Here is a 144179-nt window from a genome sequence, read left to right on the forward strand (position 1 = left end):
TGTAATAGATTTATCATGCTTTAGGTTCAGCCTTATGTTTGGTTTCTTTCAGTTCCATATCCAAGGGATGGCAAATGAATTTGAATGTTGATCCCAGTTCATGTAGCTTTGGGGGCTATATCTTGTATAAACTGAACATCTAAAACTTTTTGTACAGACCCTTGGCAAATTGGAAAGCAATTTCCTTGGTTTGCTTGCATATAGGTGCAATTGTTAGGTGTGGCTTGAAGACTCGTTGAAAAGACATCCAAAGACCAGGAAACATTCAAAAGAAATGTGATGTAAGTTACATGGCAACTTCCCCTAGAAAAACAAAATAGGTAATGAATTTATTTAGTTTTGATTATAAAGTCTTTCGATGTTGACGTTTAATAATGATGATTTGGACAGTCTTTGTATGTTTGTTTTAAGATTTTGGGTTTAATACAACTTTAGTACCTTCCACTTTTAACATAGTGTTGAAATTCAGGAGTTTTGCTGCAAAATAATATCATTTAGTAAGCAAATTCATACAGGGGCTAATGTACAGTTATCTTTACAATTTTAAATAAAATTATTGCTGCATCAGAGTACCAAAAAAGATAAAATAAAATAAAATAAAATAAAGGAAAAAAAAACAGAGTACTGGACACGCTATTATGAATTCGTTCAAGTCAACCAAGTCGTTTAAGTGAACAAATTATATTGAGTTTAATTTGTTGAAAACTCAACGGAATTTGAAACATCTTTATTGGAAAAGTAGACTAATGAGTTATAATTTAATGCAAAATCTATAAAATTTTGCTGATTTTTGGTACATTATCGAAAGCAGTTTGGGAGAAATGACATTTTAACACGGATAAACAGTGTATGCAAATCAATGGGCTTTACATTTTGGAGTTTTTTTCTTTTCTTTTTTTTTGTTTTTGGGCTCACAAAATGCAACCCCATCCTTCCAAAAAAGTCTCCTTGTTAGTTAATTTTGATTGTTAGTGTAATCTTATCAATCCATGACCCCATCATCTTCTTTGGCTGACAATTACACCGACTGCGGCAAAACCTTTGGCAGTGGAAGTAATATTCGGAGTATAAGCTATCCATTCTTGGGTTGACCATCCAGATATCAAGTTGAACTGCACAGACGACAACGTAGCTTATATCCAAATCTCTTCGCAGGAATACAGAGTGCTGGAAATCAATGAGGGAACACGTACTGTGAAAGCTGTAAGACCGGGTTAATTGGGAGATGTTTGTCAAAAAGAGCTCCGTAACGCCACCTCATTAGATATCACCTTGTTGAGTTACACTTCTGGTACCCAACAACTGACTCTGCCAGTATTCCACGCCATTTCAATTGCAACGTATCCGGAGGATCAAATACTGATAATTTCTACTCAGCAAGAGAAATGAGTACAGCAGGCAACTTACCTGGCTTCACCAGTAAAGCCCCACACTTGGAACGTATGTGCAATGTCAGTGTGGAACTCCATATTTCTCAAAGCGATGCCACCGATTTACAAGCCAGTATGACAAAGTCAAATGAGAATCTGATAAAGACGGTGGATGTTGGGTTTGGGTTGATATGGAATGACAATCTGACAATCGTTGTGATGATTAATGTCAAAGCGGTAGCCGCTGTGGCTACGACGTGAGTTCTGATGAATTCGTCTGCTTTACAAACACAGGTTGGTCACTTTGGTTCATACCATAAATTTTATGTTTCATTGTTTTTAGAGACGAAATGAAATAACAGACCATACTACATACCGTTTACTTTATTACTATACTTTGACCGGGTTTAGGTTTCGTTTTATTGTATCTTGGAACCTTTCGTGGGTTCATATTAATAACATTCAATTAGACAATATGATAATATGCCGTTATTTTTTTTCCATTAGATTAAAAATTTTAAAAAAAATAAAAAAATAGATAGAGGCTTTAATGGAAAAGTGAGGAAAAAGAAGGAGAGGATTTATGTTCCTTGGAAATGTGCAACCAACAATAGACTTTTTTTGGTAAGGAATTACAATATATTTTAAGACGTGATTTCACCTAGCTTTGGTTGACCTAAGGAAATTTTCAATGCTCCTGGAAATATCGCTACTTCCTCTCACAAATATATGGGGTCCATATGGGACCCGATCTAAGGCCTGTATGTTACTTGTGAGATGGGAGATAAGTGCTTTCAAGAGCTTTTGAAATTTTTTCCATTGAATCTAAGGATTGAATGCGTATTCTAAGTGATTTCTTCACTTGGCAAGCCTATGAATACTTTAAAAGTACATACTATATAACACCATACTTCAATTATATAACATGATATCTTCTCTGTTTGTTTAAAAACAGAGATATATAAAATGATGGAACCTAACGACTAATGGACTTCCTAAGGTACCTTCAATTGGTTTTCTATTATCTAACTTGCTAAATTTTAGTTTTACCCTCTCTTGTAAAGTCTTCTTCAAAGCACAATTTGGTAATAGGTAAAATAATGTCATGCTCTTTTATCATTATTTTTATAACTTTAAACAACAGAAATGAAATATAATATACAACTTAAATTTTTTTTTTTTAATGTAGGCATTTCAGAGGCTGTGGTTGGACTTTTGATACTTTTTGCTATAATTCTATGAGTCTATGAGAGAGAAGTAATGGTCTTTCGGAAGAAAGATAGTAGAGAGGATTTTGATGTGGTGGCATTTACGAGGAATTACACCTTACTTGCACCAAAGCAATATAGTTATTCACAGGTCGAGAAAATGGCAAACTTCTTGGCAGGGTAATAGGGAAAGGAGGATATGGTTGTGTATACAAAGGAACACTACCTGATGGTTGCCTTGTTTCTGTGAAACTTGTAAAAGATTCCGAAAGCAATGGAGAAGATTTTACAAATGAAATTGCTGGTATGGGTAAAATTTCTCATATTTAACATAGTTATTCTTCTTGGATTTTGTTACGAGAGGAAAAAAAAAAGAGCCTCACTTTATGATTTCATACCCAATGGTTCACTTGACATATTCATATTTATTCAAGAATATGAGAATGCAAATTGGTGCCTCGAATGGAAAACCTTGTACGTTATTGCTATTGGTTGCACCGTGGTTGAACATAAGGATTTTCCATTTTGACATAAAGCATAAAACATTCTTTTGAATAAAGATTTTTGTTCCAAAATCTCTGATTTTGGCGTAGCCAAACTATGGTTAAACAAGGGGAGTATTATATCAATAATGTGTGCTAGAGTATCTGCAGGGTATATAGCACCAGAACTATTCAATAGAAACTTTGATGGCGTGTCCCACAAAGATGATGTTTCATTATGGGATGTTGGTTCTTGAAACGGTAGGAGAAAGAAAGGATATCAATCCTAGAATTTCTCATACAAGTGAAATATACTTGTTTTCTTGTTTTCTCCACCGAAGCCATTCTTGTTTTCTCCTGCAATGTCTCCTCAACAATATACAAAATCATCATAAATAATAATAAATAAATAAAAAAAGGGCATGCCTACTATCTGATTTCCTCTTTTTAACAGTTTGTTCTTTTCCAATGTTTTGCCCATTGTCCTTCGCATATAAAATCATGCTTAGGTTTTGGCTTACATTTGGTTCCATTTCCAGGTTCTGGTGAATAAAGTGTGAAGTCCAGCTGCACCACCACTGCACCGACAGTGTGAAGATTGCACAGCCACCATTTTTGACACCACTGCACCGACAGCCACCATTTTTGATAATGGCCATTGCTGCACCGAAAATGGATTGTTCTACAATTGTGGGCTCTGCAGAGGCTGTTGAAGATTGTAACCGACCTTGTAAGCCTATAAATAGGCTCCATCCCGTTGTATGCAAACCAAGCCAAGTGAGCAAGCTCAATATTATCCCAAGTGAGGAATATTGAGAGAAAACCTCCGAGAGAGAGAGTGTTTAAGTTCCAGAGAGAGCTTGAGAGAAGAGTGAGCAATTCTAGAAAGAATTGGAGAGTGTAGAGAGAGGTTCCACGTGAGAATCCTCCATGAGAGAAGTTTTTATTTTTTGTATTCTATTTCTAAGAGATTAATAGAATTCTTTTTATTTTTCTTCTCATATTTCTTCTCTAAAGTGGTCAGAGAACCACAACAAGTGGTATCAGAGCTCTAGGTCGAGAGCTTGGGTTCAAAATTTGAAGAAACAAAGCTACTGTTCTTCAAGTTGGCGTTTCAAAAAATTGCTCAAATAATTAATTTGACAATACCAGGTGAAAGTACACGACGAGACGAGAACAACGAAGTTCGCCGGAGAGCAAGCGAGCGTCTCACGCGCCCGCACGCGCCGCCTGAAGTTTTCTGCAACAATTCATGCGCCACACGCGTCACACGCGCCGTCTGGAGGTTGAAGACGACCACGTCAGCAGACACGTCAGCGCACCCTGCCACGTCATCTGCCACGCCAGCCGACACGTCGTCAGCCGACACGTCATCTGCCATGTGTTGACACGTCAGCCTAAGCTGCCACGTCATCTGCCACGCCAGCCGACACGTCATCTGCCACGTGTTGCCACGTCAGCACAATCTGCCACGTCATCAATATTTTCTGTAATTACGGAACAGCCCCTGAATTATTGGAAATTACAGATTGACCCCTGTAGTTTCTGAAATTACGGCACAGCCCCTGAATGATTTGAAATTACAGATTGACCCCTGAAGTTTCTGTATTTGCAGATTGACCCAGAAAGTTTCTGGTAATTATATTTTGACCCCGGAAGAGTCAAGTCCACCATTTTCGGCCGTTCCGGACGCAACGGTTAACTCCGTTTTGCCAAATTCAGCTCCATTTTTGGTCAAGCCATAATGTCAATGGAAGAATCATCTTCGGGAGCTATGGTTAAGCTCACTGCCACAAATTATACACTTTGGAGACCTCGGAGGAAGATCTCCTCAATTGTAAGGATCTGTTTGATCTGATAGAAGCTAAAGGAGAAAACCCCGATCCCAGCAAAGTAGCAGAATGGAAGAAATGAAACAAGAAAATGATCGGTCAAATCAGGCAATGGATCGATCACAGTGTCTTCCATCATGTAGCGAAGGAAACGGATGCATATGCCCTCTGGACAAAATTGGAGGACATGTACCAGGCCAAGACTGCTCGGAACAAAGCCCTGTTGTTTAAGCGATTGGTAAATCTAAAATTACAGAGTGGAACTTCTGTAGCCGAGCATACCAGTGAGTTCCAGAGCTTGGTAAATCAACTATCTGCTGTGGATTATCAACTAGGGGATGAGGATCAGGCCCTCCTACTTCTAAGCTCTCTTCCAGACAGTTGGGAGACATTGGTAGTCTCTCTCAGTAATTCGGCCCCGAATGGCAAACTTACCATGTCTATGGTTAAGGATGCCATATTTAATGAAGAGGCCAGGAGAAAAGATATTGGCATGGATCAGTCACATGCCCTTGTCACAGAGAGAGGAAGACAGCAAAGAGGTAGTCGAGATAGGGGGAGAGGCAGGAACAAGAGCAGAGGCAGATCTACAGACGGTAGAAAATCATCATATAAGTCCTATCATTGTGGCCTGAAGGGTCACATGAAGAAGAACTGCAGAAAGTTGTTGAGAGAGCAGAGACTCCAAGGTAATCAGCCGAAGAAGGATGGAGAGACACTAGTCACTGTTACAGGCGAAGTGGCGCTCTGCTCCACCGAAGAAGAGACATGCCTTCATATAACAACCCAAGATGTTGAGTGGGTAGTCGATACTGCAGCATCCTACCATGTCACTCCACACAGAGATTTCTTCAAAACGTACAAAGCAGGAGACTTTGGTACGGTAAAGATGGGAAATTCCAGTTTTGCAAAGATTATGGGAACTGGTGATATTCAGGTAAAAACGAATGTTGGTTGTACAATCACTTTGAAGGATGTCCGTCATGTTCCAGACCTTCGGCTTAATCTACTTTCGGGAGCAGCCTTAGACAAGCAAGGCTATGACAACTACTTCAGCAAAGGCACATGGAAAATGACGAAAGGTGCCATAGTTGTCGCCCGAGGACATATTTGTGGAACGCTGTACAAGACTCATGTGAAGATATGTGCAGATAGCCTCAATATTGCAGAAGGAGAGGCGTCTCAAAATCTGTGGCACCAGAGACTCGGTCACATGAGTGAAAAAGGATTGTCCACTTTGGCAAGGAAGAAGCTTATCACTGTTTGCAAGGATGCTGCGCTAGATCCTTGTAATCACTGCTTGTTTGGTAAGCAACATAGAGTCTCCTTCAATTCCTCTGCATCGAGAAGATCAGAGTTGCTTAGTCTGGTGCACTCTGATGTTTGTGGTCCCATGGAGGTGGAATCATTAGGTGGCAACAAGTATTTCCTAACCTTCATTGATGATGCTTCTCGGAAGGTGTGGGTATATTTCTTGAAAACAAAGGACCAGGTATTGGATTACTTCAAACTGTTTCATACCATGGTAGAGCGTGAAATAGGAAAGAATTTTGAATTTTGAAATTCCGGAGAAAATGTGGTCGGGTAAGATTCCCTCCTACTCTCATTTAAGAGTGTTTGGTTGTTTAGCTTATGTACATGTATCCAAGGAGCTCAGACAGAAGCTCGATGCAAGATCTACTCCATGCATCTTTATAGGATATGGAGATGAAGAATTCGGATACAGGTTATGGGACCCGACAACAAAGAAGGTTATTAGAAGCAGGGATGTAGTATTCCATGAAAACCAGAAAATGGAAGACATTGAAAAGCCCAGAATGTCTCCTAATTGTAGTTCTAGTGCCGAGAATTTTTGTCCTAATCCAGCACCAGCACAAATAGCTACAAAAGATAATGAGGTGCATGAAGATATACCAAAAGCAGACCAGGAGGAAGAAGGGGATATTGAGCAGGGGGAGACTCAATCCTCTCAAGCAGCTGCAGGGCCATCACAGCGGTCAGATGATGGTACACCTCCTGAAACCAGTGGTTTACAAGTTCGGAGATCTGAGCGAGGCCGAATTCCATCAAAGAGATTTCTAGAATCTGAGTATATTCTGCTTACTGAAGAGGGGGAGCCAGAGAGTTTCCAGGAAGCTGTTTCTCATCAAGAGAAGGAAAAGTGGCTGCAAGCAATGCAAGATGAGATGGAATCCTTGCAGAAAAATCATACTTATAAGTTGGTTGAGCTTCCAACAGGAAAGAAGGTACTAAAGAATAAATGGGTGTTCAAGCTCAAGAAAGATGGCAGCGGAAAGGTGGTGAAACACAAAGCCCGATTGGTGGTCAAAGGATTTCTTCAGAAGAAAGGAATTGACTTTGATGAGATTTTTTCACCAGTGGTAAAAATGACTTCAATTCGAGTCATTTTTGGTTTAGTAGCAAGTCTAAACCTAGAGCTTGAACAGATGGATGTGAAGACAGCATTTCTTCACGGTGATTTACATGAAGAAATCTACATGGAGCAGCCAGAAGGATTTGAGGTTTCAGGGAAAGAAAACCTCGTATGCAAGCTAAAGAAGAGCTTGTATGGCCTCAAGCAAGCACCAAGACAATGGTATAAGAAGTTTGACTCGTTTATGGTGAGTCAAGGCTATAAAAGGACTGCAGCAGACCAGTGTGTTTATATTCAAAAATTTTCAGGTGGAAACTTCATTGCACTTTTGCTATATGTGGACGACATGTTGATCGTTGGACAAGATGCAATGAAAATTAGTCAGCTGAAGAAAGAATTATCTAAGTCCTTTGATATGAAAGACTTAGGACCAGCTCAACAAATTTTGTGAATGCAAATAATCCGAGACAGGAAGAATAGAAGGTTATGGCTATCTCAAGAAAAGTATGTTGAACGGGTGATAAAGAGATTCAACATGGATAAAGCCAAACCGGTCAGCATTCCACTTGCAAATCATTTCAAGTTGAGTAAGAGATTGTGCCCCTCATCCCAAGAAGAGATAGAGGAGATGGCTTCAGTACCATATTCTTCAGCGGTAGGAAGTCTGATGTATGCAATGGTGTGTACCAGACCAGACATTGCTCACGTAGTAGGTGTTGTGAGCAGATTTCTTTCAAATCCTGGAAAGAAACACTGGGAAGTAGTCAAATGGATTCTCAGGTATCTTAACGGTACATCGAAGCTGTGCTTGTGCTACGGGGGAGGTGATCCAATCTTAGAAGGCTATACAGATGCAGATATGGCCAGAGACCCTGATAATAGAAAGTCTACATCAGGTTATCTCTACACTTTTGCAGGGGGAGCTGTGTCATGGCAGTCAAGATTGCAGAAGTGTGTTGCTTTATCCACTACTGAAGCAGAGTACATTGCCGCAGCGGAAGCGGGTAAGGAAATGTTATGGTTAAAGTGTTTTCTCACAGAATTGGGCATCAAGCAAGAAGACTACAAGATACATTGTGATAACCAAAGTGCCATGGATTTGAGCAAAAACTCAATGTATCATTCCCGTACAAAGCACATTGACATCCGCTATCATTGGATACGCGAAGTAATAGATTAACAGTTGCTGAAACTGATGAAGATCCACACAAAAGAGAATCCAGCAGATATGCTAACAAAAGTTGTTGCTCAAGAGAAGCTGAAGCTATGCAGAGACATAGCTGGAATAGATGGCAGATGACCATCAGTTTAAATGTGGCTGGAGGGGGAGAATTGTGAAGTCCAGCCGCACCACCACTGCACCGACAGTGTGAAGATTGCACAGCCACCATTTTTGACACCACTGCACCGACAGCCACCATTTTTGACAATGGCCATTGCTGCACCGAAAATGGATTGTTCTACAATTGTGGGCTCTGGAGAGGCTGTTGAAGATTGTAACCGACCTTGTAAGCCTATAAATAGGTTCCATCCCGTTGTATGCAAACCAAGCCAAGTGAGCAAGCTCAATATTATCCCAAGTGAGGAATATTGAGAGAAAACCTCCGAGAGAGAGAGTGTTTAAGTTCCAGAGAGAGCTTGAGAGAAGAGTGAGCAATTCCAGAGAGAATTGGAGAGTGTAGAGAGAGGTTCCACGTGAGAATCCTCCATGAGAGAAGTTTTTATTTTTTGTATTCTATTTCTAAGAGATTAATAGAATTCTTTTTTTTTTTCTTCTCATATTTCTTCTCTAAAGTGGTCAGAGAACCACAACATAAAGTTGAAGGTCGATTTCCTATGGGATGTAGCTTTAGGCTTTAGCAATGAAAAGTTAGAGCTTAGTGGGGATGGACACTGCAGACTGAGCTCTCATACATCGAATATCTAGAGAAATTTGCACCGACTCTTTGCAAATTTAAATTAGGTAGAATCACAATCAGAGCATGGAGGAAATCTTTGATACAAGCATATGGAGGTGAGACCCACACAAACGAGTCCACACATATGTGTCCCACCGCTTGTTTATTGGAAGTACGTGTGAGTCCCAAGTTCATGGTGGGCTCAATGTTACATGAAGCTTTAGGCAGGGAAGAAAGATATGGCCTTATAGGGATTTGTTTTATATAAAGTTAATTTTTATACTTAATCATTTTTATATTTTATATTAAAGATTAATAATGATTAAAAACTAATATACTTATCGGAAAGCGATCATACACTAATTACTACGTAATATACAAATAACAATTTAAATTCTAGTCCACGAATTGAGAGAAGAAATAAAAGAATTTGGTGCAATATCCACTAAATTTCTCAATTTGTTTAATTTAAATGTAATTAAGATATTTTGATTCATAGAAGGATTTCTACATGTTATTTCAAAGGAGGAAGAGATGCTGGTTTGTTTTCTTAAATGAAAATCTATATTCTCATTAAAGGAAAAATTGAAAAAGGCATTCAAGTAATTAATTTGCTGAAGAGTTTTTTTTTTTTTTTTTTTTGGTGTTATTATTTATTATTTTTTTAATAAACAACTTGTTGAAGAGTTTAAGGCTTTTTTTTTTTTTTTTAATTTGGTGGTAATAAGTTTAAGGCTTTGTTTGGTTGGGTGGAAGAGTGGAAGGAAAGAAAGGGATGGTTGGAAAGATGAAAAGAGGGGGAGCAAATTTATTGTTTGCTTAAAATGAAAAAGAGGAAGGATATAAAGGAGGAGGAATACCTTTCCATCCAGAACAATTCCTCTACGAGTGGAGGGATTAGTGGAAGAATGAACTGTACCCATGAATAAAATAATTATAATAATTTTTTTACCCTCCACTTATTGAAACTATTATTATTTACCAGATAATGTTTTGAAATTATTATTATTATTATTATTATTATTATTATTATTATTATTATTATTTTGGTTTTTTCGTTGAGTTTGATGGGCCAAACTCCAAACACTATATTATGTGTTAACTTCCATTTAGTTTTCTTTTCTTTTTCCTTTTCTTTTTTTTTTTTTTTTTTGGAATAGGACATGGAGGTTCTCTTTTTTTTCTTAATAATATTGCCAAAAAAGTTTTGCTAGTGTCTTTTAGTAAGTTAACACATGAAAATTTATGACAATTACTAAAACCCAAAAAAAAAAAAAAAAAAAGTCCGAGTAAAAAAAATCTGGAATAAAAAAAATTATGAAAATAATGTAAATAGAAAAACATTAGTTTTCTTTTTTCCTTTTAAATTCATATTCTTGCAATTTTTTCTATAACATGCTCGGGTCTGTTTGATATTTTTTTAACTAATTAAGTAGTAAGTTATGAAAATCAAAATGCTCAACCAAATATATATATATATATATAAAAAGGGAAAAAGGCAAATATTTATCTTATTTGGTTATTTTCATATTAATAATATTATTTAAAATAATATAACTTTCATATATTGCATAAAAAAATAAAAAACAAAAAATGAACTATTTGTCAAACGGGTCCTTAATTTTCCATGCATTCTCGATCGAAATAAGATCAATGATATATATATATATGGACACACACACACACATATTCAATTTCCATTTTTGTCTTCTTTGTTGATTAAATGAATACAAAGTAAATAGCAAATATACATTGCTAATACTCTCTTCTTCTTTTTTTCGTTTTTTGGGCTTGAATCAAGTATTTTTTCTTGATTTTGCAGGAACTTTAAATAAATATTTATTACCAATCATATAGTATAGTATACGCTTGTGTCCTCTATCAATAAAAAGAAAAAAGAATTTCTAAAAAAGAAAACAAAAGAAATGTGAGTCTAAAAAAAAAAAAAATTTGAGTACCGATATATATATATATATATATATATCTATATATTTCGCAAATCAACACATATATATAGAACAGGAAAAAAAAAAAAAAAGAAAAATAATTTTTTTATTTGGTTATTTTTATAGCAATAATATTCTTTTTAATAGCATATTTTTCATGCAAAATTATATCGTAATTATGTAATTAAGATTAATATGGTCATTCGATATCTAAAATGTTTTTTTTTTTCTTCCATTTTTTCCTACTCTATCAAACGAAGGATGGAGATATACTTTCCATTAGTCTTCTTGTTATATCAAACAAGGAGAGATAGGTTGAAATCTTCCCAACCCTACATTTCTCCATCCCTCCTTCCTCTTCTATGCTTCTCATTTTCGATCTTTCCTACCAACCAGAGGCTAAGTTTGAAAATTTTTCAATTTGTAAGAAAAGGTATTGAAGGAGTTGAAAAGTAAAGAAAAATAAAAACACATATGTAAAATTAAAGAAAATAGGTAAATAAGGACATGTGCCGAGAAATTAGACTGGTCAAGCCATTATATATTGCATTTATTGCAATTTTACTTTTTTCAAAACTTGTCGAAACGGATGCACAATTAGTCACCTATATATAAATATATTTCAATATTATACAATTATTCTATCTTTTATCTGTTTTTTTTTTTTTTTAAATAACCTTATTAATGGTTTATTAACGGTTAATTTGGGGGCCTAAGGAAGCTGCCTTGGTCGCCTCTACCCCAGAGCTAGCCCTGCCCATATGATTGTCTTTTGGAGTACCAAAATCAAATTTTACATATATATATATATATATATATATGTATATGTATATATATTCATCCTTGATTGTACTTGTTTTTTAATCTCAATCATTAATTGCCATCAAACTCCTAGGTACTGGATATTTTTTCACCTATCGGATTCAGTAACTTCAAATACATTTTGAGTTGTGGTGCTGATTATCCAGAAAGTGGAGAAATGTTTTTTTCTTGCATGTGGATAGAAATGGTACGATGGACAGGTGATGCTTGTAGACTTTTCTAGCAAATTATCCGAAGACTTGAAAACTTCAAAAGATTTTATTTAACTTCACGGCTTGCCTTGTAAAAATGAAACAAGAATATATATATATATATATATATATAAGATTTGATTATTAACTTTAGGATATTGATATTTAATTTATCAAAACATATACATACATATATATATAAATTGACAATAAACAATACAGTTGACTTTTTTGATATTGGGGAAACAACGGTTTTTTTTTTTCTTTGAAAGAAGGGGAAACAGTGTTAACTGTGTTCAAAAAAATAATAAGTAAATAAAAACAGAGTAGCCGACGCGCCATTATGAATTGGTTTGAGTCTAACCAAAAGTCAATATTTCTACAATCTGCCACTCATTTTATTGACGAATACTTCATTTCTCCACCCTAATAATCACAACCAGAAATGAAATCCAGGCTTTCCTTATCATCATCTCCTTTTATTTTTCTTTCATTTTCTTGGCTGCTGCTAGTTATCATCAAGTTTCCTCCATGTTGGAGCTTGGATTTGGTCAGAAGCTGCGTTACCGGTTCAATTGTGGGAATATCACAGGCATTGACTACCCTTTTTGGGGAGATGGTAGGCCAGATGGTTGTGGGTATCCTCATCTATATCTCCACTGCAACAAAAGCCAACCTACCATTGATATAATGGGTGTGAAATACAGGGTGTTAGACATAGACCAAAACACGCAGATTCTCCATATCACAAGAGATGATTTCTCTAATGATTTGTTATGTTCACCAACATACCCTAATACCACCTTCGATTCGGACCAATTTGAATATGCTCCAGATTTTGGGGGAGTTACACTTTACTATGATTGTCCTCCTGCTGTTCAAGGCATGGCCGGGTATTTCAATTGCACCCATCAGTCAACTCATAAGAATGGAATTATAGGAAATGAACCCCAAACTATGGGATGCAATTCAAGCCTCAGAGTTGGGATGCGGCGGAGTTATTTTGGTGTTATTTGGGATTTGCCGAAATTGGCAGAGGCACAGAAAGAAGGATTTGGATTGAAATATAAGGTTGATACTTGGTTATGTAGCAACTGCACCAAATCTGGAGGAGCTTGCGGTTATGACATGGATTCCAAGCAACCAACTTGCTACTGTGCAGATGGATCTTCTGGGCAAAGGCCATGTCCTCTAAGAAAAGGTACCAACCCAGCTGGATTAGTTTCCTTAATTTTGAATATACGTTTTTGGTATTTTGGTATACTCACCACGTACTACTAATTTTCAAATTTTCACGTTTCCAACTCCAATTCATACTTTTCCTTTTGTTTTGTGGTTAGTTGTTCTACTCTATTTTATTATGGTTACACTACGCGATATATAGTATATACTTTCATATAAGGCGTGCTAGTGCGTTTTGTTTTGTTTTTGTTTTTGTGTTTTTGTGTTTTTTCATTTTTTTATTTTTATTTTTTATTTTCTGTTAGCCATACGGGTCCTTCTTCCAACAATAAAACCAAATTATAGAGGAATACCACAAAGCAAAACCATGATTAGCTAAACTATGGGATACCCAGTTGGTGTGGACGTTACTTCTTTTAAAAATATTTGACAGCTGCTGTCCTTCTATTTTATTTATTTATTTATAATGTTATACCTGTTGCTCCACGCACCACGTAAAACACATAGAAATTTGAACCAACAACTCGGTTTAAAGCTTTAATCAAACGTAACCCTGTTTTTAAAAATAAAAAATACACTTAACTCTTTTTTTTTTAAGTGTTAAAATTACCAATACACCCTTCCTTATAAAAAAATATATTTAAAACATACCGGTTTCTTATTCCTCCAAAATTTCCACTCTATCATTGTTCTTTTTCTATTCTCGCTCTGTCATCAACGACGTTTATTTTTAGTTTATTCACAAAAAGAAAAAAAGAAAAAAAAATGTTTCTTTCTTTTTAACAAGTATCTTTTTAGTAAATTAGAACATAAATAAAGGTTGTGAAGGATTATATAAGGTAGTTATGATCTTCCAAACAATTACATATAATTAAAAGTTGCAAGATGGTCTCCTCTGTTTAAAAAGACAGATTATACAAAATGGTGGAAAACAAATGGACTAAGGTAGTATCAAAAGTTACCTAAAATTCATATCTATTTATGAACTTACTTATTTTTTATAAAATTCATATTCTATTTATGAAGTTACTTATTTTCTTTATTTTTTATTTTTTTCATCTTCTCTTGCTGTAGCAGAATCCTCTTCAAACCGTAATTTGGCCATAGGTAAAATTTCCCATGCTCTTTTTCTTTGTGACAATGAAATAAAATATATATAAGGCTTAAAAACCTTTTTCTTGAATATAGGAATTTCAGCGGCTCTGGTTGGACTTTTGTTTAGTTTTGCTATAATGCTATATATCTTCAAGAGAAAATGTTCATCAATTAAAGCAATGTTCTTTGGGAAGGAAGACAATAGAGAGGATTTTGATGTGGAGGCATTTATAAGGAATTATACTTCATTTGCTCCAAAGCGGTATTCTTATTCACATGTCAAGAAAATGACAAACTCATTTACAAACGAGATTGGGAAAGGAGGATTTGGTTGTGTATACAAAGGAACACTACCTGATGATCGCCTTGTTGCAGTGAAAGTCCTTAAAGAGTCCAAAAGCAATGGAGAAGATTTTATTAATGAAGTTGCTAGTATGGGTAGAACTTCTCATGTTAATATTGTCACTCTTGTTGGATTCTGTTATGAGAGGAATAAGAGAGCCTTAATTTATGATTTCATGCCCAATGGTCACTTGACAAATTCATATCTAATCCAGAACATGAGAATGCAACCGATTGCCTAGATTGGAATAGATTGTACGAAATTGCTCTTGGCATTGCGCGAGGACTGGAATACTTGCATTGTGGTTGTAATACAAGGATTTTGCATTTTGACATAAAGCCTCAAAACATTCTTTTGGATAAAGACTTTTGTCCAAAAATATCAGACTTTGGCCTGGCCAAACTATGGTTGAATAAGGAGAGTATTGTGTCTATGATGGGTGCCAGAGGAACTGCAGGATATATAGCACCCGAAGTATTCAGTAGGAATTTTGGTGGAGTGTCTCATAAATCCGATGTTTATAGTTATGGAATGTTGGTTCTCGAAATGGTAGGAGGAGGGAAGAATATTGATCCTAGAGTGTCTCATACTAGTGAAACAAACTTTTCTTATTGGATTTATGAAGATGTGGAATTGGGTACAGATTTAGGACTCTTGGGAGTCACAACAGAGGAAGAAAAAGAAATAGCAATGAAGATGCTATTAGTAAGCTTTTGGTGCATTCAAACAAATTCATCAGATAGACCACCAATGAGTAAGGTTGTAGATATGCTGGAAGGAGACCTTCAACATGTCCAGATTCCACCAAAGCCGTTCTTGTTTTCTCCAGCAAGGTCCCCTCAACAATCCACAGAATCATCATTATAATTTATTATTTATTTTCTTTTCCTATGTGTTGCCCATTTTCTTTCTTTTGTAATAGATTTATCATGCTTTGGATTCAGCGTTTATGTTTGGTCTCTTTCAGTTCCATATCACGGGGATGGCAAATGAATTTGATTGTTGATCCCGGTTGATGTAGTTTTGGGTGCTATATTTTGTATAAACTGAACATCTAAAATTTTTTGTACAGACCCTTGGCAAATTTAAAATTTCCATGAGTATTTGTTTTGGGTTGTGGTGGGGGGGGTGGGTGGGGGTTGTTTGAGTGTAACTAAAAGTCATATACCTCAACGATCTACCACTCATTTTATGGATGAGACTTCATTTCTCCACGCTGAGCACAACTAGAAATGAATTCCAGGCTTCACTTATCATCATCTTCTTTTCTTCTTTCATTTTCTGGCTGCTGTTAGTTACCATCAAGTTTCGTCCATGTTTGAGCTTGGATTGGTTCAGAAGCTGCATTAACCGGTTCAATTGTGGGAACATCACTGGCGTTGATTACCCTTTATCGGGATATGGTAGGCTGGAAGGTTGTGGGTATCCTCATCTACATCTCGACTGCAACAAAAGCCAGCCTACCATTAATATAATGGGTGTGAAATACAAGGTATTAGACATAGACCAACACAAGCAGATTCTCTAAATCACAAGAGATGATTTCTCTAATAATTTGCTATGTTCACCAACATACCCAAATACCACCTTCGATTCCCACCAATTTGAATATGCTCCAGACTTTGCGGAGATTACAATGTAATATGCTTGTGCCCCTGCTTTTCAAGGCATGACCGAGTATTTCAATTGCACTGACCGGTCAACTTATAGAAATGGCTAGATAGGAATTGAACCTCAAACGAATGTGGGATTTCGAGCCTCATAGTTTGGATTCGTCGGAGTTCTTACCGAATCCAGCAGAGCTTGTGGTTATGACTTGGATTCCAAGCAACCAACTTGCTACTGTGCAGATGGAAGCTCATGCCGTTCCTCACCACCACAAACTGCAGGCCAAAATGCAAAAGCTACCTACCCAGCTGCTTTAGAGTGCTATTTCATATTTGGTATACACAATGCGACTAGTTTTCACTCTTTCATCTCCAATCCAATTCATACTTTTCTTTCGTATGGTAATTGGTTTTCTACAATCTGATTTATTTTATTCTTTATTTATGGACACACTATATACGGTACTTAAATTTAAGGAGTGCTGGCAATTCTTTTTTTTTTTGGTCTATACTTGGCTACTAGCACCATATCGAATCAATAAGTTACCATATTTCTGCACCTGTTTTTGGGGGGGAAAAAAAAAGAAAAAAAGTATTGGCATAAACTTTGGTGAGAAAAAAATTTGATCTTTAGTTTTCCACTACTACGCCAAGAGACTTTATACCGACTATACCATTTGACTTTTTGAATTTATATTAATAAGTTTCCATTAGATATGATAATGTGCCATTATTTCTGTCCCTTGCATAAAATGGAAGAAAAAAATAAAGAGAAAAAAAATAAAGAATACGGAATAACAAACAAAGTATTTAAATTCGTTAGAAATGGAACCAAAAAATATAAATTAAACTAACGTACAGGCACAAATTTCAACACGTATCTTTTACATAAGTGAGGAGATAAATAAAACTTGTAAAAGGATTTATATAATTAGGATCCACCGAACCATTACTTCTAATTAAAAGTTATAAGATGTTACTATGAGTTAATTATATTACATGATCCCCTCTGTTTACAAAGACAGAGAGATACAAAAAATGGAAACTAATGACTAAGGTAGTTCAAACTTCCAAGTTATCTACTATACATTCATTAATTTTTCCCAAGATACCTACAATTCAATTGCCATTTTTTAACTTAAGCAGTTCAGTCTCATTTTTCTTGCAGTTGCAGAGTCTTCTTCGAACCGTAATATTGTCATAGGTATAATGTCGCCACTCTCTTTTTCTCATATTGATACAGTGAAATAATATATTTATATACACAACTTAAATACTTATTTTGGATATAGGCATTTCAGTGGCTGTGGTTTTACCTTTGAGCATAATTTTTGCTATACTTCACAAAAGAAGAGATTCATCCATTATAGAAATGGTCATTTCGGAGAGAGAGGATGTTGACGTGGAGGAGATCATAAGGAATCCTGCTTTACTTGCGCCAAAGCCATACACTTATTCACATGTCAAGAGAATGACAAATTTGTTTACAAAAGTAATAGGGAATGGTGGATATGGTTGTGTATACAAAGGAGCACTACTTGATGCTCGTCTTGTCTCAGTGAAAGTCCTAAATAATTCCAAAAGAAAAGCACAAGATTTTATCAATGAAGGTTCTAGTATGGGTAGAACTCATGTTAATATAGTTACTCTTCTAGGATTTTACAACGAGGGGACAAACAGAGCTCTGATTTCTGATTACATGCACAATGGATCACTTGATAAATTCATATTTAAGCTAGAATCTTCGTACAACTTGTTGTCTAGAATGGAAAACATTGTACGAAATTTCTCTTTGCATTGCATGAGGACTAGAATACTTGCATTGTGGTTGCAACACAAGGATTTTGCATTTTGACATGAAGCCTCAAAACATTCTCTTGGATAAGGATTTTTGTCCAAAAATCTCGGATTTTGGCTTGTCTCAACTATGGCTAACAAGGAGAGTATCTTATTGTTGATGGGTGATAGAGGAACAGTAGTACACATAGTACCTGAAGCATTCAATCGGAACATTGGTGAAGTATCCTACAAATCTGATGTTTATAACTATGGACTATTGGTCCTCGAAATGGTTGGAGGAAGAAAGAATATTAATGTTGGAGTGTCTCATACTAGTGAAATATACTTTCGATATTGGATTTGTAAGGACATAGAATTAAATAAAGATTTAAGAATTTTGGGAGTCACAATAGAGGAGGAAAAAGAGCTGGCGAGGAAGATGGTATTATTGAGCTTTTGGTGCATTCAGACAATTCCATCAGATCGACCACCAATGAGTAAACCTGTAGATATATGGTAGAAGGAAATCTTCAATCTGTCCAAATTCCACCAAAGCCATTGTTTCAATCCTCAAAATCATAATATTGGAAGTTTATATATATATTGTATGTTTTTGCTGATTCCTTTTGCACAAGTCAATTTTCTCTTTTTGATGTTTCCCAAGTTTCTATGTTTTTATCATGCTCAGTTATTGTATGCGGAGAGTGAACCTACAAAAGTGGGAAAGCTTGCTAAATATATATATACTCATCCGTTTAAATAAGCTGCTAATTATACTTTGTCAATGTGCGAGCGGGCACCTTTAAAATTGTCTAAAAAAGGATTAGTCAATGTGCATGCAAACTGATGGGGATATATACTTTACCGTTAATGTCCTCACAACGCATGGAGAATTATCCAAATACTTTATGGGGTGTTTTGATAGTGGTAAAGTTAGTGGAAATCTAAATTTTTTTAGAAAAGTGAAATTTTTTCCTGTTTGGATAATTTTTAAGAGAAGGAATTTGTGGGTTCAAGTGGAAAATAAATCTCGTAATTTGGAAAATTGAATCCTACTAAAGAGATATCATTCTAAAATTTCTTGAGAAAATAATATTATATATTTTTTTAAATACAATTTTATCCTTTAATTTTAATGTATAAATTTATTTAATTCCTTATAAGTATTATTTTTTTTTCTATAATTAACCAAACACTGTAAAATGAATAAAAAAAATTCATTCTCAAAAAACTGAATCCTAAGAAACTGATTCCCAATAATCAGTTTTCTTCAATACTTTCCCTTTTATCATACATCCTATTAACTGTAAATTAGTAACAAATTGAGTAGTCAGCTGAGAGCCCAAATTGCTTAGTCATTTTTATTATTGCACGGCACTGTGTCAGCTGGGAATATGAACAAGCTAGTCAGCAGAACAATTTTCAGGCCCAAAAACTTGTCTCTTTTAACCAAAAAAATATAAGGTTGGTGGTAGAATTACTAAAAGTTTAAGGACAAAGGCAGCTAGCTATGAGCAACAATATTGGCGTGTTTATTGAGTTTTTATTCATCGTAAGGGGTGGTAATTGCCAATTTTATATTAGTTCTCGAATGGAAACTTAAAAGGGTTCAATTATTGGATGCTTTAATGATCAAATAAATGTATCGAATCTAATCTCTCTTAATTAGGGTGTTAAAAATAGTAAATCACCAAAGTAAAACAGAGATAAATAGAGAATTTTGGAGCTGCTAGCATCATGTATTGCATGAAAATCTGTTTTAAAGTCCTTTTTGCCTACAATTCAATGCCAGGCCTTAATTGAGCCTTCAGGACATGAGGCCCAATGCCCTGTTATGTTAGGCCTATCTGCATTGTCAGACACTCATAGCTTGTTGAGTCAACACTTAGCTTTCCATGACTGACGGCCTTCTTATTTTTTTTTATTTTGAAATATGTGTGGGACCTCTGATGTACTGATTTCAGACTTCGATGACTCTGCTTGTCCGGAAAAGTTGAAGGACTATTTTTTTTTTTTTAATTTAATTTTTGATGGAAGAAGGGATATAGAACAGAAGTTTCCATGAAATACAAGTTTGTGGAACATTTTCTGGATTAATTTTTGGTCTATTTCTCAATTTCACATTTGCAGTGTGTCATGGGGCAAAATAAATAAATAAGGAGAAAATTGATACGCAGACCAAAATTACGGTAATCTTTATAGTTTTCGCTGTAATTATAGCCACAATGGAGAGAAAAACAAACACAAATAAAGAAAAGTAAAAACAGAGTAGCAGAGGACGAGCAATTATGAATTCGTTTGAGTCAACTAAACGTCAAATCTTTGTAGGATCTACCACTCATTTTAATTCACAAAGACTTCATTTCCTCCACCAAAGACCTCTACTTTCTGGAAATGAATTCCAGGCTTTCCTCCTCGACTCCTTTTCTTCTTCTTCAATTTTCTTTGCTGTTATTTATCATCAAGTTTCCTCCATGTTGGAGCTTTGATTGTTCAATAGCTGCAGCAAACGATTCACTTGCGGGAAAATCACGAACATTGGCTACCCTTTCTGGGGAGATGGTAGGGTGGAAGATTGTGGGCATCGTGATCTACGTCTCATCTGCGACAAAGACAAAACTACCATTAAGATCAAAGATGTGGTGTACGAGGTATTAGACATATACGAAGACACCCAGAGTCTCCAAATTAAAAGGGATGATTTCTTTGATAGTAAAGGATTATGTTCACCAAAATACCCAAATACCACCTTCGATATCCAGCTATTTGAATATGATCCAGAATTTGCAGAAATTACAATAAGCTATGATTGTCCTTCTGCTCATAAAGGAATGCCCGGGTATTTCTCTTGCCCTGATGGGTCGACTCATAAGGATGGCCTCATACAACTTGGACCTGAAACTAATCGGGGATGCAATTCGAGCCTCAAAGTTGGGATTGGTCGGAGTTATTTTGGCTATATCGAAGAATTTTGGCGACTGGAAGAGGCACTGTTCAGAGCAGGATTTAGAGTGAAATACAAGGTGGATGCTTGGTTTTGCAACGACTGCACCAAATCCGGATCAGGCGCTTGCGGTTTTGAAGTGGATTCCAACGAGCCCACTTGCCACTGCGCAGATGGATCTTCTCCGAAAGGCCCATGTCCTCCCCAACCACCACCCACAGCCCCAATTAAAGGTACCAACAGGACAAGACAAATAATGGTAGATGTTATACAACTTATGTCGAAAAGATTGCTCTTTTAAAAATATACGAGTATAATTGAAGGATTATATAATGTTTTTTAAAAGGCTATTATATATTGATTAGTATTAGTAAAATGGTTTAGTTGGTGAAGTCTCGCAAAGAGACAGGAATTTTTTTTTTTTATTTATGTCTCCTCCGCTACGCCAAAAGACTTTACTAAATAAACCATTTGACTTTGTGGTTTTTTTTTGTTTTTCTTTTTTTTTACCAGTTTCTATTCGATATGATAAGTTGCCATTTATTTTTTCCCCTTGAATCAAATGGAATAATAAGGAAAAATTGTAAATAGGGGATTTAAATGGGGTATGTAACCAACATATGCACATTAAATTAACATGATAAACATGATTTAAAAAAAAAAAAAAAAAAAAAAAAAAACTAACATGATAAACACACATTAAGATTGTGGAGGATTATATAAGATGATTATGAGAGTAAATCATATTTTACATGATCTCCCCTGTTTAGAAAGATAAAGATATACTGAACTATGGAAACTAATGACTAAGATAGTTCGAAGTTAGCTAGAATTCCTTTTCTATTTATTTTGAAGTTACATTTTTGTTTTGTTTTTTTTTTTTTTTTTTGAGTCTAACCTTTTCTAGCTTTTGCAGAATCATCTTCAAATCGTAATTTGATCATAGGTAAAATGTCAACCATCTCTTTTTCTTATTTTGTTACTATGAAGTAAAATGGATATACAACTTAAATACTCCTTTGAAAATATATAGGCATTTCAGCGGCTGTTCTTGGACTTCCGATAATTTTTGCTGTAATTCTATCTGTCTATAAGAGAGAATCAAGAATCTCCCGACCCAACTCGTCACTTGGATTGGAAAACATTGTACAAAATTGCTCTTGGAATTGCACGAGGACTAGAGTACTTGCATCGAGGTTGCAACACAAGGATTTTGCATTTTGACATAAAGCCTCAAAACATTCTTTTGGATAAAGATTTTTGTCCAAAAATCTCTGATTTTGGCCTGGCAAAACTGTGGCTAAAAAAGGAGAGTATTGTATCAATGACTGGTGCTAGAGGAACAGCAGGATACATAGCACCTGAAGTATTTAATCGCAACTTTGGAGGAGTGTCCCACAAATCCGATGTTTATAGCTATGGAATGTTGATCCTCGAAATGGTTGGAAAAAGAAAGAATATTGATGTTGGAGTGTCTCGTACAAGTGAAATATACTACCCTTCTTGGATTTATGAAGATCTGGAATTGGGTAGAGATTTAAGAGTTTTGGGAGTTACAACAGAGGAAGAAAAAGAAACAGCAAGGAAGTTGACATTAGTGAGCTTCTGGTGCATTCAGATGAATCCATCAGATCGACCACCAATGAGTGAGGTTGTAGATATGCTAGAAGGAAATCTTCAATCTGTCCAGATTCCACCGAAGCCATTCTTGTTTTCTCCTGCAAGGTCTCCTCAACAATCTTCAAAATCATCAAAATAAAAGTAGGTATGCTTAGTATCTAATTCCCTCTTAACAGTTTGTTTTATTTTCCAATGTTATGACCGTTGTCTTTTGTATATAAATATCATGCTTAGGTTTGGGCTTCTGTTTGGTTTCTTTTTGTTCCATGTCCAGGGTTAGAGTAAATGAAGTTGAAGGTCGATTCCATGTGCATGTATGTAGCTTTAGCAATGAAAATTATGGGCTTAGTGGGGATGTACACAGCAAACTGAGCTTTGCCCTGTATACATTGAACATCTAAAGTAATATAAACTGACCCTTGGCAAATTGAAATTAGGCGGCATACACAAATATGTAGAATCTGTCAATCAGCGCAAGACATTCAACTATGGAGCTTGAGATACATTCGAATTGAGCGGTGACCTTCTAGAAGTTGGCTTGCGGAAAATCATTTTTCTTTTCGTGTAGATAAAATAGTTGCAACGGACAGGTGAAGCTTGTAGACTTAAAAGGAAAATTTTCGAAGACTTGGAAACTTCAAAAGATTTTATTGAAGTTACTTTGTAGCTTCCGTTGGAAAAATTAAGTTATTAATTTTTTTGTTAGTTTTGATTATTTACTTTTGGATATTGAAATTCAATAAAAGGGTTGTCTTTTAGACAGTTTAATTTCATATTTTACTATAGGATTTCGAGTCTAATACAATCTTTGTATCCGTTAGTAGGAACTAGTTTTAATTGTAATACTTAAAAAATTAAGCTTTTCCTTTCAATTTAGATCAATGTATTTTAAAGGATCAACCACTTTAACATTATGTTATAATACAGCCATATATAAAAAATAAAATAAAGAACAAATTGATACAAAGACCAAAGTAAACAAAAACCAAAAAAATAAAAAGTAGAAACAAAGTAGTGTACACGCCACGACGAATTCGTTCAAGTCAACTAAACATCAATATTTTTTATGGTGTAACACTCAATTTTATTCATGAAGAATTCATTTTTTCCACCTTAACGTCTTCTAGTGGAAATGAATTCGAGGCTTTCCTCATCATCGTCTCCTTTTCTTCTTCTTCCATTTTCTTTACTGTTAGTCATCATCAAGTTTGCTCCATGTTGGAGCTTGGATTTGTCAAGGAGCTGCAGCAACCGGTTCGCTTGCGGGAATATCACGGACATTGACTACCCTTTCTGGGGAGATGGTAGGCTGGAAGGTTGTGGGTATCCTCATCTACATCTCTACTGCAACAAAAGCCAACCTACCATTGATATAATGGATGTGAAATACAAGGTATTAAACGTAGGCCAAAATACTCAGATTCTCCAAATCTCAAGGGATGATTTCATTATTAGCAATGGATTATGTTCACCAACATACCCAGACACCACCTTCGATTTCCAGCTATTTGAATATGATTCAGACTTTGGAGAAGTTACAATACACTATGATTGTCCTTCTTCTCTTAAAGGGAAGCTGGGGTATTTCCCTTGCCCCGATGGGTCTACTCATGAGAATGGCTTTATAGGAGATAATACCGGATGCAATTCGAGCCTCAAAATTGGGATTGGTCGGAGTTATTTTGTTGATATCGGAAATTTTTCGATAATGGAAGAGGCACTGATCAGAGAAGGGTTTAGAGTGAAATATAAGGTGAATACTTCTTTATGCAATGGCTGTACCAAATCCGGAGGAGTTTGTGGCTATGACTGGGATTCCAAACAACCAACTTGCTATGATGGATCTTCTCGGCAAAGCCCATTTCCTCCCCCATCACGTCCCAGACCGCAAATTAAAGGTACGAATAAAGGTTTCTCTTTTAAAAATATATGAGTATATAATTAATGGATTATATCATTTTTAGTCAAAAAAGGATATTCTATATATCTAATTAATAAAATGTTTGGAAAAAAATATTATCTTTAGGTCCCCTCCACTACTTCAAAAGACTTTAACAAATAAACCGTTTGACTTCGTTAGTTTATAGTAACAAGCTTCTATCAGATATGATAATTTGCCATTAAATTTTGTCCCTTGGATTAAATGGAATAATAATAAGGAAGAACAGAAACAGGAGATTTAAATCCTGTTGAAATGTAACCAACAAATGCACATTAAACTAACATGATAAACACACATAAAGATTGTGGAGGATTATACAAGGTTATTATGATCCGCAAACAAATTAATCACATGTAACTAAAAGCTGGAAGATGTTACTGTGAGAGTAAATCATATTACATGATCTCCCCTGCTTAGAAAGACAGAGATACAAAACGATGGAAACTAATGACTTAGGTAGTTGCAAGTTAGCTACAATTCTTTTCTCTATTTGTGAACTTACAGATTTTTAGTCTCACCTTCTCTTGATATTGCAGAACCATCTTCAGATCGTGGTTTAATCATAGGTAAAATTTCAACCGTGCCCTTTTTCTTATGTTGCTGCCATGAAATAAAATAGATATACAACTTAAATACTCTTTTGAACATAGGCATTTCATCAGCGGCTGTGCTTGCACTTTCAATAATTTCTGCTATAATTCTATCTGTCTATAAGAGAGTATCAATGATCTGTTGGAAGAAAGAAAATAGAGAGGAGTTTGATGTGGAGGCATTTATAAGCAATTATACTTCATTTGTCCCAAAGCGATACAGTCACTCACATGTCAAGAAAATGACAAACTCCTTTGCAAACATAATTGGGAATGGTGGATATGGCTGTGTATACAGAGGAGCACTACCTGATGGTCGTCTTGTTGCAGTAAAAGTGCTAAAAGATACTAAAAGCAATGGAGAAGATTTTATCAACGAAGTTGCTAGTATAGGTAGAACTTCTCATGTTAATATAGTCACTCTTCTCGGATTTTGCTACGAGGGCACCAAGAGAGCTTTGATTTATGATTACATGCCTAATGGATCACTTGATAAATTCATATTTGATCAAGAATCTCCAAACCCAACTCGTCGCTTGGATTGGACAACATTGTATGAAATTGCTCTTGGAATTGCACGAGGACTAGAGTACTTGCATCGAGGCTGCAACACAAGGATTTTGCATTTTGACATAAAGCCTCAAAACATTCTTTTGGATAAAGATTTTTGTCCAAAAATCTCTGATTTTGGCCTGGCAAAGCTGTGGCTAAAAAAGGAGAGTATTGTATCGATGAGGGGTGCTAGATGAACAGCAGGATACATAGCACCTGAAGTATTCAATCGCAACTTTGGTGGAGTGTCTCACAAATCTGATGTTTATAGTTATGGAATGTTGGTTCTTGAAATGGTTGGAGGAAGAAGGAATATCGATCCTAGAGTTTCTCATACAAGTGAAATATACTTTCCATATTGGATTTACGAAGACATAGAATTAGATAAAGATTTAAGAATTCTGGGAGTCACAACAGAGGAAGAAAAAGAGATGGCAAAGAAGATGGTTTTAGTGAGCTTTTGGTGCATTCAGACGATTCCATCTGATCGACCACCAATGAGTAAAGTTGTTGATATGCTGGAAGGAAATCTTCAATCTGTTCAGATTCCACCAAGGCCCGTCTTGTCTTCTCCTGCAAGATCTCCTCAGCAATCCACAAAATCATAACAATTTATTTATATATATATATATATATATATTTATGTTTCCCAAGTCTCTATGTTTTCTATCATATGCTCAGCTTTTGAATGTGAACCTACGTACAAAAGTGGTAAATTAAGCGTGCTAAATATATGTAATGACCAATGACCGTGTTGACAGGTTCAGGAGAAAAAAAATGTTCCGTTTGGTTCGGTGATTTTTGTCATTACAAAGAGGATTAATTCAAATAAATGACATGTACGTGCTTATATTTGAAGAGTTTAATCATTTATTTTAGTCTCAAATTTGATGATGCAAATCCTGATGATCCCGGAGAAATTCCAAGTAACCAAAATTTTAAATTTGATGAAGGTGTAACAAAGGACTAGAAAAGGTGCAATCTTTAATATTGATATGTATATATATATATATATATATATATATGTAGATAATGTGGAATAATTATTCTTGCTTTTGTTATTATTATTGCTGTAGAAGCGTAGAAGATATAATTGATAACATGAAGGTAGATAAGCAATTGAGCAGTTTTCTTGACCCATGGATAAAAGGTTCGCTCGTGTCTTGTATGGGCCGGGAGGGTGAGAGTTGTAGACTTTTAGGAACGAGTCCAAAGACTTCTAAGCTTTCCGAGTGATTTGATGGATCGTTAGGAGCCCAATTGTTTTTTTTTTTTTTTTCACCCAAAAAAAAAAAAAAAGGACGAAGAAGTAATATGGAGTGTTAGTTACGATAGGCATTAACTTTTTTCCCCTTATATATCAAATTTAATACAACACAGATAACCAAAAAAAAAAAAAAAAAAGATTCTGACACTTTGAAATATAAATGATACATGTATTCTAAATTTTGAACTTATAATACATAATTCTTACATAATTCTTAAAGGTGGCCTAAACTTATAATTTTAGTTAATTCATTAAAAAAAAATTTTGAATGATCCAAAAATAATATATTCTAATAAAAACTAATATTAGTTATTTTATATATCTAAAATTAAAGAATGCCGTGTAGTTAAAGATATATTCCTTACATTTATTTAATCAAATTCAAAGACACAGTAATTACACGGTTGTCTCTCAAAAACCACCGTATGGGACCCACATTTGCGATGTGACAGTTTTTGTGTGCGGGGACCAGGTGATCCCAGTTTGTTCCAAATTTTGCGGTAAATGAAGTTGGGTGGCAAAGTTAATTCAAAGTCAACTAAGTAGTCAATGTTTAGCCAGTCCAGGCTCTGTTTTATTACTTTCCTCTATGAATTGCAGCTGCAGAGTATTTGGGTATAACAATCAATGGATGCCAATCTCTTACCTTCCTCATCATCTTCTCCATTTTCATTTATCTTGATCTTCATATTCTTCCTCACAATTCCTCAAAAATCTTCAAGCTTCTTCGCAGTAACCGGTTCATCTGTGGAAACATCACCAATGTGGGCTATCCTTTCTGGGGAGACTGCAGGCCTGAAGTTTGTGGATACCCTCATCTCCATCTCAACTGTGAGAGCAATAAAGTGACAACCATAGAGATCAAGAATGTGAAATACCCAGTATTGGAGCTGAATCTGAGCGCCCAAATACTCAAAATCGCTCGGGATGATTTCTTGTCTGTACTTTGTGTTTCCGAGGAATCGTCACAGGATCCAATCTTTGATTCAACACTTTTTGAATATGCTCAAGGATATGGAAATCTAACAGTTCTTTATGATTGTTTTTCATCAGGAAATTTCTCTTTATGTGTCAATGGCTTCAACAAAACATTGTTACCGTTTGAACCTGTGAATTGTACTTGCGATCCTGAAGAGCCAGAGAATCCAATAGGGGAACAGGATTATGGAATTCCTTCATCATGCAGCACAATTATGCCTTGTTGCAACTGTTTTCAATTTATCTTCCAACACCAAAATTCAGTTTTGATGTTCTAAACATCTTATATGGCACTAGTTGCTCTGTTTAATTGTGTGCTCTTAAATCTTTTACCCTCTATTTTTTTTTTTTTCCCAACCTGCCTCTACTTTAAGAATTCTATTCTAATTAATACTCGTACCTGTTTCCTAAATTAATGCTTCCTACAAGTAAGAGATTAAATTTTATGCTTGAAGCCTTGTCTTATTTCCAAATTGTGGCTCAACTATGGAAATAATTTTTTTCATTCCCTCCAGTTTACAATTTTTCCCATTCTCATAGGATTATGTGATTTCATTAGTTAATGAAATGCATGCCCTTCATTAGCATTACGCCCATGTATAATTTCTGTTCGAAATATGTGACATCTATTTTCATGATCAGCGTGTGCACTTTTCATATAATTTATGCACTATATCCTTATAATTTTTGGTAGCCAAATTTTGGTAATTTAAGCTAAAAAGCTTTAAAAAAAATGTATAATTCTTTTTTTTTTTTTTTCCCTTTTTGGATCTCTACTTTTTGCATTCATTTTCTCTTTCAAACTTGGACGTTTTATGTTAAAGTTTGATTAAATTTTAATATAATATGTTAACACAAATACTGCCTAATTATTCGACATTAAAAAAATAAAATAAAAAGTTTGTGGCTGGGTTTTAGGTTCGACCTCAAACTGTTCTTTTTTAAATATCTAGCCGTACAATTAATTAAAAAAAAACTATATTTATTAAATTAATAAGAAAAGAAGACAAACACATGAGAGTCAGTAAGTGGAAAAGATAAAGTATCCCAGAGTACCACTTGAATCTTCCACGTGGAAAAAGTGGGACACACATGCTTCTACATGGCAACACAGGTTGCAGCCCAATCCTAAAGTTTTACTTCTTCCTTGTTTTTTCTTATAAAATATCCATGAACTTCCAATTTCACTTCATTCAGAGTAATTCATCTTCTTCACCTTACAACCTCTACACGAAATGAACTCCAAAATTTACTCATCCTCACCCTCTTCGCATCTCTTTCTTCTTATTCTTCCCCTTTCTTGTCTGTTACTTTTCATCAACTTTCCTCCATGTTGGTGCTTAGATATGTTCACAATCTGCAGCAAGCAATTCTCTTGTGGAAATATCAGTGGCATAGATTACCCTTTCTGGGGTGGTGATCGTCAGAAAGATTGTGGACTCCCTCATCTACATCGTCTTTGTGATGGAAACCTTACCACCATACAGATTATGGTTAGCAAATACAAGGTTTTAGACCTAAACCAAGAAGAACAAATTCTCAAAATCTAATGAAACGATTTAGTCGGACATTACTGTTCACCAAAGTATCCAAACACCGCATTTGATTCCAATCAATTTGTATACGCTCCAGACTCCATTGAAATTACGATTCTGTATGATTGTCCTGATGAAATTGACCCAATTGGAATCCATGAAGGTTTCACTTGTCCACGCGGTTCTGCTTACAAAGGTGGCTTCATAACATTTAAACATCAAGATATGGCGGTCAGCGGAGCCTCATAGTTGGCTTTCTACAAAGTTATCTCGAGAAAGAAACGGAGTCGAATTCGACGTTGAAAATTGAAGAGGCTCTGAGAGAAGGTTTGGAGTAAAATATAAGATGCATAATAAGTCTTGTTTGGATTGCACCAAATCAAGAGGAGCTTGTGGTTACAATTTGTTGTCCAACCAAACAACTTGCTACTGTGATGGATATGAGCCATCACCTGGGGAAGTAACATGTCCTTTTTCTTCTTCACAATCACTCAGTCCCACAGGCCAGTTGGACGATATGCAAGGTAATACATTTTTCAACACTAAATAGTACTTGTATCGAATGCATCTTGATATCATATTTTTCATGCTAATTATTATATGTTACAAATTTTATATTAATTGGAGGTGTACAGTAAAGGCAAATATAATTTTAGTCCATGGAGTAGTGATGATGGAGTCAAGCGAATTAATTAGAAGATATATGAATTAATTAGCAGATATATATACATATATATATATATATATATATATATATATATATGTATATGTATGTATATAATTAATATTTGTTCATATGTATTCTCAATAATTTAATTACCAAGCATGGTCCATTCAAATTCTACAATAAAATGTTCAAAAAAATTTAGTTATAACAAAAGTTGGTTTCGCCAAAAATAAAGAAACGGGAATAAAATTATAACTTCCTTTAAGTTTCACCAACTTTATACACATTTCTTTTCTCTATGAAAATTATTTTAGAAAGCATGAAGAAAACTATATACTATATGAAGATTTTTCTTTCAAGAAACAAGATTAAAATTTACACCAAAAAATGACCAAAATAATGAACTATATATAATTTTATTAAATAGACATTACTAAATTACGATGTGTTTCACATAGTTTTTTTTTTCAATTATTTTTATTTTTATTTTATTTTTTAAAGTGTTTCACATAGTTATGTTGAAGTAATTAAGTCGAGTAACGACCATGTGGTACTTGACGTTTATGTTAAGTAAAATCTAGTCAACTTGATAGGTTTCTCTAGAAGACCATGCCAAAGATTTAACTAGAGGCTGATCAAACCATTACATATAGTTTTCAAAATCTTAAATTGATTATATATACTTGTAAGCAAATAGATATTAGTAGTGACATTGTCCTAATCATCGCCAGCCAACATTAAAAAATGATGTTTCCTATGGAAAGAAAATTGTAGTTTTCACTTCTTCATCGTTTTTACTCTTTTATGGAGCAATTTAATTCTTATATATATATATATATATATATTATTTTACCATAAAAAATATATATGTAGACATTTAAAATATTTAAATATATGTTTTTTAAAAAATATATATCTAAAATATTTTACCTATCGATTTCTTTTAGAATACACATAAGTATTTTACCCGCCCGCTAATTAGCACTTTGATGCTTCAATTATTGTTTATAAAAAATGACTAGCTAGAAGCGAACACCAGGTCAACCGAGCCTAATTAAGACAGTACAACTTACAACGGTCTGAAAAGATATGTTGGAAGTAGTGAAGAAAATGTCGCCAATTTCAGGAAAATGTCGGTGACATTATCCAATTTCGGCGTTGTTCTACACCGATAGGAAGGGAAAGAAATATCGGCGAAACCGATTTACAAGAGATGGTGAAGAAAGCCGCCAGTGAAAGCCCTGTGTACCGCGTTCTCTCTTCCTTCACCTCCGAGTACATCCCCATCAATTTCTTTCTTTTCTCTTGTTTTTACAGAGAACATAAGCAGAAGAAGAAGAGGGTTAATGCCTTAATGGAAGCTAATAAGCCATTAATTTTCTGAACAGTTTGCACAGAGAGCAAGAGAGAGAGAGATGTCGGGCTGTTTTACTTTTTTTTTTTTAATTTATATTATTATTATTTTTTTGGCTCAGGTATCTCCACATATCAAAGGTTTTAGTTGATAGAGCTTAGCTTGTGAGGTGTCCTCCACTCATTCACATGCCAACTAATATTATTTTTGTTTAGAAAGTATAAATGTTTTCTTTGTGTTTGTTTTTCTTTGATGCATAAGGGGGTTCTTCTTTAATTTTTATTTTTTTTTATTTTTTAATCTTTTAGAACTAAAAAATTAAAGTAACAATTATTAAAATCAACAGTTTTTTAAATGCAACTATTTGAAAATTTTATATATTTTAATATTATTTGTTAAATTTTATATATTTTAATGTTAATAAATACTATATTTTTTATTTACAATAATTTTTAATATTTATAAATTATTTTATTATTATTATATTTAATTACCGTATTTTTTTTACATTATTTGATTATATTAGTTATTTCATATGTAAAAATATTTTAAGTTAAATATTTATAGTTTTCATAATTTTATCGACATTTCCATCGATATTTTCATAAAATTTTATCTTCGACATTTTTATGAATACCGAAATTTTCATTACTGGTTGGAAGTTTTAATTATTCTTTGCCTTAATATTGGAAGCACTCGCCTCCATTTTCACTATTTGAAGTCGTGATGGTATGGGGCATGAAAACAATTTTAGGATCCGATTAGAGAAACCTGCCTATCCACCTCACTAATTAAGATCCCTTGAATGATTCCAAAGTTATCCATATTACAATAGAAAATTCTCCACCTCACTAATTAAGATCCCTTGAATGATTCCAAAGTTATCCATATTACAATAGAAAATTCGCCAAGGATGACTTTCTCTTCTAAACAAGTGGTAAAGACAACAAACGTTCAAAAAAGTGGGCATTATTTTCTTATTTGAATTTGAATCCCTCCATTTTTAATATTAAAAATATATAATTAATTCTTTATTGGATAAGAAAATTCATTACAAGAATCGCAATGATAGACAACACAATTAATGCATCACACAAAATAAAGACTGATGTTTTATGAAGCACCGTCTAATGTCCTATCGCTAAAACTATAAGATAAAAGGTGACGCATTAATAGTGTCACTTAATATTAAAGAAAAGCCGATATTGTACAAAACACATCGCTAAAAGTTTAAAGAAAAACCAACAGAGTTAAAATACGTCGCCTATTTTTTTAGTTTTTAGCAACGCTTTTTGAAATGCATCGCCTATTTGAAATGTAGCAAGGCCAGGTGGTGTGTAACAGCCCAATCCACCCGCATGCGATATTGTCTGCTTTGGGTCCAACCCGCACGGTTTTGTCAAAACGCGTCGCAACGGTTAGGGGGAATCTTCTTACAACCCCTACCTACCAATCCTACTGGCACGGACTTCCAGGCCCAATCACGATATTGTCCGCTTTGGGCCCAGCCAGCACGGTTTTACATTCCCTCATGGGAACGCATCGCAAGGGAAAGGTATCCACATCCTCTTTTAAGGTATGCTTCATTTTCCTTTTCAACCAATGTGGGATCTCACATGGTGCCAAAAAGAGAAATTGACCAGTAAATCTAATGGCCACCACTGGTAAAAATGGCTCGATCTAGTGCGTTGTCGGCAATCTTACCATGATTTTTGGATGGCCCACTAATCTCAAAGTAGCCTTCGAGGTGGTTTGATGTGTGTACTTGTTGATGGTTGGAGATGGGTGAAAATGGGTGGTGGCTGGTGTCCTCCCCCCAAACCTCCAAGTGACCTAATAAAGCACCACTTGTAATTGCTACTGTGCACTCACAGAATTGGCTGGAAGTGTGACACATGGCACATGTCGATGAGGTGCAATTTGCATGTTTCTCACATGTGTCAAAAATATACCCGGAAAAGTTAGTGCCAAAAAATAATTATAAATTCATAAGTCTGTAGCTTTTTAACTACAAGTCCAAATTAAGCATTTATTAGTTTATAAACTCATATCAACAAGTACTATACAATGGTACACTAGTTAAAACAAAACTCATAAAAATAAAAAGTCAAACTCGGCTCGCTTAAATCTATCCAAGTCATAACTTGTTTCATTTATAACTTTTTTAACCGCAATCTCAATTTTAGAATACTACTAGTTTACAAACTTAGATCAATGCATACTTTGCCATGGTGTCTCAATCAATGCAAAATTCTCCAAAATTCTCCTTGCACTAAAAAATCAATAGTAGGATCCACTTTGTTAATCCAAATCAACTATGGTCAAATTTGGTCAACACGCAAAAATTTCCAGCATGCTTTAGTTGGGAGTGTAACATGGTAGATGAAGCAACTTGTGGACTTATAGCAAAATATCCGAAGACTTGGAGACTTCAAAATATTTAATTGAAGTTACTTGGAATCTTCCCTTGTAAAACTAATTAAGTAATTGATTTTTGGTTAGTTTTGATTATTAACTTTTGGATACTGAATTCAATAACAATGTTGACTTCTAGACAGTTTAAGTTCATATTTCATGACAAGGATTTTGGATCTAATACAATCTTGGTATCCCGCTAGTCTGAACCAATTTTAATTGTGGCACTGAAAAAAAATTAAGCTTTTCCTTTCAATTGAGACCCATGTATTTTAAAGGATCAACCACTTCAACATTATGTTGTAACTCAGCTACATAAAAAATATATATATATATATATATAATAATAATAATAATAATAATAAAGAGAAAATTGATACAAAGACCAAAGAAAGCAAAAGCAAATAAAGAAAAAATGAAAACAAAGTAGTAGCTCGCTGTTATGAATTTGTTCTAGTCAACTAAAACCAATATTTCAATGATCTAACACAAAATTTTGTTCATGAAGAATTTGTTTTCACCACCTAAACCTCTACTAGTGGAAATGAATTCCAGGAGTTCCTCATCAATGTCTCTTTTTCGTCTTCTTTCATTTTCTTGGTTGTTGTTGTTGAATGGAAACAAAAACCAGAACAGCAAAACAAAACAAAATAGAACAGTAAAACAAACAAAACAGAACAGCAAAACAACGAGCAAAACCCGAAGGAAGGAAAGAAAACTGCAGCTGCTGGTTTATTGAATGATTCTCTGCTTTTGTGGCTTACAGCATACCAATGGAAAAAACATAACACTATTTATACTAATACTTAACCCTACCTACATAAAACATCATAACATTACCCTAAAAGAAGTTTATAAAACTTGGACTTTAAGAAAACTTGGACCCTAAGTAACCAAGGCCCACAAAATAATAACCCTAAAAATCAAGTTTATATTTCAACATTCCCCCTTAAACTTGATTAGTTATTCCTATTAAACTTCTCAATTTAACAAAGACTTCATGCTTGAGAGGCTTGGTAAAAATATCGGCTACTTGATCATGAGTCTTCACATACTCTAGCTGTACATCTCCTTTGATAACGCATTCTCTAATATAATGATAACGCGTATCAACATGTTTGCTTCGATCATGAAAAATAGGATTCTTGGCAAGGGCTATTGCTGATTTGTTATCCACGTAAATCTTGGTTGGTTCTTCTTGTGGACAGCCCAACCTCCTTAACAAGTTTCGAAGCCAAATTGCATGACAAACACAAGAGGTGATAGCTACATACTCCGCTTCACATGTTAAAGAGTAACAATTTGCTGCTTCTTTGACATTCATGTAAACGCCGTATTTCCCAAATAAAACACAAAACCACTTGTGCTTTTACGATCATCTATATCTCCACCCCAATCACTATCACTATATCCAACAAGCTTGTAATCATCGAAAGTTGAATAATACAAACCAAAACTTATTGTACCTTTTAGATAACGAAGAATCCTTCTTGCTGCCTTCAAGTGAGTTGTTGTTGGATTCTCCATGTATCGACTTATAACTCCTACAGCATAAAGAATATCCAGCCTTGTACATGTCAAGTATCTTAAATTTTCAACCAAGCTCTTAAAAAATGTTGGATCCACCTTTTCTCCTTCCTCATGCTTTGATAACTTGACTCCACATTCCATTGGTGTACCAACCGGATTTGCATTATCCATTTTAAACTTCTTAAATACCTCCTTAGCATACCCTTCTTGAGTAATTAATATGCCTTCACCTCCTTGCTTTACTTCAATGTCGAGATAGTAAGACATGAGCCCAATATCGGTCATCTCAAACTCCCTCGTCATCTCCTCCTTAAACTCGGCAAACATACTTGGATTGCTGCCCGTGAAAATTAAGTGATCTATATACAAGCACACAATCAAAATATCATCTCTTTTAATTTTAATGTAAAGTGCATGCTCATATGGACACTTGATAAAATTCCTTTCTTGGAGATACTTGTCAATTCTAGCATTCCAAGCTCTTGGTGCTTGCTTCAACCCATAAAGTACTTTCTTCAACCTTAAGACTTTGTCTTCTTGTCCCTTGATTTCATATCTTTGTGGTTGTTCCATGTAAACTTCTTCTTCAAGAACTCCATTTAAGAACGCAGACTTCACATACATTTGATGTATTTTCCAATTGTGTTGAGCTGCCAATGAGATGATTAACCTTACCGTTTCTAGTCGTGCAATAGGTGCAAAAACTTCATCATAGTCTATACCAGCCCTTTGACTATAGCCTTTCGCTACCAACCTTACCTTATACCTTTCAACCTCACCTTTAGCATTCTTCTTGGCTTTATACACCCACTTCACACCAATAGCCTTGGATTTTTGTGGAAGTAAAGCTGGTTCCCAAGTTTTGTTCTTCTTGATTGCTTTTATCTCCTCATCCATGGCATTCTTCCAATTTTTATCTTTCATTGCCTCTTGGAAGTTCACGGGTTCACAATCAGCAAATAAACAAAACAAAGTGAGATCATCCTGGTTTTCGGTTACCTTATATATCTCTTGTAAACTCCTAAACCATGGAGCCCTTTCACTTGAATTTCCACCTTCTTGAAGACCTGCTGTTGGTGAAGCTGGTGGGGTGATCGGCTCCTCTCTTATTAGCTCCATACCTGGCTGTTCCGCTTCTTCCTCTTCAAGATATGGGAGAAAATTGTAGCTTTCATCATGTGATTCCCAATTCCACTCTTCTTCTTCATTAAATATAACATCCCGGCTGATTATTGTTTTCCTACTCTTAGGATTGTAGAGTTTGTACCCTTTGGAGTTTATGTCATAGCCAATGAAAACATACTTCTCACTTTTGTCATCCAATTTGCTTCTTTTCTCATCAGGTACATGGGCATGAGCTATGCTTCCAAACACTCTTAGGTGTGAAATACCGGGCTTCCTTCCACTCCAAGCTTCTTGAGGTGTTTTTACCCACACACTTCTTATTGGAGATCAGTTAGATAGGTAGACAGCACATGCAACCGCCTCTGCCCAAAACTCCTTCGGCAATCTCTTGCTTTTAAGCATGCTTCTCGCCATATCTTGGATTGTTCTATTCTTCCTTTCTACCATACCATTCTGTTGGGGGGATCTTGGTACTGTTAAAAACCTTCGAATTCCATGTTCTTCACAATATTTCTGGAATTCATTTGATGTGAACTTTCCTCCTCGATCAGATCTCATAGCTTTAACCAAACAGCCACTTTCTTTCTCAACAAGAGCCTTAAACTTCTTAAAATTCTCAAATACCTCTAATTTTTCTTTCAAAAAATATACCCACGTCTTTCTCGAAAAATCATGAATGAAAAGAAGGAAATTGTAACTCTTACCAAGTGAACTAGGCTTCATCGGACTGCACACATCAGCATGTATAAGTTCCAGCGGCTTTCGAGCTCTTGAAGTTGTCTATTTGGGAAAACGTTTTTTAAATTGCTTTCCAAGTAAGCACCCTTCACAAACTTGATCCGGATTACGAATGCAAGGTAATCCTCTCATCATCTCCCTTTTGGACAGCAACTTTAGACCTCCAAAATTTAAATGCCCAAATCTAAGATACCAAAGCCAAGACCCATCTTTGTAGCATGCCTTGAGACACTTGGCAGCATCATTTTGAATGTTGAACATGAACATTCTATTTCTTGACATAGGCACCTTGGCTATTAAGTTGCTTGCATTGTCCCTTATACAAAGATGGTTGTCTCTTAGATGAATATCATAACCCTTCTCCAAAAGTTGTCCAAGACTCAAGATATTGCTCTTCATACTCGGCACATAATATACATTTGATATGAACTGGTGCTTTCCACTCCTTAACCGAATGAGGATGCTGCCTTTTCCTTTTACTGCTACCTTGGATTCATCCCCAAAAGATACATTGCCTCTCACGGATTCATCAAGCTCCACAAACATGCCTCTCCTTCCACACATGTGATTGCTTGCACGGGTATCCAAGTACCATGTATGGTCTTCACTTCTTTCATTATCTTTGTAAGACAACAACAAGGTACCATCTTCTTGACTTCTTTCTTCGACATAGTTGGCCTTCTCTTCAACTTTATTGTAGCCAGGGGTTTTACATTCGAAAGCATAATGATCGAGTTTCCCACATTTGTAACACTTTACATGGAACTTATTATCATACCTTGGTGCTGAGAAACCTCTCCCACGGCCTCTTGTTGATCCTCTTCCTCTTTGAAAATTGCTGTTATGATCATCACCAAACTTCCAGCCCTGTCTAGGTCCTTGCCAGCGGCCACGTCCTCGCACACGGCCTCGTCCTTGTTGGCTTCGATCATTGTGACCGCTGTTGGTTTCCTCTTTAGTTGCTTCAATTCGGGTCTTGAACAATTGTTCCACTATTCCTTCCTTCTTCTTTTTCTTTTCTTCATAAGCTTGCAATGAACCCAAGAGCTGCTCCAATGACATAGCTTCCAAATCTTTTGTTTCTTCAATAATGGCAACAATATGATCAAACTTTGAATCTAATGATCTAAGAATTTTCTCACCATTCCTTTTTAATTGATTGGTCACCACCAAAACTCTAGAAAAATAACCAGATATGAGTTCTCCTTCCTTCATATGCAGCGTTTCAAACTCGACCCTTAAGGTTTGAAGTTGTACCTTCTTGACTGGATCGGCTCCCTTGTAAGAGATTTGAAGCTTCTCCCATGCTTCTTTAGCCGACTTGGCTTCCGAGATCTTCTCAAACGCATCATCATCTAATCCTTGATAGATTAGATAGAGAGTTTTCTTGTCTCTCTTTCTTGAGTCTCTCAAACTATCACTTTGATTTTGAGATAAACTAACTTTATTCTCCGTTTCGACGTAGCCTTTCTCCACTATCTCCCATACGTCTTGGGCACCAAGGAGAGCCTTGATCTTGATACTTCAGTTGTCATAGTTATTCTTGTTGAGTGTTGGAACTTGGAAAGGGACCATACCATTATTGGCCATTTTTTTTTTATCACGGTACTGTTCACGCACTGTTTACATTGCTACTGTTCATGCTACTGTTCATGCTATTGTTTACGTTGTTACTGTTCACGATACTGTTTACGTTGCTACTGTTCACGAAATTGTACCAATCTCTGATACCATTTTGTTGAATGGAAACAAAAACCAAAACAGCAAAACAAAACAAAACAGAACAGCAAAACAAACAAAACAGAACAGCAAAACAATGAGCAAAACCTGAAGGAAGGAAAGAAAACTGCAGCTGCTGGTTTATTGAATGATTCTCTGCTTTTGTGGCTTACAGCATACCAAAGGAAAAAATATAACATTATTTATACTAATACTTAACCCTACCTACATAAAACATTATAAAATTATCCTAAAAGAAGTTTCTAAAACTTGGACTTTAAGAAAACTTGGACCCTAAGTAACCAAGGCCCACAAAATAATAACCCAAAAAATCAAGTTTATATTTCAACAGTTGTTAGTCATCATCAAGTTTCCTCCATGTTGGAGCTTCCATTTGTTGAAGAGCTGCAGCAACCGATTCACTTGTGGGAATATCACGGGGGTTCAATTCCCTTTCTGGGGAGATGATAGGCTGGAAGGTTGTGGATATCCTCATCTATATCTCCACTGCGACAAAAACGAAACTACCATTGAGATCAGGGGTGTGAAATACAAGGTACTAGTCCTGGACCCGAAAAACCAGACCCTCCAAATCTCAAGGGATGATTTCTCAAATGGGTTATGCTCCCCAACATACCTTAATACCACCTTTGATTCACAGCAATTTGAATATGGTCCAGAATTTGGAGAAATTACATTTCACTATGATTGCCCTCCTGGTCTTAATGGCGTGCTCGGGTTTTTCCCTTGCCCCGGTGGGTCTACTCATAAGGATGGCTTCATAGGAAATGGACCTCAAACTATGGGTTGCAATTCGAGCCTCAAAGTTGGGATTGGTCGGAATTATTTTATTGATACGGAAGAATATTGGTGGGAAATGGAACAGGCACTGATCAAAGAAGGATTTAAAGTGAAATATAAGGTGAATACTTGGTTATGTGATGGATGCACCAAATCCGGCGGGGTTTGTGGTTATGACTGGGCTTCCAAACAACCAACTTGCTACTGCGCGGATGGATCTTCTGGGCAAAGGCTATGTCCTCCCTCATCATCACCCAAGGGCCAAACAAAAGGTACGATCCGGATAAATAATACTATATTTTAAACAAATTGTATTGAGAAGATTGCTTTTTTAAAAATATGAGAATAATTAATGGATTATATTCATATATATATATATATATATATATGCATGTATGTATATTATTTATTTATTTATTATTATTATTATTTTAACTTTTTTTTGTAGAAAGGCTATTATATATCTAATTAATAAAATGATTTAATTGGTAAAGTCTCGCAAATGGTTTAGTTGGTAGTCTTGCAGATAGACTAGAAAAAAAATTTATCTCGCAAATAGACTGGAAAATTTTTTATCTTTAGGCTCTCTTTTTTCAACTCATGTTTTAATAGACATAGGTGTGTCTTACATCTAGGATTCTTGCCTTAAGTCATTAGACTGTCTTTTTGAGACGTAAGTAGTGTTAATATTGAAAAGACTGAATTACACATCATTAATAAAATATTTTGGATACTTAAACATTATAATCAGAGGGTAATATTTAGGATTTTGATGCGGGTAATTTTGAGAAACAAATTTGACTAAAAGAATAGGTGAAAATTTATTTAAGAAAATTAGTGAAAATTTTCCTTTTTCTAGAATAACAAAAAAAGGTCTAGTATTAAATGCTAAATAGAAAAAACAAACAAAAATAAGATGTCTTATATTAAAATAAGTTAAAAATAAGTGTTTAGTGAAAAAAACAAACAGGTCCACCCTCCACTACGCCTAAAGACTTTACCAAATAAACCATTTGTCTTTGTGAGTTTATATTAAGGTGCCATTATTTTTGTCCCTCCGATTAAATGGAAGAATAAGGACGAACAAACAGGGGAATTGAAATCCGGAAGAAATGTAACCGACAACTACGCGATAAACTAAAATGGTAAACACATGTACTTCAACAAATATTTTTTTCATAAATAAGGATATTAATAAAGATTGTGTGAAGGATTATATAAGGTAATTATGATCCGCTGAACAATTAATTATATCTAATTAAAAGCTGCAAGATGTTACTACGAGTGTAAATCATATTACATGATCTCCCCTGTTCAGAAAGACAGAGATACAAAACGATGGAAACTAATGACTCGGGTGGTTCCAAGTTAGCTACAATTATTTTTCTCTATTTACAAAGTTACTTATTTTTAGTCTCACCTTCTCTTGATATTGCAGAATCCTCTTCGGATCGTAATTTGATCATAGGTAAAATGTCACCGTGCTCTTTTTCTTATTTTGCTACCATGAAATAAAAAAGATATACAACTTACATACTCTTTTGAACATAGGCATTTCATCAGGAGCAGTGCTTGGAATTTTGATAATTTCTGCTATAATTTTCTCTGTCTATAAACGAGTATCTTGGAAGAAAGAAAATAGAGACGATTTTGATGTCGAGGCATTTTTAAGCAGTAATACTTCATTTGCCCCAAAGCGATACAGTCACTCACATGTCAAAAAAATGACAAACTCATTTGTCAACATAATTGGGAAAGGAGGATATGGCTGTGTATACAGAGGAACACTGCCTGATGGTCATCTGGTTGCGGTGAAAGTCCTCAAAAATTCCAAAAACAACGGAGAAGATTTTATCAACGAAGTTGCTAGTATGGGTAGAACTTCTCATGTTAATATAGTCACTCTTCTCGGATTCTGCTACGAGGGCACAAAGAGAGCTTTGATTTATGATTACATGCCTAATGGATCACTTGATAAATTCATATTTGATCAAGAATCTCCAAACCCAACTCGTCGCTTGGATTGGACAACATTGTACGAAATTGCTCTTGGAATTGCACGAGGACTAGAGTACTTGCATCGAGGTTGCAACACAAGGATATTGCATTTTGACATAAAGCCTCAAAACATTCTTTTGGATAAAGATTTTTGTCCAAAAATCTCTGATTTTGGCCTGGCAAAACTGTGGCTAAAAAAGGAAAGTATTGTATCGATGACGGGTGCTAGAGGAACAGCAGGATACATAGCACCTGAAGTATTCAATCGCAACTTTGGTGGAGTGTCTCACAAATCCGATGTTTATAGCTACGGAATGTTGGTATTGGAAATGGTTGGAGGAAGAAAGAATGTTGATGTTGGAGTGTCTCGTACTAGTGAAATATACTTTCCATATTGGATTTACGAGAACATAGAATTGGATAAAGATCTAAGAATTTTGGGTGTCACAACAGAGGAGGAAAAAGAGATGGCAAAGAAGATGGTATTAGTGAGCTTTTGGTGCATTCAGACAATTCCATCCGATCGACCACCAATGAGTAAAATTGTAGATATGCTGGAAGGAAATCTTCAATCTGTCCAGATTCCACCAAAGCCGATCTTGTCTTCTCCTGCAAGGTCTCCTTAGGCGTTCCACAAAATCATAACAGTAGATTTATATATTCCACTTGTCAGTTCTCTATATTTGATGTTTCCCAAGTTGGATCATATTCTCAGCTTTTGATTGTTAACCTGCATAAAAAAGTGGGCAATTAAGCGTGCTAAATATATGTAATGACCACTAACCGTGTTGACAGGTTCAGGAGAAAAAAAAGGTTTCCTTTTGGTTCGGGGATTTTGTTATTACACAGAGGATTAATTAAAATAAATGACACATACGTGCTTATATTTGAAGAGGTTATCTATTTTTGTCTCAGATTTAATGATGCAAATCCTGATGATCCAGGGAGAAATTCCAAGTAACCAAAATTTTAAATCTGATGAAGGTGTAACTAAGGATTTAGGAAACATAAAGATGGTGAGGAATTTTATTATTCTTGCTTTTATTATTGAAGACAGCTAAGCCATTGAGTTATTTTCTGGACCCAAAAACAAAAGTCATTCTTGCTTTATGTGGGCCCGGGAAGGTGGGACTTTGTACACTTCTAGCAATGACTCCAAAGACGGAAACTCTCCAGGGAGATTTAACACCAAAAAATGAGTAGTAATAGGATAATCTTCAGGATATGCATTAACTGTTTTTTTTTTTTTCCCGCTTATCAAATTCGATACAACACAGATGACCCAAAAACAAAATATATATATATATATATATATATCTATATTCTAAAATACGTTGAAATATAAATGAAACATAATCTAAATTTTGATCATATTATAAACATAATTCTTAAGTGAGCTAAACTCGAAATTTTATTTAATTCATTAAAAAAGGGTATTTAAAATTTTTAAATGGTTCAAGAATTTTAATAATTTCCCAAAATCATTTAAATTTTACAAAATGTATGTTGAAATATAAATGAAACATAATTTAAATTTTGATCATATTATAAAAATAATTCTTAAGGTTGAGCTAAACTCATAATTTTAATTAATTCATTAAAAAGGGTATTTAAAAATTTTTAATGGTTCAAAAATGTTAATAATTTCCCAAAATCATTTAAATTTTACAAAATGTTTATAATTTCTCAACATCTTTGTTTATAACGATTTTCTTATTCAATGTTCTTGAGATTTAGAGTTTTAAAGTAAATTTCCCAATATCATTGTCCGAAAATATTTTTATAAAAATCATTTTGATATTTATAGATTTGAGGGACAATATAAAGTATTATAAAAGTTCAAAATTAAAATTTCTCAAAATCTTTGTTTAAAATTACTTTTGTGAAACTAATTTTGATAGTCAGAGTCTTAATGTTCAAAATAAAGTATTCTAAATGTTCAATGTCCAAAAATCTCAGAATGTTAATAATTCCCAAAATCTTTTAAACTTTACCAAATCTTTATAAAAGAACATAATTATTAAGGTTAAGCTAAACTTACAATTTTAATTAATTCATTAAAAAAAGGTACTTAAAAATTTTAAATGCTTCTAATAAAAATGAAATAAAAAGGGGTGTCAACTGGGGTTTTTCATGTTTGGGGATTTTTTTGGCAATTTCATATGGACAGAGACCGCGTAAAAGTCCAAATGGTAGTGTATTAGTTATTTTACGTATCTAAAATTAAAGTATTTCTTGTAGTTGTACTGTATACATTCAAAGATTTACTTATCTTCATCTATTCTACTGTATTTTTTGTAATTCTTTTCACCCAAAAAAATAAATAAATAAATAAAATTCAAAGATACATTAATTAATTACATGGTCCTATCTCATGAAACTACCATATGGGACCCACATATACGATGTGACAGTTTTTGTGTGCGGGACCAGGTGGTCCCAGTTTGCTCCGAATTAAATTGGCAAAGTCAGTTCAAAGTCAACTAATTAAAGTCATCAAATGTTAGTCAATCCAGGCTCTGTTTTTAACTTTCCCCTGTAACTATGAATTGCATTTGTGAGTATTGTACCGATGAGGGGTGCTAGAGGAACAGCAGAATACATAGCACCTAAAGTATTTAATTGGAATTTTGATGGAATATTTCACAAATCTGATATTTATAGTAATAGAATATTGATTCTCAAAATGGTTGGAACAACAAAGAATATTGAGGTGAAAATATGCTTTTTATAAAGATTACGAATTTTGGGAGTCACAACAGAAGAGGAAAGAGAGATGGCAAAGAAGATGGTGCTAGTGAGCTTTTGGTGCATTCAGACAATTCCATCGGATCGACCACCAATGAGTAAAGTTGTTGATATGCTGGAAGGAAATTTTCAATCTGTCCAGATTCCACCAAAGCCCCTCTTCTCCTCTGCAATCCACAAAATCATAACAATTCATTTATATGTATATATATATATATATATATATATATATTGATGTTTCCCAAGTTTCTATGTTTCTATCATATGCTCAGCTTTTGAAGGTGAACCTACGTACAAAAGTGGTAAATTAAGCGTGCTAAATGTATGTAATGAGCACTGACTGTGTTGACAGGTTCAGGAGAAAAAAAAATGTTCCCTTTTGGTTTGGTGATTTTGTTTTTACACAGAGGATTTATTAAAATAAATGACACGTACGTGCGTATATTTGAAGAGGCTAATTATCTATTTTTGTCTCAAATTTGATGATGGAAATCCTGATGATCCGGGAGAAATTCAAAGCAACCAAAATTTTAAATTTGATGAAGGTGTAACTGTGGCTTTAGGAAACATGTTTTGTTTCGTTGATCCCAAGAACCAGAAAAAAGACATCTTTATATATATATATATATATATATATGGATAGATACTGTGGAATTTGATTATTCTTGCTTTTGTTATTATTGTTGCTGTAAAAGCGTAGAATATATGACTGATGACATGACGACAAATAAGCAATTGAGTAAACAGTTCAATCTTGCCTTATATGGGCCGGGCAGGTGAGAGTTGTAGACTTTTAGCAACGACTCCAAAGACTTGGAAACTACCCTAGTGATTTGATGAATTTTAGCAGCCCTATTCTCAACCCGAGAAAAAAATAATAAATAAAAAATAAAAAAGTGATGTGGAGTATTCTTCACGATATGCAAAATAAAAAAGTGATGTGGAGTATTCTTCACCATATGCAAAATAAAAAAGTGATGTGGAGTATTCTTCACCATATGCAGTAGCTTTTTTTTTGTTTTTTTGTTTTTTTTTGTTTTTTTCCTTATATATCAAATTTAATACAACACAGACAAGCAAAATAAATAAATAAATAAATAAAAATAAACAATTCTATGACACGTTGAAATATAAGTGATACATATTCTAAATTTTGAACTTATTATACATAATTCTTAAAAGTGAGCAAAACTTATAGTTTTGATTAATTCATTAAAAAAAAAAAGGGATTTAAAAATTTTAAATGATCCGAAGATAATATATTTTGAAACTAATATTAGTTATTTTATATATCTAAAATTACAGAATGCCTTGTAGCTAAACATATATTCCTTTCATTTATTTAATCAAATCCAAAGATACAGTAATTACATGGTTCTCTCTCAAAAAACCACCGTATGGGACCCACATGCGATGTGATAGCTTTTGTGTGCGGGGACCAGGTGATTCCAGTTTGTTCCAAGTTTTGGGGTAAGCTGGGTAGCAAAGTTAATTCAAAGTCAACAAAGTAGTCAATGGTTTACCATAGCCAATCCGGCTATGTTTCATTACTTTGCTCTACGACTATGAATTGCAATTGCAGAGTATTTGGGAATTGTTATCAATGGATGCCAATCTCTTACCCTCCTCATCATCTTCTCCAATTTCATTTATCTTAATCTTCATATTCTTCCTCACAATTCCTCAAAAATCTTCAGGCTTCTTCAATGGATTCTCCGCCTGCAGTAACAGGTTCATCTGTGGAAACCTCACCAATGTGGGCTATCCTTTCTGGGGAGATGGCAGGCCTGAATCTTGTGGATACCCTCATCTCCATCTCAACTGTGAGCGCAATATCGTGACAACCATAGAGATCATGAATGTGAAATACCAAGTATTGAAGCTAAATCTGAGCACCCAAATTCTCAAAATCGCTCGGGCTGATTTCTTGAATGGATCTTGTCCTTCCACGGAATCGTCACAGAATCCAGTCTTTGATTCAGCACTTTTTGAATATGCTCAAGGATATGGAAATCTAACAATTCTTTATGATTGTTCTTCATCAGGAAGATTCACTTTCTGTCCCGTTAAATTCCACAAAAGATCGGGAAGATTTGCAGCTGTAAGTTATAGGGCAACGAATCCATTGAGGAATCAGAATAATCAAACTGGGTCATCATGCAGTAAAATTATAGTTGGGGTTTCTCAAAGCTACAATTCGTCCGAAATCAAAGAGGCTCTCAGAAAAGGATTTGAAGTGAAATATGAGGTGGATAATGAATATTGTAATGGTTGTACAGGATCTGGCGGAGTTTGTGGTTATGAGTCAATGAAACCAACTTGCTACTGTGAAAATCAAAGTTATGGCAATGGGACCTGTATTACTTCCGTACAACCATCAGCACAGGCACCAGCACCAGCAATGAACACCCTACACCATGGACCTTTCGAAGTTAAAGCAGGTAGGTGTCGAAACTTTGACAAATTTACTGGAGCCCCATTGCTATTGGGTTTGAATATCTGGTATTCATTTTCAACATGGCTGAAGTCAGGGGCCCACAAGATAAAGCAAAAAGTTTACATCTTAAGAAATTGTTTTTCCGTGTCTTTTATAAGTTTTTTAAAACACATCACAGCACCTTCTTTTTTTTTCTTTTTTTTTCTTTTTTTTTTAATTGGTTTTTCTTGTTTTCGGTTTTGAAAATTGTTCAAACTTTGTCTGACAAACGGCATCTGGATTGTGATAGGGTTAAAATAATCCCGAAGCCGCGTTTGAAAACAATTGCAAATTGGATTAAAAAATTCAGAATCCTAAGATACTCCGTCTTCTACTGGATTATCTTATCCCGCCTACCGGTGTGAGATTATTTAATGCAATTGTCGTGGAATGATGATTTGGCTTCTGAAAAGTAGACCACATTTTTTTAAAAAAATTTAAACTTCTTTTTTCTAATATTTTATTATTATTATTTATTTAATTCTTTACTATATGTTTTTTTTTTCCTTTCTTTTATTTCATTTATTTCTTTTTTTTTAATTCAATCCTTTTCTCTTTTTGTATTTCATTGTTCATTTTGTTTTTTAATTTCATTCTTTTTTTCTTTTTTCTTTTTTATTTTATTATTTATTTTCATTTGGTTTCAAGATCTTAAAACCCATTACTTTTGAGATTTTTTTTATTTTATAATGGGAAGGTTAGTATAAAAAATTGTAAAGAGAACAAATTAATTGGATTAAGTTTTTAAAAATTTATTAGATAAATGATTTATCTTTTTTTTATATGTGTATATATATATTGGATTAATCCAATTTAAACCATCGTGTTTAATTTAAAAATTAATAAGGTATGTGATAATTGGTATTCATTTTAATAATTATTATATAAAAAAAACTTCAATATTGTCAAATTGACATAAAAAATGAATTAATTTTTATTCCATTCTTTATCTCAGTTCCAATTCCATTTCCAATCCAATTATATCCCGCATACCAAGCACATAATCAAACAGATTATATATATTATAAGCGTTTCAGAAAATAATTTTCTGTTTTTAAAAATAGAAAAAGGTTTCTAAGACCCTTGGCCGAACGGACCCATTTAGTTCAGTTCCCTGCCAGTTGGTCTTGGCCCTGCCCCCAAACGAATATTTTTTTTTTGGTGGGGGGTGTAAATGCTGGTCTTGGCAAGTTTGAATTATGATGAGGTAATAATATTCGTTTCATGCGAACTTTTGCTGATTCTACTTTTTATTTGCTGCAGGATCATCCTTGGGGCGTAATTCGGTCATAGGTACAATACGTACAACACGTCTTTATTTATTATTATTATTATTTTTTTTTTGTTTTACTTTCTTTTTGGTTTTTTTAAGCTTTTTTTCCTTTTTGCCAATATATAGGTTTAAATAATATTTTTAATATAGGTATTGGAGCAGCTATAGTTGTGAATTCCATACTTGCAATTGTCATCGTATGTTTTTACAAGAGAGAATGCCTAACGAGTAAAATAGCAATTTTTTGGAAGAAAGATAGAAGAGAGGAGTTTGATGTTGATGCATTTTTGAGTAACTATGGATCATTTGCCTCTAGGAGATATAGTTACTCGAATATTAAGAAAATGACAAACTCATTTGTGGAACCAATAGGAAAGGGAGGGTTTGGTACCGTATACAAAGGAAAGTTACATGATGGTCATCCTGTTGCAGTGAAAGTCCTAAATGAATCCAAGGGTAATGGACAAGAATTTATCAATGAAGTTGTCAGCATTGGTAGAACTTCTCATGTAAATATAATCACTCTTCTTGGATTTTGTTATGAGAGAACCAAAAGGGTACTGATTTATGAGTATATGGCCAATGGATCCCTGGATAAGTTCATATTTAACAAAGATTCTTTGAATCTAAACAGTCAGCTAGATTGGAAAAAATTATATGACATTGCTGTGGGCATTGCACGAGGACTAGAATATTTACACCGAGGTTGTGGCACAAGGATTTTGCATTTTGACATAAAACCTCAAAATATTCTTTTGGATAACGAGTTTTGTCCAAAGATATCTGATTTTGGCCTTGCAAAACTTTCTCAAACAAAAGAGAGCATTGTGTCAATGATGGGTGCTAGAGGAACTCCGGGATATATTGCACCTGAAGTATGGAGTAAAAACTTTGGTGGAGCATCTTATAAATCTGATGTTTATAGCTATGGTATGATGGTTCTTGAAATGGTTGGGGGAAGAAAGAATATTCAGCCTACAGCATCTCATACTAGTCAAATATACTATCCAGATTGGATATATGAGGATTTAGAATTGGACAAGGATTTAAGAAATTTGGAGGTTAAAACAGAGGAAGAGAAAGAAATAACTAGGAAGATGGTATTAGTGAGCTTTTGGTGCATTCAGATAAATCCATTAAATCGACCATCAATGAGCAAAGTGGTAGAGATGCTACAAGGAAGCCTCCAAAGCTTGCAAATTCCGCCAAAGCCAATATTGTTTTCGGAAAACATCTTATAAAAGGTGTGAAAATATGTCTTGTCGCAACTGTTTTCAATTTATCTTCCAACACCAAAATTCAGTTTTGGTGTTCTAAACATTTTATATGGTACTAGTTTAATTTGTGTGCTCTTAAATCTTTTACCCTCTATTTTTTTTTTTCAACCTGCCTCTAATTTAAGAATTCTATTCTAATTAATACTCGTACCTGTTTCCTAAATTAATGCTTCCTACAAGTAAGAGATTAAATTTTATGCTTGAAGCCTTGTCTTATTTCCAAATTGTGACTCAACTATGGAAATAATTTTTTTCATTTCCTCCAGTTTACAAATTTTTCCCAATCTCATAGGATTAGCTATTGAAATGCATGCCCTTCATTAGCATTAGGCCCATGTACAATTTCTGTTCGAAATATGTGACATCTATTTTCATGATCAGTGTGTGCACTTTTCATATAATTTATGCACTATATCCTTATAGTTTTTGGTTTCGAAACTTAGCCAAAGTTTGGTAATTTAAGCTAAAAAGCTTAAAAAAAACACCATGTATAATTCTTCCTTTTTTTTTTTAATTTTTTCCTCTTTGGATCTCTACTTTTTGCATTTTTTTTTTTCACTTTTAACTTGGATGTTTTATGTTAATGTTTGATTAATTTTTAGTATAATATGTTAACACAAATACCGCCTAATTATTAGACATTTAAAAAAAAAAGAAAAAAGTTTATGGCTGGGTTTGAGGTTCGACCTCAAACTGCTCTTTTTTAAAATATCTTGCCGTACAATTAATTAAAAATAACTATATTTATTAAATTAATAAAAAAAAAGGACAAGCACGTGGGAGTCAGTAAGTGGAAAAGTTCCAAGTATCCCAGAGTACCACTTAAATCCTGCAACAAGTGGGACACACATGCTTCTGCATGGCAGAATATGAATGGTTGCAGCCCAATCCTAAAAGTTTACTTCTTCCTTGTTTTTTCTTATAAAATTCCCATGAACTTGCAATTTCAATTCATTCATTCATTTTCTTCACCTTACAACCTCTACACGAAATGAACTCCAAATTTTACTCATTCCCACCCTCTCCTCTTCTTCTTCCTCTTATTCTTCCACTTTCTTGTCTGTTACTTTTCATCAACTTTCCTCCATGTTGGAGCTTAGACATGTTCACAATCTGCAGCAAGCAATTCTCTTGTGGGAATATTAGTGGCATAGATTACCCTTTCTGGGGTGGTGATCGTCGGAAAGATTGTGGACTCCCTCATCTACATCTTCTTTGCGATGGAAACCTTACCACCATACAGATTATGGGTATCAAATACAAGGTTTTAGACATAAACCAAAAAGACCAAATCCTCAAAATCTCAAGAAACAATTTAGTCAGCAATTACTGTTCACCAAATCATCCAAACACCACCTTTGATCCCAATCAATTTCAATACGCTCCAGACTCCCGTGAAATTACGATTCTGTATGATTGTCCTGATGAAAATGATCCAACTGGCATCCATGAAGGTTTCAATTGTCCACCTGGTTCTGCTTATAAGGGAGGCTTCATAACAATTGAACGTCAACATATGATATGTAACGGGAGCCTCAAAGTTGGTTTTCTACGAAGTTATCTCGAGGAAGAAACGGAGTCGAATTCGGCGGGGAAAATTGAAAAGGCTCTGAGAGAAGGTTTTGGAGTAAAATATAAGATGGATAATAAGTCTTGTTTGGATTGCACCAAATCAAGAGGAGCTTGTGGTTACGATTTGTTGTCCAACCAAACAACTTGCTACTGTGATGGATATGATCTATCACCTAGGGAATCCACATGTCCTTTTTCTTCTTCGGCATCACCCAGTCCCACAGGCCAGTTACAAGATACTCAAGGTAATACATTTTTCAATACTAAATGGTACCTATATTAAATCTGCATCTAAATATCATATTGTTTATGCTTATGACTCTATGTTACAAATTTTAGATTAATTGGAGGTGTACAGGAAAATATAATTTAGTCCATGGAGTAGTGACGATGGAGTCAAACTTTCGAATTAATTAGCAGATAAACATGTATATATATATATATATATATAATTAAAATTTGTTGATATTTATTCTCAATAATTTAATTACCAAGCATGGTCCATTCAAATTCTACAATAAAATGTTCAAAAAATTTTAGTTTTAAACAAAAGTTGATTTCTCCAAAAACAAAGAAACAGAAATAAAATTATAACCTCCTTTAAGTTTCACCAATTTTACACACATCTCTTTCTCTATGAAAATAATTTTAGAAAGCATCAAGAAAACTATATATTATATGAAAATTTTTCTTTCCAGAAACAAGATTTAACATTTACACAAAAAAATAAAGAACAAAATAATGAACTATATATAATTTTCTTGAATAGATATTACTAAATTATGATGTATTCCACATAGTTTCTTTTTTCCAATTTTTTATTTTTATTTTTATTTTTATTTTATTTTTTTAAAAGTGTTTCACATAGTTATGTTGAGGTAACTAAGTCAAGTAACGATCATGTAGGACATGTCGTTAATGTTAAGTAAAATCTAGTCAATTTTGTAGGTATATCTAGAAGATCGACCATGTCAAAGATTCTAGCTAGAGGCTGATTAAACCATACATATAGTTTTCGAAATCTTAAATTGATTATATATACTTGTAAGCAAGTAGATACAGGTAGTGACATTGTCCTAATAATAGCCAGCCACCATGAAAAGAGGACGTTTCCTGTGGAAAGAAAATTGTAGTTTTTCCCTTCTTTATTGGTTTTTACTCTTTGATATATATAGCATTTTAATTCTTCTATATATATATATATATAATTTTATTATAAAAAACACCTAGATAGAAAAAAAATTTAAACACATATTTTTTTAAAAATATATGTTTAAATTTTTTTACCCATTTATTTTTTAAAAAATATGTGTGTATTGCATGCTCCAATAAGAGAACCCAGACTGATTAAGACAGTGCAACTTGCAACTGTCCGAAAAGATATGTTGGAAGTATTAATTATTCTTGGCCTTAATATTGGAAGCACTCGCTTTCCATTTTCTGTCTTTGAAGTCTTGATAGTACTGGGCAAAGAAAGCAATATTCGGATCCGTCGGATTAGAGAAACCTGCCTATCCACCTCGCTCATTGAGATCCCTTGAATGATTCTAGAAATATCCGTATTACAATAGAAAATTCGCCAAGGACGACTTTCTCTTCTGAGCAAGTGGTAAAGTTGACAAATGTTCAAATATGTGGTTTATTTAACACCATTATTTTCTTATCTGACGCTTTTAATAATTGATTCTTTATTGGATAAGAAAACTAAGTGATTAGGTGAATTAAATATGTTTTTGTTGAATTCTTCAGACATTACATTGAGTTGAACGTAACATGATGGGCGCTTTTAAGAAAGAAATAGATTAGGTAAAAAGATGATAATTAATAACTAAAGTAGTTCAAAGTAATAATTTTAACAACCTTTCTATAGTCATAATATTGGGGCCAAAGTAGTATTATTATAATAAGAAGATTATAACTTAAATGAATGTGTAGTTACAAAAATTATTTTATTTTTAGTACTTATTTATCCTTAGCATAAGTATTTTTTTTTTTTTTTTGGGGTGAATTTATATCACTTATGCTTATCCTTAGCATAAGTGATACAGAGGTAAAGTACAAACTACATTAATAATTAAATAGTAAAGCATGTCAAATAGAAGTTATACACAGAGACAATTTCGAAAAACTATAGTACATGTATCTATGCAGTGTTAGGAATATGCAAAATCATCTTAAAAGTCTGAAATTTTGCATTCTCTTCAATATTTTTATCTCAATGTAAATTCTACAAATATATTATCTCAAACAATTTTAGATATATATTTTATTTCACTGTAAACTAATATATGCATATAATTATATATTGCAATATACAAATAATTTTTAATATATAGAGGCAAGTTCATTAAGACAAAACTTCGAAAAATTATAATTTATTACAATGTAAAGTTTATCTTTGTTTATAATTGGCACAAATTGGGACCAAAATATTTTAAAACTGCATTGAAAATATTTTTATATAAAATTTATATAAAAAAGATGGAAATTATTGACTAAAGTAGTTCCAATATACATATGTATGGGGCGCTTTTAATGTATCAATATATTTAACAAATAGTTTTTAATAAATTGTTCTCGCCTTTGATTGAATACATCCAGGATGGATAAACAAGGTGGATAAGCATTGAAAAGTCAGAAATAATTATTTTTATTATTTGTATACAACTAGATTTATATATTCAATGAATAAGATAATATTTATAAAAAAATCTTTGTTAAATATTTTGTTATATGCAACCAGCCCCTGTATATAAGTTTTATTATCATTATTATTGTTTATGAACTAATTACATACTCTCTGATTTTTATATTTTCCCTTATCTTGCAGTTGCTAAATCTTCTCTGAAGCGTCATTTGGTCATAGGTAAAATGTCTAGCTAGCTTCATGCTTTTCTTTTTCTTTTTTTTTAAACTCTGCTCTAACAAAATAAAATATATAGACAAGGTATACTTAAATACTTTTTTTCTGAATATAGGTATTCTAGTGGCTGGACTAGGCCTTTTGATAATTTGTTCTGCAATTCTTATTTTCTACATTCGTAATTGTAGAAAAGATAAAACAGAAAAGTTTGATGTGGAGGCATTTATAAGGAATTACGCGTCATTATCCCCAAGGCGATATAGTTATACGCAAGTCAAAAGAATGACAAACTCATTTGCAGATTCAATAGGTAAAGGAGGATTTGGTTCTGTATACAAAGGAAAATTGCCTGACGGTCGTATTGTTGCAGTAAAAGTCTTAAAAGAATCTGAAACCAATAGTGGAGAAGATTTTATCAACGAAGTTGTTAGTATGGGTAGAACTTCTCATGTTAATATAGTCACTCTTTTCGGATTTTGTTACGAGGGAACCAAGAGAGCTCTGATTTATGATTACATGCCTAATGGATCTCTTGATAAATTCATATTTGATCAGGAATCTCTGGATGCAACTCGTTGCCTAGAATGGAAAACATTGTATGAAATTTCTCTTGGCATTGCACAAGGACTAGAATACTTGCATCGCGGTTGCAACACAAGGATTTTGCATTTCGATATAAAACCGCAAAACATTCTTTTGGACAAAGATTTTTGTCCAAAAATATCGGATTTCGGGCTAGCGAAATTGTGGCTAAACAAAGAAAGTATAGCATCGGTGATGAGCGCTAGAGGAACTGCAGGGTATATAGCCCCGGAAGTATTCAGTAGGAATTTTGGTGGAGTGTCACATAAATCTGATGTTTATAGTTATGGGATGCTAGTTCTTGAAATGGTTGGAGGAAGAAAGAATATGGATCCTTCAATTTCTCATACTAGTGGAATATACTTTCCTTGTTGGATTTATGAGTACTTGAAATTGGATAAAGATTTAAGATTTTTAGAAGTGAAAACGGAGGAAGAAGAAGAAATGTCAAGGAAAATGGTGTTAGTGAGCTTTTGGTGCATTCAGATAAATCCATCACATCGACCACCAATGAGTAAAGTTGTAGAAATGCTGGAAGGAAATCTTGAATCTGTTCCCATTCCGCCAAAGCCATTCTTGTTTTCTCCTCCAAGGTCTCCTCAACATTCCACAAGTTTGTCTACAATAGAGGGAAGTTTAGCTGAATCATTCTAAGTTACTCTCTCTCTCTCTCTCTCTTTCAGTTTCTAGGTTATTTAATATATTATGTTTGCAATAAGTCGGATGATTAGTAATCTTGTACAGAATATATATTGATGACAAATATTTATTATGTTTTAGATCCAAATTTATATTTGATTATTGCCTTGTAATGAATAAATACATTAATTAAAAAAATTTAGAAATTGAACAATAAAATAGAAAGTGAGGGTAATTGAGAAAAAAAAAATTATTCAAAATTGAATGGTGAGATTAAAAAATGATTCAGCTAGCTAGCTTAGCAGGGAAATTAAAATTGACTTATCGGGTGGGAAATTGCCTAATTCAACACAAATTTAATAAATAATGTGATGATATATTACAGTACACTAGAAAACAGATTTTGCTAATTAAATAATAATTCAAGTGGATAAAATTTAAAATTTTATTGTCCATAGAAAGTACTGTATGGAACACCTTGGGACCTAACTTTCTATGTTCCATCTTCTTTCCTCTCTGAGCCCAAAAAAAAAAAAAAAAAAAAAAAAAAAATTACATTCCAATATCTCTCCCAAAACGTTTCCTTCATTGTGATTACTGTTCATGCCATCACCTTCAACCAGAGTTAAACCTCGATCCACCTTGATTACCTGCACAGAAGACAACAACTTCCTCACTTGGGGCTTTGTTTAGTTGTCGTCTCCAACAATCAAATTAAAGAGGTGATCAATTCAATATTCAAAACTGAGAGGAGAGAGAGATGGCATACCTTGGCCTGGTGAACGTTACTTCCTTTTGTATTTGGCTTGAGTGTATATGACTTTAACATATTATGATTTTGTCCCGTTGTGATCATGCTTTGACATGGGAATATACATGCATGGTTTTTTTAGTTTCTCAAGAAAGGTTTGGGAGTTCCAATGTGGATCTTAGGCATAGATTCCTAAAATTCGATTTGATATTGCTGTTTATCATTGTTAAAGCATTCCTTTCTGTTGCTTTTCTCATGGGCCATGCTTTGGGCATTAACTTGTTAACTTTTTGAGATTTACCCAACCATCAACCCAACCAATTAAGTGGACCGAACTCTATTGTGGGCCGAGTTTATTGTTTAACGCTTGGCCCAAGGGTGCTAGACCTACCATAATCAATTCACGCCTTTATCATCTGCACTGGAGACGAAAATGAAGACTACGGCAAAATCTTGGGAATAGGCTAACCACCATTGGAGGTAAAGAAAGCGTTTGTTTTCATTAACATCCAATCTGAAATTCGGGAATTGAGTAAGGTAGGAGACGATCATGTAAATTTTTTTTTTTTTCTTAACTCAAATCTAATATTGATTGTTTGTGATACCCAATGGTCAAAATTGGAATCCTAAACATTTTTTTTATTTTTTTTAATTTAGAATCCTGTATAAGATACTCTTTGTTGAAATTTATGTGCTCTTCAACATTTTACCATTTGGTTTAGGAATTTCTGTTTTAATACTTATGCCAATCCGAGTATACTTGAAAGTAGAAACTAGTGTTTAAATACTATGCTTGAAGTATATATCATCTATCTTATTTGCCTGGACGGACTTTTAAATCTGAAATTGAATAAAGGGCACAAATTTTTCCTTCTCTCCCGCAGTTTGTATTGTTTACGAATTTCATTTTTCTATTGTTAATTCATGTCAATTTTCAGGTACAGGAACTTGTCGCAAAAAGTATATCATTGCCTTCCGTGTCAAAAAAGAAAAAGACATTGTCAGTCAATAATCGGTCTTGTAATTGGCTGGTTGTAGGAGTATGTTTCATGTGTTTACAACTTGTATACAACCTAAAAGTGAATTGGTGGTAACGACAATATTAACATTCCTCTGTATAAAACATCATGGATTTGACTTTGTACCATCTTCATGACATAATAAACATGGTAATTTTATGTCTTTTTTTTTTTTTTAATAATATGAGATGAAAAATAGATAAGTATAAAAGCAAATTCTTAGTTTCCATTTTGCAAGAAAATCATTATAATAGCATATATATATAACTATTTAACTAAATAATAACCCTAAAAACTTTTAGCCAAAAAAAAAAAAAGAAAGAAATTCTTTAATTTCATTAAAGAAAAAAAAAAAAAAAGGGTGAAGCAAATTTCATATTTGCCAAAAAGGAAAAGTTAAAAGAAATTTCAAAGAAGTGAGGACGAACCGTCATATTCAAACTCTACGGTCAGTCTTCTGTGCCTCTTCTTACTTTGCCTTTTAACTTAGAAAAAGATATGCGAATCTTTAGTAACTTTGTAGAAAAAAATTGCAGAGTAATTGGGAGAAAAAAAATGGTTGCCAAACTCATTTCCTTCTCACAATCTTTTCGATTTTCGTTTATTTTATTCTTCATCATCTCCATTATCATCACAATTCCTCTAATATCTTCAACCAGCTTCAATGGATTCTCCAGCTGTATTAACCAAATCAGCTGTGGAAACCTCACCAATGTGGGATTTCCTTTCTGGGGAGATAGCAGACCAGATGGTTGTGGGTACCCTTATCTTCGTCTTGCATGTGACAAAAACATCACCACCATAGACATTATCAATGTGAAATACCAAGTCTTGGAGCTGAATCTGAGCAGCCAAATCCTCAAACTAGCAAGATCTGACTTGTTGGCTAGATCTTGTGCTTCAACATCATTACCCACAGTGTTAGATCCAACACTTTTTGAATTTGCTCCAGGATATGGAAATATCAATGTATTCTATGATTGTTCCTCAGGATTTTTCACTCTGTGTAGCACCACTGGGAAAAACGTCAGCTCCATCGAAACTAGATCGGCGCAAAATGTGTCATGTTCAACTCATACAGTTGGGGGTACTGAAACCCGGAACTGTAATTCTTCTCAAGTGGTTTCTCATCAATATGGGTCTTCATGCAGTTCTAGTATGACTATTGGGGTTTCTAAAATTTACGACCACACAGATACAGGGAATCACTCCAGAATCCAGGAGGCTCTGAGAGAAGGGTTTGAAGTGAAGTATAAGGTGGATAATGAATTTTGTAGTGGATGTTCTGGATCTGGAGGTGTTTGTGGTTATGGGTTGGAGGCCATGAAACCGACTTGTTTCTGCAAAAATCAAGTTTCTTCTGCGCTTGAGACTTGCCTTCCTCCATCATCAAAGCCAGGTAATTCATAGGGTGAAAGTCAATGGAAAATAAAATGTTACGATTTTTTTTTTCTGGTTTTTTGGAAATTCAATTTTATGGTGGAATTTTTATTTTTATTTTATATATATATATATTTTTTTTGTATTTGGTATTTTTGTAATTTTCTATACAGAGGGGGTGTGCATGTACGTAGTTTATTTGTGTATATAGAATAGAACCACCCATTAATCCTTAAAAGTAAAAAATAAAAATAAAAATAAAAAGAAAAAAATTAACAATAAGGCCTTATGGAATGGATTGGCTGAGCAGAGTCTATTTCTGTCAACTAAGTCTCCCTTTGAGACGAGTTTAAAACATTGCGGCTTTGGAGATGAGATGGAATTTAATTAACCATTCATTAATTAATCGCCAAACAAGAGGACTTTTTTTTTTCCCTTATAATCCAAGATTATTAAATTCTATGAAAGAGATAAATGATATAGGCAATCAATTAATTAAGAACATTTTAATTTTGTTTGTTACTTTTTCTCAAGTAACATTCTCGACATTGCACGTATTATTGACTTCATGAAAGCTCAAGCATTTGGTATGGATTAAGCATACATCAAATATAAGTGACTGCTATAATGGTTCCCAAAAAAAAAAGAAAAAAAAGAAAAAAATCAAAGTTAATCAAAATGAGCCTCATTTTATAAGCCATGTGAAAAAGATTTTAACTTGGTGGATATGCTTCTGTTTTTTCCTTTAATATATTGTTTAGTTAGTATCTTTTAAGCTTGCAGTTATGTAAGAAGCTTAACTATCATATAAAGCATAAACCAACTAAATTTATACAGCTAAAATAACAACTTAAAAGAATACTGAAAACAGGTTATCATAAATTACCACTGAACTACAGAATAGGATCCGAACAATTTTGCAATATTAGAGTCCAAGTCCGAGTTTCAATTCCCTACTAGTTGGCTTTGGGAAGTTTGAAATGACTTTAAGATAAGCTTAAGGGGTAAAAATATCCCTTTCATACTAACTTCTGCTTATCCTACCTTTTGTTTGCTGCAGAACAATCTGTCAAGCGAAATTTGGCCATAGGTACAATACCTCTTTATTTTCTCTTTGTGCTTTTTGTCAATTCCGTCTTCTTCTTTTTTTCTTTTTTTTTTTAGCACTACCTTCTAATATAATATTGTTTTTGCAGCCGTTGTAGTTGGGATCATAATACTCTCTATTGTCTTCATTTTCATATGTTGTAAGAGAGAATGCATATTAGTGGCAATTTTTCGGAACAGAAGAGGGGATGTTGATGCACTTCTAAACGATGGATCATTTGCCCTGAAGAAATATAGTTATTCGGATATTCAGAGAATGACAAACTCATTTTTGGAAAAAATAGGAAAAGGAGGATTTGGTACTGTATACAAAGGACAGTTACCTGATGGTCGTTTTGTTGCAGTAAAAGTCCTAAATAAGTCCAAGGATAAAGGACAAGATTTTCTCAATGAAGTTAGAACTATTGGTAAAACTAATCATGTTAACATAATCTGTCTACTTGGATTTTGTGATGAGAGGACTAAAAAAGTCTTGGTGTATGAGTACATGCCCAATGGCTCACTGGATAACTTCATACCTAAGAAATTAGAATCTTTGAACACAAGTTGCCAGCTTGAATGGAAAAAAATGTGCGAAATTGCTTTGGGTATTGCACGAGGACTAGAATATTTACACAAGTATTGTGGCACGACCATTTTGCATTTGGACATTAAGCCTCAAAATATTCTCTTAGATGAGGATTTTTGTCCCAAAATCTCTGATTTTGGACTCTCCAAACTATCTCAAAAGAAAGAGACTAGTGTGCCAGTGGAGAATCCTGGAGGAACACCAGGATTCATTGCACCTGAAGCGATATTCAGACGGTTAGGTGAAGTGTCTTACAAATATGATGTTTATAGTTACGGGATGTTGATTTTCTACATGGTTGGAGGAAGAAACAATGTTGGTCTTACAGTTTCTGATATTAGTAGCGTGTATTTTCCAGATTCCATTTATCAATATTTGGAATTAGATAAAGATCTAAGGATTTTGGAGACCAAAACAGAGGAAGAAAAACAAATAGCAAGGAAGATGGTAATAGTGAGTTTTTGGTGCATTCAGAGAAATCCAACAGATCGGCCAGCAATGAGTAAAGTTATAGAAATGCTTGAAGGAGACCTTCATTCCCTCCAGATTCCACCCAAACCTGATTGGTCTTCTCCTGCAAGGACTCCTCTACAGTCCACAAATTTCTATACAGTAGAGGGGGGTTTTCTTTCATAAGGTATATAAATGTGTGTATATATATATATACAGTCCGTCTAATGTGTGTATATATATATATACAGTCCGTCTAAGGTGCGGAAGGTTCTCATGCGGACCACAGTATTGGGTACAGTTTTTTATAGTATTGTTGACAATTTTCTAAAAAATCATCGTTAATATTATGAAAAACCGTTACTAATACTGCGGTCCTCATACGGACCATCCTCACCATAGAATTTCCGTATATATATATATATATATTACCCTCTCTCTGTTTCTAAAAAATGTCTTGAAGTTCCTTATTAGCTGCTGCCGATTGGAAAATTGAGAATTGAGTAACAGATTGTTTACTATATTTTGTTTGTTTTTCTGATAATGATTAGTATTCCTAACCATAATATATTAATGACCACATATATTAATTAGATTTGATAAGATCCAATTTATATTTGATTATGGCCTTTTAGTGAATAGTAAAATAATTAACGAATGTAGGAGTTCAAAGAATAAAACACGCAAAGTAAGATCGTCTAGCTTAGCAGAGAAATTCATCGGAAATTGAAATAATAGGTAGAAAATTGACCAATTCAACACAAATATAATAAATAATTTGATGACATATTATAATACATTAGAAAAAAAAAATTTGCAATGTATATAGTAATTCAAGTGGATAAAACTTAAATATGTATTGTTTATACCAAGAAGTGTATAGAACAACTTGGGAACCAAACTTTTTATACACCATCTTTCCTCTCTAATCAAAATGCATTCCCAATATCTTTCCCAAAACATCTCTTTCTTTTTATGGTCACCATAATCTTAATCCATGGTCCATCATCTTCGCCAGCTGACGAATACGAAGACTGTGGAGAGCTATTCGAATGCAGGGACACCAGGGGAATAGGTTATCAATTCTGGGGATCAAATTACTGACCGGTGCCAAAATTTCAGTTGAATTGTACCGACGACGTCATAGAGATCAGGATCTCTTCCTTGAATTATCGAGTCTCGAAATCAATGCAAGCGCACATGCTCTCAGCGCTGTTAGGATGGATTACTGGAACAGTGTTTTGTCCCAAAAACCGAAACAGCCTTTCCATGAATCAACCTTGGATTTGAGCTTCTTCATTTATACTTTGGATGCTCGACAACTGAGGTTGTAGTAATACTATGGATGCCGCGATTCTCTTGTTTCAACACAGTGCGATTGCAGTGAATTCGGATCAAAATCAAATACCATTAATTACTTTGTTTTACATGACTACTTCCGTGGCACAAAGTTTTGGCCTACCAAGTGGAATGTGCAACACTGGACCATAATGAACACCAATGTGACCCATTTTTGAGATGCTAAATACTCGTCAGATGCCTTTAATTATTTTATAAATTTTTATATAAAAATTTAATACGAAATAGTAATTTTTTTTTTTTTTTTTTTTTTACAGTCAGTTAAAATTATTACTTGGCGTATGAATTTCGTTGATGATGATTACTAAAAGATACAAATAATATTTTTCAAAAAATTATAGAGTTTATCATCTTAATTAGAATTGAGACATTGTACTAATTCCCATTCTTAAAAAATTACTTATTTTAGTGATTTTTTAGTGGAATAAAATTATTAGGAGAAAAAAAGAAAAGAAAAGAAAGTTTATCTTATTTTATTCTCCATATAAATCCAAATTCATTACTCAGTTTTATAATTTTTCTCTAATTTGACTCTATTTTCTTTCTCCACCATCGCTCCACACTTTTTTTTTTTTTTTTTTTTGTCTGACTTGTCTATATTTTCTTTCTCCACCATCGCTCCGCACTTTTTTTTTTTTTTTTTTTGGTTTTTCTTTCTCTAATTTCTGTTTGTATAAGGAGTTTCAATAAAGCCTAATGTGCTGAAATCTATTCAGAGCCTTAATCCTTGTCAAGTTTAGAGCAGTCCAAGCCCAAAGTCCCTTTTTTTAAATTGAAACATGTTGTTGGGCCTATTAATTTTCCTCCTGATCCGTCCCAAAATTCCAACGTCCTATTAAACCTGCAATTGTGTACGAATAGAAGCAGAACTCGGTTTAGGCTCATGCAACCAATTTGTGTCAAGAACTCATCCAAAATATCAACTTGTTGCTGTTCTCTTTAACTTTTTTCCTGCAGTTACTCATGAATCTTCTTCCAAGAGTAATTTGGTTATAGCTACGTAAAATGTCTCCGAGCTCTTTTTTCTTCTTTTGCTGAGTGCAACCCAATCAGATAAAATATACCACTTAAAAACTGATTTTTTGAATATAGGCTTTTCAGCGGCTGTTCTTGGGTTTTTGATAACTTTTGTACTAATTCTAAGTATCGGAAAAAGAGAATGGTTATCAAGTAAAGTAATGGTCGTTTGGAAGAAAAGGAAAGCAGAGGAGTTAAATGCAGAGGCATTTATAAAGAATTACACATCATTTTCCCAAAAGCGATGCAGCTATTCAAACGTCAAAAAAAATGACCAGCTCTTTTGAAAAACTTATAGGGAAAGGAGCATATGGGTGTATATACAAAGGAACACAATATGATGGTCATCTTGTTGCAGTTAAAGTACTAAATGAGTCAAAAAGCAATAGAGAAGAATTTATCAATGAAGTTGCTAGTATGGATAGAACTTCAATCACTCTTATTGGATTCTGTTGCGAGGGAAGGAGGAGAGCCTTGATTTATGATTACATGGCCATTGGATTGCTAGAAAAATTCATATTTAACCAAGAATCGTCGAATACCACTCGTCGCCTAGATTGGAAAATCCTGTACGAGATTGCTCTTGAATTGCACGTGGACCAAAATATTTGCGTCGTGCTTGTAACATAAGGATTTAGTATAGTATTCTGATTTAAAGCCACAAAACATTATTTTGGATACAGATTTTTATCCAAAAATCTCGGATTTTGGACTAGCCAAACTGTGGCTAAACAATGAGAGTATAGTGTCAATGATGGGTGCTAGAGGAACTGTAGGGCATATAGCATCAGAAGTATTTAGTAGGAATTTTGGTGTCAGAAATATGATGTTTATAGTTATAGGATGTTAGTTTTTGAAATGGTTGGAGGAAGAAGGAATAATGATTCTAGATTTTCTCATACAAGTGAAATATATTTTCCTTCTTGGATTTATGAAGATCTGGAATTGGGAAGAGGTTTAAGAATTCTGGGAGTTACAAAAGGGGAAGAAAAAGAAAGAGCAAGGAAGATGATATTAGTGAGTTTTTAGTGCATTCTAACAAATCCATCAGATCAACCACCAACGAATAATGTTGTAGATATGCCAGAAGGAAACAATCCCTTTAGATTCCACCAAAGCCATTCTTGTTTGCTCCTGCAAGGTCTCCTCAACAATCAGCAACGAAATCATAACAATTAATGTTAATATCTATGCATAGTATTATAAATTTGCACTTAGTTTTTTTTTTTTTTTTTTTTTTTCAATATTAATTGCTCAATTTCTTATGTTTCTAATTTCCTATCTTGCTCAATTTTGAAAATGAACCTTGCTTGAAAAAAAAAAATTATTATTATATTGGTCAATCTCTTATCCAAAAATCATGAACGAATTTTTATTCCAGAATCCTCCAATTATGTATGAGATACATTAGCCAAAAAAGAAAAGAAAAAGCTCTTTATCATATCTAATTGAAGGTGTTCCAGACAAAAATTTAAGTAAATTTGTGGACAAGGGTTTGGCTATGTATTTTGATACTCAAAGCTTAACTAAGAAATTGAAATATAATTAAAAAATTATTGAGCTAGTTTATTAGTTGGGAAATCCAAAGGATTTTGACATATCGGTTGAGAATTGACTAATTCAAAACAAAATTAAAAAATAATATGATAATAATACTTAAAAAAATGTATTGCTCATGTTAAGAACTTAGAACAACTTGGAACCAAACTTGTATACTTTGTCTTTCTTTCCTCTCTAATCATAATGCATTCCAAATATCTCTCCCAAAACATCTCCTCCATTCTTATGGTCACCATAATCTTAATCTATGCCTCATTATCATCGTCAGATAGTGAGTACGATGACTATTGTAGACTCTTTGAATGCGAAGACATTCGACAAATATTGCTGGAACAATATTTGTCCCAAAACCCAAACAACCCTACATGAAACTACCAAAGACTTCAAACTGTATGGAGTTTTTTTGTTTCCACTCTAGATAGTATAGGGTTTCTTGTTTTTATTTCAGATAGTATAGGACTTTTTTGTTTAGATTTTCTAAGAGATTATCCATTCTAGGATTACTTTTACTGACTTAACCTTATAATTCTTTTGAATTTTGAATCTAACCATTCTGAAAAGTCTTGGATACTAGGTAGCCTTCATAATTAAGGTAGTCTACCAATGTCCCATACTTGCCCACAGTTACTTTGGTAGCCTCACACAGTTTTGCCCCAGATCATCATAATCCACCACCCTTAGATCCATTATATTCATTGACACACTTTTGATTGGGTACAGACTCTAATATCATTTATAACGCCCTTCCTACTTTAGCATTATGCTCTCTTGCTCCATCGATATTATCTTTAATTTAACCACTGCACTTTCAGGTAGTATGAGGTTTTTATTTAAATTTCCCAGGAGATCACCCATTTTGGAATTATTCACACTGGAGCACGATTAACTCTAGAGTTCTTTCGAACTTTAAAGCAAATTTTTCTTAAAAAAGCTTTAGTTGCTAATAGATTATCCATTTTACATTTAAACCATCACTATTCCACATCTAATCGATGTGAGATTGGATATTAGATAACCTTTGCTAATAAGGTAGCCTGCTTATGTAGTCCCACATCAGTTGGAAAGGGGAACGAAGCATGCCATATAAGTGGGTGTGGATACATTTCCCTTACAAGGCCTTCCCATGATGGAACGTAAAACCTTGCTGGCTGGGCCTAAAGCGGACAATATTGTTATTGGGCCTGGAAGCCCGTGCTAGTGAAACTGGTAGGTAGGGGGTGTAAGAGGATTCCCCCTAACCATTGCGAGACCTTTTAAAACCTTAAGAGCTGGATTGTAAGAGGATTCCCCAGGCCCAAAGAGGACAATATCACATGCGGATGGTCTAGGCTGTCACAGATAGTATTACAGCCAGGACCCAAATCGGTATGCCAGTGAGGACACTGGGCCCCCAGGGGGAGGATTATGAAGTCTCACATCGGTTGGAAAGGGGAACGAAGCATGTCATATAAGTGGGTGTGGATACTTATCCCTTACGAGGCCTTCCCAAAAGAGAACGTAAAACCATGCGGGCTGGATCCAAAGCGAACAATATCGTGATCGGGCCTAGAAGCCCGTGCCAATGGGACTGGTAAGTAGGGGTTGTAAGAGGATTCCCCCTAACCATTGCAAGGCCTTTTAAAACTTTGAGGGTTGGATTGTAAGAGGATTCTCCAGGTCCAAAGAGGACTATATCGCATGCGGGTGGTCTGGGCTGTCACACTGCTATTACTCCATACTTGTCGACACTTATCCTAGCAACATCACATCATTTCACCTTTGATCATAACAGTTTAAATTTATTATAAACGAGTTCTATTTAAATTAGGGTCAATCCATTTTACATGATTATTAAAACATGTCATTTTTGAATTGACATATGTAACATGAAATAACACAAATTAACATGTTTAACTATGCATATCAATTAATGTGTATTTACTTAAATATAATATATTTAATAAATGTATGGACTTATGTACATGTCAAAAAATAAAGATCAATACATCTAAAAGTATTGGAGATGTAGATTTTTTTTTCTAAATGAGAATTAATTTTTTATGCTTTTTCAGAGTAGTAGTATTAATTTTACTATGCATATATATATATATATATATATATGTATATATTTAACTATTATATGATATTATGCTATTGTCATATATCATGTTAATGTAAACTTGTAAATATAATTATATGGTTTTACATCTATATTTTAATTTATGATTAATTAATGATTAAATTAATTTAAGCAAGTTAATTTACATAATCTAAATCAATTTCATATAAATGGATTAATTTCATAATATAAAAAAGTTATGTTGATCCTAATTGATATGTTTAATAAACAAGTTATACAGACAATATTAGATTATATGATTATTAAACAAGTTGTGTTCAGATTGAACAATTTCAACGCAATTAAAAAACAAGCTAGCTTAAACATGATCAATCTATTCCTATTCCACCCAAACTGGCTTGTCTTCTCCTGGAAGGTCCTGGTCCCAACAGCCCACAAGTTTGTATGCAACTTAGGCAATTTTTTTTTTTCTCCCCTTTTCTGAGAGATTTGTTGAAGTGAATAATTAGCTGATACCATTGAAAAATTGAGCAATAGATTTTTAATACATTATGTTTGTCAAATTATTAGTATTCTTGACCAGAATATATTAATGATCACAAATAGTATTTAGGTTTTAGATCCAATTTGTATTTGATTATTGCCTTTTAGTGAAAAGTAAATTAATTAAAGAATTTACTCGGAGTACTAATCATCAGTTTTTCTGTTTGGCTTGAAGAGGACCTGAATGGGTCGCTCAAGTTTTAGATCTTGATGTATCTCTTTTTAGTAAATATGAATTTTTCATAATATTACCTTTAAAAAAAAAAGAATTTAGGAGTTGAAAAATAAAATATAAATTGAGGTCGGCTAGTTTAGCAGAGAAATTCAAAGGAAATTGACATAATAGGTTGAAAATTGACCAATTCAACAAAATGTAATAAATAATAATTTGGTAACATATTATAATACATTAGAAAATAAATTTATAAATTAAAAATATTTCAAGTGGACAAAACTTAAATATGTATTGTCCATATTAAAAACTATATGGCAAAACTTGGAAACCTAACTTTTTCATACACCGTCTTCCCTCTCTAATCAAAATGCAATCCCAATATCTCTCCCAAAGCATCTCCTTATTTATGTTCATCATAATGTTAATCCATGCTCCATCATCTTCGCCGGCCAACGAATACAGAGACTGTGGAAGACTCTTCGAATGTGGAGACATCAGGGGAATAGGTTATCCATTCTGGGGATCAAATTACCGGCCGGTGTATTGTGGCCACCCAAAATTCCAGTTAAATTGTGCCAGCGACGTCGTAGAGATTGTGATCTCTTCTCTGAATTATCGAGTTCTCGAAATCAATGCAAGCTCGCATACTCTCACTGCCGTTAGGACGGATTACTGGAACGATGTTTGTCCCAAATCACAAACAGCATTCCATGAAACAACCTTGGATTCGAACCTCTTCGATTATACTTCTGATACACAAGAACTGAAGCTGTATTATGGATGCCGCGATTCTCTTGATTTTTTTACACAGTTCAATTGCAGTGAATCGGGACCAGAATCAAATACAATTAACTACTTTCTTGTAGAGGGCTACTACGTGATACAGGGTAGTGATGTACCATCTTCGGAACCGTGTAAGGTAAATGTGACGATCCGTATTTTGGAATCACAAGCAACGATTTTAGAATCATTGAGTAATGCGTCAAAGGGTAATCTGATAAAGGCAATTAATTCTGGGTTTGGATTGAGTTGGTACGCTGATAATAATCTGTGCGACAAATGCGATCGCTCCGGTGGACGGTGCGGCTACAATCTTACTTCAGGTGGATTCGCCTGCTATCATTACCAAGGTATATACGTATGCATACAGTTGTTTGTTTATTTGTTTATTATAAAATATTCCTAATTATTTGATTTATAAAAATAGAGGATAGCAGGTGACATTCTTTATTAAGCCAGCATATTGAGGACATAGGGTCCTTTATGTCCTTTTAAATCGCTCGTATTTTAAAAATTAATCGGACCCTTTTAATCATATAAACATAGACCCACTTATTCAAAATAAATAAATAAATACGGATCCACAATGAATCATTGCGTCCAAACCTTAGGTTGAACCCACAAGAGAAACGTACAAAAGTATAGCGCCACCAAAATCTTTGTAACGATACTGGTGAGTATATAATTTGCAATGTGACCAAACTTTAAACCATATGTAATTCTTGTTATTCTTTTTAGTATTTTTAGCTTGTTTTAATATTTCTTATTCTGTTTGAAAAAGCTGATGGCCAATGATTGTTAATTAATCATAAATTTACGTGGAAAAAAACGTAAATGATAGATCGAAAACAAAGAAGGAGAAAAAATAATAATAATAATAATAATAATAATAATAATAATAATAATGAGTTTATCCATCTTTTTATTTTTTATTTTTTTTTAATTGGGATTGGGCAATTTCAACTTTAGATCATTGTACTAAAAAACAATAGCTAATTAGATTTAAAAATTGTAATTTCCACTCATAAAAAACTCTCTTAGCTTTTTCAATTTTCTGAAGGGTTTAAATAAAGAAAATAAAAAAGCAACATGAAATCTAATTAAACTCACCCTAAATACCCGACCTAAATCCTGCCCACTCTCGTAAATGCCCGAGTGTTTGATAATTTTAGAGTTGTTTTTTGTGCACAATATTTTTACTCGAGACTCAGTCCAAAACTCCAGTGCTACAGGCTTAGGCTTTACACTAGTCCCTGCTGGAGCTCTGCCCGGTTAAACCAGAAACTGTATATATTGCTTTCAAAAAAATAAAAAAATAAATCTGTTTCAGCTGCATACAACTGCCTTTTTATAAACATAAGTTTTTGTAGCGGAAATGGTTTTGCTATGAATTATTGTTTTATTTGTAGTTTTGGTTTAAATGAGCACGTTATCAAAATATGTAACATGCAATTTTCATTTCGACTTACTCGGTATAAACATGAAAAACATTGAATCAAAAAGATCAAAACCATTGCTTAACGAAGTAATTAGGCAAAGTCTTCATTTTCAACATATGAAGTTATTGCTATTCTTTTTTACCTTTTTTCTTGCAGTTGATCGTGGATCTTCTTCGAAGAGAAATTTTGTCATAGGTAACATTGTCTCCATGCTCTTTTTATTGTTTTGCTAATGTCAATGCAATGAAATATAATATACAAATTAAAAAGCTTGTATTTTCTTAATATAGGCATTTCATCAGCACTGCTTGGGCTACTGATCATTTTTGTTGTAATTCTTATTATCCTGAAGATAAAATGGGTATCAAGTAAACCAATTGTCCTTTGGAAGAAAACCAAAACAGAGGAGTTCAACGTAGAAGCATTTATAAAGAATTACGCATCATTTTCCCCAAAGAGATATAGTTATTCAAACATCAAGAAAATGACAAACTCTTTTGCAAAAGTAATTGGGAAAGGAGGATATGGATGTGTATACAAAGGAATGCTGCCCGATGGTCGTCTTGTTGCAGTGAAACTCCTTAAAGAGTCGAAAAGCAATGGAGAAGAATTTATAAATGAAGTTGCTAGTATCGGTAGAACTTCTCATGTCAATATAGTCACTCTTCTTGGATTCTGTTATGAGTGGACCAAGAGAGCCTTGATTTATGAATACATGCCTAATGGGTCACTTGATAAATTCATATTTAACCAAGAATCTTCGAATACCATCACACGTTGTCTAGAATGGAACACCATGTATGAAATTTCTCTTGGGATTGCACGAGGACTAGAATATTTGCACCGTGGTTGTAACACAGATTTTGCATTTTGACATAAAGCCTCAAAATATTATTTTGGATAAAGATTTTTGTCCAAAAATCTCTGATTTTGGACTAGCCAAACTGTGGCTAAAAAAGCAAAGTGATGTTTCAATGATCGGGGCTAGAGGAACGAAAGGATACATAGCACCAGAAGTATTTAATAGGAATTTTGGTGAGGTGTCACATAAATCTGATGTTTATAGTTATGGAATGCTGGTTCTCGAGTTGGTCGGAGGGCGAAAAAATGTTGATGTTAGGGTATCTCATACAAGTGAAATATACTTTCCTTTTTGGATCTATGAAAAGGTGGAATTAGACAAAGATTTAAAAATTTTGGGAGTCAGAACTGAAGAAGAAAATGAAATAGCAATGAAGATGCTATTGGTGAGCTTTTGGTGCATTCAGACAAATCCACCAGATCGACCACCAGTGAGTAAGGTTATAGATATGCTTGAAGGAAACCTTCAACACATCCAGATTCCACCAAAACCATTCTTATGTTCTTCTGTAAAGTCTCCTTAACAATCCGCAACAAAATCATAACAGTTAATTAATGTTTATGTACTATACATTTGAACTTTATAGTTTTTTTCTTTTTCAATATTTGCCCAATTTTCTATGTTTCTAATTTCCTATCTTGCTTAAGCTTTGATAGTGTACCTTGCTTGACGAATCCTCTTATTATATGTGATATTTTATCCAAAAAAAGAAGAAGAAAAAAGCTCTTTATTATATGTAATTGGAGGTCTCCAGGATGAAAATTTATCTAAATTCATGAATAAAAGTCTAGCTATGCATTTTGATATTCAAAAGCTTAGAAAGAAATTGAAATATTATTAAAAAATGACTGAGCTAGCTTATTAGTGGGAAATTCCAAGGAAATTGTCATATTGAACGGGTGCGAATTCACTAATTCAACACAAAATTACAAATAATACGATGATTACTGTACATTAGAAAACAAAACTTTCAATTGAATAAAAATTCAAGATGATAAAACTTAAAAATGTATAGCTCATACTAAGAACTCAGAACAATTTGGAACCAAACTTTTATACTCCATCTTCTTTCCTCTCTGATCGTAATGCATTTCAAGTATGTCTACAAAAATATCTCCTCCATTCTCCTCCATTTTTATGGTCACCATAATCTTAATCCATGCCCCATTATCTGCAATACCCAACGAGTACAAGGACTGTGGTAGACTCTTCGAATGAGACATCAGAGGAATAGGTTATCAATTCTGGGGATCAAATTATCGGCCAGTGTACTTGTGAAGTCCAGCCGCACCACCACTGCACCGACAGTGTGAAGACTGCTCAGCCACCATCTTTGACAATGGCCATTGCTGCATTTAACACCGAACTCCAACTTGCTCAACAATTGTGGGCTACTGTCAGAAGCTGTTGAAGATTGTAGCCATGCAACTGACCTTGTAAGCCTATAAATAGGCTCCATCCCGTTGCATGCAAGCCAAGCCAAGAGAGCAAGCTCAATATCATCTCAAGTGAGGAGTATTGAGAGTAAACTCTGAGAGAGAGAGTGTTTAAGTTCCAGAGAGAGCTTGAGAGAAGAGTGAGCAATTCCAGAGAGAATTTGACAGTGTAGAGAGAGGTTCCACGTGAGAATCCTCCACGAGAGAAGTTTTTATTTTTGTATTCTATTTCCAAGAGAGTAATAGAATTCTTTTTATTTTTATTCTCATATATCTTCTCTAAAGTGGTCGGAGAACCACAACAAGTGGTATCAGAGCTCCAGGTCGAGAGCTTGGGTTCAAATTTTGAAGAAACAGAGCCTCTGTTCTTCAAGTTGGTGTTTCCCAAAGTTGCTCAAATAATTAATTTGACAATACCAAGTTAAAGTACTCGATGAGACGAGAACAATCAAGTTCACCGGAGAGAAACGCAAACGCTCATGCGCCCGCACGTGCCGTTTGAAATTTTCTGCAGCAGTTCACGCGCCTCACGCACCGCACGCGCCGTCTGGAGGTTGAAGACGACCACGTCAGCAGACACATCAGCGCACCCAGCCACGTCATCTGCCACGTGACCCGACACGTCGTCAGCCACTCAATCGCCACATCATCTGCCATGTGTTGACACGTCAACACAATCTGCCACGTCATCAGAAGTTTCTGAAATTACGGAATAGCCTCTGAATTATTGGAAATTACAGATTGACCCTTGTAGTTTCTGTATTTACAGGTTAAGCTAGAATTTTTGTGAAATTACATTTTTGCCCTAAAATTTCTGGTAGTTATATTTTGACCCTGGAAGAGTCAAGTCCACCATTTTCGGCTGTTCCGGACGCAACAGTTAACTCCGTTTTGCCAAATTCAGCTCCATTTTTGGTCAAGCCATAATGTCAATGGAAGAATCATCTTCGGGAGCTATGGTTAAGCTCACTGCCACAAATTATACACTTTGGAGACCTCGGATAGAAGATCTCCTCAATTGTAAGGATCTGTTTGATCCTATAGAAGCTAAAGGAGAAAACCCCGATCCTAGCAAAGAAGCAGAATGGAAGAAATTAAACAAGAAAATGATCGATCAGATCAGGCAATGGATCGACCACAGTGTCTTCCATCATATAGCGAAGGAAACGGATGCATATGCCCTCTGGACAAAATTGGAGGACATGTACCAGGCCAAGACTGCTCGGAACAAAGCCCTGTTGCTTAAGCGATTGGTAAATCTAAAATTACAAAGTGGAACTTCTGTAGCCAAGCATACCAATGAGTTCCAGAGCTTGGTAAATCAACTATCTGCTATGGATTACCAACTAGGGGATGAGGATCAAGCCCTCCTACTTCTAAGCTCTCTTCTAGACAGTTGGGAGACATTGGTAGTCTCTCTCAGCAATTCGGCCCCGAATGGCAAACTTAATATGTCTATGGTTAAGGATGCCCTATTTAATGAAGAGGCCAGGAGAAAGGACATTGGCATGGATCAGTCACATGCCCTCGTCACAGAGAGAGGAAGACAGCAAAGAGGTGGTCGAGATAGGGGGAGAGGCAGGAGCAAGAGCAGAGGCAGATCTACAGACGGCAGAAAATCATCATATAAGTGCTATCATTGTGGCCTGGAGGGTCACATGAAGAAGAACTGCAGAAAGTTGTTGAGAAAGCAGAGGCTCCAAGGTAATCAGCCGAAGAAGGATGGAGAGACACTAGTCACTGTTACAGGAGAAGTGGCGCTCTGCTTCACCGAAGAAGAGACACGCCTTCATATATCAACCCAAGATGTTGAGTGGGTAGTCGATACTGTAGCATCCTACCATGTCACTCCACACAGAGATTTCTTCAAAAAGTACAAAATAGGAGACTTTGGTACGGTAAAAATGGGAAATTCCAATTTCGCAAAGATTATATATTCAGGTAAAAACGAATGTTGGTTGTACAATCACTTTGAAGGATGTCCGTCATGTTCCAGATCTTCGGCTTAATCTACTTTTGGGAGCAGCCTTAGACAAGTAAGGCTATGACAACTACTTCAGCAAAGGCACATGGAAAATGACGAAAGGTGCCATAGTTGTCGCCCGAGGACATATTTGTGGAATGCTGTACAAGACTCATGTGAAGATATGTGCAGATAGCCTCAATATTGCAGAAGGAGAGGTGTCTCAAAATCTATGGCACCAGAGACTCGGTCACATGAGTGAAAAAGGATTGTCCACTTTGGCAAGAAAGAAGCTTATCACTGTTTACAAGGATGCTACGCTAGATCCTTATAATCACTGCTTGTTTGGTAAGCAACATAGAGTCTCCTTCAGTTCCTCTGCATCGAGAAGATCAGAGTTGCTTAGTCTGGTGCACTCTGATGTTTGTGGTCCCATAGAGGTGGAATCATTAGGTGGCAACAAGTATTTCCTGACCTTCATTGATGATGCTTCTCGGAAGGTGTGGGTATATTTCTTGAAGACAAAGGATCAGGTATTGGATTACTTCAAACTGTTTCATACCATGGTAAAGCGTGAAACAGGAAAGAAGCTGAAATATCTCCGCTCAGATAATGGAGGCGAGTATACTTCCAAGGAGTTCGATGCCTATTGCAGAAGACACGGCATTCGACATGAGAAGACAGTCCCTCGCACCCCACAACATAATGGAATAGCCGAAAGAATGAACCGAACCATTATGGAAAAGGTCAGAAGTATGATCAGTATGGCTAAACTGCCAAAGCCATTCTGGGGAGAAGCTGTTCGTGCCACCTGCTATTTAATCAACAGATCACCGTCAGTACCGTTGAATTTTGAAATTCCAGAGAAAGTGTGGTCGGGTAAGAATCCCTCCTACTCTCATTTAAGAGTGTTTGGTTGTTTAGCTTATATACATGTATCCAAGGAGCTCAGACAGAACCTCGATGTAAGATCTACTCCATGCATCTTTATAGGATATGGAGATGAAGAATTCGGATACAGGTTATGGGACCCGAAAACAAAGAAGGTTATTAGAAGCAGGGATGTAGTATTCTATGAAAACCAGACAATGGAAGACATTGAAAAACCCATAATGTCTCCTAATTGTAGTTCTAGTGCCGAGAATTTTTGTCATAATCCAGCACCAGCACAAATAGCCACAAAGGGTAATGAGGTGCATGAAGATATACCAGAAGCAGACCAGGAGGAAGAAGGGGATATTGAGCAGGGGGAGACTCAATCCTCTCAAGCAGCTGCAGGGCCATCACAGTGGTCAGATGATGGTACATCTCTTGAAACCAGTGGTTTACAAGTTCGGAGATCTGAGGGAGGCCGAATTCCATCAAAGAGATTTCCAGAATCTGAGTATATTCTGCTTACTGAAGAGGGGGAGCCAGAGAGTTTCCAGGAAGCTATTTCTCATTAAGAGAAGTAAAAGTGGCTGCAAGAAATGCAAGATGAGATGGAATCCTTACAGAAAAATCATACTTATGAGTTGGTTGAGCTTCCAACAGGAAAGAAGGCACTAAAGAATAAATGGGTGTTCAAGCTCAAGAAAGATGGCAGCGGAAGGGTGGTGAAACACAAAGCCCGATTAGTGGTCAAAGGATTTCTTCAGAAGAAAAGAATTGACTTTGATGAGATTTTTTCACCAGTGGTAAAAATGACTTCAATTCAAGTCATCTTTGGTTTAGTAGCAAGTCTAAACCTAGAGCTTGAACAGATGGATGTGAAGACAGCATTTCTTCACGGTGATTTATATGAGGAAATCTACATGGAGCAGCCAGAAGGATTTAAGGTTTCAGGGAAAGAAAACCTCGTATGCAAGCTAAAGAAGAGCTTATATGGCCTCAAGCAAGCACCAAGACAATGGTGCAAGAAGTTTGACTCGTTTATGGTGAGTCAAGGCTATAAAAGGACTGCAGCAGACCAGTGTGTTTATATTCAAAAATTTTCAGGTGGAAACTTCATTGCACTTTTGCTATATGTGGACGACATGTTGATCATTGGACAAGATGCAATGAAGATTAGTCAGCTGAAGAAAGAATTGTCTAAGTCCTTTGATATGAAAGACTTAATACCAGCTCAACAAATTTTGGGAATGCAAATAATCCGAGACAGGAAGAATAGAAGGTTATGGCTATCTCAAGAGAAGTATATTGAACGGGTGATAAAGAGATTCAACATGGATAAAGCCAAACTGGTCAGCATTCCACTTGCAAATCATTTCAAGTTGAGTAAAAGATTGTGCCCCTCATCCAAAGAAGAGATAGAGGAGATGGCTTCAGTACCATATTCTTCAGCGGTAGGAAGTTTGATGTATGCAATGGTGTGTACCAGACCAGACATTACTCACGCAGTAGGTGTTGTGAGCAAATTTCTTTCAAATCCTGGAAAGAAACACTGGGAAGCAGTCAAATGGATTCTCAGGTATCTTAAAGGTACATCGAAGCTGTGCTTGTGTTACGGAGGAGGTGATCCAATCTTAGAAGGCTATACAGATGCAGATATGGCCGGAGACCCTGATAATAGAAAGTCTACATCAGGTTATCTCTACACTTTTGCGGGGGGAGCTGTGTCATGGCAGTCAAGATTGCAGAAGTGTGTTGTTTTATCCACTACTGAAGCAGAGTACATTGTCGCAGCGGAAGCGGGTAAGGAAATGTTGTGGTTAAAGCATTTTCTCACAGAATTGGGCATCAAGCAAGAAGACTACAAGATACATTGTGATAACCAAAGTGCCATGGATTTGAGCAAAAACGCAATGTATCATTCCCGTACAAAGCACATTGACATCCGCTATCATTAGATATGCGAAGTAATAGATCAACAGTTGCTGAAACTAATGAAGATCCACACAAAAGAGAATCCAGCAGATATGCTAACAAAAGTTGTTGCTAAAGAAAAGCTGAAGCTATGCAGAGACATAGCCGGAATGGATGGCAGATGACCATCAGTTTAAATGCGGCTGGAGGGGGAGAATTGTGAAGTCCAGCCGCACCACCACTGCACCGACAGTGTGAAGACTGCTCAACCACCATCTTTGACAATGGCCATTACTGCATTTAACACCAAACTCCAACTTGCTCAACAATTGTGGGCTACTGTCAGAAGCTGTTGAAGATTGTGGCTATGCAACCGACCTTATAAGCCTATAAATAGGCTCCATCCCGTTGCATGCAAGCCAAGCCAAGAGAGAAAGCTCAATATCATCCCAAGTGAGGAGTATTGAGAGTAAACTCCGAGAGAGAGAGTGTTTAAGTTCCAGAGAGAGCTTGAGAGAAGAGTGAGCAATTCCAGAGAGAATTTGATAGTGTAGAGAGAGGTTCCACGTGAGAATCCTCCACGAGAGATGTTTTTATTTTTGTATTCTATTTCCAAGAGAGTAATAGAATTCTTTTTATTTTTATTCTCATATATCTTCTCTAAAGTGGTCGGAGAACCACAACAGTACTGTAGCGGCCACCCAAACTTCTAGTTGAATTACATTCGGGACGTCGTAGAGATCACTATCTCTTCCTTGAATTGTCAGGTTCTTGAAATCAACGCAAGCATGCATATATACTCTCACTGCTGTTAGGATGGATTACTGGAACAATATTTGTCCAAAAACCCAAACAGCCCTACACAAAACCACCTTGGATATGAACTTCTTCAATTATAGTTCGGATGCTCAAGAAGCAATGCTGTTATTTGGATGCGAGAAATCCGATTATTTTCCAAACCATTTCAATTGCACGAATATAGATCAAATTCAGATACTACCAATTACTTTGTAATCGAAGGAATCATGACCACAAAGAGTGCAGACTTACCAAATGGAGCCTGCGTAGGAGTGACAATCCGAATTTTCCAATCACAAGCCAAGGTTTTAGAATCATTCAAGAACGCATCTGAGCGTAATCTAATAAAGGCAGTGAATTCCTGGTTCCGGTTAAATTGGCACGCCAATGATAGTCTCTGCGATCAATGTGATCATTCCAGTGGCCGGTGCGGCTACAATCTTAGTTCAGGTGGATTCTCCTGCTATCATCATAAAGGTACGAATGTATGGGATTTGTTTATTTTTTGGTATTTTGTTTTCATTTTGATTAAAATGAATATAAAATGTAGGAGGTGGCATTCTGAAGCCAGCATTAGTATTGACTCCGAATCCAATATTATTTACTACTCTTGACTTGGTCCATTATCCAACCTAATTAATTCCAAACCATAGTACCAGTTACCCTTTGAAGTATTTTAACAATAACATGTTTTAACTTATATGCATGTCTTAATTTGTTGACTAAGCAGATAGCCAATCATCATCATGACTATGATAATTATATAATTTGATTAAAACAACTAATAAGAGAAAGTTGGAAAAACAAAGGAAAAGGACAAAAAGAAAATGGAGGAAAAAAAAAAAAAAGATAATATGTGTGTGTGTGTGTGTGTGTGTGTGTGTGTGTGTGTGTTTATTAATATATTTATGGAGTTGATCTAGCCAAACTATTTCAACAAGGTAGAACCACTTTTGACATTTTATAGAATTTTTTTTTTTTTAATTGGAATGGGAGATTTGAACTTAGACGTTCTAAGTAGGAAACACTAAATTTTGTCAATGTAGTATCTCCAAAGAACAACCGCTTTTTATATATGAAGCTAGTTTTATGTAGCTAAATCAATGATATTTTATGAAGTTTTGCGTAGAACTATATTATTCCGCTCGGCTGCCAAATAAATATATCTTACTAATAATTGTAACATGCGAACACATAAGGTTCATTTCAACTCATCCACTAAATACCTTTAGCACGATTTCAGCTTTTTATGTAACACCCCGTCCCGAACCATGTCGGAATTTTTGCACGTTGACCGAGGTTGACGGTTGATCGTTGACCGAAGGGGTCAAAAGTTGACTTTTTGATCCGGTTGGAATTCTAGGTTGACTGAGGTACCGTTACGAAGTACATGTTGACACGAGTTCGTAAACTAGTAGCACGTCGAAAACGGAGCTACGGTTTGAAAGTTATGAGCAAAACAAGTTGAGGTCCAAACTGTCCAAGGGGTGCCGGAGTTGACTTTTTATTCATGAAAGGTTGAGCTTTGACTCATGCATGGTTGTGAAGTGCTCGTCGATACGAGTCCGTAGACTAGCGGCACGTCCGATTTGGACATGTGGTTTGAAAGTTATGGACCTGTAAAGTTTTTCAAATACTGTATTATTTTAATATTATTTTTACACGCATAACGATGTGCCACGTGTTACTCAATGAAGGTGACCATGTGTCACCATGGTGAAATGCCACATGTCAACCATGTGTAAAATCAAATTATTTTTATTATTATTTTAAATAATAATATTTTTTATTTAATTATTTTTATTTTTCCTTTTTTCTTTTCTCTTTCTTTTCCTTTTCCTTTTTCTTTTCTTTTTCTTTTTCTTTTTCTTTTCTTTTCCCCACGTGGGAAAACACCCTTCTTTTTCTTTTTTTCTTTTTTTTCCTTTCTTCTTCCCCGAGCCCGAGAGACCAAAAACACGCAGCAAGCTTTTTCTCCCTTTCTCTCTCCTTTGACTCTCTGTCTCTCTCTGTTTGACCGGCGTTTCGCCGGATTTCAATCCCCAGAATGCTACACGCGCCGGCCACCGATGTAGCCCGCCATCTCACGACCTCAGCCACCAAAATCCCGGCCAGCCGCCGCCGGATGCGCCCAGATCGGGCCGGCGAAGTCACGGCGGCGAGGAGAAATTTTTCCGGCGATTCTCGCCGTTTCCGACCAACCCAGCCCGTCCTATAGCTCTAGCCCACTATTTTCGACCCCTCTGAGTCCATTTCCGGGGTTAGTTTGCCCAAAATCCCCACCGTTTGAAAGATCCCTCAAGATCAAAACCGGCCGAACCTTCCCGACCAAATTCCGGCCACCTCCGGCGGAATTGGGGTCGATGGAGACCGGATTGGTGATCCTCGTTCCACGAGCTTCGATTCGGTATATCATTCGCCTATTTTGGTTAAAGTTTGTGTTTGACCCCCCGGGTACCGGGTATTATTTACCCGATTAAAATATTAATTTATTTGACTGTCTGTGAATTTTGTTCTAGGAGCACCGGTGAGTCGTAGAATTGATCCCGTGGTGGATCGTAGGTTAATTGCGTGCTCCAGGTGAGTGACCCACCTTTAAAAATATTTTTGGGGTAATTAATTGTATTTATGTGGTATTAATTTGATATCTGTAATTTGTGCTCATGTGGTGTATTTTAAATACAATCGGGAAAAAATATTATTTTATATATATAATTACCCATTGGTGCTAAATGAAATTTTGGGGTCATTAGAAATTTCCGATTATTATTTTATCATGGTTTAATTTATTATTTATGCATGAGCAAAGTGTATTTCGGTAGTATTTGTACGTGGTTTTCAGTATTGATTTTTCGGGCATAATTGGGTTAAATATCTTGCGAAAATATTGGTTTAATTTTATAAATTATGCCCGCGGTATTTCAATTGTTGAATTTCGTATTACGAGAAAATGTATAGTTTTATCTGTTATCGATGTTTTCGTACCGGGTTGTTGAATAAAAATATGTGGGATGGTGTTTTGTGAAAATTTAGTATACTTCCCACGGTAATTTTGTAAAATGGTACGGTTGGTTATTATTGTTTATTTTTAGACGCACTCATACAGTATTGGTGTTCTGGTGTATGGTGTATGGACACGTGGTAGCACGCGGTTATTATGTGGTTTAGCGTGGGGTTATTACTTCACCCGTGAGTTGCCATTGGACCGTGGGCAGGCAAGGTTATTGTTGTGCACAGCCGCCCCCCTCCTTGGCCGGGTGATGGTTTTTTTAGCAGCGGTACTGTCGGGACGCCGTAGTGACCGTTGCAGGTTTCTCTCTTTAACCCCCCGCCAGTCGGTGCTCAGGACGCTGGGTATCGGAGGGCATCACCGGTATATGGTGTGGTGCGTCGGTGTAAATTGCAAATAATGTTTTAAACCCCAAAGGTGTTCTAAAATTAATTATTATAATTTATTGCAGTTTATTTATATTTGGGGTATTTATTTGTTTATTTGTTGTTTATTAATTTGTTGGTTCCTTGGTTTTCGGGAAGTACGTACATCGGGTTTTGCGAAAAGGTTTTAAAAAGGGGAACATTTCAAACGGAGTGAATAGTGAGGGTTTTGAGAGAAATTATTACTTCAAATATTTATTTATTTATTTATTTAATTGTTCGGTATTGCTTAATTAAATTCCTTTATTTTTATATTATTATTATTAAAGGTGTACAGTAGATAGGGTCACTCACTGAGATGATTAGCATCTCACACTCTTAAATTTCGTTCCCCTAGGTTCAGGTTGGAGACGTTGATTGTCCGGCCGAGCCCAACGTCTCAGTTCATTGCCGAAGGTTCAAGAAGTTTTTTTTTTTCCCTTTTCCTCTCGATCTTGTATTGCTTCTTTATCTGTCATTTTATAAATTCCACATTTGTTGTATAATGCTCTGTATATTGTATTGGACGTGTAGTTGTTTTTATGCACTGGGTTGCTGCTGTTGTTTTCTTTTGAAGTGCTGCAATTTGTGGAACAATTTGTAGTATCGTGGGAGGAATAAGGGGATGTTTTTAGAAGTGTGTTTTCAGTGCAGGTAATTTGTGGTAAGTAAATCCCTTAGGGGAGGCTCTGCCGGATTTTCCGTTGGAGGGTTCGGTAGGGTTTCCCTGGGATCAGGGCTGTCTAGGGTTCCGGGGAAGGAATTCTGGACGGGTCCTGACATTTTAGAAATAACAAAAACAAAAACAAAATATTGATGCCAAAAGACCGAGACTATTGCCTAAAATGAAGTTAGGCGCAAAGGCTTCATTTTCTTCAATATATGAACTTAATACTATTCTTTTTTAACCTATTTTTCCTGCAGTTGCTCATGAATCTTCTTCCGAGCATAAGTTGTTCATAGGTAAAGATATCTCCATCCTTTTTTTCTTATTTTGCCAATCGTACGTAATACAATGAAGTATACAATATACAGCTTAAAATGGTTTTCTGAATATAGGTATTTCAGCCGCTGTGCTTGGGTTTATGATAACTTCTGTCTTAATTCTACGTACTTGTAATAGAGAATGGGTATCAAGTAAAGCAATGGTCAATTGGAAGAAAAGCAAAACAGAGGAGTTCGATGAGGAGGCATTTATGAAGTGTTACACATCATTTTCCCCGAAGAGATATGGTTATTCAGACATCAAAAAGATGACCAACTCCTTTGCAAACGTAATAGGGAAAGGAGGATTTGGTTGTGTATACAAAGGAACACTACCTGATGGTCGTCTTGTTGCCGTTAAAATCCTCAAAGAGTCTAAAAGCAATGGAGAAGAATTTATCAATGAAGTTGCTATTATGAGTAGAACTTCTCATGTTAACATAGTTACTCTTCTTGGATTTTGCTATGAGGGAACCAAGAAAGCCTTAATTTATGATTACATGCCCAATGAATCGCTTGATAAATTTATTTTCAACCATGAACCTTCGAATACGACACCTTGTCCAGAGTGGAATACATTGTATGAAATTGCTCTTGGCATTGCACGAGGACTAGAATACTTGCATTGCAGTTGTAACACGAGGATTTTGCATTTTGACATAAAGCCTCAAAACATTCTCTTGGATAAAGATTTTTTTTCCGAAAATCTCTGATTTCGGACTAGCCAAACTGTGGCTAAAAAAGGACAGTGTTGTTTCGATGATCATGGCTAGAGAAACTGCAGGATACATAGCACCAGAAGTATTTAGTAGGAATTTTGGTGGTGTATCATAAATCCGATGTTTATAGTTATGGAATGTTGGTTATGGAAATTGTTGGAGGAAGAAAGAATATTAATGATCCTAGAGTGCCTCATACAAGTGAAACCTACTTTCCATTTTGGATTTATGAAGATATGGAATTGAGTAAAGATTTAAGAATTTTGGGAGTTAAAACAGAGGAAGAAAATGAAACGAAGATTTTATTGGTGAGCTTTTGGTGCATTCAGACAAATCCATCAGACCGACCACCAATGAGTCAAGTAGTAGATATGCTACAAGGAAACCTTCAATCCCTCCAGATTCCACCAAAGCCATTCTTGTTTTCTCCTGAAAGGTCTCCTCAACATTGATAATTTTTTTAACAATTTCATTGTCAAAATTATTTCAAATCCATTAAAATCCATCATTTTTTAAAATTAATGATTTTTTTAATACCATTAGATTTCGAAAGAATTCTACAAAGTCCTAATTGAATACATCTAGATTTTAATAGGATTTTATAAAATTTATTAAAATCTGAATTAAATACCACTATATTTGGGTAGACTCCTTTAGGCCGTGTTTGTTTCACCGGATTGGGCAGGCTAGGACAGGAATGTATCCCAGTCCGGTGTTTGGTAGCAACATTTAGAGAATGGGACAACTTGACCTGTACAGTGAAAGAGTCCCACTTCCGCAGGATTAAACTGACCCATTTTCCACCTGGGTCAGTTTTGTCCCAAACTCATCGTCCCATTCTCCTCTCTCTCGCTGGTGTCTCTCGCTGGTATCTCTCGCCGAAGCAGGTCCACTAGATCGTCTCAACAATCGAAGCAGCTCTTCCCCGGTGAATGTCCATGGCCTCTCGAGACCTCTGCATCCCTCTAAGGAAGAAACACGGCCGATTAGTATGATTTCTTCTTCTTCGTGTTCTCTCCAATGTCTGTATTTTGATTTAATGATTCTGTTTTTTTTTTTTTTTTCTTGGGAAGAAGTTTTGATTCAGAAAGAAAGGAGGTTTTTTTAGCTTTGTTTTTTGTGTTGTGGGGAAAAAAAGAAATACTATGATATATCTGATAGTTGTTGTTCTACTACGTTCCGCAACACGCATGTATGAATGTGTTTACTTTTGTTATGAGCATCTTCATTCAAATTTCCCATAGCCATGGTTCATTTTTTGTTTGTTTACATTTCTTAGGAATTATTTTTGCTTCTAGTTAAATTTGTTGATCGATGATTGTCTCACAAACTGACCACTTTTTTTCAAACCTTCCCTTTTTCTGTTTTTCCTTTAGATTTTTCTTCACTAGCGGCTGCTTATGGTCGTGGGTTTTCTATTTTAAAAGAAAATAAAGATGAGGCATTCAGAGTCTTAAGGTCATATTGTCCTTTGTTTTTGTGCAATCCCCTAAAAGAAACAAACTTCAAAGTGGCTTCTTTGTCATTTTTCTTTTGATCTATTGTGGTTTTGTTATCCAAATTCAAGAAAACAAGGAAAAAAAAAAAAGTTCAACTTGTATATTTATTAACTTTATATGTTTTAAAATATATGTTTTTGGCTTTTATGTTGTTTTGTATTAGTTTATAATTATTGAGCTGAGAAGTGGGGCAGAATAGAATTGGCAATCAGGATTTTCTGGGGTTAGAGGTGTTTCAGTGTGCTTATTACATGTGGAGATTTGGGAAGGTTGTTTGGATGAGATGAGGGATGTTATCAAAGTTGATGAACTACTTGAGGGCTTGTTTTTGGCCGAGGTCGAATCGATATGTTCATACGGGTTCAGATGCTGGAGGTCGCCGAGATGGGCTTTTATGGTACAAAGATTCAGGGCAGCATTTTAATGGTGAATTCTCAATGGCTGTAGTCCAGGCTAACAATTTACTCGAGAATCAGAGCCAGATTGAGTCTGGCAATTTGAGCTTGCATGAGTCTGGTCCATGTGGTACTTTTGTTGGTGTTTATGATGGACATGGTGGGCCGGAGACTTCAAGATTTATCAATGATCACCTCTTTCAGCATCTCAAGAGTAAGTGGATTTTTTAAACTTTATGAGTGGATTTTTATGCTTCAGGAATCTTTTCAACAACCTTGTCGGCTTCAATTGTTATGGTTTCAAATTCTTATTACTCTTGATTGATTGTTGAGAAAGTTGCAGGGGAAAAAAAGGTTTATGAGAGAGATTGGCTATTTGGTGATGGGGATATGATAATGTAGCCGGCCTCTACTGGCTGGGACCTTTCCAAGTTATAAAAGAGAGAATTTTTATCCATTTGAGTCTTAATTTTAAAAATATGAAAGATTTTTACCCCAATAAGCCAAATAGTTATCTTTTAGATTGGTGGATTTTACTTTCTTGGATTTTTCATATCAATAAACTTCAGTTACTTTGAGTTTCCATTTTTCTTTTTTTTTCCCCCACCGTTTCTTGACAGTTAATTGTAGCTTGGAAGTTTGGAACATAAATTTTATGGTTGAATAGCAGCTTCTATGATCCATATTAAAGACCTTGTTGTGAAATTTTCTTTTTTGAATGAAATCTGCAGGGTTTACTTCAGAGCAGCAGTCTATGTCTGCAGATGTAATACGGAAGGCATTTTAAGCAACAGAAGAGGGTTTTCTCTCTGTTGTCACCAGACAATGGCCTATGAAACCACAGATTGCAGCAGTTGGATCTTGCTGCCTTGTTGGTGTTGTTTGTGGTGGATTCCTTTACATTGCTAACCTTGGTAATCAGAAATACTGTAAAAGTGATTTTAATTGGTTAAAGTAACTAATGTTGGTAGATTGGTGGAAGTATTGTAATTTCATAACATAGACAATTCTAGGTATAAGTTGGTTGAGATTTAAAGCGGCTCAACATTTAACAAAAATTTTACAAAGCGGCTCAACATTTTAAGTAGTTTATGGGTGTTAAAAAAAAAATTACAAATGTATTATAAATATTATTAAATTATTTTTATTATTAATTAATTGAACATATAAATATCTATACAAAAAATATTAAATATAAGTAATAATAAAACTTTAACTAAATATAATATTTAATTTTTTTGTAAATATAAATATATTTTAAATCTTTTCATATTTAACAAAATAAAAACTATAATTATAAAATAGTCCAATCAAATCTGATCCTGCACAAAACATGGGACAATTAGTCCAACATTCAGTCCAGAACTATATCAAACACAATACTGTACTATTCGATCCTGTCCAGTCCGAACCTATCCTGTCCGATCCCGTCCAATCCGGACCTATCCTGCGTAGCAAATGCTCCCTTAGAATTTAAATTAAATATTTTTAATTTTTTAAATAATTTCAAAATACTTCAATTTCAATATTGAATATACTCTTTTAAGATTATATACCAAATGCAGCCGTGATCCAAAGGACCAAGTACATCGATGCTTTTATAATCAAATCTTATAAAAATGAAAAAAAAAAATCGCAAACAAAAATTGCTCATAAAAAGGAATATTAACACGTTGAAAAGTCAGCAATTCTTATTTTATTTATTTATTATATTTTTTTTTTGGGGGGGGGGGCAAGAGTCAGCAAATTGAAGAGGCAGAGTTTTTTGTTTTTGCTTTCGGGATTGAAGAGGCAGAGTTGTTAGCCACCAAAGACAACACTAATATCCAATCGATATATGATCTTTTTTTGTTCGCAAAATATAGATTATGTTTTCTAAATTATAGGATTAGTGCGTACCATTAGGTGACCAAGTAGAATTCGAATTCGAAGTTAAGGAATTCTTTTTTTTTTTTTTTTAATAAGAATTCAAAGTTGAGAAATTGAAACAGATGAGACGTCCCATCTATATGACACCATTTACTTAAGTACTCGAAAACAATAGTAAAATTAACTAGCACTTTAATTTAAAACTATCCAAAAAAAAGCATATACTTATCATTTATTTTCTCAATCGGTCATGATATATATTTGTACTTTTCTACTCTACTTTTGACATCTGTTCCTTTGATATAAAATATATAACTTTTCTTTTTAGGGTTGTGGACCATATAATAATAACTTTATGTATGTACCTCAATCAATGACGTTTCATAGAAATAATTATAAGATGCTTTCCTTTGGACTATATCGTCTACCCCACCCCCAAAAAAAAAAAAAAAAAAAAAAAGGTCTCATTAATAATATTGATTCTATAAATTCCACGCCTTCCATAGGAATATCCTTTTTTTTTCTTCAAGTCATCTTCAACATCTTCTTTGGACGTTTGCATGTACACAATCTCCTATTAGAGTGGGAATACTTCAAAAATTTTCGTTGGTTTTTTTTCCATTTTCTAAGTCCTAATCAGCAAACAGATCAATACCCCAGCAGCTGTATGGAGAATATAACATAACATGATCGGATCATGAAACACATTGATCTAATGACTTAATTATTATATCATCATGACGAAATGGAAGCTTTTGATTTTGATGGGTTTGTTGTTTTGTTGGGAAACACTTGTTAGTTCACGTGGACAACACTGCACTTGATCCTTTCACATGGACACCTGTTATTTCACATGCACAAATATGGACGGTAAGTAAAGAAATTTTTGGCTGCAGAAAAAATTTCCACTTCCTTTCATATTTTTGGAGGACATGGATTTTTTCTGCCCCCTCCTCCTGTTCCCATTGTGAGTCAGCCATTAAAATTTAAAACTTGTTTTTTCCATTTTGTTTTAACCTAAGTCACCTATATATTAAGCTTTAAGTGAGACTCCTTTTCATTAAAAATAAATTGTTGCCTCTTATTTGAAGTACACTGAAACAAATTTTTTTTTTTTTTTTTTTCCTCCTAGGTTTTCTTTTCGCTCAAAAATGCATTTCCTCTTCCCAAACATCGTCTTTTTGATAATCTTCGTCCATGGCCCATCAATATCTGTTTGTGCTGATAACGAAAAATACCACAACTGTGGCAAACTCATTGAATGTGGAAATATCCGGGATATTGGTTATCCCTTCTGGGGATTGGGAAACACCAGACCAGATTACTGTGGCCCTCCAAATTTCCAGCTGAGTTGCATAAACCACGTTTTACATATCACAATCTCCTCCCAGGATTACCGAGTCCTGGATATCGACGTTGTCAAACATGAGCTCAGGCTCGTCAGGAAGGATTACTGGAACAATGTTTGTCCCCACACAGAGCTCCATAACACCACCTTGGATGATATGTTCAGCTTCTTCAATTATACTTTGGATACTGAATATATGACTCTGTTATATGATTGTAAAGTCAAAATCGGTATGCTCAACTACTTCAATTGCAGCACATCTGGAAGAGACACTGTAAATTACTTCTTAACAGAGCTTATAACACAGAATAACTTGCGAAAAGCGACTGCAGTTCATACAAGTTTTTATGGAAATTGCAAGGAAAGTGTAGTGGTTCGAGTTTTTCAATCAGAAGCTATGGTTTTGCAGAATGATACTTCTTCATTAAAGGATAAGGTGATAAAGGCTGTGAGTTCCGGGTTTGGTTTGAAGTGGGATGCAAATAATACTCTCTGTGATGCTTGTGAAGGGACTAACGGGAGGTGCGGTTACAACCCTGTTTCTGGTGAATTTGTCTGCTATCAAAACCAAGGTTTGCTCTTCTTCTTTTGTTTGTTTATTTTTATTTTTATTTTGAAGAAAAAAAATATGATGTAGAACTTCATAATATTCTGATTGATGAAGCGAAATCAGCTTACTCTGTTTTCTCTGTTTCTAAAAACAAACATTTTCAGAATAATCCTGGAATTAGAGATCCAGCAGGAGTTCAATCTGGTTATGTTTCTTGCAGATAATATTTCATATATAACATGTTTCATCTCCTTAAGTTTAACTATAAAACTTTGTTCTTTACTCGAAACCAAAAAGCACAATAGTTATGCTATAAGGCCTTGTCTGGTTATGTAACTTAAAAGCTGTTTTTGTTCTTTAGGCCTCGTTTACGTTTAGTCAAATATTGTGACTTATTACTTTTATAATCAGCAATAAGATACAGCTTACCTTTAGAAGATAAGACTCTAGCAAATATCGAATATGAATGCATGATCCACATTTGACACGACGCCACAATCATCACTGATCATTTTTGGAGAAAAAAGAGTCGGAAAGACAAAATATTATGGCATTTTTTTAGTTAGTATGCTTATTTTCTGTTCTTCAAAGGAGATTTTAGTTTTGATGAACTCATTTTTATTTTTACCTATTTTTGGCAGATGTTAGATCGTCTCTGAGGCTAAGTTGGGCCATAGGTAAAAATGTCACTATGATCTTATTCTTACTATGCTCCAATGAAACATATATAATAATACAAGTTAAATAATTTTTTGGAATGTAGGCATTTCAGTAGCTGTGCTTGGATTTTTCACAATTTCTGTGGTGATTTTTTGTATCCACAAGAGAAAATATGTATCAAGTAAAGTTATGGTATTTTGGAATAAAGACAAAACAGAGGAGTTCGATGTGGAGGCGTTTATAAGGAATCATATTTCATTTGCACCAAAGCGATATAGTTATTCCCAAGTCAAGAAAATGACAAACTCATTTGCAAACTCAATAGGAAGAGGAGGATATGGTTGTGTATACAAAGGAACACTACCTGATGGTCATCTTGTTGCAGTAAAAGTCCTAAAAGAGTCTAAAAGTGATGGAGAAGAATTTATCAATGAAGTTGCAAGTATGGGTAGGACTTCTCATGTAAATATAGTCACTCTTTTCGGATTCTGTTACGAAGGAACCAAAAGAGCCTTGATTTATGATTACATGCCCAATGGATCGCTTGATAAATTTATATTTAATCAGGAATTTAAGAATATGCCTCGTAGTTGTCTAGAATGGAAAACATTGTATGAAATTGCTCTTGGCATTGCACGAGGACTAGAATACTTGCATCGTGGTTGTAACACGAGGATCTTGCATTTTGACATAAAGCCTCAGAACATTCTTTTGGATGAAGATTTTTGTCCAAAAATTTCTGATTTTGGTTTAGCTAAACTATGGCTAAACGAGGAAAGCATTGTATCGGTGATTGGTACGAGAGGAACTGTAGGATATATAGCACCTGAAGTATTCAGTAGGAATTTTGGTGGAGTATCTCATAAATCTGATGTTTATAGTTATGGTATGCTGGTTCTGGAATTAGTCGGAGGACGAAAGAATATTAATGCTAGAGTTCACTATACAAGTGAAATATACTTTCCTTCTTGTATTTATGAAGATCTAGAATTAGGTAGAGATTTAAGGGTTTCAGGAGTTGCAACAGAGGAAGAAAAAGAAATAGCAAGGAAGATGGTAATGGTCAGCTTCTGGTGCATTCAGACAAATCCATCAGAACGACCCCAAATGAGTAAAGTAGTAGATATGTTAGAAGGAGACCTTCAGTCCATCCAGATTCCACCAAAGCCATTTTTGTTTTCTCCTCCAAGGTCTCCTCAGCAATATTCCACGAAATCATAATAATTAATGTTTATGTATATAAGCATAGTACTTATTATAATTGCACATACTAGTTTTTCTCTTTTTTAGTATTTGCCCAATTTTCTGTATGTTTCTAATTTTCTCTCAGTGAAGCTTTTGCTTGAATAAACATAACGAAAAAAAGAAAATAGCAGCAATAGTTTTATAGTCAAACCTTTAAAAAGTGAGAAAGAGAAAAAAGGGATTTGCAAATAGAGATTGCCCAAAAAACGGAACATTAATTTCTTGAAGAGACAGAAAATTGAAGAGGCAGAGTAGTTTTCTATTAACGCAAGTACTAATGTCCAATCTGTAATAAATATCATGTTTTTTACATGAAACGTATGAGTTTTAGATATCCCATCTATATCACACCATTCATAAGTCCTCGATGGAAAGCAATGTAGTGACTTTAATTAAGAGACTTACGGAAACGGACAAACGTAGAAAAGAGACTTTAACAAGCTATAAAAAAAAACAAAAACAAAAGAGGCTTTCGCAAACCTATAAAAGAGGACTAGCTAAGCAGAAGTCTTAGCAAAGTCAGAAGTCCTTGTTTAATTATAAATATGTACTGTAAGAATAATTATTTTATTTTTAGGCAAAAAAATGGACTTGGAACCTATAAAAGAGGACCAATTAAGCAGAAGATTTTGCAGAATCCAAAATTTTTGTTTAATTATATAAAATATGTAATTATACTGTAAGAATTCTTATTTTATTTCTAGGGAAAACAAAGATAATAAAAGATTTGACATGATGGGAAATAAACAAAAACAAAAGTGAGTTTCACAAACCTAAGCCCACTCAACATCAAAAAAGCAAGAAAAGTGAGTCCTAGGAGAAACACCAATAGAAGTTTCCATCGGGTGTCGATTGTCACACCCTAAGTCTATAAAGTCGAAATATGATAAAAATTATACTTATAACACTTAAAAGAATTTATAATGGAAACATAAAAAATCTCTAAACATCATTAATAAATAATATCTAAAATACATTTCGAAAAATAAACTTAAAAAAAACTCTAACATCCAAAAGGTTTTTCAATCTAAATAATATAAAAATAAAAACAACTAAGCACCATTATCATATGTCAAATCCAACCACTTTGAAACTATGAAGTATCTGAAACCATAACAATAAATAATGAGTATAAAACTCAGTAAGTTATTGAGTTTTTCATAATTCTAAAATAAAAAAATACTTAAAATCATAACAAATAAATATCCAAAAATAATCTTTAACAATATAAACATGATTTTCATATAAACTCTAATTGTTAAGTACTTAGTAGGACTTTCCATAACATAATATTATCCATCGGCAATCCGAAATCCAAAATCCGAATAAATGCCTGTGTGAGGCATGTAACAAGTGGGGAAACATAAATTTTAAAAGCAAACACTCACACCCGAAGGTATGAGCCATACCCCTATTGTGATCATCAGTAGGTCCTCCCACATGAAACAATACGTCTAAACCCGAAAGTAAAGAACCATAAATCACTAGGAAATATCCGTACATGATTAATCTCAACATCCGAAAACATATCATAATATATCCATAAATGCCTACTAAATACTAACAACCAGAGCAAAAACACATATATCAATAATCCAATAATTTCTTTGTACAATACATATATATTTCATAAAATATAAACTTATAGAAAACATAATAAATCAATAACATAAGTACATATTTGCTATGGTTTCAATTTTTAAAAAGTCCAGTAACTTACCTTGATCAGCAAAGTCCACAAAAGATTAACAACTTATGAATAATACCAATAGTCTCTCATCAGTATAAAACAGAACCATCATATACCATAATTATCTTACGTATAAATCCCATAATCAAGCTCTTAAATTCAAACAAAATGAATAAGAGTTGATACCATAAGATCATCATAGCTTAAGCCCCAAATCTTCAAATCATAAACTTAGAACAAGATCAAATCACCACAAGCCGAATAAAACATATTAATCCATAAACAGTCTCTAAACAAGAATTAAATTCCTTATTTAAACGACATCATCTAAATATTAAAAATTATGAGGATATTGTACACATGAATAAGTGACTGTGATTAAAAAAATTTCATAAAATAATAATGAAAAACCATTCAAAACTCATTGAAAATTTAACAAAGAAATACTGAAACTATTAGATTTTCAAAAACCTTCATTCAATGCTCAAATTGTTTCTCTTTCATGAAATTTTGTATGCATTTGGAATTTTACAGATTAAAACTAGACACTTGCATATACTCATATAAAATTTTAAAAGCCAAACAAAGGTCGAAAACATGGTCAAATTAAATTTAGTAAGTAAATGACAGAAACTGAAAATCAGCATTTCACAGGGAGTCCGGTCTACATAAAAATTCATTAAAAATAAAATGCAACTCCAAAAGCAGTAATATTTTACAGTGTTTCAATATATATAATAATGATATATAAAAAATTATTAGGTCAAAAGAGATTGAAAACTATCTAAAATCGAATTTTATTCTTTACTAAATGGACCAGAAAAAAAATTCAGACAGCTGGCTATAGGTAAATTAGAAATCACCACGGCCAAAATATAACGGATTTGAAGCTAAAAATTTTTAAAATAATATTAGACATATATAGGATAAAGTATACAAATTTTCAGGCAAAATTAATTTCGTTTGGATCTGTTTTGAAATTTTTCCATACAAACCATATTACAATCGAATAGAAAAATCAGACAAAATGCATAAATTCATAATTTCGTAATAAATTGAAAACAGATCCAAATCACCCAAAATAAATTTCTAAAGATGCATAAACATGTGTATTTTCATCCATAAAAATTTTAATTCCAAAATAAACCTTTAAAAATTTTAAATAAATTCAAACAACCACTCTGTACAGATCCCAAATAAATTTCAGATTAGGGTTTCAACAACAACTCTTCAATTCAACCTTAATCAATACTTCTATAATCTGAAAAATTCTCAAATAATATCATATAACAGAAAAATATCAGAAAACCAACCTTGATCACTTGAAAGATTTAGGATCTTCCTTCCTATGCTCCAAAATTTCTTCAGAAATTTCAAAATCTCCAAAAATACTGTATCCCTAACAACCTTAATGGAAAACTAAAATCCTAAATTAAGATCAGGAGCCCTTAATATTAACCCTAATAGCTTTTAGGGCTAGAAGAAGAAAACTTACCCAATACTCTAACGGCACAAAGTTGAAAACAACGTAAAAGTAACACGTATTTTTTCTTCCTTTTTATAAAACCAAAAATAGAGTAAATATACTTTTTTTTTTCCAATTTCCTAATAAAATTGATATATACTTATGACCAAACCTATTAGGATAAAAACTCTATTTTTTTTTCTTTAAAAAAATAAAAAGTTATAAAACCTTTTTTTTTACTTTAAATATATATATATATTACTCGTACATTACAAATCCCCCCCTCTTAAAAGAATTTCATCCTCGAAATTGATTTACCTTAAATATCAAATAAATGGGGATACTTCTCGTGAATCTCGTCTTCACGTTCCCAAGTGGCTTCTTCTACTGTATGATTTCTCCATAGAACTTTTACCAAAGAAGTCTTCTTAGTGCGTTGTTCTTTTTCCTTTTGGTCTACGATTCGGAGTGGTAACTCTTCATATGTAAGATCTCTATTGAGTTGAAGATGCTCAAAACTAACCACAAGTGAAGGATCATGAACGTATTTGTGGAGCATGGATACATGGAAAACATTATGCACTCCAGATAATGCCAATGGTAAAGCAAGCCTATAAGCTAAATCACAACTCTATCCAGAATCTCAAGAGGTCCAACAAATCTCAGACTTAGCTTGCCCTTTTTCCCGAATCGCATCACCCCTTTCATAGGAGTAATCTTAAGAAACACCATATCCCCTATAGAAAACTCCAAATCTTTCCTTCGATTGTCCACATAACTCTTATATCGACTCTGAGCTGCCTTCATTCTCTCCTTTATCTTAACGATGACTTCGCTAGTATTTGAACAATCTCTGGCCCTAAAATCTTTCTTTCTCCAACATCATCCCAATGCACCGGGGACCTACACTTATGTCCATAAAGTGCCTCATATGGAGCCATTTTAATACTTGTGTGATAACTGTTATTATAAGCAAACTCTACCAAAGGTAGATGCTTATCCCAACTACCAGTAAAATCCATCACACATGCTTGAAGTGTCAGGACCCGTCCAAAATTCCTCACCGGAACCCTAGACAAGTCCTGATCCCAGGGAAACCCTACCGGACCTTCCAATGGAAAATCCGGCATAACCTCCCCTAAGGGTTGGACTTACCACAAATTTCCTGCACTGAAAACACACTTCTATATACATCCCCTTATTCCTCCCATATTACTACAATTTAATTCCACAAATTTGCAGCACTCCAAATAAATAACAGTAAATCAGTGCATAATTAATAACTAAATGTCCAATACAGTATACAGAGCATTATACAAATAAATGTGGAATTAATATAATGTCAGATAAAGAAGTAATACAAGATGGAGAGGAAAAAAAAGGAAAGAAATGCTTCTTGGGCTTTCGGCAATGAACTGAGACGTCGAGTTCTCCCCTGACAATCAACGCCTCCCAACCTGGACCTAAGAGAACGGAATTTAATATGAGATGCTAATCATCTCAATGAGTGACCCTAACTACTGTACAATTATAAAGCCACGATAATTATAGTACACTTGATTAATTAAGAATAAATAAATAATTAATTGGAAATAATAATTTTCCTCAAAACCCTCACCATTCACTCCGTTGGAAAGGTTCCTCTTTTAAAACATTTTCGCAAAACCCAATCTTTTATATCCCAAAAATCAAGGAAAACAATTAGTCAATAAATTTCGAATAAAATACAAGAATTTAAGGATCCAAATTTATAATGGAAATAAAGAATAAGACATCATTGGATACCATAAATAAAATCATAAATAATACTTATATTAAAGAAATTTCGCATAAGAACAAAAATAAATCCAATATATAAATTATAAAATTTATTGTTTAAATCAAGGAAATAACCAAAGGAATATTTTAAATCAATTTAAACATCTATATAAAACAATTGATAAAAAATATAATAGAATTTATTTTAAAATATTAATCGATTTAAATGATAAAATCAAGACAAATAACTCTTAAACATTAATGAGAATAGGTAATAAAATTACGATAACAATTCCATAAAATTTGTGTAAAACTTTAAATTTAAATAAATAATAAAAACAATAATTTATACAACATATACAATATACCATACGATGTACCAATCTGTAAACTGTGGGATACACCCACCTCACGACCCTCAATATATGAAAGGTGTCGTGGAAATAATAAATAACCGTCGGGATGTACCTAACCTCACGGTCCGTGGCAATAATAAACCGTTGGATGATACCAACCTCACGGCACCGTGGTAATAATAATAAACCGTCGGATAAACCCGACCTCACAGTCCGTGGTAATAATAGATAACCGTTGGATGAAACCAACCTTACGGCACCGTGATAAACCCAACGCGCGGTAATATAATGTAATATAATACTGATCCAAGGTATTGGCATTACATGGTACATCAATTTAAAATGACCGATACAGTATCCTACTGTATCATAATCATAATTTAATTGTCAAGTTCAACCGCTTGTTCAAATATTTCAAAATCTCAAAACATCATTTCATACGAAAACCAGAAATACCACAGTGAAATATATTCACCATAAACCAATTTTAAGCACATAAAATTATAAAATATTTGATCGTACTTAAAATTATATGATTTTCAATCTGGTTTCTCAAACCAAATAGTTTCCAAAATGATTTAAAATTTCAATTTAAATACCAAAATATTTAACTACTCCAAGTTCACTTATGAACCCATTAGAATATAAAACCATTTAATACATTGTCAAACCTTACGTAAAATGACAACTCATATTTAATAAGGCAAATATTTTTATATGCATAATCCAAACATTCAATCAAATGGTATATAAGCCAATTATTCGAACACATATATATTATATTATACCCCAAAACAATTTTTAAAACTAATAACCATAGCAATAATTAAAATAAATCAAACCACAATTTCTTTAAATTTCCAAATATATTCTTTTGGCACCAAAACATATATTAAAAAACATTATAAATTAGCAATACAATTTATCTGGAAATTCTCTTAATATCAAATACATAAAACATATTTATCAAATATTTAATTATGAGATATTTCAACAATGAAATTTGATAAAATTTACCAAAATCTGAAATTCCTTAGAACCAGCATATTTTATGATGCCCAAATATTTAATTCCGTTCAATTTTGGCATCAAAAATTCCAAATATAAATTTACTAAATATTCAACACATCAAACATATTTTCAAATAACCAATTAACACAAAATATATATATTTTAACATCCCAAAATAATTTTGAAGGTGGGTCACTCACCTCGAGCACGCAATTAATTCAAGATCCTCCATGGGATCAATTCCACGACGTACACATGCTCCTAGAACAACAATATTACACATCTTAAATAAATTAATATTTTATTCGGGTAAATAATACCTGGTACCCGAGGGCCTAACATAAACGTTGTCCAAAATTGACAAATTATAAATCTATGGAAAGCTTGTGAGATGAGGATCACATTACCGACCTCCATTGAGCTCAATTCAACCGGCGGTGGCCGGAATTTGGCTAGAAAGCTTCGGTCGATCTTGATCTCCTTGTATCTCGCAAATCGACTGGAGTTAAGTTAATTGGAGCTCAGAATCGGAATTAGAAGATCCAAATTAGTGAGAAAGGACCGGTTGCACGACCGGTGGCTGCCGGAAAACCGACAAACCAGCGACACACCGGCCGCGGGCGTTGGAGGCCGATCCCGGCGCGTCCGCTGGCCATTCAGTTGGAGATTTGGCCACCGGTGTCGCCCAGTTGCGGGCTTTCACGTCGGCCGGCGCGTGTGGTCATCCGGTGGCCGAAAACGGAGAAACGGTAAGGGCCCGAGAGGAAGAAAAGGAAAGGAAAGGAAGAAGAAGGAGGAAGAAGAAGAAGAACGAATTCAGGGGGGGCTGGGTCTTTTTCCCACGTGGGGGAAGGAAAAAGAAAAAGAAAAAGAAAATAAAATAAAATAATTAAATAATATTAAAAATAATATTATTATATAAAATAACAATAATAAAGTAATATGGTATTAAGCATGGTTGACATGTAGCATCTCATCATGGTGACACATGGTTACATTTATTAAGTCACACGTGGCACATTGTTACACGTTTAAAAATAATATTAAAATAATACGGTATTTTAAAATTTTGCAGGTCCATAACTTTTTAACGGTATGTCCAAACCAGGCGTGCCGCTAGTCTGTGGACTCGTATCGACGAGCATTTCACAACCATGTATGAGTCAAAGCTCATTTCCCCATAAATAAAAAGTCAACTCCGGCACCCTTGGACAATTTGGACCCCAATCTTGTTTTGCTCATATCTTTCAAGCTGTAGCTCTGTTTTCAACGTGCTACTAGTCTAAGAACGCGTGCCAACGTGTACTTCGTAATGGTACCTCAGTCAACATAGAATTCCATCCGAGTCAAAAAGTCAACTTTTGACCCCTTCAGTCAATGATCAACGGTCAACCTCGGCCAAAGTTGGAAAATTTCCATTGTACTTTGGGACGGGGTATTACATGAAGCATGTCTTCCAAGGTTCGTATGGTCCTCTCTAACTGTCCATCTGTCTGAGGGTGAAATGCAGTACTAAAATTAAACTTCGTACCCATAGCTTTATGTAAACTATTCCAGAAATTTGAAGTAAACCTCGGATCACAATAAGAAATAATCGATAAAGGGACTCCATGCAACCTCATGATCTCATTAACATACAACTGAGCATAGTGATCCATAGTGAACATGGTACGTATAGGCAGAAAATGCGCAAATGTGGTCAAACAATCCACAATGACCCATAGAGCATTACAACCCTTCAGTGTCTTCGGCGACCCAACAACAAAATCCATTGAAATTTTCTCCCACTTCCATTCAGGTACCATTAAAGGTTTTAGCAAACCAGATGGTCTTTGATGCTCAGCCTTAACCTGCTGACAAACCAAACATTGCTTGACATGGTGAGCAATTTCTCTTTTCATATTCACCCACCAAAAAGTCATCCGTAAATCATGGTACATTTTATTACTACTTGGATGAACTAAATATGGAGAATTATATGCTTCGCTGAGGATTTCTTGCTTCAAATCTTGATCATTGGGCACACACAATCTATCTCCAAAACATAGCCCTCCATCATCTGATATTTTAAACTCAGGCCTTTTTCCAATTCCTATTTCATATTTAATCTTAAGTAAAAAGGATCATCAAATTGTTTCCCTCTTATCCTCTCAATCAAAGTTGGTTTTACAGATAAAGCAGTTACAAATGCATGATCTCCATTCTTCACAACCACAATTTCTAAATCCTCCATATCCTTTAAAATCTGCTTTTGTGTAGTTAACAAAACTGCGGTAAAACCAATAGACTTCCTACTCAAAGCATTAGCCACCACATTAGCCTTACCAGGGTGATAATTAATCACACAATCGTAGTCCTTCATCAACTCCAACCAATGCCTTTGTCTCATATTCAACTTCTTCTGAGTGAAGAAATACTTAAGACTCTTATAATCTGTATAAATTTAACACTTTTCATAATACAGATAATGCCTCCAAATTTTAAGAGCAAAAACTACCACTGTTAATTCCAAATCATGGGTAGGATAATTTTTCTCATAATCCTTCAATTGTCTTGAAGCATAAGCAATGACTTTCCCATTCTGCATCAACACATGTCCTAGACCCTTATAAGAAGCATCACTATATATCACAAATCCACCAGAACCTGTTGGAATGGTCAAAACTGGAGCAGTGACCAAATATTGTTTGAGCTTTTCGAAACTCTTTTCACATTCATCCGTCCACTGATACTTAACATTCTTCATTGTTAATTGAGTCAACGGTGAAGCGATCTTAGAAAAATCTTGCACCAAATGACGATAGTCACCAGCCAATCCTAGAAAACTCCTTACTTCACCTACTGAAGTCGGTCGAGGCCAATTCATCACTACTTCTACTTTACTAAGATCAACAAAAATTCCTTCTTTGGATGCTACATGGCCAAGAAATGAAATTCAATCCAACCAAAATTCACATTTCTTGAATTTTTCATGCAATTGGTTGGTTCTTAACACCTCTAACACCTTCCTTAAATGATCTTTATGTTCCTTATGAGTCCTTGAATAAACTAATATGTCGTCAATAAACACAATAACGAATTTATCCAAGTAGTCTTTGAAAACTCGATTCATTAGATCCATAAAAGCTATAGGAGCATTAGTCAACCCGAATGGCATCACTAAAAACTTACAGTGACCATATCTTATTCTAAAGGCTGACTTTGGAATGTCTTCCTTTTTGATACATAATTGATTATACCCAAATCACAGGTCAATCTTTGAGAATACACAAGCTCCTTGTAGTTGGTCAAACAAGTCTTCAGTTCTTGGCAGTGGGTATTTATTCTTTATAGTTACCTTGTTGAGCTCCCGATAATCAATGAATAACCTCATAGTCCCATATTTCTTCTTAATGAATAACACTGGAGCTCCCCAAGGCGAAACACTTGGTCTAATGAACCATTTGTCCAATAAATCCTGCAATTGCTCCTTTAACTCCTTAAGCTCTGAAGGTGCCATTTGATAAGGTGCTTTAGATATTGGTCTTGTATCTGGTGCTAGATCACTCTTAAACTCTACCTCTCGTTCAGGTGGAATTCCAAGCATTTCATCTAGAAAAACATCATCAAACTCATTGACGATTTGTACATCAGATATTGTCAAGTTTTCCTTTGAAGTATCCACAACACTAGCCAAAAAACCTCCACAACCTTTCCTCAAACATCTTCGTGCTTGCAAAGCTGAAATTACTTGAGGGAAAGGATATAGTTTAACACCTACAAATTTAAACTCATCTTCGACTTCAGATTGAAACACAACCTCCTTCTCAAAACATTTCACACTAGCATGATAAGTTGCCAGCCAGTCCATGCCTAAAATTACATCAAAGTCTTGCATATCCAAGATTATCAAATTCGCAACTAGATCTCTACCGTCAATACTAACAATGCAAGACTTCAAAACTTGACTAGCACACAATATCTCCCCAGAAGGGGTAGCTACACACATCTCACAATCTAATTTCACAGGTTTCAAGTCAAGTTTACATGGAAAGCTATGAGATACAAAACAATATGTCGAGCCAGAATCCATCAATACAAAAGCTAAGTGTCCAGAAATAGGAATAGTACCTGCCACAGTAGAAGGTGAAGCCTATGGATCATGTCTAGTAAGCGCATAAATACGTCCCTGAGTGAGTTGGTCCCTTTTAACCTTTTGAGTTGCATTCGCAACGTTAGGGCAATTCTTGAAGAGATGTCCACGCTTTCCACACTTGAAACAAGCACCAGTCTTCCTATAGCATTCACTTGGGTGTTTATTTCCGCAAGTCTCACATGTAGGATATTCCATCCTTCCAAACTGTTCATTCTTTGCTTTCTTTAGGTCTCCTTTTCTCCCATCAGATCTCTGTTTGATGTTCTTATCCCAAGTCCTTTTTCGTGATGGGCTTCTACCTCGCTCTTTAGACTTAGCTTTCATAGACATCTCATCATCATTCTCTAATATCTGGGCTCTCTAAAGAACCTCACCATAGTTCGCAACCGCAGCACTGAAATTGGCCTTCTTAACCCATCCCTAAAGCCTCTCTCAAATTTCTGAACCTTTCTTTCATCAGTATCAACAAGATGAGGTGCATATCTGGAAAGTTCATCAAACTTCCTCTCATACTGGGCTAATGTCATCTTACCTTGCTTCAACTAAATGAATTCAGCAATCTTGTTGTCTCTCCATGTCTATGGAAAATATTTATCATAAAATAACTTTTTGAATCTAACCCAAGTGATTGGGTTCCTTTCCACATCCCAAGCTCTACTAATCATCTCCCACCAAAGGCTAGCATCTTGCTTCAACATGTAAATAGCACATGTGACCTTCTATGCGTCAGTGCACTCCATAAAATTGAAAATTTTCTCCATCTCTCTGATCCAATCTTCAGCTACCAATGGGTTAGTTGATCCTTCAAAAGATGACGGTTGCAACCTTCGAAATTGCTCAACAATAGTTGCATTGCCAGCACGAGGTTGTTGTTGAACTGCATTTGTCATTGCCTACATAAAGTTCTGAAACAAGGCCGTAAAATCATTTGCTTGAGGTGCCTATGCATTTCCTGGTGGTGGAGGTGCATTCTCTTGATTAACAGCCAGAACATTTCCAAGGTTGTTAATGTCTTTTCTACGAGGAGTCATACTACACAATAAAAATATATATATAGAAAGATAAGCATAAATTTCCTAAGATCACAAAATAAACCTTAGCTCTAATATAAAAACTGTCACACCCCAAGTATATATATTCAAAATGTAATAAAAGTCATACTTATAACACTTAAAAGAACTTATAATGTGGAACATAAAAAGTCTCCAAACATCATTAATAAATAATATCTAAAATATACCTCCAAAAAATGAACTAAAAATAAACTCCAACACCCAAAAGGTCTTTCAAGCCAACTAATATAAAAATAAAAACAACTAAACACCATTATCATATGCCAAATCCAGCTACTTTGAAACTATGGAGTACCTGAAACCATAACAATAAATAATGAGTATAAAACTCAGCAAGCTATTGGGTTTTTCATAATTATAAAATAAGAAAATACTTAAAATCATAACAAATAAATATCTAAAAATAATCTTTAAAAATATAAACATGATTTTCATATAAACTCTAATTCTTAAGTACTTAGTAGGACTTTCCATAACATAATATTACCCGTCGTTAATCCGAAATCCGAAATCCGAATAAACTCGTGTGTGAGGCATATAACAAGTGGGGAAACATAAATTTTAAAAACAAACACTCACACCTGAAGGTATGAGCCATACCCCTACCGTGATCATCAGTAGGTCCTCCCACATGAAACAATACGTCTAAACCCGAAGGTAAAGAACCATAAATCACTAGGAAATATCCTTACATGATTCATCTCAACACCCGAAAATATATCATAACATATCCATATATGCCTACTAAATACCAACAACCAGAGCAAAAACACATATATCAATAATCCAATAATTTCTTTGTACAATACATATATATTTCATAAAACATAGACTTATAGAAAACATAATAAATCAATAACATAAGTACATATTTGCTATGGTTTCAGTTTTTAAAAAATCCAGTAACGTACCTTGATAGTCCACAAAAAATTAACAACCTATGAATAATACCAATAGTCTCTCATCAATATAAAACAGAACCATCATATACCTTAATTATCTTACATATAAATCCCATAATCAAGCTCTTAAATTCAAACGAAATGAATAAGAGTTGATACCATAAGATCATCATAGCTTAAGCCCCAAATCTTGAAATCATAAGCTTAGAACAAGATCAAATCACCACAAGCCGAATAAAACCTATTAATCCATAAACAGTCGATAAACAAGAATTAAATTCCTTGTTCAAACGACATCATCTAAATCTTAAAAATTATGAGGGTACTGTACACATGCATAAGTGACTGTGATTAAAAGAATTTCATAAAATAATAATGAAAAACCATTCAAAACTCATTGAAAATTTAACAAAGAAATACTGAAACTACTAGATTTTCAAAAACCTTCATTCAATGCTCAAATTGTTTCTCTTTCATGAAATTTTGTATGCATTTGGAATTTTACAGATTAAAACTAGACACTTGCATATACTCATATAAAATTTTAAATGTCAAAAAAAGGCTGAAAACATGCTCAAATTAAATTTAATAACTAATTGACAGAAACTGAAATCAGCATTTTACAGGAAGTCCGGTCTACATAAAAATTCATTAAAAATAAAATACAACTCCAAAAGCAGTAATATTTTACAGTGTTTCACTATATATAATAATGATATAAAAAAATTATTAGGTCAAAAAAGATTGAAAACTATTTAAAATTGAATTTTATTCTTTACTAAATGGACCAGAAAATAAATTCAGACAGCTAGCTATAGGTAAATTAGAAAATCACCACGGCCAAAATATAATGGATTTGAAGCTAAAAATTTTTAAAATAATATTAGACATATATAGGATAAAGTATACAAATTTTCAGGCAAAAATAATTTTGTTTGGATCTCTTTTGAAATTTTTCCATACAAACCATATTACAGTAGAACAAAAAAACCAGACAGAATGTATAAATTCATAATTTTGTAATAAATTGAAAACAAATCTAAATCACCCCAAATAAATTTTTACAGATTCATAAACATGTCTATTTTCATCCATAAAAATTTTAATTCCAAAATAAACCCTTAAAAATTTTAAATAAATTCAAAAATCACTCTGTACAAATCCCAAATAAATTTCAGATTAGGGTTTCAACAACAACTCTTCAATTCAACCTTAATCAATACTTCTATAATCCAAAAACTTCTCAAATATTATCATATAACAGAAAAAGATCAAAAAACCAACCTTGATCACTTGAAAGATTTACGATCTTCCTTCCTATGCTCCAAAATTTGTTCAAAAATTTCAAAATCTTCAAAAATATTGTATCCCTAACATCCTTAATGGAAAACCAAAACCCTAAATTAAGATCAGGAGCCCTTAATATTAACCCTAATAGCTTTTAGGGCTAGAAGAAGAAGAAAAAAAAGAAGAAGTGTTACTTGATATTCTAGCGGTGCAAAGTTGAAAACAACGTAAAAGTAAAACGTATTTTTCCTTCTTTTTTATAAAACCAAAAATACAGTAAATACCCTTTTTTTTTTCAATTTCCTAATAAAATTGAATATACTTATGACCAAACCTATTAGGATAAAAACTCTATTTTTTTTCCTTAAAAAAATAAATAGTTATAAAATCTTTTTTTTTCTTTAAATATATATATATTACCCGTATATTACATCGGTAGCATTATTGCCATGCTAATAAAAAAAGTAATAATAAAATGGAATTTTTTTTTTTTTTGGTCGTTGATGAAAAAAAAAAAAAAAGATTGTTCAAAAATTTTGTGAAACTGATGTCCTAATTAATGATCAGGACTTGAAATATGAGACTAGATGCTTTCCCCTTCATCTCAAAGTAGAAGTGCCTTATGAAGGCATCTATTAGCACTTGGATAAGGTTTTGATAAGTTATTTTTATTTTTTTAACTTAGTTATTTTTATCATAATTGCAACAAAATTCCAATATAAAAGTAAGGGAGAAATTAAGATTTAAAAAATCGATATCGATAAAAATATTGAAGATTTAAAATATGAAAATACCCATGAGATATTAAAATTTATTAAATATTAATAAAAACTCATAAAAATGATAAAAATTTATGAAAATTATATTTTAAAAATAAAAATTTTTATTAAACCTTTAGTATTAATTTATTTAATTAATTAACTATTAAATTGACGTTAAAAATTACAAAACTATTAAATAAATTTTACACTTCTCTTAATTGATTAATGTATAGTAAGCATTAATATATTATTATCAATAAAAAAATATACAATAATAACAAATATAATATTATCAATAAAAAATTTAAATGCATGGAAATTATGAAAATTTTTAATAGTATACAAAAATAGAAATTTTTAGGATTTTTATGAAAATTATAAAAAATTTGAAGTAAATATTTAATGAAAATTTTGATAGAAATTTTATAAAAATATCAAAAATTTCTAAAATTTCAACCATTTTTTTTATAAAACAATTTTTTTTTCCTTTTTACTTTTTTAAAATACAAAAATTTTGACAAAATTCTTTTTTTTTTTTTTTTTTTTTATTCCATTGTCGAGACAGTGGGAACGGAGTATCCAAAAAGTATTAGTGTAACGACCGTATTTCTGGAACCATCCTCACTTGTCAGGTTTGGATAATTATGTTTGTTCATGATGAGTGGCAATTATGTTTTCAGTTTTATTAGTCTTTCACAGCTAAGACTAATCTTCAAATCATCAGACAGAAATCTATTTTCTAATTATATTCACCAAAAAAGATCTGTTTTCCAATTATCAATTTTGTGGTGACATGGAGTTAGACAATCTTGGCTTGTTTGGTATGTTGAAATGTATTAACTCGTATTCTATACTCCATTATTATGTATTATATCAGTTGTGTTCAATTAGTTTGTATTATATAAATATCGTAATATTATATAGTATTTGGTGAAAAATAGTATTATATTATAACTTTTGTAAAAATCATTATATTTATTCAAATAAAATGATTTATTTTTACAAAATTTGGTATTAATAATTATATTACCCAAAATAAACAAAATTAATTATTATTATTATTCATATATTTTTTTATAAATTTAAAATAGATAAATTTATTTTTTATTATTACTCATATAATTTAAAGAAATTAATTACATTGTTCATAATATATTTAATAGAGTTTTGATTATTATTCATGAAAATAGTTACATTATCAAAAGCAATATATGTATTAAAAGAATTAAGAAAATATTTTAACAGTAAAAAGTAAAAAAATTAATAATATTGAATTTTCTATTATAACTAATAAAAATAAAATTGTCATTATTTTTTTAATATTATAATCAATTTTCTTTAATAATTACATTATCTTTAATATATTAATTTTAATAATAATAATATCTAAAATTATATAATATTAAAATTAAGAAAATTGTGCAGGCTCTTTTTTTTTTTTTTCCTGTTTATCAAGAAGTTTAGTACAGCATTAATTAAGAAGAATGATTTTTTTTTTTTTAAATTTTAATAACAAAATGCAAGAGTTGTGTACAAGAGCTGTGTAAGTGGTGCAAGTAGACCTGGCAATTTGGATCATGACACGGCGACACGACTCGAAAACGACACGGAATAAATGGGTTTGGGTTTATTATAAATGGGTTCGGGTCATAATCGGGTCAACCCGTTTAACACGATTATTAATCGTGTCATTTTCGGGTTGACCTGTTTAACTCGAAATTGACCCGTTACGACCCATTTATTAAACGTGTCAATTTCAACCCGACACGATTATATACCTATTACAACCCTTTTAAATTAACATTTTATCACTAATATAATATTTAATAACTAAAAAATATTATAAATTAAAAATTTTATAAAAATAATTTTCTATTACTAATTTTTTAAAAACAAAAAATACATCTTTAATAAAACAAAAACATAAAAATAAAATAAAATAAAATAAAATTTCGGGTTAATAGGTTAATTTTCGGGTTAACGGGTTAATAGGTTAGTTTTCGGGTTAATAGGTCAATTTCAGGTTAACGGGTTAATAGGTTAGTTTTCGGGTTAATAGGTCAATTTCAGGTTAACGGGTTAATAGGTCAACACGACCCGTTAAAATAATCGTGTTAAACGGGTCGTGTCGTGTTGACCTGTTTATAAACAGGTCGGGTTAGTGTTTTAGGTACCTGACACGATTAATAAATGGATCGTGTTCGGGTTAGGTATTTTTGACACGATTATTAAACGGGTTGACACGAATACGACCCACCAACCCGAATTGCCAGGTATAGGTGCAAGCGAGTGGCAGAGATGGAGTAGAAATGATTATGATTGGGAGGCAAAGTGTAATAAATTCCAAAAATTGGAGGGCATTGTCATAAATAAGCAAAAAATTAATAAATAAATAAATAGAATAGTTCAATACATCGATAACCCAACCGCCTTGTGGGATTAAAAAATACTGGCCAGACGGTATTAAGTGGCAGGATCAACTTTTTTTTGTGCGCCTAGATAAACGTGTGATTACTTCCAAACGTTGTGTGGTACGGAATGTATAAAATATTGCCCATTTTGTATGTGCTACCAAACATACCCATAGTCTTTTTTATGATTGTGAAGGGACTAAAAGTACGGTGCAGTTATAACTCTGTTTCAGGTGAATTTGTATATCAGAACCATGGTTTGCACTTTTTCTTTTTTCGAGAAAAATAATCTGATGAAGAACTCCATAACATTCTGATTAATGAACAGAAACCAATTTACTTTGCTTTCTCTGTTCGTAAAAATAATACTATCGACATATTAATCCTTGAATTAGAGATCCAGCAGGAGTTCAATCTGATTGTGTTGCTCGCTCGAAGAAAATACTTTATATAGAAATGTTCAATCTCTTTAAGTTTGGGTTTTGTTTTCTGTTATTGTTTTATTACAAATCTTAAAAATAAGTATGCAATTTACCTTGGCACAAATGTTATGCAATAAGGCATGTTTGGTTAAGTAACTCAAAAACTATTTTCGAAATTTAGGCCTAGAAATGTCAACGGTGTGAGGTGGGGTTGATTTTTAAAATTCTATCTCTGTCTCAATGGAAAATTTTCTATCCCGTCCTCGTGATTTTTTCCGTTTTTTTACAGACAAGGCGGGGATGAGGATTCCCCAATCAGAGATAGACAGAGCTGTTTTTTCTGCTTTTTTTTTTTTTAATCATTCATATAATTTTTTTTTGAAAAATTTATACAATTTTTTTATAAATAAAATAACCAAAATATAACAAAAATACAATAAAATATATCGATGTCAACTGTTAAAGTTGAGGGATTAGTATTGGAGCTTATAAAAAAAAAAAATTGATGTTTTACATAAATTAAACTAAAAAAATAAATTAAAAAAATAAATAAATATATATACCGGAGCAGGGTGTTTATTCCCCGTCCCTGGTTCGTCCCGAATCCGTCCTGTAATCCCAATTTTTAGAAAAAAAAAATTATCCCATTAGAAATGGTACACCGGCAAATCAGATCATACAGGACAAATTGCCATTTCTATTTAGGCTCCCTTTCCTTAAAAATATTCACTTACTTTTGTAATAATAATAATAAAGCTAGCCTGGAAGCCATTTTGGCTCTATGCTATTGTCATCAATATCGATTATTTTCGGAGAAAAACTGGTCAGAAAGACAATGTTATGGTCTTTTTTAACTATTATTCTTATTCGTTTACTCTTCTTTAAAATGATTCCCATTCATATTTTAAGTGTACAGAAACAATACCCTTTTTTTTCTAGTTACCTTTCTTCTCTTTCAAAAATTCATTTTTTCTTCCCGAACATCATCTTTCTGATAATCTTCATCCATGGCCAATCAATATCTTTCTGTGCTGAGACCAAAAATACCATAACTGCGGCAGACTCATTGAATGTGGAACCATCCGGGATATTGGTTATCCCCTTTGGGGATTGGGACACTCTCGACCAGATTACTGTGGCCATCCAAAGTTCCAGCTGAACTGCATAAATCGTGTCCTTTACATCACAATCTCTTCCCAGGATTACCGAGTCCTTGATATCGACGTCCTCAAACATGAGCTCAAGCTCGTCAGGAAGGATTACCGGAACAATGTTTGTCCCCAACAGAGCTCCATAACACCACCTTGGATGACATGGTCAGCTTCTTCAATTATACTTCGGATACCGAAGATATGACACTGTTGTATGAGTGCAAAGTCAAAATCGGCAGGCTTAGCTTCTTCAATTGCAGCATATCTGGAAGACAGACAGTAAATTACTTCTTATCAGAATCCACACCACAGAAGAACTTGCCAAATGGTACCGCAGTATATACAAGTTTTGATGGAAATTGCAAGGAAAGTGTGGTGGTTCGAGTTTTTCGATCAGAAGCTAAGATTTTACAAGATGATACTTCTTCATTAAAGGAGAAGCTGATAAAGACTGTGAGTTATGGGTTTGATTTGAAGTGGGATGCAAATAATACTCTTTGTGATGCTTGTGAAAGGACTAAAGGACGGTGTGGTCACAACCTTGTTTCTGGTGAATTTGTCTGCTATCCAAAACAAGGTTTGCTCTTCTTCTTTTCTTTTTCTCTGTGTGACTCTGTCCTTTTTATTTCCAAGAAAAATAATCTGATGAAGAACTTCATAGTATTCTCTTCGATGAAGCGAAATCAGTTTACTCTGTTTTCTCTGTTATTGAAAACAATATTTTCAATGTATAATCCCTGAATTAGAGATCCAGCAGGTATTCAATCTGGTTATGTTGCTTGCTTGACGATAATATTTTATGTAAAACATGTTCAATCTCCTTAATTTTGGGTTTTGTTTTCTATCATATTTAGTTATTACTATTGTCAAAAATAACTTTGTACTTTGCCCTTGGAACCAGAAAGTACATCAACTACAGGCATTGTTTGGCTACGTAACTCAAAAACTGTTTTTGGAATTTAGGCCTCGTTTACTTTAAATCAAATATTTACTTTACTTTATATAATAGTTAAAAAAAATATATATATATACAGCTCAACAGCTTACCCTTGGAAAATAAAACTTCAGCAAATATCAATTATGAATTCATTATCCACAGTTTGTCTCCGTGCTACATTCATCATTCAGCAAATATCAATTATCAATTCATTATCCACAGTTTGTCTCCGTGCTACATTCATCATTGATCATGTTTGGAGAAAGACTGGTTAGAAAGACAAAACGTTATGATCTTCTATTATTAATCTCTTCTTCAGAACGAGATTTGAGTTATATGTGTAAGAGAAACGCTGTGGTACTAGCTAGAATAAGAGGTATGAAATGTTGATTTTCTTTATATGAACTTACTTTTTATTTTTGCCTATTTTTTGCAGTGGTTAAATCTCCTTTGAGGCATAATTGGGCTATAGGTAAAAATGTGTCTATGTTCTTATTCTTACTATGCTCCGATGAAACGCATATTATAACACAAGTTAAATAATTTTTTTGAATGTAGGCACTTTGGTGGCTGTGCTTGGATTTTTAATAATTTTTGTGCTGATTTTTTGTATCCATAAGAGAAAATATGTATCAAGTAAAGTTACGGTATTTCGGAATAAAGACAAAACGGACGGCTTTAATGCGGAGGCATTTATAAGCAATTATGCTTCATTTGCTCCAAAGCGATATGGTTATTCACAGATCAAGAAAATGGCACACTCATCTGCAGAATTAATAGGGAAAGGAGGATATGGTTGTGTTTACAAAGGAAAACTACCCGATGGTCATCTTGTTGCAGTAAAAGTCCTAAAAGAGTCCAAAAGTGATGGAGAAGAATTTATCAACGAAGTTGCTAGTATGGGTAGGACTTCTCATGTTAATATAGTCACTCTTCTCGGATTCTGTTATGAGAGGACCAAGAGAGCCTTGATTTATGATTACATGTCTAATGGGTCCCTTGATAAATTCATATTTAATCAAGAATTTTCGAATACAGCTCGTTGTCTAGAATGGAAAATGTTGTACGAAATTGCTCTGGGCATTGCACGAGGATTAGAATACCTGCATCGTGGTTGTAACACGAGGATTTTGCATTTTGGTATAAAGCCTCAAAACATTCTTTTGGATAAAGATTTTTGTCCAAAAATATCTGATTTTGGTTTAGCAAAACTATGGCTAAACAAGGAAAGTATCGTATCAATGATTGGTGCAAGAGGAACTGCAGGATATATAGCACCGGAAGTATTTAGTAGAAATTTCGGTGGAGTGTCTCATAAATCTGATGTTTATAGTTACGGAATGTTGGTTCTAGAATTGGTTAGAGGACGAAAGAATATTGATGCTAGAGTGCACAACACAAGTGAAATATACTTTCCTTCTTGCATTTATGAAGATCTAGAATTAGGTAGAGATTTAAGAATTTCAAAAGTTGCAACAGAGGAAGAAAAAGAAATGGCAAGGAAGATGGTAATGGTGAGCTTTTGGTGCATTCAGACAACTCCATCAGAGCGACCTCAAATGAGTAAAGTAGTAGATATGCTAGAAGGAGACCTTCAATCCATCCAGATTCCACCAAAGCCATTTTTGTTTTCTCCCCCAAGGTCTCCTCAGCGATCCACAAAATCATAACAATTAATGTTTATATATATATATATATATATATAGGCATAGTACTAATTACAATTGCACTAATTAGTTTTCTCTTTTTCAATATTTGCCCAATTTTCTACATGTTTCTAATTCTCTATCAATGAACCTTTTGAATAAAACCATGAAAACAAAAAAAAAAAAAAAAATAGCAGTAATTTTTTATAATCAGACCCTTAAAAAGTGATACAGAAAAGAGGGGTTGTGCAAAACAGAGATTTCTCATAGAACGAAACATTAATATGTCGAAGAGCCAGCAAATTGAAGAAACAGGGTGGTTATCCGTGAAGACAATAATAAAGTCCAATCTATTATGTTTTTTAAATGAAAGAGATGAGTTGAGATGTTCTACCTTTATGACACCGTTCAAAAGTACTTGATGGAAATATACTACTAATTATTTACCCCAACTTTACCTTCTACACTGTACTTCTAAATTTTTTTCAATTTAACTGTGTCAAAAAGACATAAAAAATAAAAATAAAAATCAATCTAAGGCAATAATTTATTAACCTCAATCCATCTTCCCAATCGGTCATTAATTCATCATAACATCTGTACTTATCCATTCTGCTTTTGACATCTGTTTCATTATTAACCGTTAAAAAAAAAAAAGGACATCTGTTTTATTTTATCAATCTAAAACTTTGGCTAAATTTTTTTCTTTCCATCAGCACATAAACTTGGGGGCCATATTTGTTAATAATTACTTGCAGGGCAGTCTCAACCATTTTTGCGGTCCTAGGTCCCCCCCAAAAAAAAAAAAAGAAAAAAAAAGAAAAATCTTAATTAAATATTAGTTTTTCAAAATTAATTTTTTATATAAAATTTAATTTTTTAACTTTTGAAGATTAAAGTTTTTAATTAAATTTTTATATTCAAGTTTTGAAAATAAATATTTTTTAATTGATGAAACTGTTAAAATATTTAATTTTTTTGAAACATAATTGAGTGTAAATAAGATTTTATTAATCTCAAATTTGAAAAAAAAATTTTATGCAAAAGTTAATGGATATTTCTAGTAGTATTTTATAAATCATCCATGTATTGAAAAAATAATTTTTTTTATAAAATTTAGTATCTAAAATGCTATACTTAATTCCGAATTTATTTATTTTTTTTAATTTTTAGTTCTAAAACTAAATCTAAACCATCAATATCCAATAACATTCCATAAATGTCAAATAACATTTCATGTTTAAAAAGTTTTCAAGATTTAAACATTTTTTTTAGATAATTTTTATCAAGCAACAAACCTATCAAGTGCATTTTTTTGAGATTGAATAAATTCTTCTACATTTACTTTTTTCCCACACGTCTTGCATATCTAAAATAATATTTTTCAAAATTATATTTTCTAAGGGATGTATTTATATTCAAATAATAGAAAATATTAAAATGCTTAAAAATAATATAATAATAAAATCCAATTTATGTCTTGTTTGTAATTTCAATTTGATGATACTTTATAATTTGACTTTGACACTAATAGTTGCGTGTGAAGTTTTTATTTAGATTAATAGAATGAGCATCCAGAAGAATTATTGGCCCAAATTGAAAAACCATGTAAAACTAAAATCTAATCGACTTAGTCAAAAAAAATAAATAAATAAAAGATATAAAGAAAAACCAAAAACACAAACTAGAGAAACATGAACAGTAAAAAATAATTAGTGAATAATTACAATAATAAATTCATAGACTATAATAAAAAAAATTATGAAAATGAACATAAATTTATTAAAATAAATAACAAATAACAAACTTACGTGTTTTATTTTGGGACCTTTTGGGTTGAATGACAAATTATGTAGATTGAATATTTAGATTAAACAAATATAAAAGATGAATGAAAAAGGAAAAAAGAAAGAGAGTAAGAGAAAAAAAAATGCATAAACTGGTGCATAAACAAAAAACGGTATTTAACATGTTTTGTCTCTTATTTTACTTATAAAATCCAATGAATTATAGAAAGATAATACAAAGAGTTTTAATTACACTTGATTGATTTTTTTTAATAAAAATAATAAAAAATAACTATAAAATCAATTAGAAATAATTTGAATTTCTAGTCAAACTTTTTATGTTTTTAAAATAATTTAATAATTATATTTTATTTAGTGAATATATAATATATAGGGAAAATATTTTTTATGGCCATAGGCATAGGCCTTTGTGCCTTGTGGCTTAAGATGGCCCATATTACTTGTACGTGTGTACCCAATCAATGACAGTACATAGAAATAATTATAAGATTCTTCAATCTATTTATCAATGCCCTCTAACTCAATTAATTATTAAAAAAAACAAACAAACAAACAAACAACACTTCATTTATTGGAGGGGACACTCTCATGTGAGTCCGAAAACAGTCGCTATATGTGAAAAAAAGTTATCTATATCTTCCACATTTACATTCAACATCTTCTATACACAATTATTCATAACTAAAATATATTTTTAGGTTTAAAGTTCAGATCTCAACTAGATAAGAATTCTCCATCCCCAGATTGTAATAAGAAACAAAATCTTCTAAATTTGGAAGGTGCAAATTTAAAGTTTTGTTATACATACTTGGATTGAAGAGCTTCTATGAACTTCAGAGTCTTAGATTTGGCGCGAACTATAATGTTTGCTCAATTTGATGCAAAAGGTTTAAAAGGTGCTCATTATTATATTAGCTTTGCACACAGAGGATCGAAAATGTGAATTTGAAGATGAAATTCAGTAGGCTTTAGTGAGCTATATATATGGTGTCTAGGTGTCCTTTAGAGTTTTCTTCAACCAATTGAAAATGTCGATTGGCTGTTTTGTTGTTTATTTGCATTCTAATTTAAATTTTCATTTTAAAAGACCAAGAATTATGATATATCTATCTACCTGGACGTACTTAGAAAATCAACCCTATTTCACTTTCACCCATAAAACTGTAAAAAAATATAAGGCGAGCTCACTCCATAATGATAGAAAAAAATCAAATTAAGGGATGGAGATTTATCTAAAATATGAAGCTTAATGAAGAAAAAAGACAAAAAAAAAAAAAGGATAAATCTTGACATTGGTTGAAAGTAGTGTAACTTAAATGGGAATAATAATTGATATAATGAATCGTGTACATTAGAAAACAAGTGTACAACAACTATGTTTTGTTGTTAGATATTGGGTCTGAGAATTTAAATTTGGATTCTTTATTCGAGAAACTAATAATTGTTGTGCGAGTACATTTGAAACAAAGATTTTAACCTTTCTATCTAGTTCAACTATTTCTTCGTAGAAAAATCTTGATTTCACATTTCTTACACACTATTCATCTTTTCTAAAAAAAATATAAAACAAATATATATATATATATATATATATAATTAAAAGTGATTCCCATCTGTATTCCAAGTACTTTCTACTCAGCTTATTTACCCAAAAAAAAAAAAAAGTACTTTCTACTCAGCTTTCTTCTCTCTGGAAAATGCATTTCCTCTCCCTAAACATCATCTTTCTGATAATCTTCATCCATGGCCAATCAATACCTTTCTGTGCTGCTGACCAAAAATACCACAACTGCGGCAGACTCATCCAGTGTGGAACTATCCGGGATATTGGTTATCCCTTCTGGGGATCGGAAAAGACTCGACCGGATTACTGTGGCCATCCGAAGTTCCAGCTGAACTGCATAAACCAAGTCCTTCACATCAAAATCTCTTCCCAAGATTACCGAGTCCTCGATATCGACGCTGTCAAGCATAAGCTCAAGCTTGTAAGGGCCGATTACTGGAACAATGTTTGTCCCCAAACAGAGCTCCATAACGCCACCTTGGATGATGATATGTTCAGCTTCTTCAATTATACTTTGGGTACTGAAAATATGAAGCTGTTTTATGATTGTAAAGACAAAATCAAAGTTGGTGATAATAATACGCTCAGCTTCTTCGAATGCAGCATATCTGGAAGAGAGACAGTAAATTACTTCTTAACAGATTCTATATCACATAAGAACTTGCAAAATGCAACCGCAGTTGTTAAAGGTATCAAAGGAAATTGCAAGGATAGTGTGGTGGTTCGAGTTTTTCAATCAGAAGCTACGATTTTACAGAATGATACTTCTTCATTAAAGGGTAAGCTGATAAAGGCTGTGAGTTCTGGGTTTGGTTTGAAGTGGGATGCAAATAATACTCTTTGTGATGCTTGTGAAAGGACTAAAGGAAGGTGCGGTTACAACCCTGTTTCTAGTGGATTTGTTTGCTTTCGAAACCAAGGTTTGTTCTTCTTTGATTTATTTATTTTCTTTCTTCTCTTTTTTGTTTTTTTTTTTTTTTCTTTTTTTGTTCCAGAAAAATAATCTGATGACGGACTTCATAATATCCTGGTCGACGAACCGAAATCAATTTACTCTGCTTTCTCTGCTTTTGAAAACAACAATTTCAATAAATAATCCTGAAATTAGAGATACAGCAGGAGTTCAATCTTGTTGTGTTGCTTGCTTAAGAAAATTTTTTTACAGAACATGTTCAATCTCCTTAATTTTGGGTTTGTTTTCTTTTACTGTTTTTACTTTAAAAATAACTTTTTACTGTTTTAAAAAAATAACTTCATACTTTACCAGTTTACCTTGGGACAAAAAAGCATATAAAGTAATGCAATAAGGCATTGTTTGGTTCAGTGACTCAGAAACTGTTTATGGAATTTAGGCATCGTTTTCTTTTGGTCAACTATTGACTTACTTTTATAACAGTGAAAAAAAAAGCTTGCCCTTAGAATATAGCAAATATCATATATGAATTCATGATCAACATTTTGACTCCATGCTACGTTAAGATTAGGTTTGGAGAAAAACTGGTAAGAAAGAAAATATTATGGTCTTTTTTAATTATTATTATTCTTCTTCTTTTTCTTTTCTTCAAAGGAAATTGGAGTTATATGTGTAAATACTAGCCAACACATTTTACAAATAGGAAAATTAACAAAATACACAATTTAGAGAAACCCTTGTGAAGATGAGAGGTATGAAATGTTGGTTTTCCTTGATGAGCTCACTTTTATTTCTAATTATTATTATTATTATTATTATTATTATTATTATTATTATTATTCTTTTTCTTTTCTTCAAAGGAAATTGGAGTTATATGCGTAAATACGAGCCAACACATTTTACAAATAGGAAAATTAACAAAATACACAATTTAGAGAAACCCTTGTGAAGATAAGAGGTATGAAATGTTGGTTTTCCTTGATGAGCTCACTTTTATTTTTACCTATTTTTCGCAGTTGTTGAATCGCCTTTGAAGCTTAATTGGGCCATAGGTAAAATGTCTCTATATAGTTTGTTCTTTTTATTTCTTTGCTCCTGTGAAACATGTATATAATAATACAAGTTCAATAATTTTTTTGAATGTAGGCATTTCAGTGGCTGTGCTTGGATTTTTAATAATTTCTGTGGTGATTTTTTATATCCAAAAGAGAAAATATGTATTAAGTAAAGCTATGGTCTTTTGGAATAAAGACAAAACAGAGGACTTTGATGTGGAGGCATTTATAAGCAATTATGCTTCATTTGCTCCAAAGCGATATAGTTATTCACAGATCAAGAAAATGACAAATTCATTTGCAAACTCAATAGGGAAAGGAGGATATGGTTGTGTATACAAAGGAACACTAACTGATGGTCATCTTGTTGCAGTAAAAGTCCTAAAAGAGTCTGAATGTGATGGACAAGAATTTATCAACGAAGTTGCAAGTATAGGTAGAACTTCTCATGTTAATATTGTCACACTTCTTGGATTTTGTTATGAGGGGACTAAGAAAGCCTTGATTTATGATTACATGCCCAACGGATCACTTGATAAATTCATATTTAACCAAGAATCGTCGAATGCCGCTAGTTGTCTGGAATGGAAAACAATGTACGAAATTGCTCTTGGCATTGCACGTGGACTAGAATACTTGCATCGTGGTTGTAACACAAGGATTTTGCATTTTGACATAAAGCCTCAAAACATTCTTTTGGATAAAGATTTTTGTCCGAAAATCTCTGATTTTGGTTTAGCTAAATTATGGCTGAACAAGGAAAGTATTGTCTCGGTGACAGGCACAAGAGGAACCGCAGGATAGATACATAGCACCAGAAGTATTCAGTAGGAATTTTGGTGGAGTATCACATAAATCTGATGTTATAGTTATGGAATGTTAGTTCTTAGAATGGTTGGAGGAAGAAAAAATGTTGATCCAAAAGTGTCAGATAAGATTGAAATATACTTACCATATTGGGTTTATGAGGATATAGAATTGGGTAAAGATTTAAGATTTTTGGAAACCACAACAGAGGAAGAAAAAGAAATGGCAAGGAAGATGGTAATGGTGGGCTTTTGGTGCATTCAGACAAATCCATCAGAACGACCACAAATGAGCAAAGTAGTAGATATGCTAGAAGGAGACCTCCAATCAATCCAGATTCCACCAAAGCCATTCTTGTTTTCTCCTCCAAGGTCTCCATAACAATAATCCACAAAACCATAACAATTAAGGTAAAAATTTACATGTGTTTGTTACCTTTTGCATTTATGAGTATTTATCTTTTTGATGTTTTGCCCTATGCTTATGTTTTGAATGTGAACCTACAAAAAATAAATAAATTAATAAATTTGTAGCATTTTATCAAGTTTAGGCTATTCAAGCTAACTAATGAGCAAAAAAAGATGAGTGAACATTAATTTAACATTTTTTTTTATTGTCAATATGTAAATAGTTTTCATCAAATTTTATTTCTGAATAATCTTTTCATAATCAGCTTGAATTATTAATAAATATGAAGGTAAGTTAAAGATGAAGGCATTACTGAGCTTTTGGTGCATTCAGACAAATATGTCAGATGACCACCAATGAGCGGGTTAGTAGATAAGTTGGAAGGAAGGAAACCTTCAATCCTTCCAGATTCCACCAAAGCCATATTTGTTTTCTCCTAAATGTACCAATTCACTGATACAAGTTGAAGCATATACCTAAGATGAAGCATTAACCTGCAGAGTAAGAAATATGACTAATCATTGGTTAGAAATGTATGTTTCAAGAACAACATTCAATAATAATGAGTGGTCAAAGGTTATAGACACAGTTATTCATCAGACGTGCCAAGTTACACAAACTCATGATGCCACCAATTTAAAAGGACGACTGTGACCTAATTTGCTTGGACTCGGATACGGATGCAGATACATACCTGGGAGTCCGATCCTTTTATTCCCCAAATCTAGAATATGGGGATACAACACATAAGGATCCAAATTTTGGAAATAGGTATGGGGATGCCTAAAAATCTAAAATAATTAATAAACTTTAATATATATATATATATATGTATATAATAAATTTGAAAAAAAAAATTAATAAGAAGAATAGTTTGTCATTTGAGGTCCTTTTAAAATTGTGTATATGCCACACAGGATTTGACAAAGTGAAACTCAGTGTTTTAACTCATTCGGAGCAGCATAGAAGCATTGGAAGTGCTGCTTTAAAAGATATATGTCTGTGCATGCACTGAAGGAAATGAAGCTTCTGTTTGAAGTTCTGATTTTTTATTTTTATTTTTTTCTGTTCTTGGATGTTTTTTTCTCTTAATTTCAATTGACTTTTTCAATTCACCAAGCTACGATGCCACAAGAGTGACAAAACTTATCTATGTTTCTAATTATCTATCATGCTCCAGTTTTGAAAGTGAAACTTGCATGAAAAAATACTGAAAAAAGAATAAGAATGAATACAAAATTCAGCCATCAGCCAAAGGACTTGTATATCGATATTTTTATAATCAAACCTTAATTAAAAAAATAAAAAAATAATAATAGAAAAAAGAGGGGAAAAAAATAAATAAATAAGAAAAGTTTTGCAAACAGAGATTGCTGATAAAAAGGAATATTAATATGTTAATAAAAAGGAATATTAATATGTTAAAGAGTAAGCAAATTGAAGAGGCAGAATTGTTAGCCATTAAAAGACACAACATTAATATCCAATCTATATTAACAGATTATCTTTTATAAATTATTGGATTAGTGCTTAACATTTGGTGACCAAGTGGGATTCGAATTCAAAGTTTGAGGAATTGAAATAGATGAGATATCCCATCTCCATGACACCATTTATAAGGTACTCGAACAACAGTGAAATTAACAATTACTTAACTCTTCAGTCGGTCAAAATATATATTGATTATATCAACATATATATTTGTATATCTCCATGTTTAAAAAATATATTGTACTTCTCCCTTCTACTTTTGACATCTGTTCCATTATATCAACCACAACTTCTTCTTCTTTTTTCTTTTTTTTTAGTTTTTTTGAAACATATCAACCACAGACTTAGCTAAATTTATTTCCTTTCAAAAGTATGTAACCTAGGGGACCATATAATAATAACTTTAAAGTATGTACCCCAATCAATTGTGAAGTCTAGCCGCACCAACCACAGTCACCAATTTTGACAATGGTCATTGCTGCACCGAAAATGGATTGATCAACAATTGTGGGCTAAGCTGTTGAAGATTGTGGCCATGCAACCGACCTTGTAAGCCTATAAATAGGCTCCTTCCCGTTGCATGCAAAACAAGCCAAGTGAGCAAGCTCAATATTATCCCAAGTGAGGAATATTGAGAGAAAACTCCGAGAGAGAGAGTGTTTAAGTTCCAGAGAGAGCTTGAGAGAAGAGTGAGCAATTCCAGCGAGAATTGGAGAGTGTAGAGAGAGGTTCCACGTGAGAATCCTCCTTGAGAGAAATTTTTATTTTTTGTATTCTATTTCTAAGAGATTAATAGAATTCTTTTTATTTTTCTTCTCATATTTCTTCTCTAACGTGGTCAGAGAACCACAACAAGTGGTATCAGAGCTCCAGGTTGAGAGCTTGGGTTCAAAATTTGAAGAAACAGAGCCACTGTTCTTCAAGTTGGTATTTTGAAAAGTTGCTCAAATAATTAATTTGACAATACCAGGTGAAAGTACCCGACGAGAAGAAGACACACAAGTTCACCGGAGAGAAAGACACCGTCTCACGCGCCCGCACGCGCCGCCTGAATTTTTCTGCAACAATTCACGCGCCTCACGCGCCGCACGCGCCGTCTGGAGGTTGAACACGACCACGTCAGCGCACCCCTGCCACGTCAGCCGACACATCGTCAGCCACATCATCTGCCACGTGTGGACACGTCAGCACCATCTGCCACGTCATCAATATTTTCTGAAATTACGGAACAGCCCCTGAATTATTAGAAATTACAGATTGACCCTTGTAGTTTTCTGAAATTACAGAACAGCCCCTGAATTATTGGAAATTACAGTTTGACACCTGAAGGTTCTGTATTTGCAGGTTGACCCAGAAATTTTGTGAAATTACAGTTTTGCCCCAAAATTTCTGGTAATTATATTTTGACCCCGGAAGAGTCAAGTCCACCATTTTCGGCCGTTCCGGACGCAACGGTTAACTCCGTTTTGCCAAATTCAGCTCCATTTTTGGTCAAGCCATAATGTCAATGGAAGAATCATCTTCGGGAGCTATGGTTAAGCTCACTGCCACAAATTATACACTTTGGAGACCTCGGATGGAAGATCTCCTCAATTGTAAGGATCTGTTTGACCCTATAGAAGCTAAAGGAGAAAATCCCGATCCCAGCAAAGTAGCAGAATGGAAGAAATTAAACAAGAAAACGATCGGTCAGATCAGGTAATGGATCGACCACAGTGTCTTCCATCATGTAGCGAAGGAAACGGATGCATATGGCCTCTGGACAAAATTGGAGGACATGTACCAGGCCAAGACTGCTCGGAACAAAGCCCTGTTGCTTAAGCGATTGGTAAATCTAAAATTACAGAGTGGAACTTCTGTAGCCGAGCATACCAGTGAGTTCCAGAGCTTGGTAAATCAACTATCTGCTGTGGATTACCAACTAGGGGATGAGGATCAGGCCCTCCTACTTCTAAGCTCTCTTCTAGACAGTTGGGAGACATTGGTAGTCTCTCTCAGTAATTTGGCCCCGAATGGCAAACTTACTATGTCTATGGTTAAGGATGCCATATTTAATGAAGAAGCCAGGAGAAAAGACATTGGCATGGATCAGTCACATGCCCTCGTCACAGAGAGAGGAAGACAGCAAAAAGGTAGTCGAGATAGGGGGAGAGGCAGGAGCAAGAGCAGAGGCAGATCTACAGACGGTAGAAAATCATCATATAAGTGCTATCATTGTGGCCTGGAGGGTCACATGAAGAAGAACTGCAGAAAGTTGTTGAGAGAGCAGAGACTCCAAGGTAATCAGCCGAAGAAAGATGGAGAGACACTAGTCACTGTTACAGGCGAAGTGGCGCTCTACTCCACCGAAGAAGAGACATGCCTTCATATAACAACCCAAGATGTTGAGTGGGTAGTCGATACTGCAGCATCCTACCATGTCACTCCACACAGAGATTTCTTCAAAACGTACAAAGCAGGAGATTTTGGTACGGTAAAGATGGGAAATTCCAGTTTCGCAAAGATTAAGGGAACTGGTGATATTCAGGTAAAAACGAATGCTGGTTGTACAATCACTTTGAAGGATGTCCGTCATGTTCCAGACCTTCGGCTTAATTTACTTTCGGGAGCAGCCTTAGACAAGCAAGGCTATGACAACTACTTCAGCAAAGGCACATGGAAAATGACGAAAGGTGCCATAGTTGTCGCCCGAGGACATATTTGTGGAATGCTGTACAAGACTCATGTGAAGATATGTGCAAATAGCCTCAATATTGCAGAAGGAGAGGCGTCTCAAAATCTGTGGCACCAGAGACTCGGTCACATGAGTGAAAAAGGATTGTCCACTTTGGCAAGGAAGAAGCTTATCACTGTTTGCAAGGATGCTGCGCTAGATCCTTGTAATCACTGCTTGTTTGGTAAGCAACATAGAGTCTCCTTCAGTTCCTTTGCATTGAGAAGATCAGAGTTGCTTAGTCTGGTGCACTCTGATGTTTGTGGTCCCATGGAGGTGGAATCATTAGGTGGCAACAAGTATTTCCTGACCTTCATCGATGATGCTTCTCGGAAGGTGTGGGTATATTTCTTGAAAACAAAGGACCAGGTATTGGATTACTTCAAACTGTTTCATACCATGGTAGAGCGTGAAACAGGAAAGAAGCTGAAATGCCTCCGCTCAGATAATGGAGGCGAGTATACTTCCAAGGAGTTTGATGCCTACTGCAGAAGACACGGCATTCGACATGAGAAGACGGTCCCTCGCACCCCACAACATAATGGAATAGCCGAAAGAATGAACCGAACCATTATGGAAAAGGTCAGAAGTATGATCAGTATGGCTAAGCTGCCAAAGCCATTCTGGGGAGAAGCTGTTCGTGCCGCCTGCTATTTAATCAACAGATCACTGTCAGTACCGTTGAATTTTGAAATTCCGGAGAAAATATGGTCGGGTAAGATTCCCTCCTACTCTCATTTAAGAGTGTTTGGTTGTTTAGCTTATGTACATGTATCCAAGGAGCTCAGACAGAAGCTCGATGCAAGATCTACTCCATGCATCTTTATAGGATATGGAGATGAAGAATTTGGATACAGGTTATGGGACCCGAAAACAAAGAAGGTTATTAGAAGTAGGGATGTAGTATTCTATGAAAACCAGAAAATGGAAGACATTGAAAAGCCCAGAATGTCTCCTAATTGTAGTTCTAGTACCGAGAATTTTTGTCCTAATCCAGCACCAGCACAAATAGCCACAGAGGATAATGAGGTGCATGAAGATATACCAGAAGCAGACCAGGAGGAAGAAGGAGATATTGAGCAGGGGGAGACTCAATCCTCTCAAGCAGCTGCAGGGCCATCACAGCGGTCAGATGATGGTACACCTCCTGAAACCAGTGGTTTACAAGTTCGGAGATCTGAGCGAGGCCGAATTCCATCAAAGAGATTTCCAAAATCTGAGTATATTCTGCTTACTGAAGAGGGGGAGCCAGAGAGTTTCCAGGAAGCTCTTTCACATCAAGAGAAGGAAAAGTGGCTGCAAGCAATGCAAGATGAGATGGAATCCTTGCAGAAAAATCATACTTATGAGTTGGTTGAGCTTCCAACAGGAAAGAAGGCACTAAAGAATAAATGGGTGTTCAAACTCAAGAAAGATGGCAGCGGAAAGGTGGTGAAACACAAAGCCCGATTGGTGGTCAAAGGATTTCTTCAAAAGAAAGGAATTGACTTTGATGAGATTTTTTCACCAGTGGTAAAAATGACTTCAATTCGAGTCGTTTTTGGTTTAGTAGCAAGTCTAAACCTAGAGCTTGAACAGATGGATGTGAAGACAGCATTTCTTCACGGTGATTTACATGAAGAAATCTACATGGAGCAGCTAGAAGGATTTGAGGTTTCAGGGAAAGAAAACCTCGTATGCAAGCTAAAGAAGAGCTTGTATGGCCTCAAGCAAGCACCAAGACAATGGTATAAGAAGTTTGACTCGTTTATGGTGAGTCAAGGCTATAAAAGGACTGCAGCAGACCAGTGTGTTTATATTCAAAAATTTTCAGGTGGAAACTTCATTGCACTTTTGCTATATGTGGACGACATGTTGATCGTTGGACAAGATGCAATGAAGATTAGTCAGCTGAAGAAAGAATTGTCTAAGTCCTTTGATATGAAAGACTTAGGACCAGCTCAACAAATTTTGGGAATGCAAATAATCCGAGACAGGAAGAATAGAAGGTTTTGGCTATCTCAAGAGAAGTATGTTGAACGGGTGATAAAGAGATTCAACATGGATAAAGCCAAACCGGTCAGCATTCCACTTGCAAATCATTTCAAGTTGAGTAAGAGATTGTGCCCCTCATCCAAAGAAGAGATAGAGGAGATGGCTTCAGTACCATATTCTTCAGCGGTAGGAAGTTTTATGTATGCAATGGTGTGTACCAGACCAGACATTGCTCATGCAGTAGGTGTTGTGAGCAGATTTCTTTCAAATCCTGGAAAGAAACACTGGGAAGCAGTCAAATGGATTCTCAGGTATCTTAAAGGTACATCAAAGCTGTGCTTGTGCTACGGGGGAGGTGATCCAATCTTAGAAGGCTATACAGATGCAGATATGGCCGGAGACCCTGATAATAGAAAGTCTACATCAGGTTATCTCTACACTTTTGCAGGGGGAGCTGTGTCATGGCAGTCAAGATTGCATAAGTGTGTTGCTTTATCCACTACTGAAGCAGAGTACATTGCCGCAGCGGAAGCGGGTAAGGAAATGTTGTGGTTAAAGCGTTTTCTCACAGAATTGGGCATCAAGCAAGAAGACTACAAAATACATTGTGATAACCAAAGTGCCATGGATTTGAGCAAAAACTCAATGTATCATTCCCGTACAAAGCACATTGACATCCGCTATCATTGGATACGCGAAGTAATAGATCAACAGTTGCTGAAACTGATGAAGATTCACACAAAAGAGAATCCAGCAGATATGCTAACAAAAGTTGTTGCTCAAGAGAAGCTGAAGCTATGCAGAGACATAGCTGGAATAGATGACAGATGACCATCAGTTTTAAATGCGGCTGGAGGGGGAGAATTGTGAAGTCCAGCCGCACCAACCACAGCCACCAATTTTGACAATGGCCATTGCTGCACCGAAAATGGATTGATCAACAATTGTGGGCTAAGCTGTTGAAGATTGTGGCCATGCAACCGACCTTGTAAGCCTATAAATATGCTCCTTCCCGTTGCATGCAAAACAAGCCAAGTGAGCAAGCTCAATATTATCCCAAGTGAGGAATATTGAGAGAAAACTCCGAGAGAGAGAGTGTTTAAGTTCCAGAGAGAGCTTGAGAGAAGAGTGAGCAATTCCAGAGAGAATTGGAGAGTGTAGAGAGAGGTTCCACGTGAGAATCCTCCATGAGAGAAGTTTTTATTTTTGTATTCTATTTCTAAGAGATTAATAGAATTCTTTTTATTTTTCTTCTCATATTTCTTCTCTAACGTGGTCAGAGAACCACAACATCAATGACGTTTCATTGAAATAATTATAAGATGCTTTCCTTTGGAGTACCCTATCGTATATCTTATAACTTAATTAATTATGATAGGTATGATAAGTAAATATACATATATATATATATATATAATTATTTTTCTATAGAGCATATCCTCTTTAATAGTATGAGCTTTTAATGTCAAAAAACATGTTACATGATGAAGAACTATTAAAATATAAATTTAATACACATTGTTAGATCTGTTTTCTACTAACTATAATTTTTAGGATAAATGGTTATTTGAAACTTGGAGATATGAGAAGTCTTGTGTTCAATTATTTGTGTTGAATATATATATATATATATATATATTGTAAACTTGTTTGTGTTGAATTGTTATTTGCATCTGTTCAATTATTTGTGTTGAATATATATAAATATATATATATATATATTTACATTTATATTGTAAACTTGTTTGTGTTGAATTGTTATTTGCATCCTTAGAAACTTGTAATGCCAAAACGGACATTAGAAGGGCCTCATTATTAATATTGATTCACCTCCTTCAATAGTTTTATTTATTTATTTATTTATTTTTATTTTTTTGAAGTTATTTTCAACATCTTCTTTGGACATCTATATATATGTGTAAAATCACCTATTACGTGGGAATAATTCAAATATTTTGTTGCCCAAAATTTGTATGGAGAACATAACATGATCGGATCATGAAACACATTGATCTAAAGACTTAATTATTTGATGATGAAGTGGAAGCTTTGATTTTTGATGGGTTTGTTGTTTTGTTTGGAAAAAATACTTGTTATTTCACATGGCCTCTTTGGTCAAGGAAAATAGATGCTAAACATATATATATTTAGTCTTGGTAAAACAAAATTCCAATTCCTTTCATATTTTTGGAGCACATGCATTTTCTGTCTCCTCCTCCCTGTTCCCATAGTGAGACAACAATTAAAAGTTAAAAATTTATTTTTCCTTTTCTTTTTTCCCAAGTCACCTATTAAGATCAAAATGTGAGATCTTGTTCATTAGAAAATAAAACCAAAAACCTTATCTCTCATTCTCATTCGATGTATACTAAAGCAAAATTATACATAAATTGAATATTTATCTTCTTCTTTTTTTTTCAAAAATAAAAAAATATATATATATTTAGGCCCTCAAGTAGGTTGAGCCGGCTCTGGTAAGAATTAATGTAAAAATTTACAGGTCTTTGTGCCAGTATGAAGTGTTAGTTCCTAATTATTATAAATAATTGAATATTCTTTTTAGTATTGATTAGTGAGCAGTTAGTTGACTATGAATTGAATCTAAGAATAATTGTAATTAATTGTGATTGATGTTATTTTCTTATTTTATATAAGTCTATATCTTCATATATATCATGAATGGAGAAAAGTAATATATCACAGAAATATTATTTGAAATTCCTCATAATTTTTGCACTTTGTTTCCTTTTGCATTTATCATTTTTTTTTTTGTTTTTTTCCTTCTTGATGTTTTGCACAATTTCCTCTGTTTCTACCCTGTTCATGTTTTGAATGTGAACATACCAAAAAAAAATCGTTGATTTTTTATTAAATTTAGGCTATTCAAGCTGACTAATGAGGAAAAAAGATGATTGAACATTTAGGCTTTTTCTGTATAAGATTTGATTAGTTGCTCAAATATGATAATCAAAGATCAACATCCCTTTCCATCGCTTTTGATAAAGAACCCCATATAAAGGTCAGCTCCATATCCTCCATTCGATTAGTGTTTTTCCGTAGGGGGCATAATTTTAGCTTAAAGATGGAAGATTTCTTTTCTTCTTGCTTTGCTTACTCGTTAAGGTGGATTTGGGTAGGTAAGACTTTTAGCAAACAGCCAAAAGCCTTTGAAACTTCCAAGAGATTAATTTGATGAATTTTCTTAGCAGATTCCAAGAAAGAAAAGAAAGAAACGAAAAATGGGTATTAGTAGATTATTCTTTTACTTATCGAACCATATATGTTATTTTTATTTTTTTATTTTTTTTTAAACTACCACTCCAAAATCATCAGTCTATATATATATAGACCTCCATAACACCAAAATGGATATTGGATTCTTTAATTATACTTCAGATACTTAGGACCTCACTTTGTTCTATTCATGCGACAACACTAGCCAAATTGTTCGAAACCAGTTCAATTGCAGCACTTACGACGTAGACACACAAACATACAAACATACAAACATACTGTTAATTACTTCTTAACAGGAAATCTCACTCAGCAAAAGAACAATAATAGTGGCAATATTAATGATTTTGGAAATTGCAAAGCATGTGTGGTTGTTCGTATTTACAAATCACAAGCAGAGTCTTTAATTAGAATTGGCAGCATCCAAGGAGAATCTGATGAAGGCTGTAAAAACTGGTTTTGGTTTGACATGGAATGCTTATAATGTTGACTGTCATGACTGTCGAAGCAACTATCTGGGATGCTGCGGCTGCATCCCTTATTCCGATGATTTCATTTGCCATGTCGACTCCAAATTGACTGTCATGATTGTCGAAGCAACTGTCATTATTAATACATGTCATAATACCATATCATTGGATTTCAACTTCATTTTCTCAGATTAGGATTTTTAGAATTAAAAACATCAATGCATAATTAAAATATTTTCAATTAGCAATTATCATATCAATAATAATAATCTCACTAATGATCATCAACGTTTCTTATACGAGAGTTACATGTTATTTGTCACCACTTTATTGGATTCATGCTTAGATGATAAATGAAATACTGCTTTGATACTTTCAATTGTGTATTAATTTTTTATTATTAAATTTAATAGGAAAAAATAAACCATTTGGGATAGTCAATTAAATTGTCATATGATTTATCATAAGGACTCCAATAGTTATTAATAACATTTTCTTCTAATATTGGGGTGGAAGATTCAAGAAAATAATAATTTTTAAAACTTGTTGTCCCCACAAAGCTATATACATATATGGTTGCGCTACAATGAGTTGCAAGCCCACTATATTGTGGTTGTAGCCTATCACTCAAAGTTGAAAGTTTGATTTATACCAATTTCTCATGGAGAAATTGGCCACATTCACAATATGTGGACTCGCAAGCTCACATAGCATAATTGTGTATGTATATATGTATATATGCAGCATATATACATATAGTATATGGTAAAATATAAGAATATATCCAATAGTAAATGTGAAGCTCTTTTTATGGTAGAAATTGACATTATTTAAATTTAAGAGATAAAAATTTATGGTCAATTTAAAAATTCTCTCCAATAATAATATCCATATAAATTATTTATGGCTATTAATTAATTATATATTTTTTATTAACTCTTTCATTTTTTAAAATATTAATTTCTTTTAGAAAAATTTTACTTTTTAAAAAATTTTACAATATTTAATAGTCTATAAAAGTAGATATATTTTAAAAATAAAAAAGTTAGCTGGTACATATTTCCTAGGAAAGTGCAATAACTTTGGCTGTATGCTTTAATAACAACAAATTATGCTTTTTTTTTCTTTTTTTTTTTTTTCTTTTGGACTTAAAATAATTAATGTTTAATTTTTTCCCTTTTTTTTTTTTTTTTTTTTTGGGGGGCCCTTTTAATCTTGGGGATTGGAGACTTGAACTCAGTCGTGGACTTTGCCATTGGGTTGTCATATGGACCTTAATTGCCATTGGGTTTTAGTGGATTGAAGGACATTTTCAATTGTATCTTGATAACCCAAAATAACTATTATCTGCTTAGTTGTTTACTAAATTAGCAACCAATAAGTTAATTGTATTTACCCACTTCTTTAGTGCTTAGTAAACAATATAATATAGAATAATTTTCTCTATTAAAAAATTTATAAATAAAAATAATAAAAATAATAAAAAAAATAAATAAATAAAAAAACCAGCTACATATATATAGGAAAGAGGATACAATAAGCCATTAATAAATAAGTCATTGTTCATTGTTTATTTTTCATCTCCCATGCAGTTAGTGGATCTTCTTTGAAGCGTAATTTGGTTATAGGTAATTCTCCCCGTGCTCTATTTATTTTTTTAATTATAATTATTATTATTATTTTGGTTATGCTCTACTTCTTAATTTGCTATAATGGATAATAATATATACAACTCAAATACTTTTTGAATATATAGGAATTTCGGTAGCTTTGCTTGGGTGTATGATATTATTGGTTATAAGTTTATGTATCCGTAAAGCAATAGTCTTTTGGAAGAAATACAAAACAAAGGAGTTCGATGTAGAGGCATTCATAAAGAATGATGCTTCATTTGCCCCAAAGCGATATAGTTATTATTCACAGATAAAAAAAACAAAAATTGACCAAATCATTTGCAAAAATAATTGGGAAAGAAGGGTATGGTTCTGTATACAAAGGAAAGGTAAGTAATGGTCGTCTAGTTGCAGTGAAAGTCCTAAAAGAGTCCAAAACCAATGGAGAAGATTTTGTAAATGAAAGTTGCTAGTATGGGTAAACTTCTCATGTTAACATAGTCACTCTTCCTGGATTCTGTTATAAAAGACCAAAAGAGCATTGGTTTACGAGTACATGCCTAATGGATCTTTGATAAATTCATCTTCAATCAAGAATCTTTAAATACACCCGCGTTGTCTTGAGTGGACAATATTGTATGAAATTGTTCTTGGCATTGCACAAGGACTTGAATATGTGCATCGCGATTGTAACACAAGGATTTTGCATTTCGACATAAAGCCTCAAAACATTCTTTTGGACAAAGATTTTGTTCCAAAAATCTCTGATTTTGGCTTGGCCATACTTTGGATAAACAACAAGAGTGTCATGTCAATGTTGGATGCAAGAGGAACTGCAGGATAGTCAGCACCGGGGGTATTCAATCGAAACTTTGGTGAAATGTCTCACAAATCTGATGTGTATAGTTATGGAATGTGAGTCTTGGAATTGGTTGGAGGAAGAAAGAATATTGATCCTAGAGCATCTCATACAAGTCAAATATATATATTCCAAATTGGATTTATGAAGGTTTGGAATTGGCTAAATATTTCAGAATTTTGGACGTCACAACAGAGGAAGAAAAAGACACATCAAGGAAGATGGTATTGGTAAGCTTTTGGTGCATTCAGACAAATCCATCAGATAGACCACCAATGAGAGAGGCAATAGACATGTTAAAAGGAAACCGTCAATCCCTCCAGATTCCACCAAAGCCGTTCTTGTTTTCTCCTTCAGAGTCTCCCCAGCAATCCACAAACTCCACAAAACCATTAATAGAGAGACAGACAGAGATGTTTTTCTCTTTTTCATTACTCATTGATCAATTTCCTATATGTGTACCATGCTCAAGTTTTGAATGTGAAAAATACAAAAGGAAGCATGCTATATGTATTCATTCATTGATATAAGTTTAGGCAATCTTAGTAATGAACACATACATGACTGAATTTTCAGTTTTCTTGGACATATTAGGGTGACATAAGGGGCTTCATATTCGAGACTGTCTTTGTGATAGAATTATTTTATCAGCTTGAATTTTTAATAATATGCTAGGCAAAGGTTAATATATTAATAAGCAGTGACCAAAAAACATTTGGAAATCTTATCCAACCAAAGAAAAATGGATAATGAAATGAATTATGGAAATGTACAACGACAAATAAATTGTTATGTACAATTCTAAGCAGTAAATGATTCTAAATACAAGTGGGAGATAAGAATGTTTACATAGCATATGGTGTTAATTGTGGAACTTTTACACACACACAGATGTGAAGAAAGTGCTCAGGGTTTATCAAGTTGCTCACCACCCAACTGAAGGGTATCTCCAATTTTGGTTCGATACCTTGGATTCGAACAAGCTTGATCTCGGCCTCAACAGACTGGAAGCTGTTCTCATTTTCACATAGACCTTCACCATCTTTATCCCTTACATTACCACCTGCATCTTCAGAGGAACCTTTCTGCTCATTTTCACCTTTAGCTTCTGATGATTCCTCATCAATCAAGGAATTCTCCCTAAAATACTCAGGCAGAAGGAATTTCAGTGCATCACCTAAGGTAAAGCACTTACCTGCAGTGTAGGAAATATGACCAATCATTGGATAGAAATGTATGTTTTAAGAACAACCATTCAATAATAATGAGTTGTAAAAGGTTATAACAAGTCAAATATAAAATCCGATCATAGAGAAGAGAGACAGCATAATTCATCACATGTGCCAATTTTCACAAATTTATGAATTTGAAATCACACTAATTTGATAAAGCGAACTCAGTGTTTGACTCATTCTGAGCAGCATTGAGACTGTTGCTTTAAATGATATGAACTGTGTTAGTGTATATGTTCATGAGTGCACAGGAGGAAATGAAGCTTTTATTTGAAGTTCTGATTCTTTGTTGTTCTTGTATCTTTTCCTCTTAATTTCAATTGACATTTCCAATTCATCAAGCTACTATGCCACAGAAGTGACAAAACCTAAGAAATGACAGAAGATTTGGCCCAAATGAAAGAGCACTGTAAAATATGCAGAATTTTATAGTATACACACAATTTTTTATATTTATAATATATATTATTGCTCTAGAAGTGTATACATGCTATTGTTCATATCTATGAACTTATGTCTATTATTCAACAACATTTAATAATAACATGCTTGATCGTGTGTCTCTGTGTCTGTACGTTCAACGAAAATACAAAATGGGCACGAAGTGTTTTTCTTTTTCTTTTTTTCTTTTTTTTTTTTTTTTTTCTTTTACTTACTACCTGTCACTGAATTGGACTGCCAGATGCACTGTATTCTGATGAAAAACCATTTTACCCACTACAGAATTCTAAAGTAAAGAAGAAATAGTACAAACAAGTAGACCAAAACCACAACTTACTACGTGAAGAGGGATGCTCCAAATAAGAGAGCGTACCTTCTCCTTGAATTTCAACAGGTTGGTTTATATAAGAGATTTTCTCCCAAGCATCAATATGTGGTGCGTCTTCAAAATCATCAAAGTCCTCACCAACACACCAAACATACAGCCGAACTGGAACCCTACCTACCAAAGTTTTACGCGATAAGACATTTTATTCAATAACTAAATAATAATAACTTTTCTCTTCTTTTCTTTTCTAGTTTGACAACTACACTTCCATAAATAAGAACAATTAAACATACATGATACAAACAAGAATTATAAAAATAAGTTAAAGAACAATGATTTAGTAAATTCGAAAAACTTGTGAAGTAAATAACAAATCCGGAAGACGTAGATAAGATGAAGGGTAGCAATACAATTTTCTAAAAATTATCACGCTGCAGACTCAGGAGGCTCAAGAGTTAGTAGTAGATAAAATAATACAAGTTTGGTCCCAGTTGAGACCTAAAAGTAGCATTATCCCGAATTTCTTTGCATACTATGTTGCTGACTAACTTTTCTTTGGTCCTTAAGTTAAAAGAGCTTACTGGTGATGCTATGTAAATTCTATGGAAAAACAAGTGAATCAATAACCACTATACATTTACATGGGGGCATTGAGGCAGATCCTGGTGGTAGTGGCTGCTAGGCTTAGTGTTTCAGATACCATGCTGTAAAAAGAGCACACAAGATGAGAGAAAAAAGAACAAGGAGATTTTACAGCAATTCAGGGCACTTATTAAGTTTATACAGATAAGTTTAAACCAAAGTTAGAACAATACCCTTCATAAGTAACAAGAAAACTTATTAATACTCTTAAGGAGGCTATTTTGCAGTGAAACTTCCCTAGCACTTATTACACACACACACAAATTGCTAACCGAGCAGCCATGTTTTGATCGTATACCCTATAACCCGCTCTTTGAAAGAGAACAAAATACCAACATGACACAAGCACCCAATGAAGAGTTTCAGAAGCTGTTTGAATCATAATCCATAAAACAATAATTAGCTCACCTGTCTTGACCTGGCCGGTAGTATCAGTCTCACCAATACTTTGCCAAGATTTTAAGGAGTTTAAATGTGAGGCTGCTATATGCTGATCGCCAATTATTCCAAGCTTAAGTTTAGATGAAACCCGTAGGTAGCCATCCAAATTACCTTTGATAATGCACAGTGAAATATTGAAATATAATGTCAAATTAGGAAGAAAAATAAAATAACAAAAGCACGTAATCTTTTAGGAGACATACCATTTAAGACAGAACGCCATAGCTCCTCCTGGTCAGGTTGAGACATGTTCATTACATTCTTGCAGTTTCCAGAGATTATATATGATGCCTGTAGTCATAATTATTGTCACTATGACGGAAAGAGTGAGAAAGAGTAAACAAATTATCCTTGTATATGCCATAGCATAGCCTGCACACATATGTAGCCATGAACCTACACCTATTCTTAATGTAAATACTAAATTACCCTTATTGTTTAAAAAACTCTTAAAGCTGGAAATAAAATTACAAGAAGATTGTACCAATTGCATGTTGACAATTTTTAGCTTTGTCTTACAGTTTGATGTTCAGGAGAAGAGTAAGGGCATGTTAAGACAGAATAGTGGCACGATTAAGGAGTTTTTTTTTTCTATTTAAAAAATAAAAAAAGATTTAGTAATTTTGATCAATATATAGGAGCAGGATGAAAAACTGACAGAGAAGGAACAACAATCAAAAAAGAACGTTCAACACTTGTGACCAAACTTTACAGATTATGAAGTAAACTATGAAAACAAACAAACAGGTATTTGACAATAGTTAACAGAATGAGTGTGGAATAATCACTGAAAGAACAGTAATTATCTTGTAAATGATGGGAAAGAGAGTAAACCACGAGAAGAAACCCAGAAAAGGTCCAAGATGTCCTAAAACATGAGATAAATTTCTTGGAAAAAAAAAATACCACAAAATTCCATGATAAGGTCTATTTGCTAATAAAACTCTACGACAAGATACAGGAAAATTAATAAACAGCAACTACTGTTACTTATAGACCAACCTCTTTTAAGGAGTTGATAAAGCTCCACTTTACACTGTCTTCACCTTCACAGGGGATTAATATATTTCCCGGATATCCTCTAAAATGCACCTGTCAAGAGAATATGAAAAGATTTAATCTAAATTGCCAAAAGTTGCATATTTGACCTACAAAAACTAGATAACCAAGAATTTGATACGGCTTGCAAAGTTATATTCCTTTAACATTAGAAAAACAAGGTATCATCAGCAACTTGTCTATTTTAACCTGAACCAAAACCTTCTACAACGTATATTCCTTAGAGCATTGGAAAATACTGCTTAATAAATCACACCAGTGTAATAGAAAAGAAGAAACAAGATCTCCTGTTCTAATCAATATCTCTTGAATCTCCAAAGTTAACCCTAGGTCTTCCATTCAAAAACACAAAAATTTGCATATCTCAAACAGCCGTTGATCCACATTCTCAATCTCTCACCAAATCCTTTTTGTACCATGCTAAAGTCAAACAAATCCAAGTCAAGATAATAATAGCTTTCTCAGAATCTATCTTAGAAACAATACCTTCTCTCCATTTTATTCGATGTTTTAGTGCTTCAATACTTTTATTTGATGTTTTACTGCCTCAATAGCAATCAAAGCCACATCCAAATTGTTTCTTCCTTTAGTAAAAAGTTCTTTTTTGTTTCTGGAAACATTTCCCTTAATCTAAAAGACAGCATTTTTGCCATTATTTTATATACAGCAGTAAGTAAACTAGCAGGATGAAAGTGAATGAGATTCAAAATTTTAAATTTTTGAAATCATACAAATAAATGCCCTGAGGTTCCATTTAATCCTGAAGTACTCTAAGACCCAAATGACTGTCACATGATTTTAAAATTAGGAAAGAGGAACAAAAGGTTATAATAACTTTATACCGTCAAATTCCAAGGTCTTTCTGGTTGCGCACATAGAAGATCAAATAAAACTCCAGTTGGTATATACCTGCAAGAAGCAAATACAACTTCCAGCCCGAGGAACAAAAAAAATAAAAATAAAAATAAAATAAACTTGTGTTTTGTGTTCAAGTGACACAAATGCAATTAGTCAGGATCTGATTAAGTTAACAAGTCAGATGCTATTATCTATTGTTATATCATCGTAGAATAGCAAAAAAACCAACAAAAGCCAGAGCTGGGTTTATCCAAACTAGAAGCAGTAAGTGATTTCCCAATGTTGAAACCAGTTTAAATACATAGAAAAAAGAATACCCACCATTTTAGGGGCAACCCATTGTACTCAAACCAAATAGTGTCCACACCAGGAGGAAGCGTACCACTGAAGTAAGGCTTAATACGAGAAGCCAACAGAGGTAAATACCCAATCCGAGGAGCTAAGATCTGAAACAATAAATTTAAAATTTTTTTCAACAAACAAACAAACAACCTGAAAAGGAAAAAACTGACTAGATGGAGATTTATAGCGCTTTCATTTTTCACGATTGTAAAGAACATCTACATGACAAACTGATATGAAATCCACATATTACATTACATATATTACATGAGAAATTAAACTAGCAGGCAAAATGCCAAAAACCCACTATTTCGATGGTGGAAAAGACATGGAATTTGGGTTGAATTGAAAGGAAAAGAAAAGAGGAATGGTGAAAAGCATACATACAAGGGCAGGTGGAGGAGCAGGAACAGTGGTGACTTCGGATTCATGGATATGAATCTGCAAAGGAATTGAACCTTCCCAAACGTACTTCAAAGCTTCCATATTCATTGTTGTTGAGGCTGACGCTCAGAGATCACCGCCAAAGCTTGGATTTTTATAAAAGCTCCTGGCTTTTTATTCCCCAACTCCGTGATTGCTTGCTCTACTCTCACCTTCTGGCTTTGACAATGGTTTTCTTTTTTCCTTCTTTTTTTTTTTTTTTTTTCTTTTTTCCCTCTCTCTTTTGGGGTATTTTGAGAAGAAAATTTTTGGAGGCACAAAACAAAAAATTGAGAATACGTCGTTTCTTAATCAAACACTAGGAAACCTAGACTATATATTTTCTTCTAATTAGAAATTATTATATAAATGTAACCTCACCAAGTATGAATTTTAAGTTTTCAAAAGAAAAAAAAAGTATGAATTTCAAGAAAGATTAGAAAAATATATGAGTTTAAAATCAAAATTCTTATTCTCTCAAAAAGATAAAATAAAATAACTTTTTTTATAATTATATATTTTTTATAATTGATATTTTATAATATATATTAAAAAATAAAAAATGAAATAATTTAATATTTATTTTTCTAAAAGTAAAGGTAAAATAAATTCCTCATAAGTCAAGAGTAAACTTCTATAGCTTTATCTTTATTATTATTATTATTATTATTATTATAGGAGGGTGAAGTAATAATGTTTTTAACTAAAGTGTAAACCGATAATTTTCAAGGCTTTTAAATGTATTTTCATCTAGTGTCGCGAAAAGGTAATTAAATTCTTTTTTTCCCCTTCTAATGAAAAAACACACGATTTTCACAATAAAAGACTTATATGCGCAGAAAAGATTTATGGCGTATCACATTTCTTTGGCATGAATTAAGCAAGTAATCTTGGATATATATAAAGTGTTTTGTACTTTATCCCATTTTTTATTAACAAAAATCTAATAATCTCTCGGATTATTATTTTCTCATTATCAAATAGTCCAATTTAATGACAAAATTTGAAACTTTAGGGATAATCTAATTAACAAAAATAAAAATGAAAAATAAAAAGCATATAAATATCTTTAACATTAAAATAAATAGCCACTTGAATTAGGAATCTTTGAGTGGAAGTAGTTTGTTGCGTTTACAAAACAGTAACAGACATAAAATATAACAGTGACGAAATTTCAGTAAGGCAATGAAGGACATCGTAGCCACGTGGCTCACCGACTCTTGGCGCCATACTAAATCATTTGTGTCCGCTGCTCTGCTGTTATTGTTTGTTTTTTTTTTTTTTAAACAAAAAGACAAAAGTCATTTCTAAGACACAATTTCACAAACACGAAGAAGACGCACTGCTGTTACCACGTTCCTTTCAATTTTTGCCAACAAGAATTAAACTCTTAATCCAGAAGCCATTGAATTCTCTCTGTATCGATCACTCCTAGCCCGAACCCTAATCCCAAAATCCCGTCTTTCTTCCCCCCACACAAATTTTCAACAGTTGCAGATCATCATCATCATCATCATCGATGCGGTGGGTTTGGTGGAAGATCTGACGCCGAGCCCCCAAAAAAGAGCGAGCCTGAAATGTTGGGAGCGATTCAGTTGGGTGTTTTGGCGGCTTGCGTAGTGGTCCTTGTGCCGATGGGAATGGCTGGGTACCATCTCAGCCGCAACAAAATGCTCTTCTTCAGTGGGGCCCTCTTCATCACCCTCGCCGTGGGAGTCCACCTAACGCCGTACTTCCCCTCCGTCTCCGACTTCGTCTCCACCGTATCCTCAGTCGTCGTCATCGACAACCGTCGCTCCTGCATTTCTATCCTCCACGACGTCGTTTGGGATGTCACCCACAGCCCCAATTTCGACCCTGTCAATAACAACTCTGTGAATTACGACAAGGCGTGGGGTTGGACTTCGTCTTCCCGAGTTTCCGCTTGTGGGTTCCAGAAGTTGGGTCGTTCCGACGTGTCCGATTTGCTTAACGGATCGTGGGTAGTTGTGGCAGGGGATTCCCAAGCGCGGTTCGTCGCTCTTTCGTTGCTAAATCTGATTTTGGACTCGGATGGAATTGAGTCGGTTAAGAGAGATCTGTTCAAGAGGCACAGCGATTATCAAATCGTGGTGGGTGAGATCGGGATGAGATTGGATTTCATTTGGGCTCCTTATACTACGAATTTGACCGATTTGGTAGTTGGGTTCAAGCGGAATAGGAATTACCCAGATGTTTTGGTGATGGGTTCTGGGTTGTGGCACATGCTTCACTTCACCAATGCATCGGATTATGGTGCGTCGCTACGAGAACTGAGGGACTCTGTGGTTTCTCTGTTGCCATTTTCTCCAGAGCTGGGCATGGACGGACCTGTGGAAGGTTCGGTACCGGTTAGATCGCCGCACTTGTTCTGGATTGGCATACCAACACTGATAAACTCGATGCTTAATACGGAGGCGAAGAGGGAGAGAATGACTGATACAATGAGGGTTCTATATGATAGGGAGCTTAGAAAAAGTAAGCTTTTGAGGCAGTCAGGTGGACCCCTTTTGATGCTTGATATTGAATCATTGAGTTGGAATTGCGGGGTTCGTTGTACAGTGGATGGTATGCATTATGATGTGCCTGTGTATGATGCAGCAGTTCAAATCATGCTAAATGCACTGCTAATAGAATCTCATCAAAAACTTTGAAGGAGTTTATTTGCTTTGTTTTTTTTTTTTTTTTGTTTTTTTTTTTTAGATATGTTATGCTCTAGCTCGGAGGACAACAACAATATTGGTACAAGGTATTCAGAGTTTTCGATTCTTTTTCAGAGGTCGGATTCTAAGCTGTTATATCCATAATTTGTTTTTCGCGTTCGTTTCCTGCTGGCTTCAGATTAACTCAGGTGTAGATTTTCTGTTGTAGTAGTCATATATTGAAAAAAAAATTTGTTACTTACTTCCATACGTGTATGAATATTCGATTATTTTTACACTTATTGTATTTTTAGTCATGGATTTAGGCATGTTCACGTCCAATTTTGATGTGAGGCAATTGAAAAGTAATGTATAAATTGAAAATACAAATTTTATTTTCCCTTTTCTTTACTGGTTGTTACATTCCATCCGTATAATATGTCGGGCATAAAGTTTTTGTTAATTCCATTACAGCTTTTGTAATTGTTTCTAGGTTTGAGTTGGATATTGTGTTGTGTAGCTCATTTCTTGGTTGCTTACTTATGATTGTTTGCCACTTTTTTATGTCTTCTGTTTTAATTTTTAAGTATTGCTGTCTTCTGAATTAGGAGATGAAAGCCAAGCAAGTGATTGCTATTTCTATAAGATTGCTATTTTAGTCTTCCTTCTTGTGAAACCGGATTGGTGAAGTTAATGGACTCGGAATTCACAATGGATTGTCTACGTGTGAGTTGAAATGGATGGTAAACATATGTTCTTGTTCAATGGTTTGTCCACCCTTTATAGCAACGTGGCTGGTGTTTGTAGACCTTTAGAAAATTAATTGAATAATCTACTTAAGATGAATGATATAGAAATATTATATTACATTGTCATCAAATCGCCTCTTAGCTAGCGAGTGAAAAGATTAAGGTTCTGTTTGATGAGTTCCAGTTTGTATCTTCTGAGTATCTTTGATCATAGATTACTAGTCCCTTATGTGTAGATCTCATCAAGAACTCGTTATTAGAACTCAAAACTTTGTCCTTTGTTGGGACTTGGGACCATTTTTATTTGTTGGATATTAGACCATTTGGATCCAAGGCAGCTTCCATGTTGCAGTCCTGAAATCTGGAGTACTGTGGTCCAAGAGACTAATAGATCGAGATGTGCCCTCATGTTATTGTAAGTTTCTGTGCCCATTTGTGTAATATGGTTTCTTTTTTTTTTTTTTTTTTTGGTTTAATGGACGAATGGGATCTTATGAGATATTAGTGTTTCTAGAAGATGTACTTCAATCAATTGTTGATGGTTGTAATTATATTTTTAGTCTGGCCTGCTGCTAGATCATAGTGTTTGGTTAATTTGACGCTTTTTATAGCAAATAAGGCTGTCAGATGACCTATCTTGAAAATCTGCAAGTTTTATTTATATTTTTATAAAATTTATTTATCTATCCAAGGCTTTGGAAAAGTGATTTTGGCTTTTAGTTCTACTGGCGTAGTCATGCCTCAGCAATACCAGAAGCAATTCTTATCTCATTTGGTTTTTATCCACTCTAATGATTTTCTTTGGTAGGCCCGTGAACAGCGGCTAATCTTGCTATTTTCAAAATTTTCTCATCTTGTTTTCTGTCCAAGGACCGCCCAGTGGCATGCTGCTAAGTAACTTTGCTATTTTTTTTCTCAGAAAAGTTGCAAGCACAAGATCCTTATTGCTTAAATTGTAAATTCTAGTTAGATTGATTTCATCGTTTAGCCAGGCTAAATGGAAGAACAAAAGAGATTACTCAAAAATTGTGGCAAAACTTTGTCACACTGATATTTTCTAATCTTATCTTTAAGAATAGTTTGAAGCATATCCCTTATATAATATTACAACACTTGTAACTTAACCATTTCCCACACAAGAGGGGGGGAACCAAAGGCATTTCTTACAAGTTACAACCTCTTCCACCCCAACTGAGAAAGAAAACATCAAAAGAAAGATAAAAGAATGGTCCTGATTTGACAATATTCTTCGTGGTTGTCCTTTTAAGATTCGAATTGCTTGCTTTCGAAGGTTTGTCCGTAGCTCCAACTTTTGGGGGCAACATTGTATGATGTAATTGTGACGCCGTCACTGCTTGTGACCTCGAAGGAAAGAGGTTGATTCCTTAAATCTGCGTTTATGTGCCAGTTTTGGCCCCAATTCCGTCCCATGGGAAGCCAACCTGTTCTTGAACCCTTGACCTTAACTGCAACTATATCTCCAGCACCAGCAACGTTACTAATCAACACTGACATAAAGATACCTGAACCACTGATTGTATATCTTATTCCTCCCTCCTTTCTGCACTTGATTCTGTTGCAAACCAAATTTACAAAAAATAGAATAAAATAAAATAAGATAAAGGAACTTTTTCAAGATGACAGAACTGCATTAACTCGAACAATGGTCAGTGGTGCAACTTTCAACACTCTCATAAACATACAAGTACACAGGCACGTATGCAAGTATGCATGCATGCTTTTATAAGCGTGTATGTCAAGAAAATTCACATAAAATTCGACATATTTTTGTTTTGTTACTAAACAATCCTTATTTGTTGATTGACTACACAAATCCCATTTCAATTGTTATTGAGGTTTTTAAAGGTGATGTTTCTACTTTTTTTCCAAATGGAGCATAAAAGGGGCTTTTCTAAAATTAAATACAATATAACACAAATCCAGATATGGGAATTGATGGAATTTTTAAAATAATTTTACATACTAAATTGCAACATCTTTTGCCAAATCAAAGGCTACAAAAATTAATTGACTGAAACAGCAAAAACTGGTATGTAATGAGTTAGCAACTTACAGGCGCTATCTTAACCACCTAGGAAGTGCTGTAGCAACAGAGTATGCAGTCTTATGTAGTTAATAATTTGCTGCCTGACAACAGGGCTAGCAACCAAAATTAGGTAATTGTCAAACATTCACACTCTCATATAACAGAGTGAACCTTCAAAACTGGTACATGTTCTAGAGATTCAGAAAGTGAATAATATTTTTAACCGTTTCTCAAACTGATTACCATCCCCTGTATATTGAAATGATTATGACTTTGAAGTATGCAGGATAGCTTAAAGTTTACACTTTCACATACCACCCAAGAGACATTTATGATCATTGTGATGAAAATATACTGTAGATTGAAATGATTATGACTGTGAAGTATGCAGGATAGCTTAAAGTTTACTCTTTCGTATACCTCCCAAGAGACATTAATGATCATTGCGATCAAAGTACATGCAATCTAACACTTTCCAACGAAATCTATCTCTAATCCAAACTACTAATTAGAATTAGCTACATTTCTCACCATTTCTCCAACCATCTTGATTTTCACATTTACTAATCTTAAAACCATGGATTTTTCACATCAAGTTGAACAAAATTCTTTTTATCTTTTTTTTATATCATTATAGAGTTATTTCTTTCAATGGAAAAAGAACTTTCATTCATTTTTCGCAAGAGATTAATTAGTATCAATCAACCCCCGAAAGAAAAGAAAAAAAAAAAAAGTGAGAAAACCCAAAAAGAGAAAAAGAAAAAGAAAAAGAAAGGAAAAGAAAATAAAGCAGCGCATACACACGTGACGAGCATACTACAAGTCCAATCCAAAGATATAGAAAAAGAGTAAAGAAGAAGAAAGCAATAAGCAGCTATCGCATACAATCAAACCCAACGTAATCAAAATAGACATGACCACTCATAAACAAAATCAAAGAGAAAGATGATGATAATCAAGATTCATAGCAAGAAAGAAAACCGCACCTCCGGTACTGAATCGGCATGTTTCCGGCTTTCCAGATAGCGATCTTCTCAAACGCCTCGATTGGCAACACGAAGTGCTTGTTGGGAGGGTTACAGTGGCCCCCACCGTCCGCCGGAAACCCATAGTTAGGAGCACAGAAATTGGTCACCGTCACGATGATTGAAGTCCCCGGAATGCACCACCGGAGATCGTTCACACAGCGGAGCTCGAAACAAGCTCCGCAGATCTGCCCCCGCTCGAACAGAGACTCGCTCAGCCCAACCGTGGACATGCCGTAGCCTGCCTTAACCAGGTCGCCAAAACCGCACGCGCCGCCGACAATGTCGCGGGGGTCGGCGGCAGCGTAGTAGGTGGCGCGTGCAGATCTCCATTCGGACCACGTGGAAGGCTGTGTTGTCGAGGTTGAAGAAGAAGAAGAGAAATGGGAGGTGGCAGTAGAAGATAGAGTGAAGAGTAGAAGAAGTGTAAGAGAGTGGGTTTTGAGAGAGTGTGACATTTTTTTTCTTCTTCTTGTTTCTCTCTCTAGATTTGAGTGGGAGGAGAGAGAGAGAGCGACTTACGGCCAAATACTTGGGCTAATTTATGAGAGAGAGAGAGAGAGAGAGAGAGAGAGAGAGACTCTGTGTTTGTGTTTTTGGAGGTAAAGAGCTAATAAAGTCTTTGATTTTTAATGGCGTAATGATGATGTTTTTAGATCACTTTTACTCTTTTTTTTTTTCTTTTTTTTTTTTTTTTTTTTGAAACGAAAGTGGATCGTGGAAATTTGCTGGAAATTACCCTGTGCTTTACCTTTATCTCCACTTAAATCTAAATTTTTTATTGATAAAAATTATTGGAATTTATTTGGTTGTTTTTATTGTATACAATGTGTCTCTGTCATATTTGAATAGCATTTTCAACCGCAAAGGTAGGCTGTTATTTATGTGGTATGGTATAAATATATGTATATATATAGTATATTTTGAAATTGTTATTTATAGTAATATATAAATTATTTATAATTTTTAAAAAAAAATAGTTCTTTAAAAACAATTTATTTTTAAAAAATATGATAATGTGGGTAAACTTTTTAAAGAGAATGTCATCTAAACAGTATTTATTTGTTTTTACCATATCAACGTATAGGTGTTTAAATAGATCTATTATAAAGATTTTTATTGAGTAATTATTTCTTTTGTTGATGTAAAATACGTTCTTATTTTGAATTTATGAAGTAAAATGTTTAGAGTAATTTACTATTATTTTGTTAGATGATTATTTATGATTCGAAATCAGAATATTTTTTAAGTGGTGAATTAACTTTTAGAATTTTTGTGGTAAATGATTTAACTTTTTGATTGTTTCTTACGATATAATTAATGTTGTATTATTCTAATGATTTATATTTGATCTCAATAATGATTAATGAAATTCATTTTTTATGTAACATTTAATTAGGTAAAAAAAATGTATTATTAAAATTGATTTTAGAAAAATGAATGGATTTTTAGTTAAATTTAAATAATATTGCGACCGAATAACTAAAAGTAAATGACATGTTGACATGATTATTTTGAGTTATGGTTTATTGCAACCACTTTGCAATTAAAGAAGACAAAATTAAATATTAAAGGCACTAACAATATTGTCCCTGTCAATCTGCACAAAAATCACTATTTGCTTTGACAATCACCCATTGCAATCCACTCACACATTCAGCATCCTTAAAGAGAAAAAAAATAAATAAATAAAAATAAAGATAAACAATAAGAATCTTTTAAACAAAACTGAAAAAAACACTCACAATTTTTTTTTTACCATTTTCACTTTTGATGTCAAACAAGTCGAAAATATACTTCATCGACAAAAAAGTGAAATAGTTGCTCTTTTCACTGTATAAAACAACATGAGATATGAAAAATTTGTCCTTCTCTTTCTTTCTTTATTTATTTATTTATTAATTTTTTTTTTTCATCTCTTCTACCCTATTTTTCTTTCTTAATTCTTACG

The 144179-nt window shown here is 34.0% G+C and overlaps 14 protein-coding genes and 4 pseudogenes across 18 annotated transcripts in view; 15 read left to right on the forward strand and 3 right to left on the reverse strand.

Annotated features, from left to right (window-relative positions):
• Nucleotides 1-189, forward strand: part of LOC107423066 (PR5-like receptor kinase) — a 4076-nt gene extending 3887 nt beyond the window's left edge. The window contains exon 2 of the mRNA XM_060816262.1: nucleotides 1-189. This exon is cut by the window's left edge and continues 479 nt beyond it. The gene's annotated coding sequence lies outside the window, so the exon portion shown is untranslated.
• A 12186-nt stretch (nucleotides 190-12375) lies between these two features.
• On the forward strand, nucleotides 12376-15821 carry LOC107423065 (LEAF RUST 10 DISEASE-RESISTANCE LOCUS RECEPTOR-LIKE PROTEIN KINASE-like 2.4). The gene is given in 4 exon segments (XM_060816584.1): nucleotides 12376-13324; nucleotides 14380-14412; nucleotides 14494-14928; nucleotides 14931-15821. Coding segments are annotated over 4 exon segments (1818 nt in total). The 5' UTR covers nucleotides 12376-12654; the 3' UTR covers nucleotides 15611-15821.
• An 8004-nt stretch (nucleotides 15822-23825) lies between these two features.
• LOC132803432 (LEAF RUST 10 DISEASE-RESISTANCE LOCUS RECEPTOR-LIKE PROTEIN KINASE-like 1.3) lies at nucleotides 23826-25147 on the forward strand. Its single transcript, XM_060816446.1, has 2 exons — nucleotides 23826-24591; nucleotides 25140-25147. Exons 1-2 carry the CDS (start codon nucleotides 23826-23828, stop codon nucleotides 25145-25147), a joined length of 774 nt encoding a protein of 257 aa, XP_060672429.1.
• Nucleotides 25148-25195: 48 nt separating this feature from the next.
• Nucleotides 25196-26588, forward strand: LOC107416031 (PR5-like receptor kinase; annotated as a pseudogene).
• A 290-nt stretch (nucleotides 26589-26878) lies between these two features.
• LOC132803433 (LEAF RUST 10 DISEASE-RESISTANCE LOCUS RECEPTOR-LIKE PROTEIN KINASE-like 2.7) lies at nucleotides 26879-28573 on the forward strand. The gene is made up of 2 exons (XM_060816447.1): nucleotides 26879-26927; nucleotides 27645-28573. The coding sequence occupies exons 1-2, from the start codon at nucleotides 26879-26881 to the stop codon at nucleotides 28298-28300; spliced, it is 705 nt and encodes a 234-aa protein (XP_060672430.1). The 3' UTR covers nucleotides 28301-28573.
• A 10680-nt stretch (nucleotides 28574-39253) lies between these two features.
• On the forward strand, nucleotides 39254-42722 carry LOC107423060 (LEAF RUST 10 DISEASE-RESISTANCE LOCUS RECEPTOR-LIKE PROTEIN KINASE-like 2.4). The gene is made up of 4 exons (XM_060816448.1): nucleotides 39254-39269; nucleotides 39405-40178; nucleotides 41345-41374; nucleotides 41458-42722. The coding sequence occupies exons 1-4, from the start codon at nucleotides 39254-39256 to the stop codon at nucleotides 42528-42530; spliced, it is 1893 nt and encodes a 630-aa protein (XP_060672431.1). The 3' UTR covers nucleotides 42531-42722.
• A 3324-nt stretch (nucleotides 42723-46046) lies between these two features.
• LOC107423140 (uncharacterized) lies at nucleotides 46047-55482 on the forward strand. The gene is made up of 6 exons (XM_060816449.1): nucleotides 46047-47093; nucleotides 48392-48421; nucleotides 48552-49636; nucleotides 50607-51495; nucleotides 54081-54116; nucleotides 54229-55482. Exons 1-6 carry the CDS (start codon nucleotides 46256-46258, stop codon nucleotides 55347-55349), a joined length of 3999 nt encoding a protein of 1332 aa, XP_060672432.1. The 5' UTR covers nucleotides 46047-46255; the 3' UTR covers nucleotides 55350-55482.
• Nucleotides 55483-57539: 2057 nt separating this feature from the next.
• LOC107408960 (LEAF RUST 10 DISEASE-RESISTANCE LOCUS RECEPTOR-LIKE PROTEIN KINASE-like 2.4) lies at nucleotides 57540-62099 on the forward strand. 3 transcript variants are annotated; one of them, XM_048471239.2, is made up of 4 exons: nucleotides 57540-58503; nucleotides 59545-59574; nucleotides 59681-60796; nucleotides 61628-62099. In XM_048471239.2, exons 1-3 carry the CDS (start codon nucleotides 57603-57605, stop codon nucleotides 60793-60795), a joined length of 2046 nt encoding a protein of 681 aa, XP_048327196.2. In that variant the 5' UTR covers nucleotides 57540-57602; the 3' UTR covers nucleotide 60796; nucleotides 61628-62099. The 3 variants fall into 3 exon arrangements, with proteins under 3 accessions (XP_048327196.2, XP_060672126.1, XP_060672125.1); XM_060816143.1 differs by lacking the exon at nucleotides 61628-62099 and adding an exon at nucleotides 60871-61153 and having other exon boundaries at nucleotides 59681-60838; XM_060816142.1 differs by lacking the exon at nucleotides 61628-62099 and having other exon boundaries at nucleotides 59681-61153.
• Nucleotides 62100-67740: 5641 nt separating this feature from the next.
• Nucleotides 67741-70926, forward strand: LOC107406280 (LEAF RUST 10 DISEASE-RESISTANCE LOCUS RECEPTOR-LIKE PROTEIN KINASE-like 2.4; annotated as a pseudogene).
• A 6685-nt stretch (nucleotides 70927-77611) lies between these two features.
• Nucleotides 77612-82953, forward strand: LOC107423059 (PR5-like receptor kinase; annotated as a pseudogene).
• A 990-nt stretch (nucleotides 82954-83943) lies between these two features.
• Nucleotides 83944-85308, forward strand: LOC125421792 (probable protein phosphatase 2C 64). Its single transcript, XM_048471301.2, has 2 exons — nucleotides 83944-84609; nucleotides 85127-85308. The coding sequence occupies exons 1-2, from the start codon at nucleotides 84291-84293 to the stop codon at nucleotides 85180-85182; spliced, it is 375 nt and encodes a 124-aa protein (XP_048327258.2). The 5' UTR covers nucleotides 83944-84290; the 3' UTR covers nucleotides 85183-85308.
• A 1884-nt stretch (nucleotides 85309-87192) lies between these two features.
• Nucleotides 87193-90195, forward strand: LOC107423142 (LEAF RUST 10 DISEASE-RESISTANCE LOCUS RECEPTOR-LIKE PROTEIN KINASE-like 2.4). The gene is made up of 3 exons (XM_016032662.4): nucleotides 87193-88184; nucleotides 88804-88839; nucleotides 88926-90195. The coding sequence occupies exons 1-3, from the start codon at nucleotides 87416-87418 to the stop codon at nucleotides 90041-90043; spliced, it is 1923 nt and encodes a 640-aa protein (XP_015888148.3). The 5' UTR covers nucleotides 87193-87415; the 3' UTR covers nucleotides 90044-90195.
• Nucleotides 90196-93541: 3346 nt separating this feature from the next.
• On the reverse strand, nucleotides 93542-100335 carry LOC132803434 (uncharacterized). The gene is made up of 6 exons (XM_060816451.1): nucleotides 99685-100335; nucleotides 99519-99561; nucleotides 98845-99260; nucleotides 98518-98748; nucleotides 97790-98197; nucleotides 93542-93853 (listed from the first exon to the last, which is right to left on the reverse strand). Exons 1-6 carry the CDS (start codon nucleotides 100333-100335, stop codon nucleotides 93542-93544), a joined length of 2061 nt encoding a protein of 686 aa, XP_060672434.1.
• Nucleotides 100336-110145: 9810 nt separating this feature from the next.
• LOC125422136 (PR5-like receptor kinase) lies at nucleotides 110146-111096 on the forward strand. The gene has a single exon (XM_048472603.2). The coding sequence runs from the start codon at nucleotides 110179-110181 to the stop codon at nucleotides 111094-111096; it is 918 nt and encodes a 305-aa protein (XP_048328560.2). The 5' UTR covers nucleotides 110146-110178.
• Nucleotides 111097-114493: 3397 nt separating this feature from the next.
• LOC107423118 (LEAF RUST 10 DISEASE-RESISTANCE LOCUS RECEPTOR-LIKE PROTEIN KINASE-like 2.4) lies at nucleotides 114494-117763 on the forward strand (annotated as a pseudogene).
• Nucleotides 117764-130718: 12955 nt separating this feature from the next.
• On the reverse strand, nucleotides 130719-136079 carry LOC125422133 (autophagy protein 5). 3 transcript variants are annotated; one of them, XM_048472879.2, is made up of 8 exons: nucleotides 135708-136079; nucleotides 135304-135428; nucleotides 134967-135033; nucleotides 134068-134157; nucleotides 133269-133356; nucleotides 133033-133176; nucleotides 131992-132156; nucleotides 130719-131176 (listed from the first exon to the last, which is right to left on the reverse strand). In XM_048472879.2, the coding sequence occupies exons 1-8, from the start codon at nucleotides 135753-135755 to the stop codon at nucleotides 130827-130829; spliced, it is 1077 nt and encodes a 358-aa protein (XP_048328836.1). In that variant the 5' UTR covers nucleotides 135756-136079; the 3' UTR covers nucleotides 130719-130826. The 3 variants fall into 3 exon arrangements, with proteins under 3 accessions (XP_048328836.1, XP_048328835.2, XP_015880121.3); XM_048472878.2 differs by having other exon boundaries at nucleotides 135712-136072; XM_016024635.4 differs by having other exon boundaries at nucleotides 132028-132156; nucleotides 135712-136064.
• A 786-nt stretch (nucleotides 136080-136865) lies between these two features.
• Nucleotides 136866-138828, forward strand: LOC107416175 (protein ALTERED XYLOGLUCAN 9). The gene has a single exon (XM_016024633.4). The coding sequence runs from the start codon at nucleotides 137325-137327 to the stop codon at nucleotides 138417-138419; it is 1095 nt and encodes a 364-aa protein (XP_015880119.2). The 5' UTR covers nucleotides 136866-137324; the 3' UTR covers nucleotides 138420-138828.
• Nucleotides 138829-140171: 1343 nt separating this feature from the next.
• On the reverse strand, nucleotides 140172-142808 carry LOC107416179 (expansin-A13). Its single transcript, XM_016024637.4, has 2 exons — nucleotides 142190-142808; nucleotides 140172-140729 (listed from the first exon to the last, which is right to left on the reverse strand). Exons 1-2 carry the CDS (start codon nucleotides 142684-142686, stop codon nucleotides 140420-140422), a joined length of 807 nt encoding a protein of 268 aa, XP_015880123.3. The 5' UTR covers nucleotides 142687-142808; the 3' UTR covers nucleotides 140172-140419.
• Between the last annotated feature and the right edge of the window lie 1371 nt (nucleotides 142809-144179).

The sequence above is a fragment of the Ziziphus jujuba genome, chromosome 4, assembly GCF_031755915.1.
Source record: "Ziziphus jujuba cultivar Dongzao chromosome 4, ASM3175591v1".
NCBI classification, from domain to species: Eukaryota; Viridiplantae; Streptophyta; class Magnoliopsida; order Rosales; family Rhamnaceae; genus Ziziphus; species Ziziphus jujuba.

Coding starts and splice junctions, on each gene's coding strand:
- LOC132803432 (XM_060816446.1), top strand. CDS start 23,826: ATGAATTCGAGGCTTTCCTCATCATCGTCTCCTTTTCTTCTTCTTCCA.
- LOC132803433 (XM_060816447.1), top strand. CDS start 26,879: ATGAAGGTAGATAAGCAATTGAGCAGTTTTCTTGACCCATGGATAAAA. Junction 26,928..27,644: donor TCTTGACCCATGGATAAAAG/GTTCGCTCGTGT, acceptor TATGAATTGCAG/CTGCAGAGTATTTGGGTATA.
- LOC107423060 (XM_060816448.1), top strand. Junction 40,179..41,344: donor ACCCAAGGGCCAAACAAAAG/GTACGATCCGGA, acceptor TTGATATTGCAG/AATCCTCTTCGGATCGTAAT. Junction 41,375..41,457: donor GGATCGTAATTTGATCATAG/GTAAAATGTCAC, acceptor TTTTGAACATAG/GCATTTCATCAGGAGCAGTG.
- LOC107423140 (XM_060816449.1), top strand. CDS start 46,256: ATGGATGCCAATCTCTTACCCTCCTCATCATCTTCTCCAATTTCATTT. Junction 51,496..54,080: donor CCAGTTACAAGATACTCAAG/GTAATACATTTT, acceptor CTTATCTTGCAG/TTGCTAAATCTTCTCTGAAG. Junction 54,117..54,228: donor GAAGCGTCATTTGGTCATAG/GTAAAATGTCTA, acceptor TTCTGAATATAG/GTATTCTAGTGGCTGGACTA.
- LOC107408960 (XM_048471239.2), top strand. CDS start 57,603: ATGCGAATCTTTAGTAACTTTGTAGAAAAAAATTGCAGAGTAATTGGG. Junction 58,504..59,544: donor TCCTCCATCATCAAAGCCAG/GTAATTCATAGG, acceptor TGTTTGCTGCAG/AACAATCTGTCAAGCGAAAT. Junction 59,575..59,680: donor CAAGCGAAATTTGGCCATAG/GTACAATACCTC, acceptor TTGTTTTTGCAG/CCGTTGTAGTTGGGATCATA.
- LOC125421792 (XM_048471301.2), top strand. CDS start 84,291: ATGTTATCAAAGTTGATGAACTACTTGAGGGCTTGTTTTTGGCCGAGG. Junction 84,610..85,126: donor CCTCTTTCAGCATCTCAAGA/GTAAGTGGATTT, acceptor TGAAATCTGCAG/GGTTTACTTCAGAGCAGCAG.
- LOC107423142 (XM_016032662.4), top strand. CDS start 87,416: ATGCATTTCCTCTTCCCAAACATCGTCTTTTTGATAATCTTCGTCCAT. Junction 88,185..88,803: donor TGTCTGCTATCAAAACCAAG/GTTTGCTCTTCT, acceptor TATTTTTGGCAG/ATGTTAGATCGTCTCTGAGG. Junction 88,840..88,925: donor GAGGCTAAGTTGGGCCATAG/GTAAAAATGTCA, acceptor TTTGGAATGTAG/GCATTTCAGTAGCTGTGCTT.
- LOC132803434 (XM_060816451.1), bottom strand. CDS start 100,335: ATGTGTGTAGCTACCCCTTCTGGGGAGATATTGTGTGCTAGTCAAGTT. Junction 98,198..98,517: donor CATTTGTAACTGCTTTATCT/GTAAAACCAACT, acceptor GTTTGTCAGCAG/GTTAAGGCTGAGCATCAAAG. Junction 93,854..97,789: donor CCTTGGAAGACATGCTTCAT/GTAATACCCCGT, acceptor GATTCTGGATAG/AGTTGTGATTTAGCTTATAG.
- LOC125422136 (XM_048472603.2), top strand. CDS start 110,179: ATGGCACACTCATCTGCAGAATTAATAGGGAAAGGAGGATATGGTTGT.
- LOC125422133 (XM_048472878.2), bottom strand. CDS start 135,816: ATGAATATGGAAGCTTTGAAGTACGTTTGGGAAGGTTCAATTCCTTTG. Junction 134,158..134,966: donor AAAGACCTTGGAATTTGACG/GTATAAAGTTAT, acceptor TTCTCTTGACAG/GTGCATTTTAGAGGATATCC. Junction 133,357..134,067: donor TTATCAACTCCTTAAAAGAG/GTTGGTCTATAA, acceptor TTATGACTACAG/GCATCATATATAATCTCTGG.
- LOC107416175 (XM_016024633.4), top strand. CDS start 137,325: ATGTTGGGAGCGATTCAGTTGGGTGTTTTGGCGGCTTGCGTAGTGGTC.
- LOC107416179 (XM_016024637.4), bottom strand. CDS start 142,686: ATGTCACACTCTCTCAAAACCCACTCTCTTACACTTCTTCTACTCTTC. Junction 140,730..142,189: donor ATGCCGATTCAGTACCGGAG/GTGCGGTTTTCT, acceptor GGTTTGCAACAG/AATCAAGTGCAGAAAGGAGG.